Source organism: Tenrec ecaudatus, chromosome 10 (assembly GCF_050624435.1).
Source record: "Tenrec ecaudatus isolate mTenEca1 chromosome 10, mTenEca1.hap1, whole genome shotgun sequence".
Taxonomy (NCBI): Eukaryota; Metazoa; Chordata; class Mammalia; order Afrosoricida; family Tenrecidae; genus Tenrec; species Tenrec ecaudatus.
The window spans coordinates 68810103-68954281 of NC_134539.1; the positions used below are offsets into that span (position 1 = coordinate 68810103).

The 144179-nt window shown below is 40.2% G+C and overlaps 1 protein-coding gene and 1 pseudogene across 1 annotated transcript; one reads left to right on the plus strand and one right to left on the minus strand.

The window, feature by feature from the left end:
• The first annotated feature begins 16509 nt into the window (after nucleotides 1-16509).
• Nucleotides 16510-21073, plus strand: LOC142459200 (polyadenylate-binding protein-interacting protein 1-like; annotated as a pseudogene).
• A 27987-nt stretch (nucleotides 21074-49060) lies between these two features.
• On the minus strand, nucleotides 49061-71505 carry ANXA1 (annexin A1). Its single transcript, XM_075560538.1, has 13 exons — nucleotides 71334-71505; nucleotides 62217-62296; nucleotides 62012-62120; nucleotides 59552-59646; nucleotides 58557-58670; nucleotides 57997-58087; nucleotides 56876-56955; nucleotides 56621-56677; nucleotides 54768-54861; nucleotides 53862-53957; nucleotides 52516-52574; nucleotides 50528-50650; nucleotides 49061-49403 (listed from the first exon to the last, which is right to left on the minus strand). The coding sequence occupies exons 2-13, from the start codon at nucleotides 62280-62282 to the stop codon at nucleotides 49347-49349; spliced, it is 1041 nt and encodes a 346-aa protein (XP_075416653.1). The 5' UTR covers nucleotides 62283-62296; nucleotides 71334-71505; the 3' UTR covers nucleotides 49061-49346.
• Between the last annotated feature and the right edge of the window lie 72674 nt (nucleotides 71506-144179).

The window sequence follows — 144179 nt, forward strand, 5'->3', positions numbered from 1 at the left end:
ATACATTTCATTCATGTACATCATTGCCACGAGCAAAACAACAGGAGTTACTTTAGAAAATACTCTTGAATTATTTTCTTTATTATTTGCAAAGGTCATTTAGAAAATTGTAAAGCTTTAAAAACTTTTTATCATTTATTTTTAGACTAACTGAATGACTTTTTAAAACTATGACTGGTAGCACAGGAGGCTACAGATTGGGCTGCTGTCCATGAGGTCAGTGGCTTGAGTCTAGTAAGCCCTCCTCAGGAGAAATTTGTAGTCCCCAGAAGATTTAAAGTCTTGGAAACTCAAAGGGTCACTTCTTTGCTGTCTATAGAGTCACTATGAGTCAGAGTTCACTCAATGGCAGCAGATTGTTCTTCATTGCTTTGCTTGATATCAAATGTAACAGACATCGCACATTTTCAAGTTTGAACCATGGATGCTGATGACATTTCTAGAAGGAGAGAAATTTAGAGCTTTATAAACGTGTGTAAATTTTGGGATTTTGAAGTGTGCATGTCAAGGCAGGAGAAAATGATGAAGAAGTTCAGCAGAATCCCTGCTTTTTGAGCTAACAGAAAGGGAAACAGCCTGAATTAATGACCGCATTGAAGCCAAGGCTGTCTGTTTCCTTCCTGAGTAGGTTCCGTGCTTCACACCAGGCTAATAAAATGTTGCCTAGAAGCAGTCATTAGAGAAACCACTTTACTAAATAACAATGTAAATAAGAATGAGTCACAATTTGTAGCATATTGATTGTTGTAAGGGAATATTCTCAAAGAACAATTTACATAAACCAATTAAAGACACCCCAACAAACTTGTTTACATGATAATATCAGGCCACGGGCTTCAATAACTTGAGAACTAATAGTCCAAACGTTTGTAGTAAGAAGAATTCAAACATTGCATGTCAATGAACACTGTGCAGGCACAATGCTGATACTATATCCAGTTTACCTATGTGGGCCACATAAAAGAAGCAACTCAATTAGCCACACATAGATCTGCATATTCACTTACCTTTGCCATTTTTTAGCACAGAAAGAGTAGAGACCCTATACATACCTTGGTTCCTATTTTCTCTGATAAAAAGTGAAAATCAAACCCCTTGATAAAAACCAATATGCTGATTACAAATAAATAGACCTACTTGCAAAAAACGAAACAGAATAACAGAGACAAAAATAGTCTTCTTATCTCCTATGGACTCATTTAAAAAGGCATCTGAATATCTGAGATGTAACAGTCATGACATCAAGAAACAACATATAAAATAAGAATGGTTACAATTACAGCTACTATCACATGCCAATGAATTGATTCAACATAGGGTAGAGATGAGAAAGAATTAAGACAGCACCTTTAAAAACATGATCCTACTAATTAGACTAAGTGACCAAACAGCAGGCAAGTAAACAGTGAAGACCAAAGGTCTGCTGTCTGCCCTTTCCAGGACATTTGTGTTAAAGAGCAAGATAATTTTTAAAATTGGGACAACAGGGTCTAAAGAAAGCAGTGCATGTAAAGCACGTAATGAAGAATTCCCCTTGATAAAGGGGGATGCTAAACACTGCTCTTGGACAGTTTACCGACTTAGCTTATTTGCCACCGATTACTATGAAAAACAATGTGCATAGTGATATTAAAGAAAGTTTGCTGTCTTAGCTTCCATCAACCTGTATTTATCAGCTGTCAATAAAAAATATGGGAATTGTTTTTGTTATTAAACAATGTTCCAATGTCCTATACTTTAGTCTCTTTACTGCTTAAATTTGTATTACAGAGGATCTTACATAGAATTTCAAAGGCACACGAGGCAAAATAATTTGCTTCATTTCAAAAGTATTTAGAAACAAGGCTTCACTGAGAATGGGCTTTAACGATTATATTTCTTAGAGGATCCAGTAGAGTGTGTTTCTTTGGCTCAGAGATAGAACAATAGCTTCCTGCCACAAGAGCAGCACACATTTCTATTTTTTCTGATCATTGTTGCAGCATCATCAACAATTAAGTGTCCTAGTACAAACTGTATTATAATAAGCAGCAAGCTAACAAAAAAGGTCTCTTTGAGCAGGAATCCATTTGAAGTGGGTAGGTTTGGCTTTTGACAAAAGAGGGCTTTTTTTCTAAAATAGAGAAGGTTCAAAAAGATTGTACTTGAGCCTCTAAGTATAGCTAGTCCTTGAATTATTTGCTAGGATAGGAAAGGAGAGAGTCAGGCTCCATTAATGTCAACTAGGTTAAAATTATCTGTGACAAAGACACTTCAATTGTTGAGAGGTGTACTGAGTTCCTTTTAAACTAACATTTAGCAAAAGCTTTCTGAAAATATTAAATATGTCATGTATCAACATATGACACATGGCCAATAACAGCTAATGCAAATTTAAGTTGGAAAATTAGATATGAAAAGCATATATAACCCATTAATAAATTGTTTGACTCATCTCCTGAGGCAATAGACAAGTAATTAGACATGACACTAGTAGTGGACAGTTGTGACCACCAGTACTGTCACAGTCAGGGGTAAGACTTGGTGCGGGCAGGGCACGTCTGAAGAGGCAATTCAGTTTTGAAACCATAGAAACCAACCTGCATTTTCCGGGTTATTGGCGATGTGTTGAGGCGAGATCTTCTAAGAGACCTGATATGGAAAGAGTGTTCTCCTGCACACGTGCAAAGGTGGCGGGAAGATAGGGAGATGGAGGTTCCAATAAATAAACAGAGCAAGAGGATGTCGGCAAGATAGATTTCCATTGGAAAACAAGTAACTGCTGAAGAAATACGTACTGATGTTATTATCTACTCGAATGGGGCAATCGATCAGTCATGGATAACATGGGGGAATGCACAGCTGGAGGAATTTCAGCCGTTTCGCAAGAAAGCATAGAGCCAATTGACAAATGTCCACAAAAAGAATGAAGAGGCATGAACAGCAGCTTACATAGATTATATTGTTTTATTGGTAATGCCATTGAGGTGGTTTTGATCCACTGTAGCCCTATGTTCAACAGAAGGAAACACTGGCCTTCAGCATCCTCATCATCATTGTTGTGATTTAACCCATTGCAGCAACTACTGTGCTAATCCATCTGGAGCGTCTTCCTCTTTTGTTTGACCCTCAGAGAAGTAAGATGCCCTCCAGGGACTGGTCGCTCCTAAAAGCACATCAAAATACGTGACACAAAGTCTTACAATCTCCACTTTTAAGAAACATTTTATGACTGTTGTCTTTCTAACAGATTTCTTCATTTTGGCAATCGATGATATATTCAATATTCCTCACCTACACAATCATTAAAATGTGGTAATCCTTCTCCATTCATCCAGCTTTTGCATGAAAAATATCAGGACTTGGGTCAGTTGCACCTTATTCTTCAAAGTGACTTTTTTGCTTTTTAGCAATTTAAATAGAGGTCTTTCACAGCAGATTTTGCCAATACAAGATATCATTTTTTTTAAATCTTGACTAGCTATGAGTATTGATTGAGGAACCAAGTAAGATAAAATCCTCAGTGACTTCAATCTTTTTCTCCATTTGTCATAATATTGTTTAATGAACCTTAATCCAATTAGATATTTGTGAGGATTTTTATTTTCTTTGCCTTAAAGTGTAGTCCATACTGACAGTTGTAGTCTTTGATCTTCATCAATAAGCACTTCAATACTCTTGGCCTTCAGCAAACTAAATTGTATTTTCTACATATCAATGAGCCTTCTTCCAGTCCCCATACTTCAGTCTTCACAAATATGGCTTCTCAGAGTATTTGCTCAGCATACAGATAAAATAAGCATGGCGAAAGTATATAACCCTGAGGCACACCTTTCCTGGTTTCAAAACCATTGTGTATTCCTTGTCCTGTTAAATGGACTGCTTCTGTGACTTAGTTTCCAAAATGTACAGAAAATAAATATAATTATTGTTTAGAAAAGGAGTTTATCATTAATAGCATTAGAATTAAAGACAGCTTCTGTCAGAGTTACAGTAAGAACTGGCTATTTGGATTTCAAAGTAAAAAATGACAAGAGTGCTTTCACATTATGAGATAAAAGTAATGCAAGCAGGAATGACCATCTGTTGAACACATTTTGAGTAAATAGATTATACTAAAGCACTGGGTTCTAGACTTTTTTAAGGCAAATTATCTTGGTAGCAGGGTTTAGGAGAGATTGGAGGAAATGAGAAATTCTCTGTTTGCAAATTCATTTGAGGAGAATGAGCATCAATAAATCCTAAACATGATCTATTGGCCTATTTATTGAGTTTTTGTTTGTTTGTGTTCAACTTCCTAAATATGTCTTTACTCACTTGTGGCACTACCATTGAATCAATTCTGACTTTTAGGACCCTGTAGAACAGGGGAGAACTGCTCCTGTGGATTTCTGAGGCTATAATTCTTATAAAGGAGCAAACAGCCTCCTCTTTCTCTCACAGATAGCTGGTGGTTTCACTATGCTGACCTTGTGATCTTGATTGGCCGACCTATGGTTATCAGCTCAACGCCTAACCACTACACCATCTGGTCTCCTTAAATATATCTTCCTTGATTTTAATAAACGTAGCAATATGGTTCAATCATTTATAAAATAAAATAGAGGAACAACCCAAGTTAATAAAAAATGTAACGTATAAGTAAAATAAAAATAATATTCATTTGCAAAGAAAATGGAAGAGTTTTATGTAACTGTATGGATAATATTAGGCTTAAAAAAGACAATATGGTACACATAACATTACTCCATTTTTTAAAATGTTCACTAATAATCAATAAAATTGCTTTCTTTAATGTTCACTAAAACAATGTTGAAACGCAAGGAAATGATTCCTATAAAATTCAATATAACGGTTTCTTCTACAAGAAGAAAGAATTTAATAGGATTATTGGAGACTTGGTTGTTTATTGACTTGAGTGCTCCTTGACCTAGTTGTAGACATTAAATTTATTATTATTCAGTAAATTATAATACATTTTAGTGAATAGCCAAAGAAATATTGCAACATTTAGGTTTTCGTATCAAATTGCCTGTACCAGGGTTCTCAGCAGTTTAGCAGTAATACTCTGTGATGAGGTCTAACACAATGTAATCAACTCCATGATCAGATCTAACATAACATAATCATCCCTGAGATTAGCCAGCTATTGTGGTAGAGTGCAGCTCCCTTGATTAGGTCACCAATATGATGCAAAGAAAGGAGTTTTTTGGAAGAAAAATTCCTCAGGGGTATGGCCTGCTCCTTTTTAAGCATACATCCTTCAGAAAGCTGGTCACTCTCCTTAATCTGCATCCTATGTTTGGTTTGTCAACCTCCTGCCATATTGCCTGCTGACGCCAGGAGCCATCAACAGACTGAAAGCCTCGGATTCATTTAACTGTGCATCCACCAGTCTGTGGTCTTCCTGCTTTATCTTACATCAACCCCTGGTTCATCAGCCCCTGCAGCTACATGACTCAGGAGAAGCCTCTAGTTTACCATTTGACCCACTCACTTGAAACTGATGGGAACTACCCACTTCTACATCTATATGCACCATTTATTCATATAAATCTTTCTTTATACATACCACATGTAAGCATCACTGGTTTGACATCTCTTGTGGACCCAGCCTAACACAGACTGGATAAAAAAGAGGATAAAATAAAATTTGATAGAAAATAAAAACAGAATTGAAACTATCAAAATACACCAGATATTTCAAAAACATGGCCACATATTCTTAGTCACTCTTCCCATGAAGGAGGCAGGATCTCCTTCCCCAACCACTAATTCTAGGCTGTACTTGCACTTCCTTATCCCTTACAACATTAAAAAATGTGATTGACGCAAAGACTTGAAACATGCATGGACACTAGGGTTTGCCTTCCCTACTGTTTTGGGGATATAACTGCTCTTTGAAGAAGCTCAGGATGGCCTACTAGATTTTGGAACCACATGATTTGTATTTTCCATCACTTTGGTCAGCCACCAGACAGTCAAGGGAAGCCATTTGAGAGCACCTAGCCCCAACCTACTCATGAGTTGATCCCAACAATGTGAAGTCACCCAGAGAGAAGTAGAAGCGCTACCCAATGGGGCATAGCCCCAGTTGACAACCACTAAATTATAAATTAAAAACAACTCTTCTTTAAGGTCACTATGACTTGTGGTGGTTTATTTTCAGCAATGGCTAATCATCAAATTAGACTATTTCAGTATTTCCAGATGCCAATTCAGAGAGCCTTACTACAATTGAGCAGTGATTCTAAATCCAAGTGTTTTCACATTAAAGGAAAAGAAAAAAAACGCACTGACTTATACAATCTCCATTTCCTAACTAATGCAAACTAACAAAAGGCAAAGAATAACATATTCCTATTGACTAACCTCAGGCCTAAATTCATCACGCGAGTTATTTTCAAAGGACATTGAGTAAAGAATGAAAACATAATTAAGAACAATTTTGCAAATCAGAGGAAATGTATTGAAATCAGCCACTTTCAAATTGCTCCTCTGGAAAGACTAGGAGCATTAAAGTAAAAATGAACTCATATAGGGCATTTTGGGAAAATACAATGCTGATAATCTACTCTCTAATAATGTCCATCATTATGAAAACAAAATCAGGGCAACAAGCAATGAGTGTTTCTCTTGTATATTTGAATAACAGTGTCAAATATCAATGACTTAAGGCCGTCTTTTAGAGCTACAGTGTTGTAGGCAATTGAGGAAATGGCCATATGAGGGTGGGGTGGCATGGTCACATCTGATCTCCTCCAGCTCCCAAGACAATTCTCTGCAAAGTAAAAGTTAGACATATCTTAACTCTCCATCCTTTTTACCCTATTCTGACATCAGCCATGACCTGCCACCCATGGCATAGCACTCTACTTCTGTGGCTGGGTGCAATAGCTCATTGAAAGTGTCATCCAGAACTCACAGACAATGCTCATGACTAGGGGGCTTATTAGGGAAGTTAGGTTATAATTCAGGTGAAACACGCTCAGGATACAGTTGATCAATAAAGATAGTTTGTTTGTTTGTTTGTTTTACTCTGCTATGCCCAAAGTCAGGCCTCTCACTGGTCCTCAGCCACTTAGTCTGGCCTCTGCCCTGCTTGGAAAATGCTACAAAGACCCTTTAAAACTGCTAATAAATGCTCAAGGGGCATGCCACTCTCCTATTAGCCCCAACTCAGAGGCACCAACTCCAGATTCATGAGTCAGCAAACTCAAAACCAAAAATCCAAACTCATTTTCCTCTAATCGACTGCAACTCATAACGACCCTATAGGACAGGGTATAACTGCCCCTGTGGATTTCAGAAACTAATTCTTTATGGGAGTAAGAACTCAGCTCTCAATGGCCTCCCACTCCACAAGACAGCTTCCTGCACAAAAGCATACAGTGTTACTTGCTCTGTAGGCTAGGAAATCTACCACTCTGTCTAATGCTCTGGCTTCTTGTTCTGCCATTACTATCCCTCCACCACTCCTCTGGTGTCAATGCTATTCCTGCATCCAGGATGTTCAATGCACTGGGGCCTTAGGGTCCAAAGACACATTCCACCCCGATTATTCTCCTTTGCTGGTAGTGTCCCGAATGATTATATCATAAATCTATTGTGACATAAGTATGAAGGGGTTTTGTGTGATAAAAGTTTATGTAAACATATGGAATTAAGAAATGATGGAATGTTTCTGCAAATTATTTAAAGCCCCCCTGGTAGAATAGCATTTTTTGTTTTGTTGTTTTCATAGCCAACTAAATAACGACATTTTAAATAATAAATCATAATATTGAATATGTGAGAATGATAGCAAACAAATTATGTGTTGCAGCATTGCATATACTATTAAATGTTTCTTAAATTGTAGGTCATGACCCCATATGGAGACACAAACTGAATGAGGGGATTACAAAAAGTTGGCAAAAGTAAATGTTTTCTGAACACATAATAAATGAAAATTAATTCAGAATTAATTGTGTAATGAATCAGAAGTATTTCTTGCAGCTCCTGGCCATGTTGTGAGTGGGACAAATTTAAGGAGTTCCTGGCTATACTATATATTACAAATATGAAAATATATTTAAGAAAAATAAAACAGATGGTTCTAAGTGCTATTGGTCATAACTCAAATAATACTGAAAACATCCATGGATAAGTAATTTTCTAGTGACAAGACGGAAAGGAAGAAAAGAAGAAATATGAAGTAAATGAGTCACAAGTAATAAGAATTTGATTTTTATTTATATCAATATTAATAACATCAACTAATAAGTCTGTGTTGGAGTTTTAAAACTCGATTCCACTAAATCATATGAAGAGAATACTGTAGCACGGAAGTTACAATATCCATATTAATTTATCTTTATATTAAATACAGAAGTTTATCAGTTTGTAGCTCAAAAGAAATGCCTAGTTGTATACTTCCAAAAACTAGCCAGTGAAAACTCTCTAACCAAAATGCTCTTGACTTCTAACTGATCAAGAAGGTGCCATAAGATCAGGCAGCAATTTACATGAGGTTACTGTGAATTAGAGTTTTCAACAAAGCTACTAACAATAACAAAAGCTTAGATGTCATACAGTTGTTATTATTTAAAACCAAAAATTTTTTAAAAAGGATTCTGAAGAGTCTTGCTGCTACCAGGGACCCACAAAATTATCCTATACAACCTCATAAGTTTCCTTTCATTTTATTCCGTACAAAGATGCCAAAGTCTCTAAATATCTAGTTAATATATTAAATATCACAGAGGCAAAAATTATTGCACATTATTTATAATTTATCCTGCCTGACAGCCTTTCATTATCCTATTTCACACGTGTATAATTGCATATTGATGGTGACTACCCTTATTGCCTGGTATCAAAACTCCCAGTATTGACAAGATTCTGAAATTAGGTGAGCGTGCTGGAGCAAAAGTAATGATGGTCTCAGATTACATGACACTTGAATATTAAAGGGGCGTCTTCACTGGAATGGGGTTCGTGGCAGAGGACGTGGGGTTTAAAAGTGGAGAGCACACTGCAAAATAGTTAGGTATGCATCTAAACAATATAGACTTCCAATTTGATTCAGTGTAAGAGTTTCTTGCATTCCATGCATGTTTGAAGAATACCATGCCATGTGTAATTAATTCTGGCCCCTAGATGGTTTGGTAAAGAGTATAGAACTTGAAAGGGAGCCCAGGAGGATCAGTGGTGAAGTACTTGACCTAACAGCGAAGTTGGAGGTTTGAACGGAGCACAATCCCCTTGGAGAGAATATAAGCTTCCATTAGGGTGATTCCCTGGAGAACCGTCAAGAACAGCTCTACTCTGTCTTGCACGGAGCTGGGATCCGCGCTAGGGCGCAGGAGAACACCAAGAATAGAGCTCTTGGAATGGAGACGAAGGTCTCTAAGTATTATAAAATTGTAACGCAGTCTCCTCGGGGCTTGATCCAGGATCTGCAGGAAATCTTGCATTCACACTTTGAACGTTTCCGGTATTTGATATTTAGTCACTCCGATACCTGAGAATGTCTTTTAGTGTAAAACAGAAAACAAGAGACTACATGGTTTCTTTAGGTCAGTGGTTCTCAACCTGTGGGTCACAACCCCTTTGGGGGTCGCCTATGACCATCACCGTCGGCAAATATTTTTTTCTGATGGTCTTAGGAACCGAGATACCGCTCCTCTATCCGTCTCCAGGCAGATCCGCCCACAGGCAGATACGCCCACATACCAGGCGTGAAGACTGTTAGTCATGCTCCACCATGCTTCAAGACAAAATTTCATTTGTTTGTCATTAAAAATAAATACTTCACAATATAGAATTACATATTGTTTTGTGATGAATCACTATGCTTTAATTATGTTCAATTTGTAGCAATGAAAATACATCCTGCATATCAGATATTTACATCGCGCTGCTTAACAGTAGCAAAATGACAGTTGTGCAGTAGCAAGGGACATAATTGTGTGGTTGGGGGCGTCACCACCACATGAGGAACTTTATGAAAGGGTCGCAGCATTAGGAAGGTTGAGAGCCACAGCTTTCCTGAGAGTGGTGGGGAGGGAAGGAGATAGTGATCTTTTCTTGGATGAGAGAAAGAACGCACACTGAGGAGTTTCAGAGAGAGCAGGCAGTTCCAACGTTGGGGGAAAAAAAACAAACGTTCTGAATATGGGGCAAGCGATGTGTTGAAGCAAAGAAAACCTGGGCCGGTTTTTCTGGATGCTAAAGGTAATGTAAGAGTTGTGTGCCATTTCCTGGCACACTGGATAGCTTCACAAGGAATGTCCTCGAAATAATTTGCCCTAAACGCTGAGAAGCAGATGCAGTAGAAGACCTTACCTTTGCTTTCTTTTAGATTCCAAGTCTGAGTCCATAGTCAACAAAAGCACCTTGCTCTTCAGCCAGTCCCATTTAGTACACATCCCAAATATCTAGCTCCTTACTACTGATGGCGTGGCTAAGAATGTGTTCTTCTCATAGCATTGTTGTGGGTTTGTATTTTGTTTGTGTTTCCGTGTGGTTTTCTGTATAAGAAATTCAGGATAGGGCAATCTATGGAGATAGTAAGTGGATTAATAGTTTCTCGGTGGAATGGCAGGGGAGGTTAGGGCAAATGGAGAGATAGTTACCATGAGTGTAAGAAATAATTGATTGTGTTAAAATTGATGGTGGCGATCACCGTCCAACTCTTTCTAATATGGCTGAACGATGAAATTGTTTGAAATGTGACTTATCTGTCAATAAAACTTAAAGATGAATTATAAAGTGTATCTTCAAGGACATAGTCTTGTAAAAATTCAGATTTCAGCTCATCCAGCCTAACCGAACCTCACTGATGGACTTAAAATGATTAAAATGCAAAAAAGCAGGACACAAAAGTGATGTTTTGACAAAATGATCGCGGTTGTTTAAAGCAGCCCCGAGGCAACAATTCTGAATTGAGAACCATAATGCAGATCAAACTTCATGATATATTAAAATCCGTTTCCACAAACATTCCCTGATTTGTTGCCAAGCAGTCACTGAATTTTGTAATCCAGACAGATTACCATAGGGGTTCTATTTTTAGGGCCCTTCTGTCACAGTGGCAGTTGCGCCTGATCGGATTACCACTCTATCCTCTCCCTGCAAAATGCACCCTTGCTTCAAGAGAACCCTGCGCTGCACTCCCCTAGTTACAACGTCAGGCTCAGAGCTAGATAGTTCTCTCCGAATTGATTTTGCAGCTCCATTGTGACCAATTCATTATTAACCCGTGAGAAGGCGTGCTGGGTTTTAGTTTTACTGTATGCCTTTTCCACACTAGCTCATTTTTGTGAGTCTGTGTGCGCGTCGGGGTGGGAAAGGTGAGTGGTAGCAAATGCATGTTTGGGGTCACAAAGCACAGACATAATCGCTCTGATTTTTGAGGGCTGAAAAACATGTCACCCTTTCCTCTAAAGGACGACATCGCCATCTAGTGGAGAACGTAGCTTTACTCATGACCTTCTATTTTACTGTCAAGGTCCCTGAACCAGGAACTGATTAGTATTTGGGTACACAATGAAAAATGACTGTTCAAATCCACCCGATGGACCCAGGGAAGGAAAGATTTCTGATCTATTTCTACGAGATCACAAGCCTTGGAAAGCCTGCTGGCTTTCATTTCAGCTGCAGTGAAATGAGTGTGGTGTTCATGACTGAAACATACGATAGAGGGGAGAAAAGAGGCAGTTATAAATGTATCTAGGTAGCTGATGTGTTTCACCATTATCAATCCACAAATTTCCCTAACCGAGTTCACTAATCAACCTGCAGTCAGTCTTTATATTTATATAAATATATTGTATATATATATTTATAGTTATATATATTTATATTTGCTTCAGAGGGAGTTTGGCCGCCAGCAATGTCTGAGACTCTAGGAAAACAAAACAGTTGGTCCACACACTTTCCCATGATGTCACAAAGCAGTGCTACAACATAACAGGTAGGACGTGTTTCACAAGCATTCTGGCATTTTTTCAAAGAAATAATTATGCAATAAATATCTAATCTCCTTTCAAAATATATTGTCTCCATTCTATAGTAATGGTACCCTAGTATGTTTGTGTATATGGAACAAAAATAAGCATGTAAACCATAAAGAAAGAATAACAGCTAGAGTAGAATCCTAAACAGGTGGCCCAAGATAATAGTATAGTCAGATGCTTCATACTTTCCATCTCACAACAAAGATCCGAGACTACAAACGGATCAGATCCAAATAAAATGTTGGAACAGCAAAGGCTTTCCACTTGGTAGTGGAAAGACAAACCCACACAGAGACCCACACTCAACCTATGAGGACACTCCCCGTTCCCATACTCCAGAAACACTAGTAAATCTGACCCAAAACAGCACACAGAGCTCCGGTGCACTAGCTGATGCTCATGGAATGATGCTGAGAATGGGAGCATAGCTGGGCTAGTGACCTAAGTGGCATGCCCAATCTTCCTGTTCAGAATTTTTGTTTTTAAGGAAAAGTTGCAGCAAGCAAACATATAATAAATAAATATAGTAAGATTTTCATGTGATGGAGACCACAAACAATATCAAAAACCTAAAGATGCCTTTAACTAGTGACCAGAATAAAGAATCAGAAACCCACAAGAGGGGAAACTGAACTACAAAACTAGGAATTCAAAAGATTGCTATTGAGTCTTCTCCAAGAGATCCAGAAAGAGATTAAGGAAATCACAAGAAAACAAAAGTAAAGGGTAAACAGATAAAATCAAGGAAAACTGAGAGAAGAATTCGGGAAATTCAAAGCAATAAAATAAATGGACAATTAAAAAAACAACCCAAAACAGCAATTTAAAATTCCAGCATCTAATAGTCATATTTCTTTTTTAAGTATTTTTATACATATTTCAAAGATTCAAGGGAATTTCAAAATGTTCTTGTAAAAAAATGAAATAAAAAATAATGGCAATTTCCCAAAAATGTTTTAGAAACACAATATAAGGCAATCCAAACTAAACCAACCAACCAAACAAGAAAAACCTCACTGGCATGAAGTCAATGCCAACTCATAGTGCCCTATTAGGACAGAGTAGAACTACCCTTGTGTGTTTCTGAGACTCTAGCTCTTCACGGGAGTAGAAAGCCCCATCTTTCTCCCACAGTGGCTGGTGGTTTCCAACCACTGGTTTTGCAGATTTCAACCCAACCTGTAACTCCTATGCCACCAGGCTCCACAAGGAAGGAGAGAGGAGCAGACCTGGATCAAGGTAAGACAGAAGCACCGAAATAGAAGCAGATTCCTTAATACCAGTTTGTTTGGGGGTTTCAGGGAATGAAGAAAATTATGAATGTCTGAGATTTATATGTGACACCATCAGTGTGAAAATTTTACACAGGATATAATTTTTAGAATGGAGGGGAGGCAATGTGTGCACACACACGTGCGTGTGACACAGAATTGTCAAAGATTTATTAGTAGAAACCTGTCCTAACTTGAAAGACAAGCTTTCGATCCAAGAAGCTCTATAAGACTCATACAAAGTTGATACCAACAGAAAGTCATCAACACCCAGCATAATAAAACTCTCCAAAATCAATGGCAAAGAAAACCCTGAGAGCAGCTTGGGAAAAGCAAAAAGTCTCCTACAAAGTGGAACAAAAGCTCAAATTACTTTGCAGAAACCACAGTGGCAATAAGGTACATGGCTGATGTACACACGATCTGGAAAGAGAGCCAACAAGGACAGACAACTGGAGGTTGCCATTCATGAGAACCCCCAGCAGTCAACCCAGAGACTGAAGTCCACAGTGCAAACTAGGGGACTGTGGGAAACAGAAAGATTTCTCCCAAGTTGTCTTCCCCAAATGTATCCCAAACTTAGCTGCTTGCTGCACTTGGTGAATGACTGTACACTTGGGGGTCAACAGAAGTAGGGCAGGGATTATTCTTCCGAAGGGTTATCAGCCATCCAGGGCAATCAGTCACCACTGTTTATCCACAACAAGTAGGGCCCACTCCTTTCTGATAAGGATAGTAGTTGTCTGTTTCCTTGTAGGAGACACCTGAGAGGTCAAGCCCAGCCAGGGGTGACCAGGGTTAGGCCGCCATCATGAATCTAGGGTCCGCCCACCTTGTCACATGTGTACCTCTAGTCCCTTCCCTTCCCATGTGCACACCCTAGCTTATTCCTTTCCTGTCATTTTTATGCCTATTGTGCATCCCCCTCCTATTGCTGTAATGCTTATTGTACAGCCCCTTCCTGTGATGTGTGGTTACCTGTAATCATGCCCCCCTAGTAGATCTAACCCTTGGTTAACAATAAATCCTGCCATGTCCCTGATTGACTGATTCTCTCCAGCAGTCGCTGCCCTACCTTGCCTTGGCCCACGCTGTGTGCGGACCTGGCTGGTAAGATCGTGGCCATCCGGGAGATGAGCATGCTACCATAAAATGTGTCTGACTTCTTTATTTCAATCTCTTCTATTTCTCATGCTTGCTATGACTTTATTATAATTATTTTGTATCATAACCATACAAGTGCACCTATCAAACCTGTGATTAGTTGTGGGGAGGGGGGCTGGCCTTCCCCCCACAGGGGACCAGAGACAGCAATCTGTAAATGAAGACAATTACAAAGCAAAGAGAGGAAAAGAGTAGGACTCTTATATAACTTCCAAATGGATAGCACAAGCTTTTTTAAACTCGGGAAAAATGAATAAACCACAGAGCAATTTCAAAGAAAAATCATGAACTTTTTCATCAAAATGAAAAAGAGAAATTTATAAAGATTTAGTAAACACTAAACAGCAGTAACCACAGCAAAAAGAGGTTTACCCACGTTATGTGGAAGCTTACGTTCACACAAAACTTGCTCATGAATATGTGTGTAGCAACTTTCATTGCAATTTCCAATATCTGAAAGCAGCCAAGATGCCAAGATGTTCCACTAGAGATGTCATAAAGCACTAGATGATATTATAATGATGGATTCATAGAATTATGCATTTGTCACAAACCTATAGAACTGTATCACAGAGTGAATCCCAATGTAAATTATGGATTCTCGTTAATACTAGTGAATTAGTATTGATCCATCAATTGTAACTAATATTCCATATCAATGCAAGCTATAAATAATGTAAAGTTCTGTGTGAACAACAAAGGATGTGTATTGAAAGTCTGTGTGCAAAAAAAAAAGAAAGTGCATGTGTCATCTGATCAATTTTTTGTAAACCTAACCAGTTCTATAAAATAGTCCTTTTGTCATTTAAAAGTTTTTAAAGAACTGTAGCTTGTGATAAAGGTAGCAGTTCAAATCACTTAGGGAAAAAAATGGATTTTAAATCACTAATAGTAAGAGAACTAGGTAGACAATTGAAAATGTAAAATTAAATCCATATCTCATAAGAATAAAGGTAATCTATACACAAAAGGTGGAAAAAGCCCCAACAAATCCAGCAAGTCACTTCTAACTGATATCAACCCTATCCTGGGTTTCTGAGACTGAAAATCTTTATGGAAGCAGACAGCCTCATCTTCCTCCCTCAGAGCTGCTGGTAGATTTGAACAACTGAGCTGGTGTGATTAGCAGTACAATCTTTAGCCAATTTCTCCACCAAATCCAAGGCAGCAATGGCTGTTCAGTTGCTTCTGATTCATAGAGACCCTATATGGGTTTTCCAAGAATATACGTCTTGGGAATAGACATATAGATACATGATAAAGATGTCTGTTTTCCTATTTTTGAACCCATGTTATATAAAATGTATCCATGATTTCTTCAAGTATTTTTATAGTTTGTATATATCTTTCTATGCAAACTATGTAGAAACTGTAAATATACTTGATGAAATCATTTGTAAATTCTATACAACCTGGGTGTAATAAAGAAAAAAGGGCTGTCATTCATAATCCAGCAGCAATAAAAGATTGAAAATTTGAGCACATAAAAAGACAAATGTAATAAGGTCTTGTGTAGCAAAAACCAATCTACATCTCAAAAGAAAGATACAGAAGACATGAACAAAATAGTTGCAAAATAAGTCCCTTAAACACATGAAAAGAAGTCCCTCAATAGTAATGGAACAAATACAAGCTAAAAATCGTTCCAGAGAATTTGAGCCAAGGGCGGCTGAGGGGGGCGGGTGCTCCGCTTGCCGTAGCGCGGACGAGCCGAGCCGAGCCGAGCCGAGCCGAGCCGAGCCGAGCCGAGCCGAGCCGAGCCGAGCCGAGCCGAGCCGAGCCGAGCCGAGCCGAGCCGAGCCGAGCCGAGCCGAGCCGAGCCGAGCCGAGCCGAGCCGAGCCGAGCCGAGCCGAGCCGAGCCGAGCCGAGCCGAGCCGAGCCGAGCCGAGCCGAGCCGAGCCGAGCCGAGCCGAGCCGAGCCGAGCCGAGCCGAGCCGAGCCGAGCCGAGCCGAGCCGAGCCGAGCCAGGGCCCGCCGCCCCTCTCCTCCATGAGGCCCAAGTGAGGCGCAGCGGCTACAGCCGGCCCGCGGCGCCCCCCGCCCCCTTCCCGCGCCCTCTTCCGAGCGCAGCTGCCGCGACTCCGGAAGGAGGAGGAGGAGGAGGAGCATGTCGGACAGTCTCGACCGGGCCCCAGGTGCTGGTCGGGGCGGGAGTCGGAGCCTGGGCCGCGGAGGGGGCGGGCCTGAGGGCGGCAGTTTCCCGAAATGCACGGGGCCTGCCGAGCGGCCGCGGCACCCGCCGCAGCCCAAAGCCCCGGGCGCCCTGCAGCCGCTGCCACTGCGCCAGCCCAGGACGGCTCCGCAGCCTGGGGCCCAGGGCGAGGACCCCGCCGGCCCCAGCGGCCTCCCGGGCCGGGGGCGCTCCCAGAACCAGCGAGGCCCCCAAGAGCTCCACCTAGTTCACAGGATCAAACCCTGCAGCAGCAGAACAACGAGGCGGCAATGGCCAAACCCCAGGTGGCTGTAGCGCCTGTGTTAATGTCCAAGCTGTCCGACAACGCTCCCGAATTTTACCCATCAGGTTATTCTTCTAACTGTACCGAATTCTATGAGGATGGTTGTGAAGATTATCCTACTCTGTCAGAATATGTTCAGGACTTTTTGAATCACCTTACAGAGCAGCCTGACTGTTTTGAAACTGAAATTGAACAGTTGGCAGAGACCCTGAATGGCTGGGTTACCACAGATGACACTTTGCAAGACCTTGTGGAACTCATCTATCAACAAGCCACATCTATCCCAAACTTCTCCTATTTGGGAGCTCTTCTGTGCAACTACCTGTCACATCATCTGACAATTAACCCACAGAGTGGCAACTTCCGCCAGTTGTTACTGCAAAGATGTCGGACTGAATATGAAGTTAAAGATCAAGCTGCAAAAGGGGATGAAGCAACTCGAAAATGATTTCATGCATTTCCCTTCTTTCTGGGAGAATTGTATCTTAATCTGGAGATCAAAGGGACAAATGGACAGGTCACAAGAGCAGATATTCTACAGATTGGTCTTCGGGAGTTACTGAATGCCCTCTTTTCCAAACCTGTGGATGACAACTTAATTTGCGCAGTAAAATTACTCAAATTGACAGGGTCAGTTTTGGAAGATGCCTGGAAGGAGAAAGGAAAAACTGATATGGAAGAAATTATTCAGAGAATTGAAAATGTTGTCCAAGATGCAAATTGCAGCAGAGCCATCAAACAGATGCGCTTGAAGCTTGTAGAACTACGGTCCAGTAACTGGGGTAGAGTCCATGCAACTTCCACATATAGAGAGGCAACACCTGAAAATGATCCTAACTATTTTATGAATGAACCAACATTTTATACATCTGATGGTGTTCCTTTCACTGCAGCTGATCCAGGTTTGGAGTTAAACATGCAGCCATCTAGCAGGGAAGCAACAAAGCCCACATGGAAGAAGCACACCAGACTGTGTGATCATGAGGTGTCATCGGGAAGAGGTATCAGAAGTTCGAGAAACACGCATCCAAATTGATATGAAGCGCTGGATGTAGTGGAGACCCAAAGTCCACCAGCAAGACAATTAGACAGTCCCTCTTAGAAGGGCCTCATGGGTGCAGTGTGGCACTGATGCACCACAGAACTATCTTCTAGTTCTTTAAGGTTTCCTCCCCCAGACGAATGCAGTGTGCCGGCAAGGAGTGGGGAGCCAGTGGAGGGGCCTGAGGGCTCAGCCCCCATACCAGCTATGTGGACCACTTCCCCGCACCCCAGAAGAATTTACTTGAGAGGACAGCACTGAAGTGAAGCTAGGGGAGAGGGACATGTTCAATCAGAGAAAATGGGAGCAAAGAAGGGAGAGGAAGAGCGAGTGGAGCACATCCTGGCCCATCAGGCCTGGAGGATGATATCCCTGCTCTGAACAGCCAATGGACAGAGTGAACAATATGGCCGATCCCACTATGAGACACACTGTCCCTTGATGGCCCAGGGCCCTAAGGGGGACAACACTAGAGACTCGGAGTCGGGACTGGCCCAGAATGACCCTGTGACACCGTAGCAAACCACTAAAAGTGTGCAGCAGAGCAACCGTGGGAGCAGAGCAGGGAGCCCCCAAGGGAATACAAAGTACAGACTCTGGGGCCAAAGCATGGACCTGACTAGAGGACATGCCTAGAGATAAAAAATCAGACCTTGACCTATTTACAGGTTTTTCTTTAAAAATTTTTTTCTTTTAATTAATTTATTCTTCTATGGGTAATTGGTTTCCCTTTTTGTTATCATAGCTGTGTTCTCACTCATCGCCTATCTTGCTATGACTTTATTTTTGATGCATATCACTATCTCTACAGATCTGTCTAGATAAGATAGACTGGATGAATAGTCTGGAGGAGAAAACAACGGGACCAGTGGTTCCAGGGGGACACGGGAGAGGTTGAAGAGAGGGCAAGGAGGTGGGGCTGACCAACCCAGGGACGGGGGAGCAATAAGTGATCCAAAATCAGTAGCAAAGAGGGTGTGAGAGGCCTGGTAGGGATTCAGCAAAGGCAAGGTAACCGAAAGAAATTACTGAAACCCAAATGAAGCCTGAGCATAATAGTGAGAAAAGAGGAACCTAAAAGGAAATAGAGGAAATAACTAGGTGACAAAGGGTATTTATAGAGGTCCAAAGACTGGAATGCACATAATGTAACTATATGAGTGTGGGGAAACAGATCTGTGTGCATATATTTATAGGTTTAGTATTAAGGCAGCAGGTGGACATTGGGCCTCCACTCAAGCATTTACTCAAAGCAAGAACACTTGGTTCTTTAAATTGGCATTCCAGGATGCACATTTTCCCGAAACAATTGCTGAAGAAAAATGTGTGCGTAAGCAAATGTGGTGAAGAAAGCTGACAGTGCCTGGCTATCAAAAGATAGAGAGTCTGAGGTCTTAAAAGCTTGAAGATAAACAAGCGGCCATCTAGCTGAGAAGCATCAAAGCCCACATGGAAGAAACACACCAGCCTGTGTAACCACGAGCTGTTGAAGGGATCAGGTATCAAGCATCAAGGAACAAAAAATCATATCATTGAAAAATGTGGGTGAGTGCAGAGTGGAGACTCAAAGCCCATTGGTAGCCAACCGGACATCCCTTACTGAAGAGTTGTGGGGAGGAGATGAACCAGTCAGGGTGCAGGGTAGCAACGGTGAAACATAACTTTCCTCTAGTTTTTGAATGTTTCCTCCCCCCACTATCATGATCCCAATTCTACCTTACAAATCTGGCTAGACCAGAGGATGTACATAGGTACAGATAGCAACTGGAAGCACGGGGAATCCAGGACAGATGACTCCTTCAGGACCAGTAATGAGAGTGGCAATGCCTGGAGGGTAGAGAGAATGTGAGGTAGAAAGGGGAACCTGATTACAAGAATCTACATATAGCCTCCTCCCTGGGGGAGGGACAGCAGAGAAGAAGGCAGGGGGAGACATTGTACAGTGTAATATATGACAAAATAATAATTTATGAATGTACATGCTGGGACACAAGTCGAACTTGAGTAAATTCAAGCACATAGAGGTTATACAGATATCTCTCTCTAATCATTGCACCACAAAGCTGGAAATTAACAGAAGGACAGGGAGGAAAACAAGGGTAACAATTGGAGGATGAACAATTTCCTATTGCAAAAGGAGTGGCTATTGACCCAGATCAGAGATGAAATCAGGAAGTTTCTATAAACCAATGAGAATGAAAATACGACGTACCAAAACCTGTGGGATACAGCAAAGGCATTTATCAGAGGAAGGCTCATAGCAATAAATGCATACAATCAAAAAGAAGAGAGACGTGGAAGATATGCTGCCACAAAACTTCCACCAATTAGAGCAGAGTCAATAGAACAACCCTACTAATAGCAAGAGGATAGATATAATAAAAATCAGTTGAGATACAGGACAGGGAAAACAAAACCATGGAAAAATTCAATGCCGCTAAAAGCTGGTTCTTTGAAAGAATTAACAGAATTGATAGACCTCTGGCAAATCTAACCAAAGAAAGGAAGGAACAAAGGACATTTGCAAGGATGGGGGATGAAACAGGAGACATTGCAACAGATCCCAATGAAATAAAAAGGATAATTACACAGTACTGTGAAGGTCTATTCTAATGAATTCAACAATTTGGAACACATGGACAAATATTTGGAAGCACAATCCTTCCCTAGACTATCCCAGATGGATGTTAACAACCTCAACTGACCCATAGCAATGGAAGAAATAGACAAGTAATCAAGGGATTACCAACAAAAAATCCCCCGGGCCAGATGGCTTCACAGGAGAATTCTACCAAGCACTCAGGGAAGAACTGACACCAATCCTACACAAACTCTTCTAGAACATAAAGAAGACAGAAAACTCCCAAACTCTTTCTATGAAGCTAGTATATCTTTGCTACCTAAAGCAGGAAAAGATGCCACAAGAATCAAGAACTATAGACCAATAACCCTAATGAACATCGGTGCAAAAATCCTTAACAAAATACTGGCCAATAAAATACAAAAGCATATTAAAAAAATAATTCACCATGACCAAGTGGGATACATACCAGGGATGCAGGGATGGTTCAACATACAAAAGTCCATCAGCATTGTTCACCACATTGGCAGGAATAATGATAAACCACATGATAATATGGGACATTCTGTTCTACTCCATATTCCTTGACTCATTGATGTAATAGCAACATTTTTTTGCCTTATTCATGGTTGCTATGCTTTTTTTTTTTAGAAAATGTTTTTGTTTGTTTATTAGGGGCTCATACACCTCTGATCACAAGCCATATATACATCAATTGTGCAAAGCATATTTGTACATTCATTATCTTCAAGCAACCTTCTTCTTCCAAAAACATACAAGTACCACCTTTTCCACTGTTGGGAGATCTAGTGCCCTATGGTTTGGGAGGGTTGCTTGTGACGCTGAGAGTGGCAGATATCTCACTTACAAACATCGCAGGAACTGAGTCAGCATGTTTAAACACATCCACAGGCCCCCAGGAAAGGCACTGGGCCAGGTATATATTTGTCTTCTGTAGATAAAGGGCTAATGAGGCAATTGTGTGTACGGTATTGCCTAGATCTCCCCTAAGCACTACTTTCTTCATAACAATTTTTTTCTATTTTCATTTTATTTCAGAGGATCACGGGCCACAAAAATTACACAGGCTGCATGCGGCCCCCAGTTTGGCAACCCTGCTATAGGGGATCCTTTGGTAAAGAGGAATCCCCTTTTTTTTCGAGATTCCAGCTTGGCAATGGGTTATTAGAAAAGAATTCTTGGAATCTGTGTAAATATTGGCTGATTTCCCTTTGGCCGGATGAAGCGCCCTGGTGAGGACAATCAGTTCAGCCTTTGGGGAAGTGGTGCCCTGAGGAAGATACATTGCTTCCCATGCTTTGTTAAGTGAACCAACTGCATGTGCTGTCTGCCTGTGTCCCTGGGGGTCTACCTGTGAGATTCCATCCACAAAAAGGGTGAAGTCAGGGTGAGAGAAGGGCTGGTCGTGAAGGTCAGGGCTGGGTAAGCTCCCCAATGACCTGTGGGCACGAATGGTCACAGTGGGCAGCAGAAGTATTTGGGAGGAGAGTAGCTGGATTAAACAAGGGGGATTGATGCAAACTTAAGTCTGGATTTTTGAGAAAAAGCAGATGGATTTCCTGCATCCTACCTGAGGGAAGCAAGGAGAGGAAATGGTGTGACAATAGGTCCGTGGGGAGAAAAGGCCTGAAGGGGTTGTCCCAGGGTTATTTTGAGGTTCTTCTTGGTGAGGACAGTGGCATCTGCCAGGCCTGGAGACACGGCTGCCATCCCTGGACCTTTGTGTCTAGCTGTTTGGATAAGCATACAATTGGAGAGTGGGTGGGTCCCAGAGGCTGGGTGAGGACTCCAACTGCCATGCCCTGCTTTTTGTCAGTGAAAAGAAGAAAGGGTTTATTAGGATTTGGCAAACACAATGTGGGGGGGTGAGGGGGGAGGATTGTAAAAGAGTTTCCTGTAGCTTTTTAAAGCCTCCTTGACCACCCAAGGGGAATCCAGGGATCCACTGGGAGTGCCTTTTGCTGTATCATACAATGGCTTAGCTATGGGGGAAAAGTTGGGGATCCAATGTCTGAAAAATCCCACAAAGCTAAGAAAGGAAAGTATCTGCTCAGCTGAGGTGGGTGTTTGGAGGTTTCCCAGCTCTTCTCATGGAACTGCCTGGGCGCCAACAGGCGTAGTGGCATCGGTAAGGTGGACCTGGTCTGTGTGCTGGTGGGCTGCAGTGTCTGGCGTGAGGGTAGATGCTGAGCCTATATAGCTGTTGTGCCAAGTGAGATCATAAGCCTGAGTGAGGTAACAAAACTCTGGCATAAGTAGTTGCGGCCTGTGTAAAGGAGCCCAGCAGCTTTTCTATATGAGATAAATCGGTGAGAGAAAATGACGCGTGACTGGGCCCTCCCCACTGCGACTTCACATAGGGCCCAAACTAGTGTTTGATGTGATTTGGTGTGGCAAGAGACCGGGGAGGACTGGGAGGGTGGGTTAGGGGACTGGGAGCTAGGTCCTGAAGGAGCTGAGTATGGTAGAGGACAAGCTGAGGGCAGGGACAGTGACTCCAGGGAGTCAGAAGAGACGGGTGTGGGGGAAGTTTGTTTTTTATCCTTGGGGTATGGTAGAATTGGAGAAGGGGACTGTGCTAAGAGCACCTGGGCGGGTTGACAGGTAGTACATAGAGAGGGACAGGAGCAAAGAAAGAAGCAGCCCTGGACATAAGGAATTTCAGACCACTTGTGAGACGCTGGCAAAATTTATCAAGGTCTCAGAGAATGTTAAAATCGAAAGTACTGTTTTTTTGGCCAGCAAGAGTCATTGTCCAATTGGTATTGAAGCCACAGCTGGTTACAAAAGAAAACCAGGTGCTTAGACAGCAGGTCTGGGCCAATCCTAGTTTAGAGAGATTGGCCAGCAAACACCCCAAAGGTCTATCCCTGGGAAGCTTGAATTGTTGGCTTCCCATTGTGCCCCCAAATGTGGAAAAGTGGAAGTGGAAGTAGGGCATCCCCAAGTTCCCTTGCCGCATTTGGAGTGAGAGGAAGGTCTCTGATTCCATGGGCGCTCCAATCGGAGTCAGAGACTGGGGAGAGTCCTGGACTCTCACAGTTGGGAGGGTTCCCTGGTGCAGATCTGCAGCTTGTTCAGCAGACGGGGACCGTGGGCAGACAGAGGCACAAAGGAAGCTGAGGAAGGAGGCCTGCTCTGTGACTGATAAAATAGAGAGTTGGTCAGAGGCCTCTGTCCAGGATAAGAAAAGGGGAATTAGAAGATTTTAGAGAAGTCACTGTAGAGCCGAAAACACAAAGCACATGAACAAGTAGAAAAAGGCCCCCAAATGTCTTCTGCAATAGAGTGAAGTCTGAGGGCACAGTGAGTGCCAGACCCAGGGCCAGCGGTCCTGTCATTGGCAGAAACCCAGGAAGGAAACACAGAGACAAAGGTGGGGGGCTACATGGAAAGTGGGGATTTGCTGAAGCCAAGGTGAGACAAGACACAGTGCAGAGAACTAACTGGAGTCTTGGTGAGTCAGGAAGAGAACGCCACACTCGCCTAAGACAGGGAAGGGGTGCATCAGGAGCCCTTCTCTCCTATTAGGTTTTCAGCACCAAATGGGAGGTAAGTTAAGGTACAAGGGCAAAGAGAGAAAAAGTTAAGAGGCTGAAAGAGCTCTTTATTAAAGAAGAAGCTCTCGGACAAGGTTCCGCAGTCTAGCAAGTAGTCCAGGGAAGTTGCGCCCAGTGAGGAGAATGGTGGGCTTTTAAAGGAGGGGCCAAGGAGGGTCCCTTTGGGGAGGGGGAGGGTATGCAGCTGCTTGGGATTTTCCACTGCTGTCATATTTTCCCCTTAGTCTAATTGTCCAGCTGTTGCAGGTGGGGAGGAAAGGCAGTTATTCTTGGAGCCTATTCCAAGAATTGTCCATCAGCTTCGTTTCCCGGTACTAGCAGGGAGAAGGGTTGAGGCCCTGAGAGCCTGTCCCTGACTCAACAAAGAGATGGTGCACCTAGGAGGGCCATGCACTTGGATTGGCCCATCTGGGCCAGGTGAATTTAATTCAGCCAATGGGGTCAGTCAGTACCATCGACCACGCCTCCTAATGGGGGTCCTGGAAAGCCAGAGGTGTGCTCTTGCACACTCTCCCAGCTGCTCTGACACATTGCAGTGTGGCTGGGACACGGTCACGCACATTTGTGCCACTCCTATCCTTTATAAACTCACTTGGATCACAAGGCAGGCTTTGGAGTGAATTCTTTCTCGTGCAAAGCCAAGGACCAATGAATGTCTGCCACAAGAGGGACCTTACATTATGGAATGGTGACTCAGATACATCCGGCTGAGGAAACAGCGTTCGGCTGGACTTTAAAAGCGCAATGCGTGTGATTTGGAAAGGACACCAGTGGGGATTTATCCTGACATGGAAGTCGCAGAATCGACTCTTTGGTATTGTGGAAGCCTTATCACTTCGTGTCTGTCGTTCTGTTTCTGCTCCCTATTTTTAGGAGAGGCTATGGGTCTGTCTTTTTGTGTTTCTGGGGGCTTGGATGCACAAACTACGCCTTTTTGCTTTTCAGTGGGCTGCTTTGTGTCCCAGCCAGCTAGACAGCCGTGTGCACACACATAAACCCTGTTGGTCTCTGCAGGACTCTAGATTCAGTGGCTTTCACCCTCCCCCACCACCACCAGTTGACTAGGTCATGTGTGGAGGGTGCCATTTTCCAGACCATGTGACTTTCGTTCCCTGGCGGAATGGTGCCACCCAGTGTCCACCATTTTTGCTGTAGGGCAACAGCATGTGACCATAGCCAGGATTACACCCACAGCTCCAAACACATGGGTGGTGTTGCCTAATAGGCTGCCTGTTTGGGCCCTGGGGGTTAGCCCTGCCTAGTCCCAGGGTCGGAGGCTTCCCTTCCCTCTAGCTTTCTCCTGTGTTTACAACAAGCTGTTCAGTCCTGCAGGGGGTTTATTTCAGCATTTGCCGGGTGCTCAGGGGGTTTGTTTTCCTACCAGCTGATTTTCCATTGCTAAAGCCAAGGCCAAAGGCATCCGGGAACCAAGCCCCTGAGTACCTGTTTTTTTTCGCCTTTCAGCAACACTGCCTTTAGTACATCTTGGATCCAGCTATCCCAATTTCCCTAAAATGTTCCCTGAGCAACTGAGCAATCCTTCCTACCCTTCACAGGTTCAAGAGCTTGCTCCTGCCAGCGTTCCCCTTTGAAGGCTACTGGGAGGCCATTCCAAGCAGTGGTCTCACCTTTGGAGGTCGGTGAATCACTCGGGCCAGTAATTCCCTCCGCAGGCCCTGTAAGGTCACCCAAGCCGGAGGCCAGTGTTTGCTGTCTAGAAAACAGTCGGGACCAGTTTTCCAGCAAAGACTGGGGCCCTGACCTCTCCCTTAAACAGGGACACCTGCTTGAGGGCCTAGTTTCACGGCATTCTAGAAGTGTGCGCTGAAACGACATTACTGACCTTGAGGCATCGAGCTCCCAGTAATTTTGTTGTGCTTTCTAGATGGGTATCAGCAGTTTGACATTTACAATAGGGAAGAGGAGGTACAGGTTCAGGAGGAGAGAAGGAAGGACATCAAGCATGCCCAAGTGTTGGCTACACTTGCTAACTGCCTGTCAACCGCCTCCCAGGTTTCCCAGATCCAGGACCAAAGTGCCAAGTGCTATGTTTGTCGGGAACCAGGCCACTGGGAACAGAACTGCCTTAACTGGATAGGCCGCCCAAGGACCATGCCACCCCAGCGAGCAAGCTGGCCACCAGGGAGCCACTTGTCCTATGGCAGATGGCCAAGAGGAAGGGCACCCACAGGCCAGTGAGCAGTTGTCATTGAAGATTGTCCTGGCCAGGCCAGCAAAGCAGCAGGAGAGCTGCAGCAGGTCTGGAGCCTCGGGTGAGCAGTCAATGTGGCAGCACGGTCAGTGGCTGTCCTCCTAGCTACTGGGCTGCCTATCCCGTCCTCGCCTCCTTCCCTGGGCCCCGGGCCCCATTCACAGGTGGAACCATGGAAGCTGTTGCACCCAGACCGCTCAGAAGCAGCATACAGACAAGCCGCCTGAGAGCTGCTGGGGGTGTATCACCACCATTCCAGGACAGACAGGGGCTCCACAGGAACGCTGCCTCACATCCATCACAGCCTCTAATCCGGTGGATGCTTTTACCCCGTTCCTGGGTTTACAGTGAACAAACTCCCCTGCCTGTCAGTCCTAAGACTTTTTTACTTCCTGTGACACGAACCGGCCACCAAGGGCACCGCCACCTCACAACCTTACCGCTATCTCCCTAAACTGTTCACCTGTTTGTTTTTTCTAGAAGTTCTCAGGTTACCAAGGTCTCTGAACCAAGTGTGCAAGCTCCAGGACCACCAGCTCCTGGACCACCTCAACCTCATCCATCTTGGGCCCTGAGCAGACAACCCCTTTCCACAGATTAAGAAGGGTGTGGACCCAAAGCCCCACTTTGCCCTTTTTGCCAGCAAGAAGTAGCAGGAGATGTCATCGCCCAGTAGCCCAAAGATTTGGGTCCATACCTCTTCAGGGGGACAATGTTAGGTAGCTAGCACGGGGACTGGAATGTCTCCACTGTGCATGTTCAGAGGTTCGAGCTTCAGGCCAAGAAGGGGTGGTACACCTAGGTGGGCAATGCACCTGGAATGGCCCATCTGGGCCAGGTGAATTTAATTCACGCCTCCCAGTGGGACGCCCTGACAAGTCAGAAGTTTGCTCTGGCCCTCTCTCCCCAAGCAGCTCCGACACACAGTGCAGTGTGCCCAGGATGTGGTCCCGCACATTTGTGCCACTTCTATCCTTTATACACTCACTTGGATCACAAGCCAGGCTGTGAATTCTTTCTTGCACTAAGCCAAGGACGTTTTCTCCCACGAGAGAGACCTAACAGAACAGTCTGGGAAAACAAAGCCTGGGAAATGCTCTTTCCATCTATTGATAAAGCCATCGAAGATGGCAGCAGAGCATTGGGGAATAAATCAGAGTGACGGCATGGAATTAGTGTCTAGGGACAATTTCTTAAGGAGGAGAAGGGAGATAAACAGGATTAGGATGGTTTCCAAATATCTACACTTCATTAATGATGCTATTTCCTGAAATGTAAAATCTATGACTAACCTAGTTTTCTAATGCCCCAATTAAAAATATTTTAATAAGCATAATACTTTATAAAATAATTAATGTACTCTATACTTTGAAAACACATTTAGAGACTCTCATCTTCTGTAAGGACTTATTTTTTCTTTATGTTTATCCATACTATTAATGCGTATAGCTTATGTCTATATTTTAAAATGTATGAAAAATATCACATGATTTCTAGTTTAAAAGTTTTTTTCTTATAGAGTCTCTGTATCTTATGAATACACTCAATTCAAACCTAACCTAACTTAGTGCCATTGAGTTGGTTCCAACTTTTTTTATCATTAATTGGGGTTAATACATATATCAAATAATTCCATAGTTCAATCACATCCAGCAGAATTGTACATTTGCTACCACAATCAGTTTCCAAACTTTCTTTTTCTATATGGGTCCCTTGATGTCATCACCCCTGCACCCACCACCACCTCTGGGTCCCCCTCCCTGAAAAACCATTGTTTCATTTGTTGACTTTATAGGTTCATCATTCCTGGTTTTCAACCCTCCCCCAAATGAAAACACATGTACTGCAATTTCAAGAGGGTAAGCCCCAATGACATAACACTCCTGAGATACCCCTTAATATGTGCAATCAAAAAAGCAAACAAAACAATATAACTCCCCAAAACATAAGATTGCAGTAACAGGATCATATCCAGCATGCATCCTAGGGGGATCTGCTGACAAATTTTAACTGTTCAAGTTAGGTTTCTGCCTCTGATCTTCTATACCCTACTCACCAATGCACTCCGGTTAGTGACCACTTTCCTTCTATCCCTCTGTGGATAGAGGTTGTTCACTGGAGGTTTATTTCCTATCTAGCTCCACCAATGAGTCTTGGGCTCCCACTCATCCATAACCTTCTGCAAACCAGACCCTCATAATTTAGACTCTGATACTAATCCCTCCCTTCAACTTCAGATTGTATGTTTCATGGTGTGCTTCTTCCATGGGGACTTAGTTGACATCTCACTTAGATTGCTGCTTGTTCTGAAACTTTAAGACCCCAGATGCTATTTTATCTGGTAGCCAGCCACCATCTAGTTTCTTCACCACATTTTTCTGTAGCGCCTGTCTCCTCTGTGTTCCCATCCTGGAGGACTGAGCAGGGCCATGATGTAAGTCCTAATTGTTACAAGTTGGAGCTGGGATTTAGTGTGAGCCCAAAAGCCATTCCTGGGTCTATGTTGGTTTGTTTGTTTGGTCTTGCAATTTATTCTCACTTGGGAATTAACCCAAATGTCATGTCATTGCATTGTTCAAACTCAACAAGCAGAATAGTGCCATTGCTTCCATAATCACGTCCCAAGCATCCTGTTCTTTCTGGGCACATTGGCATCATCTCCCTTTTATCTGTGAGAACCCCACACCACCCATACCATCCATATATGCCATTGTGTTCCCCCAGATGTGTTTGCTCTGTTTCCTCACCCTTTTATCACCGTCCCCATACACACTTTCTGCTGCCCCTCCCCAGCCTCCTTATTCTGTTTGGTTCATCCATCTTGGGTTTCTTTCACCAAAAAAAAAAAAAAACCCAAAAAATTTATTTCACAAATTCAAGAGGGTAATCCCTCACTCCATAGCATGTCTGAAACACCCTGATATGAACAAACAAAACCCAAATGCATTAGAATGATCGTCACAGGTTTGCCAGTATAACACATATCTTAATACAAAATTAAGGCATTGATGTAATAAGACCTTATTTGTGCACCTACCAACAGCTCTCCAGAATTGATAAAGCTATCTCCTGCTTCCTCTGGCTTAAGCCCTCGAATTTCTAGGTGAGTATGAGGTAGAATTCAATCCACCCAGTGGAGTTCCCTCATGGGATCTCATTGGTGCAGCCTCTAGAGCAGCGGTTCTCAACCTGTGGGTTGCGACCCCACTGGGGATTGAACAACCCGTTCACAGGGATCACCCAAAACCATTGGAAAACACATATTTCTGGTGGTCTTAGGAACTGAGATGTTGGGTTCTTACCCATACTGACACAAAATGTAGTAATGTAGTTTACTGTTGTTATATAAAGGCTGTTACCCATGCTACACCATGCTTCAAGACAAAATCTCATTTATTTGTAAGGGAAATAAATTTTTCACAATATATATTTACATTTTGTTTTGTGATTAATCACTGTGCTTTAATTATGTTCAATTTGTAGCAATGAAAATACATCCTGCATATCAGATATTACATTATGATTCATAACAGTAGTAAAATGACAGTTATGAAGTAGCAACAAAATTTTATGGTTTGGGGTCACCACCACATGATGAACTGTATTAAAGTGCTGTGGCATTAGGAAGGTTGAGAACCACTGCTCTAGAGCATGCTGTGTGCCTTGAAGATCCAGGATTCAGTGTCTCAATGCACCACCACACCAGGTCTGCGTCCCCAGGATGCACTCAGAAGCCCGGGTCAATGTGGCCCTTCGCATTGTGGTCCTTCATGCCCCTGAAAGCCCTCCCTGCCCAAAGCATTTTCAGTCCTTCTTCCTCAGACCTGGAAGTCAGTGTCCCCTCTTTTCCTACCAACAGATATGACACTGTGTTCCCCGAGAAGTGTTTGCTCTGTTTCCTTGCTCCTGTATGGTTCTTCCCATCTGTATCCTTCCTCCCTCTGATAGGCCTGTCTACCTGTGGGGGTGGTGGGGGGCTTCTCACAGATATGCATGTCAACCTCATGTTATGCATCCCCCTATCTCCTCCCTTGACCATTTGATCCCCACTGACTTGAGTCGCCTCAGCCCCCCACCCCCAACCCCGGCCTAGTGCATTTCTAAATACTTACCCGCTTAAAATGCTTACCTGGAGTGGTGGTATATTCTTCATTAGCACCAGAGGTTCTCTGTGAGGCTGTCTGGTGCCCCAGTCAATAGCCTGGATGTCCGACAAGCCTGGGCTTGTGCCCACTTTGCTGCTTAATTCCACACCAGTGGACTCCTACAGAATTTGTCTTTTTGTTCTTGATTAGTTTTACTCAGCATAAAGACTTCCTGCTCCCTCCACGCCATGTGTTGAAGTGCTTCTTACATTCATCGCTATTTTTTTTAGGAATGCGTGCTATTCCATTGTGCATGTAAGAGTTTCTTGATCCAATCATCTACTGATGGAAATTTGGATTGTTTCCAGCTTCTTGCTATGGTGAACAGTGCTGTGATGAACATGGGGGCTTGCAAACATCTCCTCGTGATCTGTTTCTTATTTCCTTTGAATATATGCCCAGTAATGGGATTGCTGGATCACATGGTATTCCAATTGTTGTCTGGTTTAGGTATCACTATATTGCCGTCCGCAGTGATTGTACATATCTACAAGACCACCCGCAGTGGATAAGAGTTCCATTCTCACCACATCCTCTCCAGCATGTGATGTTCTCAACTTTTAAAAATCGGTTACAGTTATAGATATTAGGTGGTATCTCATGGTTATTTTGACTTGCATTTCCCAGTGAATGGAAGCATTTCCTCATGTGTTTTAAAGCCATTTGAATGTCATCCTTTGTGCATGGTCTATTCAGGTCCTTTGTCCACCTTCTCGGGGGATTATGTTTTTCTTGTTGTAGACTTGTAAATACTATAGATTTTAATTAGTCCTTTGTCCCTTATGTCATTACTGAGGATCTTTTCCCAGTCTGTGGACTCTTTTTACTCTCTAAATGAAAGTTTTCTACGTACACAAGTGCTTCATATCTAACAGGTCCCACTCATCTATTTTGTCTCCCATGGAATGTGTTTCCTGTGTTATTTCTATTAGCCTGGGCAATTCCTGCACTAGGGCACTCAGATTTGTCCTGATTTTCTCATCAATGATCCTGATAGTTTTGGGTTTTACATTCAAGTCTTTGATCCACCTTGAGTTTGTTTGTGTGCATGAGGTGAGATATGGCTCTCATTCCATCCTTCTGCAGGTGGATATCCAATTTTTCAAGCACCATTTACTGAAGAGGGCATCTGCTTCCCATGTCATGCTTTTGGGCTCTTTATCTAAAGCAGTTGTCTATATGCAAATGTTTTTATTTCTGAGTTTTATGTTCCAGTTCATTGACCCATGTGTTTACCATTACACCAGTACCAGCGTTTAGACAACTGTGGCTGTATAGTAGGATTTGAAGTCAGGAAGGGTACGGCCCTCTACTTTGTGCTGCTTTGTGAGGAGTTATTTGAATATCCTGGAATTCTTCCCTCTCCATATGAAAGTGGTAATCAGTTCTTCCAACTCTTTGAAGACTGACGCTGGGATTTGGATCAGGATTACATTGAATCTGTATATTGCTTTAGGTAAGATTGACATGTTCACAGCATTAAGTCTTCCAATCCACGAAAATGGGTTGTTCTTCAATTTGTATAGATCCCTTCTGGTCTCTTGTAATAATGTCCTCTAGTTTTCTTCATACAGGTCTTTTGGTTTTTGATTAGGTTTATTCCTAAGTATTTCAGCTTCTGCACAGCCATTGTGAATGTTCTAGCTTCCTGGATATATTTTTTAGCATTCCTATCACTGGTATATAGGAATCCAATTGATTACTGCTTGCTAATCTTGTATCCTGCTACACTACCAAACTCCTCAATTGTTTCTAATAATCCTATTGTGGACACTTTGGGATTATCAATATACAAAATCATATCGTTTGCAAATAGCAAAAGTTTCACTTCTTCTTTACCAAATTGCACTACCTTGATGCCTTGCCATTGTTTTATGGTATTGGCTAGGGCTTCCCGGACAATGTTGCGTACGAGTAGGGGTAAGGGACATCTTTATCAGGTCCCCTTATTCATTGGAAATGTTTTCAGCTTTTCTCCATCGAGTGTAATATTAGCTGTTGTTTTTCATATATGGCCTTTATTTTATTGAGAGTTTTCCCTTCCAATCCTATCCTCTTGAGAGTTTTTATTAGGAATGGATGTTGGCAGGGAATGTAGGACAGATAAACCCCTCAGGACCAATAATGAGAGCATCAGTATCAGGAGGGGAAGGGTAAAGGGGGGAGATGAATGGGGAATCAATCACAATGATCTTCATATGACCCCTCCCAGGGGGATAAACATTGGTCAGTGTAAGACATGAAAACATATATATATATAAATTATCAAGGGTTCATAAAGGAGGGAGGGTGGGGGAGATCGAGGAAAATGAGGAGCTGATACCAAGGGCTCAAGAAGAAAGAAATGTTTTTGAAAATTATGATGACAACAAATGTACAGATGCTTGACACAATGTACAGATGTGCTTGACACAATGGATGGATGTATGAATTGTGACAACAACTGTAAGAGCCCCCAGTACAATGATTTTTTTAAAAAAGGAATGGGTTTTGGATATTGTCAAATGCTTTTTCTGCATCCTGTTTTTTGGTATGATCATGTTTGTTTGTTTTTTGGTCTTTTGAATTGGTTTCAAGTTATATCAGCTCTATGGGATAGAGTAGAACTACTCCTGGTTTCTGAATCTGTAAATCTGAAAGTGAGCATACAGGCTGGTCTGTCTACGGAAGAGGAGCTGCTGCGTTCAAACCCTTGATCTCAGTGCCTCAATGGCTATGCCATTCTGCAGCTCGGTCTCCTTTATGAATTCATTAAAACATTACAGAGCTAGGAAGTACACATAAGAGAACTTTAAAAATATTTTCCACTCCCCAATGTCAAACTCTGTGCCATCAGGTTGATGTCGACTCAGACTCAGGGTACCCTGAAAGGAGAGGATAGAGTAACTGCCACCTCCCAGTTTCCTAGTTTACCGTTAACTCTTTGTGGGAGTTAGTCTCCCATTTACCACTAGATGGCGACAAATACCAAAATTTGAATGAACTATGAGCAAACCCTTTCACCATGAGTAATGATTTTTAATTAAACCACCCATTTTTTACGCTTGAAAACAATTTTAAAATTACACGAGTAAAGGATGCAACTAAGCAGAATCTAAACAAATATGTCGTCACATTCTGGGCGATTAACAAGCAGATCCTCCTGGGGAAACCCAATGGAGTACTACTGGAGCCTGGAGGTTAAAAACATAAGCTAACAAGCACAGCTATTTGTTTTTATGACACCTTTGCCCTCCACAACTCTACAGAGACGCTTCCTAACCTTTGACACAATATGAGTCTCATGCCTAACAGAGTAAAGTCCAAGTCTGTGCTTTTCTGTCAGAAAATATAACGATCTGGGACTAGCAGAGTTGAGGAAATTCTTCCTTTGGAAGGTTAGGTTTCTTCATTTCTAGAATTTCTCCCTTTATTTTCAGGAACAAGTGCCTCACAACAAAAGGATAAAACAGAATTTGGCGACACAAGACCATTCTCACAGTTTATAGTACCTTTCTTTCTATTTTTATCTGAAAACAATTTCACTGCTTTCATTTTTAAGAGATAATTTCATTGTGTGTCATTATGTTATCTTAGAGAGGTTAGAGCATTTGTGTGTTAAACATGTGTCGTTTTGACAATGCGTCTTGGGTATGAAGTGTTCCCTGTCAGTGGCACCATTGCTGCCTTTGATGGGAGGGCTGCGGAGGCTCTGGACTCCCCTTAAGGAAGTGTTTGGTGGGTCGCCCAGTAGCTGGACAGCAACACCTCTCCTCTCAGCTGTTTGGGCGTCCTTTACACAAAACAGCCCCTGTGATGATTCACTCGTCATGTCATGGAGATGAGCATTGTTAGTCCCTGTTTGTGACAACATCGTCACCAAAAGTTCTGGACACTCACTAGTTATTTTCTGTATTTTTTTTAAGTGGGAAAGACTTGAATCTTTGAAGTGAAAACGGTCTAAGACTGATAAAAAGAAATGCTTAAAGTACTGATGCACATCAACAAGCCTTAGCAGGCACGCATCTGCCACATGTCTTTCCCGCTGACTCCACTGCGGCCCCGAGAAGCAAGGAGAACAGTGGCCACAATGTACCGACTTTACCGAACACATCGCTTCATAAACTGTGTTCCTTCCTGCAGGTTTCTTTAACTAGGAGGCAAGAGGAGTGACTTTTATGTGGATTTGTTTTTTAGTTCTCAGAACATTTTCTAAAAGTCGTCTAAATTGTAACTTGATATTTACTTGTAAGTTAAATTTTTAAAAATCAATTATATGCTACTAGGTGATAAATTTCACATAAAATTTAGTTTCAATGTGAACCCAATGTACAAACTCCTATCTTTGGCCTTTAATTAAGCTTGCCTTTCTCAACACTGGAAGAGAATATTAATATTGCACCCTATCTTGTTTAAAATATGTAATGTCGAACCTTCTGGGAACAGAAATGGTCAATATCATACATGCAAGTTTCCTAAATGTAGACCTTGGACCTCAATCTCAAGTAGAGTCCAGGTGAACAACAGCTGTTCACCAGCAAACACAAATACCAGAGGACACTGGGTTGGGGTCCTTAATTCTTACCTTGACAATGACACCCCTCCCTCTGATACACCCCAAATATCATAGGGAGTGGCCAGAGGAGGAGATGGAAGGGTAATGGAGAAATGAAGCTCATGTTGTTAGAAAGGAAAAGTGCCTAGAAGAAAAGTGTCTCATCAGACTAAAATTTGCTCAAGCTAGTACGGATAGTTTTTGTTTGTTTACATCACCTTTCTGACGGAAGCTGAGGAAAGGCCAGCCTTTCTACTTCTGTAAAGAGTTCCAGTCGGGGAAACCCACACTGACCAGTCTACCCTGTCCTACAGGGACACTATGAGAAAGAATTGACTCTGGCAGTGAGTATGGTTTTTGGTTTTCTGATCTAAGTCTGAGGCGTCGTGGAAAAGAATGATAATTCACAAACAAAATGAAGACGCTACATCCAGTGCCGGCTTCATGGGCACTCGACCTCATCCCGTGTTCGGGAGAGCTCCCAGCATGGCTCAATGTCCTGCCTATGCCATCCTGAAATTCCTCGTAATGTTTGCACCCTGGCCTCCACATTGCCATTTTGCATAACATGCTGCGTGGTATGCAGTAGGAATGCTTGCTTACATACCCTGACCCCTTTTATGTTACGGTGACTTCACTTTGTTATCCCATGAGAGATAAATCATCAACTATTTTTCATTTGAAATTTCACATAATATATTTTTCCTAAAACTCAACATACAAGTTTTACGGGTCAGTAATCAGTTTTTCTTCTTTAAAACTAGATTAAAAATCATTTTATTGGGGGCTCATACAATTCTTATCACAATCAATACATCCATCCATTGTGTCAAGCACATTGGTTGTCTGGGTTTTTTTTTAAATCATTTTATTAGGGGCTTATACAAGTTTTATCACAATCCATACACACATCAGTTGTGTAAAGCATATTTGCACATTCATTGCCCTCATCATTCTCAAAACATTTGCTCTCCACTTAAGCCCCTGGCATCAGGTCTTCATTTTTTCCCCTCCCTCCCCACTCCCGCCTCTCTCAAGACTCCTTGTTAATTATAAATTATTATTTTGCCATATCTTACCCTGTCTGATGTCTCCCTTTACCCACTTTTCTGTTGTCCGTCCCCCAGGGAGGAAGTCACATGTAGATCCTTGTAATCAGTTCCCCCTTTCCAACTCACCCTCCCTCTACCTTTCAGTATTGCCACTCATACCACTGGTCCTGAAGGGATCATCCGCCCTGGATTCCCTGTGTTTCCAGTTCCTATCTGTACCAGTGTACATCCTCTGGTCTAGCAAGACGTGAAAGGTAGAATTGGGATCATGATAGTGGGGAGTGGGGGGAAAGATGCATTTAGGAACTAGAGGAAATATGCATTTTTCATCGTTGTTACATCGTACCCTGACTGGCTCATCTCCTCCCATGTAATGGGATATCCAGTGCCCTCTAAATGGGCTTTGCATCTCCATGCCACATTTCCCCCCCTCGTTCAATATGGTAAGATATTTTGTTCTGATGATGCCTAATACCTGATCTCTTCGACGCCTCGTGATTGTACCCACAGGTGTGCTTCTTCCATGTGGGCTTTGTTGCTTCTGAGCTAGATGGCCACTTGCTTACCTTCAAGCCTTTAAGACCCCAGATGTTATATCTTTTGATAGCTGGGCCACATGTACTTATTCACCTGCTTTGTCATCAGTGGTTGTGTCAGGAAGGTGAGCATCATAGAATGCCAATTTAGTAGAAGAAAGTATTCTTGCATTGAGGGAGTACTTGAGTGGAGGTCCAATGTCCTCCTGCGACCTTAATACTAAACCTATAAATATAGGCACATAGATCTATTTCCCCATCCTCATATATAAATATATTTGCATATGTACATGTCTTTATCTAGACCTCTATAAATGCCTTTTGCCTCCCAGCTCTTTCCTCTATTTCCCTTGACTTTCCTCCTGTCCCACTATCATGCTCAGTCCCCACCAGGGTTTCAGAAATTCCTCTTGGTTACATTATCCTTGATCCTGCCCTACCAAGTCTCCCACACCCTCCTCACCACCTATTTGGATCACTTGTTGTTCCCTTGTCCCTGGGTTTGTCAACACCACTACCTTTCTTCCTATCTCCCCCTCTCCCATGTCTCTCCAGAACTGGCAGTCCCGTTGTTTTCTCCTCCAGATGGTTCATCCAGCCTATTTTATTTAGACAGACCTGCAGAGATAATAACATGCACAAAAACAAGACAGAGCAAAACCAAGCAACAATATACAACAAAACAATAACAACAACAAGCCAATGACAAAAAAACAAAACACAAGAAAGAAAAGCTTGTAGTTAGTTCAAAGATTGTTTGTTGGCCTTTAGGAGTGTTTTCCAATTCAGTCTGTTGGGGCACCATGACCTGACCCCCAAGTCCACCTTCAGCATTCCCTGGGGACCTCACCGCTCTATTCCCTTGTTGTTCTGTTGCACCTCCTTAGTGTTTTGCTGCAATTTCCACACTGTGTCTCCAGTGTTGTCCCCTGTAGGGCTATTGGTCAGTGAGGGGCGTCATGTCTCATAGTGGGGCCGGCCATGTGGTCCTCTCTGTTGACTGGCTGCTCTAATTGGGAACATAGTCCTCAAGGCTTGGTGGGCCAGGATGTGCTCCACTCTCTCCTCCTCCCCCTTAATCTGCTCCTGTGTGCTCCAATCAGATATGTCCCTCTCCCTGAACTGCAGATTAAATGCCGTCTTTTGAAATTGATTCTTCTGGAGGGAAGGGCAGGTGTCCAGTTAGTAGTTGGGATTGGAGCTGGCCCCCCAGACCTCTCCTCTGGGTCCCTACTCCACGCCAGCATGTGTGTCAAGCACATTTGTACATTTGTTGTCATCATGATTCTCAAAACGTTTTCTTTCTATTTGAGCCCTTGGTATTAGCTCCTCATTTCCCCCTCCCTCTCTGCTTCCCCCTCCTTCATGAACCATTGACAATATTTTTTTCTAGATCTCTACATACAAGTTTTCTATGTTAGTAATCTATTTTTCTTTGTTTAAAATAGATGCTAAAAGACTAAAGTGGAGAACTGACCACAAAGCATTGAAAAGGAAGATACACCGATACTAGATAACCCAGGACAAAGCTATTTGAAGAATAAAATTTGATAACATTACAATCTATTCCTGGTTCATTTCTGACAACACAAACTTTCCAGTGACCACAGCCCTTCTGGAAAGGGAATAACCGTGATTGATTCAGGGAGAAGCAAATGACGGCAGGTGTATTTCCATTTGCCTGGACCAAACAAACAGGGTTTCTTCAGCAGGGGACAGAGTCTGAATTTCTTTTCTTTTTCCGCCCTCTGCCTACCTCTGCCTTGTTTCCCATTCCCATGTCTTCTTCTTTCCTATCTCCCTCATCTTCTGAGCCGCTTCCCTTGGCAAATATTGCCCTTTTCTTCTAGTGTCATTGATTTGTCTAAGGAATGTGTACCCCCCACACACCACCCCTGCTGTTGCTGATTACCTTATAGGCCTGTCTAATGTTTGGCTGAAAGTTGAGCCATGAGCAGCAGTTGTAGACTTAAAAGGTCAATTCCTTCCCCGGTGTGTGAAAATGCTAGTGGGATTCTCGATGTGCACACACACTAATCAAGACACTGCACTTACTTTCTTTCTGTCCTGATCATGTTTTCACATTCTCCCTGTTCCTTTTCACTGCTACTTTTCTTGTTACTGCTACGTCTGATTGCCATCAACAGGGCAATGATGAGCATATGGCAACCCCATGAACAACCGAACGAATTGTTGCCTGCTCCTATACCATCTTCATGATCACTGACATGTCTGAGTCCCTTAGCAAACGGATCCGCAAGTGCTGTTTCCGCAGTATTCCCTAGGATTTTCACTGGATAATTTTCAGGAGTCCTGGACTATCTAACGTCTTTAATCGCCACTGAAACATGCCCACCATAGGTGACCCTGCTGAAACAACAATGGAATAACTTCCAGCATCTAAGCAATACACAGATCACCACAGTACAACAAACATATAAGAGGTGGTTATTGCTTTGATTCAAACCAATCAAGCCGTCCCGATTGACGTTTTCTTTATCTTCACAACCCACTATTTGCAGTCTCCTCTTTCACTCTCACTTGTTCTCTTCTTGCTGCCATTGGTTGCCATCAACTCCGCTGTGACTTACGAGACACCGTGTTCCATAATCATAGAGAACGAAAGCGTGTCATGAAGCTTCCCATTACCTGAAGGGTTGACCCCCAGACTGTAATGATGTACAGTGGAACGGAGTGTCCAGGGTTTGATTTATAATCCAAGGGGGAAGTCTTATTCCATCTATCTGCAGCATCGAGAAAGTGATCTTTGTTATTGTAGAGCATTTTACAATGCATTACACGGTAAAAGGACTTTTTCTGTGAGTATGCACACGATGAGCTCTGCACGATAGCAGCAGCATTAATGTTTATTGAGCTATGTCGCTGTGCTAGGAGTCTTGGTGGCATAGTGAGTTATAGACTCAGCTGCTAACCCCAAGTTACCAGGTAGGAACCCCCAGCCACTCTGTAGGAGAATGAGGCTTTCTACTCCGGCAGAGGCTGACAATCTAGTTGAGTTGCTCCGCATGGGAATTGACTGGATGAGAGCGAGGTTAGAGTGTTGTTGTTTGGAGATGAAGGATATGTTATCCCCGTCCTCATTACAGCAGCAGCTGACGTACAAAAGGACGTAAGGAATTTAGCCAAGCCCTACAGTCAGAAAATGGTCAAATGCCATTTGAATCAAGCATCCTGTCTGAGTGTGAACTGGGGTTTTAAAAATAGTGTCCTTCACCGAGTCATCAGTAAAATGGTAAACAGTGTAATAATGATAAAAAGACACAACTCTTATGCATAAAACCTGAAGAAAAAAAACCCAACAATTTCAAAGGTGGTCACTTGGAAAATTACTGAAAATACCAAATCTCCACCCCTGGAAAAGATTTCAGTCCTCTTCTGAAAAAGTGCTATTTCCACATGACTGCATTTTGGGTTTCCAAAAGATACCCAAAGCCCTTTCTCTTCCTATGTGTCATCTCTATCTCTGATAAAAGATTTTCTTCTTAGGATACTCATTTGTTTCAATCCACTTGAGTATGTAGCTAAGTATTGCACAATTCCTGCTTAATCCAGGAATTGTGCATGCACAATCACAGGATACCGATACAATCTGAAATGAGCAAATACCAATATACCTGTTCAGGTATTCTAGGGTTTTCCCAGAATGTAACCAGGTAATCATTCAGTGGCATGTATTGTCAGAAATTAAATGTGTTCCAGAGTTATCAGGAAAAGTGTTTTTCTCATAGAGACAATTTATTTCTTAGTGCTCTGTTTAATTTTAATGTTTTGTCATGGAATTTGAGGTTGTAGTCTTAGCTGCCTGCCTCAGTGTACCAGCCCCGGATGTCCTCTGAATAATTACCAAGGTACTTTTCAAACATAGATATCACATAGTGGGCACATACCTAAAACGTACGGGGAGATTGCTGCAGGCAGCTTATATTCCAAACCCAGATATGAAGCTATATGGTGGGTCAAGTTCTCATGACTGTGCAATGTGATACATGCATGCTGTAGGGATTCATGGAAGAAAAGGAGAGGCGGTGGCCAAGAGAATTGAAGCTACAATCAGTTGAAGCAGAGTTAGCCTTAAATGCTGCTAAACATGACCAGAAATCCACGGACTCAATCCAAGTCACTTAAGGATGATCAAATGAAGCTATCTCCTCTTATCCAGTTCTGCACCCAAAGAAGATGACTCTCGCTGGAAGATAGCTTTCCCTTTGGCTTTGTTTAAAAGACTGTGTTGCACGTGCTTAAGTGCATGCCTGCAAATCGAAAGATGGCTCACACCCCTTGGGAATGAAGTTGTGAGTTAGTGTCCTTAAAACAAACAACATCATCTTATAAGTTGATTCAACTCTGCCCGACTCTGCCCGACTCTGTCTGATTCTCTGTGAATCATAACTAGTGTGACAGTAAATAGCAATGAGTTGCCTTTGTTTTTTTTAAAGCAAAGTTGTCACTGTATTTGTAATAAAAGCCATAGCTAAATTGATGTTGTAATCTATCCGAAAGGAAATAGAAAGGCTTTAGATTTAAATTTAATATCAGAGGTAAAAACTCAAGGAAGACCCACGGGACTATGCCCAATCATTTTTTGACACAAAGACAAAAGTAATGCACTAGAGGAATGATTTATCGCCCTTACAACAAACGATAGAGGAACAGTTGCACATCCATAGCCAAAATAATTAATAAACAAGTCTGATAGCTTACATAAAATTTGCTCCAAGTGGATCCCCAACTTACATGTGAAACAAGCTATATTACAAATACTCATTATAAAACTAAGGATTGAACATTTTCAGCGCCTAAGGTTGGGTTTATCCTGAAATTGGCAATCAGCCCATATAGAAGCAACAGTCAGGAAATCAAATGACATATCTCATGAGAAATCTGCTGCACAAGACCTCTTTAATGTGTTGAAGAGTGAAAATATCACGTTGGGGCTAAAGTGTGCCTGACCCAAGTCATGGTATTTTCAGTTGCCTCATATCTGTATGAAAGCTGGGCAATGAGTAAGGAGAGAAGAATTGATGCATTCACATTACGGTTGAAGTGACGAACACAGAAAGGACCATGGACTATCTATGCAAACAGCAACCAAATCTGCCTTGAACAAAATTCAACCAAGATCTTCCTTAGAAGCAAGGAAATAAGACTTCATCGCAGACACTTTGGACATACTATCAAGAGAAATCAGTTCTTGGAAAAAGAATGACATGCTTTCTAAAGTAGAGGGTGAGACAAGAAGAAGGGCCCTCAAAGAGATGGATTGGTTCAATGACCACAACAATGAGCTCACACATAATTGTGAGGATGGAGGCGGACTTGGCAATGCAGTTGTTCTTTTGAACTGGTGTTGCTTTGAATCATCATTGGCACAAAGCCACCTAACTACAGGAAGCAACTTAGGCAACGAGTTAATAGCTATGACAACAAAAACACGATCCAGGGAAGAAATATAAATAAATTGTGTGGGGAAAAGTTGGTTGCTCTTGGGGAGAATGGGACAGGACCACCACCTTCCACGGTTCAGGCAAGGCCTGGGAACTGATGATGCACTGGCTGGTCTGACTCTTACTCTGAGATAAAGTGAACATTTCCAACCTGTTCCCTGGCAAAGCTGCTGAAATGCAGCAGTCTGCACAATATCAGTTACTCCTTGTTCCTGACTTTATCCTCCCCCTATGGTCTGTGAACAGCTTGGATAACATATTAATGTTTCTTTTTATGCCCTCAGATACTTGTCAACTATCCCTTGGTGAAGAAACCTGTCACGAGGTGCAGGTAATGGGACAAGCAGTGTATACATACCTGCCTCGAACAAGGTTCTGGACCTGGAGTGTTTCCTGTTTCAGCCCCACCCCCATCCTAACTGTATCTGATTGTTTCCCGCTTATCTATAAGTGTTCTCATTGCAGACCATGCCCCTCTCGAACCCGTTCAATTTGTAAGATACAAGTTGGTCCCGATTAATCATACAAGTGGCACCTGAACACGGGGCTTGAGGAAGACGTGTAGAAAAGGGAAAACATTGCCCAAGGGAAACGGAGACTAGAAATTCAAGAAACAAGCATGGTCTGCGGGCCCCCAAGAGGAGCTCCATGAGTAATAGGGGGGATTTTGGGGGCATATTGTGGGGCTATAGGGCAAGGCAGTAGCCAGACAGTGGTCTATAGTCACTTTTTTCCCCCTCTCAATCAGGCAAAGTGGCACAGCAGTGCCAAGATAGAATTTACTTTCATTTTTAAACATAGTTAAGGATTATAATATTTGGTTCTCAGAAGAAAGAACATGCAGTAAAAATCTTAGAAGAATTCTTGGTTCCTGGGTAAGTGGGTGCTAGAGTTAGAAACTTGGAATAAAGTAAAAAGCTGACAAGATGCTCTGGCTGTGAGCCCTAACACAGGTATGTGTAGGCAGATAAGCCAACTTAGCAGGTTATGCAGTGTCTACTTAACAATGAAAGTACAGTTAATTTTCCCCCTAACCGTTTTATTGGCACATAATTTACATATCATACAATTCAATAGTTTTTTCAATCATATCAAGGAGAATTGCACAATCAATAATACCATATCCATTTTAGAGCATCCCCCACCCCGTCCATGGTTAGATCACCATTAACATGCGTGTGTCATCACAATCCGTTCTAATGCTCCCTCCCCCTCCCACCTTCATTATTACTCCCCCAAAACCCCTTCCCTCCCTATCACCCAACCCTATGCTTGCATTCCCTATAACCCCTTGGATCAATTATCAGCATTATCCATCCAGTCCTTCTGCGCTGCACAGCTGGGAAACCCGACAGAAAACAGTCAAAAACAGAGCGCACTAAGGTGGTAAGGATAACGTTGAAATAAAGAAACACAAAAATACAAATAATGCATACGAAGGAAAAGACTCCTATCAACATTCAAAAATCCAGAGAAGAGCTTTCTGTCATAGAGCAAGTAGGAGAGATTTACACCCAGAACAGATTCAGGTCGTGTCAATAGGGAGGTTAGCTGGCCAAGTATCAAGTTTAATCGGAGCATAATCAAGAATACAACGGGCTCTACTGGATAGTAAGGCAGTAAAAAATGGTTCAGTTTAAAAAATATTTTTCTGACTAGAGCAGTTTTCGCTCACAAGAAAGCTGCATATTTTAGGGGAGAACAGATCCATTTTGACACTTGGTCTTTCTGGACTTTAAAGGAGTCTTAGCGTCATTGCACATAAGTGAAGGAAAGTGGGAAGGTAAATTTTTACATGGCTCTGGGAGGGAGTCACTGTAATACTCTCCAGAAAGCTAAGCCAGAAGGACAGACATTTTTTCCCTAAGGAGGACACTCCTTCTGAATTTATTTTCCTCCTCCATTAAAAGTGCCTACAGCTACACTTTTTGGAGGACGTTCAGATTAAATAGCTAACCTTGAATCTTGAAAGCCAGACATTCTTAAACTGTGAGAAAGAGAAGACGAAGGCACATTCTATGCAGACAAGATTTATACCCAGGCCAACAGCAGCTGTGTTATCGAGAGTAGAACAAAGAATTCCTGAAGAAAGAGGCTTAGTGACTCATCTGACCTGACCTGCAACTGCTGTTAACCCTTACCTGATACAAATAGTCTTCAAGGATGAGGGAAGTTAGACATCATATTTTTTCTTTATAATTGTTAAGAGAGATGAAACTGGCAGTAATTAATCTTGGAATGACATTTCTCTTTGTACTAATAATGACTAAATCCTAGCGTGAAAAGGAATGGCTGTTTCCCCCTGCTGATTAGATAGCATTAGCAGAGCCCACCTCTCTCCCTTCAACTTTCTTCAGCAGCGTACTTGGAGGACAGAGGGGCCTGAGGCACAGGCAGGCAGAAATTTGGAAGCTGGCGTGAGGGTAAAGTTGTTTGCTCCTTAGGCAAACAGGACAGGACAACCACCTTCCCCAGTTCAGGGCCTGTGGGAGAATGCTGAAGCAATGGCTGGCCTCTCTGTCCACCCGAGGTAGATGGACACTTGCCTGCTGTTCGCCGATGAAAGTTGGAGAAGGCAGCTGTCTGCAAGCTTAACTGTTATTTCCTGTTCCCAACCTTATCCTCTCCTCCTGTAGGTCAGCAGCGTGGCTGAAGTGTTAATGCTCCTTTGTCTACTCTCAAAGAACTGTCAACTGTCCCTTTTTGTAACCCTGGCAAGAGATGCAGGCTATGGGACAGGAAGAGTACTTTAACCTGCCTCTAATCACGTTTGGGACCCTGGAGTGTTATATGGCAGGGACCCTCTGCCTCCGCATTGGCTATCCCTTTGAATCTCTTATCCGTAAGTTTCCCCCCTTGCAGATCACACCTCTCAAACTTGTTCCTATTGTGAGACAGGGCTGGATCTGATAGTATCTCACAACGTATCTTGTCCGTGGATTTGTAGATAATGCAGGGCAGCTCACTGGCTGTGGCCATGGCAGAGATGTAGGTGCCAATTTGATTTCTTGCCACTCACATTTGTTTCTTCATTTGATGCTATTCAAGCAGAGGGATTCAACATAGCCTCAGAGAGCAATTCAAACTACAGAGCCTTAGCAATATTTAGGAAACTTGATAAATAGGCAAACAATCGTACCTCAAAAATTGGGACTGAGGAAGGAGCATTGGCAAACTTTAAATGGGTTTCAAAAGCTTTTTAAAGATATTAATTGCATAAGCTCATATCTAGACTTTCCTACCAATGAGTTGCTAATATTTTTTTGGCCATTTGGCAGGGAAATTCTGCTTTAAGCAGCCCTCGAGTTTTAGCCCATCACTCCTCAAAAGCTAGAATTTATCCAACAAAGTATTTGTCAGATTTATTTTCTGCATAGATCCTCAGAAGCCTATTAAATTATTCGTTTCCCTTCTCTTGTTTCTCACACAAGAGCATCGACACAAGGGGAGCACCTTTAGAATAGCGTTCTCTGAAGAATTCTCCTCCTAAATCTGCAGAAACGGATCCTGACCAGACGGCAGAGCTAATTACACAAGGCGGAACTCCATGTGTACATTAAATTGCACACGATCCTGTTAAAATTGTTTTTTTCTCTTACGCCATCTCAAATGCGCACTTTGTTGGCACAAACTTTTAATTGGCTGGTTGATTTTTCAGTACGTACTGGACAATTTTATTGTCAGTATTCTTCAGGTAAATTTTTGGAAATTTTTGAAGACTACTTCTTGCATTGTAGCACACAAAGCTTTTGTCACCAGCTGAATTATATTTTACAGGTATCGCCATGTACCAGTTTGGGGAGATAAGCCATGTGCATGTCTCTATTGACAATTTTTCTGGATTTCTTTGGTCTCCACCTCATATAGATGAGACTACAAAAGATGTTTTTGCTTGTTTGACTTTTTTTTTCTGTTTTGGTCATTCCGCAATCCATAAAATAGATCATGGACCAGCTGACTCTAATAATTTTTTTTCCTTTTTGCACGTACTGGAATTCTTTATAAACCATAAGGACAAACTTTCTTTGAATGTGCTCCTGGGACAAGGAAGTTGCAACTACAAAAAAATAAAAAGGGGAGAAAAAAGTTCCTGCTCCAAGAAATGTATTATCATTAATTTTATTTTCTTTAAACATTTTTCCTTGTCAAAAGCTTTAAATAGCATTCGTACTGAAAGGCAATTTCCATCTCCTACTCATACGTCTGCGCGACGTACTGAGGTGTGGTGGAAAACTGAAGATGGAAATTAGATACTGGGCTCATTACTTGCCCAAGGGGAGGATTATCCTTTTGTTTCCACAGAGAATAGCGGGTGTGTATGGATCCGTTTTTGACATGTGAGACCATGAGGGCAATATTCCTGCCCTGAGCAGTTTGTTCCAGGAGGTTCCTGCAGGGACAGTCTCAGTCTGAGACCTAAGAACTCCTCCCACGGTCTGGCGCAGCAGATGACAGCTTTGAAGATACAAGAATCACCACACAGAAAGGAGAAGAGTGCGCAACTGACCCGCCTACTGGGGGTCAAATTAAGATGTCAACACAACAAACAACTGATGTCCTGAAAACCACCACATCTCCTGAGACTGCTGTTTCATCTGCAGTAAGTGTGGACCACTCCTACTGAGCTCACACTGAGAGATGATTGGCGTGGCGTGAAGAGGGCATTGAACCTACTCATCCATAGATTTTGAAACCTAGAATGGGACTTGAACATTAAGATTTATGGAAAGCACCTTAGCCACAAAACCTATGGCAGAATGAATACAGGGTGTTTTATGGGTACCAGCTGGTTTATTTTCTTTTTAAAAATGAAACATGATTTTTTGGTGTCAAATTGTCATGTATTTGCTGTTGAAGACATCAAGGTAAACGAAATTGTGTTTATTGCCACCTGTCTTGATTGTAGATTGTATACATGTCTGACCTGTATTTTGTATGTAAACTTTTATATAGTATTCTCAGTTTAGACATGCACATTCCATAGATAAGTAGACAGAATTTGGGTTCCTACTTAGCTCTAACCTCAATACAAGAACGGTTTGTTCTAATAATATGGTCCTGCTTGATACCTTGATACCATGCTCACTGACAATAAGAGTGCATAAGCAAATATGGTGAAGACAGCAGATGGTGCCTGGTTATCAATTGGTATAGTGTCTGGGGTTGTAAAGACTTGTTCTCAAACAAGTAGTCATCCAGGAAGGATTCAACAAAGTCTACATGGGAGAAGTATATTAGCATGTATGATCCGAATATGAAGAAGGTAAAAGGTATCAAAGCTTAACTTGTAAACACCCAGTTGTGAAAGGTTATGGAGGACAGTGGAAGCCCCAAACTCATCTGCGAAGTATTCAGTCAGATTAGCCTAACCTGAAATTGAAAATATTTCTTGTTCAACGTTTTAAATTTTGTTATTTTATTTCTTACTTATGAGTGGTATCCTTTTTTAATATAATCATTTTATTGGGGGCTCATACAACTCTTATCACAATCCATCCATCCACTGTGTCAAGCACATTTGCACATTTGTTGCCATCATCATTCTCAAAACATTTGCTTTCTACTTGAGCCCTTGGTATCAGCTCCTCATTTCCCCCCCTCCCTCCCCACTCCCTTCTCCCTCATGAACCCATGGTAATTTATAAAATATTATTATTTTGTCATGTCTTACACTGTGATTGAAGCATTCTGGACTTCTGTATTATACAATAAAAGTGAATAATGACTTATATTAATTTGACTCTGATTAGAAAATTAAAAAGGTGGAGATGTGCAGGCAAAGCTGTTTGCTTTTTTGGCAAATGGGACAGGGTCATCACCTTCCACGGTTCAGGCAAGGCCTGTGGGAAATTCTGATGCTCACCCATGGGAGCTGATGATGCACTGGCTGGTCTGACCCTCACTCTGAGATAAAGTGGACATTTCCCTCCTGTTCCCTGGCTAAGATGCTGAAATGCAGCAGTCTGCAAAATATCAGTTACTCCTTGTTCCTGACTTTATCCTCCCCTTCTGGTCTGTGAACAGCTTGGATAACATATTAATGTTTCTTTTTATGCCCTCAGATAATTATCAACTATGCCTTTGTTTGGAACCTGTCATTAGATGCAGGTTATGTGACAGGGAGTGTATATAAACCTGCTTCGAATACAGTTCTGGACCTGGAGTGTCGATAGCTTCAGGGTCTTCAAATTCTAACTGAATCTTTTATCTCTAAGTTTTCTCATAGTAGATTGTGCCCCTCTCAAACCCATTTGATTTGTAAGATATGAGTTGGTCTAGGTGAATCTTACCAAATTGGATTTGAATAAATTTTGTTCTGTAAAAGGCCCTACTAAGAGAAAGAAAACAAAAGCTATCCATTAAGAAAAAATATTTGTGAACTAGGTATACAACAATGAGCTAAGATTTAGAATGTATAACAGTTGATTGAAAAGTCAACTAAAACAATAAACAATGTTAAGGAAAATAGGGATACAATCAAATGCTGGTGAGGAGGTGGATCATGCATACCTTATTGGTGTAAAATGATACAGGCCTTTTGGAAGAGAGTATTTTGGAAAATCTGAACATGCAACTATCATTTTTAATAAGTGAAAAAATGAATTGGCATTGTTATGCCATCTTTAATGTAATCCATGCGATATAGTAGAATGCATTGTCATAATCCTGGTACAGGCAATTCATTTGTTTGTACAAAGGAATGAGGAACCATTCTTAACCTGTAGCCAAGTGATAATAATCTGGCTATATTTTACAATTTGTGTCCATTTTCTAATTCGGTAAATATTTATTTCCTTTTTAAGTCATTTTATTGGGGACTCATACACTCTTTATCACAATCCATACATCCATCCATTGTCTCAAGCACATTTATACATTCGTTGCCTTCATCATTCTCACATTTTTTTGGTAAATATTTTAATTGTATATGTGAAATATATTAATTTAATAATATAATTCAGGATTCAGACGCTTGTCTATTGATATCACGTTAAGCCACTACATTGTACATAAAATAAATAAAGAAAAGAAATTCCAATGCCTTTCAATTCATTTTATTTCCAGGTATAAACATCTCTCAGGTAAAATCACTAAAACACTTCGTTTATGGGGTTTTATGGTTTGGGGAAGGTATTTTAAAAAAGCTCTATTATAGAGAAGTGTGGAATAAAAATGCTTTATAAGTATATATATATATATTTGAGAAGCCAGGTAACTAGATTATAATCCTGCTGAAGGAACTTATCTAAAATTAGAATATAAAATTAAAAAACTTGCATTACAATGTCTTCTGGTTATAATTCTTGAGAACATTAAAAAGATGTCTAGTTTCCTCCACACAGAGCCACCAGGATTTTTTCATAGTCTCCCTTGGTTTCATCCTGTTGATTCAAAAATATAGTATATTTAATGCTATGTAAAATGATAACCAATATATTTTAATTCTAGAATTATACATATTAGTAAGTTTAAGAACTCAAAAATCACAACATATAAATTTAGAAAAATGATAAAAAGCTATTCATTTAATTAGATAACATGCACAGCAGATAACTAGTACTTGTTGCACGGCTATTATATGAAAGAATAGCTTTCAAGATTCAGATTATAAAATAGATTTGGAATATAAATTACTCAGAATTCAGTAAGTCTATTTTATATTAGAGTCATTTTTTCCTGATAATAAAATGTAATACTATACAGAGTTGAATTAAGAATAACACAGTGCATTCTCTTATTGTATTTAAAGAAGGATGAGACTCTCAGTTTGTGATTCTCTTCTTTTTTTTGGAGGAGAACTTAGTCATTGATTCCTAAAGGGGATGCCGTCAGCCCTGTGGGACACGGGGGCGATCTAGGGAGCTGCAAAGACACTGAATTACGCTTGGTCCCGATGATAGACTATACTTCCAAAGTGTTTAATGGACAGGGGAATCTCTGAGTTATTGTTTTTTCTGACAGGGGGCTGTCGATCAAATACTTATGAAAATATGTGATTTTCGTTGTTCAATAAACTAATAAATTAGTTAAAATAGCTTTCTATCTTTTAATACCTTCAAAACCTATAGCTTTTATTTTAAGTTTTAGCATTGTAATGAGATAACATGAATATATTATATATAAAAGGATTTTACATATAACAAAACTGAGGAACATTTTTAGAATAATAAATTAGAAAATAATAAGTCATCAAATTTATTTGCAAAATAAGTCATGATTATTTATTTACACCAGCAAAAAGTCTAAAATATGTGGTTGCTTAACATATGCATGGACACCGAAATATTTCTGTGACTTTGGTTGAAAATGTGTCCAAATTTTAATCCAAATTCACTAGAGTATTTTACTGGTGGGAATTTAATGTACTCAGGAAGTATGCATCCTAATTCAATGAATCAATCTTATGTATGAAATTTACAAATTCAAGAAGTCAGTCCTTCTCATTAAATAAGTTGCAAAAAGATCGTTCATGTGTTGGGGCAGCAGTTTGAAAATGACAACCTACCAGGATGGCTTGGCAAAGAGAGACACCGTACATCTTCTGATAGAACGCTTTGATATCGTTCATATCAACTTCAGACCGGGAAACCATGATCCTGATCAGGGCCTTATCACGGGTTCCAGCACCCTGTTCAAAAAGATCGTGTTGGGTATTTCATATTCAAAACATATTGGTATCAAAGCAGGTGTGGGTGTAAAATGCAGCCCTTTTGCTCACCATGTATTCTTAGAAACTATCTCCTCCAAATACACAGCACATGTAGTTTACACAAGGGGTGATGAAACGACAAAAAACCAACTGCTGGATTGATTCCCCAGATAAACAGAGAGCTTTTAAAAGATCCTATGCATTCTGTCTCCAACCATTCCATACTTTAGTATATACATTATTAAGTAATTACAAATAAGGTGGACTTTCTAAATTTCACATCTAATCATGTTATTCATTGATTTGAAACTCTTCATTCTTCCAAGGAGCTGTGGTAAGCACAACAGGTTATAACTAACTACAAGGTCGGGAGTTCAAATCTGCCAGCCATTCTTCGGGGGAAAGATAAAGCTTTCTGTTCCCCTAGAGACTTACACTCTGGGAAACCCCACCGAGCAGGTCTACTCTGTCCTGAAGGGCCACTATGAGTCAAAAATGAAGCAATAGTGGGTCTGAGTACCAGTCCTCTTTTGCTCTTAAAGATAAGAACCAACCACTGGTTCAGCTAAAAAGGCCCTCCTTACTTCCACAACTTCTTCCTTTACATTGTGTACACTTTCTTCATTTTCTTCCAAGCATCACATGAGCTGTTTACTGTAAACTTTTGCAACATTGTGTTTCTTCTTCGGAGTTACTTTCAAAGTCTGAAGTAGAGGATCCTCTTCTCCTCTCTGATATTACCCAGTGTTCATCACGGCCCATCTTCATACCCACTGGATAAAAGCAGATGTGGTGGCAGCCTGCGCTGCCTTCGGTGTAACCTATAATGTACGTCATTTCATGTAACTGTCTTACTAGGACTCGAATCATTCGCTATCCCTGACCACTTCCTTATTTGGGAGTGTCAAAGGAAATACAAAGATAACCTCATTTGAGAGCTCAAAATATAAATGTGCAGGTGGGATCTTCTATCATAACATGAATGTTAGAGAATAAAGTACAAGTGGCATGATAAATGTGACATCTAAAATACACAACATATTCCATTACTTATAGAATCACATTTTAAAAGATTCAACTATTAATCTGTCCCACAAAAGACAGAGTAATAAAAAAGCCAAGAATGAAAAAAGAAAAATGAAACGTTGAAAAGGAAAGACTATAAAAGTCACGGCCACACCAGAAAGAGGTTCCTATAATCACACTCTCAAAAAAGAGATTATCCCCTTTCCTGTGCTGACTCAGGTTGTAAGGAAATTATCAGTAGCCCACAAATCACTTAAAAGCTCACCTTATTAATTTTATTAGGAGATCAATAACAAAGCTAAGGGAATTTTATTTAGCCATATCTGCAGTATATGGAACAATATTTTTCATGGGAAGATATTAAAATCCACATCATTTTCAAACAATATAAAATTTCGTGATCTTGAATTTTTAATAATTTCCCCCCTTAAGGAAATCATAGATGGTGTTGACAACGAATACTGAATATGCCCCAGGCTTCCAGAAGAACAAGCGTCTGTCTTTGAAGAAATACAGGGAGAATGATCCTTAGCACCGAGGATGCCAAGACTTCCTCTCATGTACTTTGAACATGCTAGCTGAGGGAGGAAGCATCCTTGAAAAAGGACCTCATGGTTGAGAAAGTAAAGGGTGAGTGAACAAGAAGGAAACACTCCTAGTGGCGGGCTGCCACAGTGGGCTAGCACATCATGCTGGCGAGGAGAGCCAGGCCTGGGTAGCTCTTTCTGTTCGACCCAGGAGCACCATGATATGATGCAAAAGGGTTTCAACAGCATCTTACAGCAGAAACAAGCAAACCATATAAACCCAATAAATACCTTCATGGCCTGATGAAGCTTCTCAGCAAAGAAAGCTGGTTTGCTTGTGGCACACTTCACTGTAAGAGAGACAAATTAGAGTCGATCTATTTATTGCAAACAAAAATGAAGCGTGCATATGAATGAAACAGGGAACATAATCTCTCCATGAAGATTTTATTTCTCATTCCTACTTCTAAAAAGGGGGAAGGTCTTAGAAGAAGATATTTTGCCATGCCCTGGATAGTGGTTTTGGAAATTCTTGTCTTTGATAATCATCAGCTCACTCCCAAAGCAACTTTGTTAGAGCTGTCCTGAGTGTATTGTCCTTGGAAATTAGAGATCTGATGGCATATAAATGAGTAGTTTCTTCATGTTATAGCAGCAATTATGACCTAGGGTGGGACAAACATTAAACATAATACAGCTGCCAAAATACTTTTCTTTGACCAGTCTTAAGGTTGTGTACCTACACCCAACCCATTATAAAGTTGATTTGCAACCTATATCTAGGTACACAAACTGTGATTAAAAAATGCTGGGTCCCAGGCCCCACCTGCATCTTAGGATTTTGAATCAGCATTTTAACTATATTTCCAAATGATTCCTATTCATATTTAGGAAGCACTGCTTTATAAGTTGGGCTGCTAACCCAAACGTGGCAGTTGGAAACCACCAGCCTCTCCATGGGCAAATGGCGAGGCTTTCTGATCCGGTAAGCATTCCCGCAGGGGAAACACACCGGTAAGTTCTCTTGGTCCTATAGTGTCACTATGAGTTGGAGTCAACTCAAGGGCATTGAGCGTTTGGGAGGCAGCTTTACAACCATCTTGCCAAGTTGTAGGAGGTGGCACAAGTTTCCAAAGCTGGGCAACTGGGACAAAGTTAAAACACAGAGAATTTTTCAGAAACAACTGAGACCTACTGGCTCACAGTCCCTTGAACTTGCCCAAGATTAGTCAGTGGCCAAAGCAGGCTCTATGACATCCAAAAACTTGTGCTTTTAAGGACTCTGAATTGTCCCTGTGCTGTGCTCTGCCTAGTTCTTTGCTTAGAATAATAATATGTGTTCAATAAATACTTCCAACATCTAAGAGAATACCTGTTATTATTAAGAAGATCCTCATACATTTTAGCTAAGTGTTCTCTACCATAATCTTCCATGCTGTCTCCATTGACAATATTCTGACTCCACTCCCTAGCAGGGAACTTATTTCCTTTGCCCTGGCCCCCTCATATATAACTGAGTATTGGGAGGGGCCATGGGGGAGATACTATTCTGTTTAAATTAATTTTTTAAAATATGAGGCATCTTATTAAAATACAACTTCAAGCTATGCTAATCTTACAACTTCAAGGTTACATACCAATAGCTGTGAAACACTTCTCAATGTCGCCTTTCATCTCCAGGTCCAGCACTTTGTTCATGTCATGCTGACTGTACTTGGTGTATTTCTGAAACACTGAAAATTAAGTTGAAGCTCAAACATGTGCAAAACATCTTGCCCTTTAGGAAACTTTAGCACAATCAGAACTGACTCAAAAATTCCTCCAGATGACTAGACTTCAAGATGCACTTAAAAGCAAACAAACAAAAGAACCCCACTTATTCAAATGTGTTTTCCTTTAGACTGTTATAAATGAACTCCCTCATTTCCTTGGCTATTCCTCTTTATTTTAGGGGCAATCCGCAAGGGTGGGAGGTGATTGAAAAAGGCATGTGATTGACAACCAGAACGTTTCCTACAGCAGAGCTAAGCGCATGGCAGATAGACCTTCCCTTAGAGAAGGGTTGATGTGGCCAGTTTTTCTTAAGATTACCATTATAAACCAGCATGCTTCACTTAATCATCATGCCTTTCTTTTTGTCTTGATTTCTAGGAGACTCGGGGCCACATCATGTGCCCACTGGTAAGAACTTGGTTTTGGTTATTGTTTTCTGAGCGTCTACACGGACTTTCATCATTTGGACTCCGTTTGAAAAATCTTTATAGCATTTGTATGTGTCTCTTTTGATACATTTTAGAAACATTGTAGAGGGAATAGAAAGAGTGAAAAATAATAAAATAATGATCCACAAGCCAAAGTTATAAAATGTGTGTCTCAAACACTATTGAAATACTACTAATAAAATTTGACAAACAGATAAATAGTAACGATGGATCGTGGGCACACCACACACATTTTACTTTCCCTGTCCTTAGCGATTCTCAAAAATGAAATGTTCATCTTCCCTAAGCATGTTCCCGATGCCAACGTCTTCCCCCACTTACCTCGGCGGAGATGGTTATAGCTTCTTGTGGTCAGAATGGTATTGAAAACATTCACATCAGTCCCCTTTCTTTTTTCTCCTGCCTCATATAAGGCCTGAGAAAGATAACAAAAAATAAACAAGTGACTATTGGCTGAAATAATCAGATCTTTTCCAAATAATTTTAGACAGTGGCTTTGAGTCCCACATCATTAAGAGTAGGCCACTAAGATGGAAAGCTTTTCAAACACAGGGACCCAAATTTGTTTGTCAAGTGTCTTCCACCGGGCCTCTCCAGGCACCTTGCAAATACTAGAGACTGAATATCATTTTCCAGAGTAAATGTTTACTGGATTAAATTTCTTTAAGCTCACAGTCTATATGAAGACAACTCTAAGCAACTCTCTAATATCCTTTTTACTCTTTATTGTTCCTATGTATTACCAGTAAATAGTACTAATAAGTCCACAATTTGATTTTGAATTTCAATCAGACCTGAAATTCTGATTCTGCAACTTAATAGTGAAGCCATATTAAAATGAGTCATTTAACTTTATTAAACTTCAGAGTTTCCTCTTTTGTAAGTGAAAAGTTAATCCATGTTCTATCACTCCAGGGACGCTCCCTGAACCGTGAAATGTTAATAGGCAGTATCAACAGACAGTTATCCAAACATCCTGGTAGTCTTAAAATAGAAAGTAAATGCAGAAAGACTACAAGTAGATTGGAATCATTTTAACTCACATGTTAGCATTTTTTTTGGGTCTGCTGCTAAGTCTCCATCAAAATGATAAAGCATTCCAAGAAGATAAGATGCAATTTGGAATTTTGAAGGGAACTTATCTGGCAGGGGTATGCATTTATTTAATGAACAGTGAATGCCTACTATGTGCAAGATAATAGTCTCATCATGTGAAGGAGTGAGGATTGAGCAGAATTAAATTTCCATGTGTTTTAAAGTATTTTGGTTAAATTATACAAAGACCTCTCTCCCATGAGAAATGGATAGGCTTATAATAACTTGCTTGTTTTTTTAAAAAGAGAAAGTTTGGACCCTCCAGTGGGAAAATTGTCCAAAGATTGCCAATAGATTGGTGTATAGATAATCATGGGCCTCATTATGACAATTGGTTTTACATTATTCAAATATCATTGCAATATTTTTCCCATATACACTTGCAACCATTAACTATTATAATAGTTGTGGGTAAAAGATCATTAGATATGCTTATCATTTCTACTATTTAAAATTACATTTCATGTAGTTCTTTTCTTTTGACCTAGTAAATGAAAATTTAGAGTTTCTTCAGAAAATCAGTCCTTGAGAATGATAAACCAACTCTTACTGCTCCCTTTCAATTTTCTCTGGCTTTATAAATAACAGGAGCTGTTGCTTTGCAAATAAAGCAGAACCCTGGTAGTACAGTGGTTATATATGGTCCTGCTAACTTTAAGGTCAGCAGTTTAAAACCACCAGACAGCTCTAGCAGGGAAAGATGAGGCTTTGTACTCTTGCAGAGAGTTCCGGTCTCAGAAATGCTCAGGGACAGTTCTACCTTGTACTATCTGGTCACTGTGAGTTGGCATAGACTTGATATCTGTGAGTTTAGTCTTTTTGGTTTATTAAAATAAAGCTTTCTTTCTCCTCCCTCTCCCTCATCCCTCCCTTCTTTCTCCCTCCTCTCCTCTCCTCTCCCCTCCCCACCTCCCTCCCAGCTCTCTGTTGTCCAAAGGTATGCATTATTCAGAGAGTGAACATTAAGGAGCCATTGGCCTCTGGAAGTTGTTAGATTTACTTTGATATGGAGAGCATGGCGTGGTAACCCTCCCATGGTAGGAAAATACTCTAGCCGTAATATATAGACATTAGCATACCCTGGCATCTGTGTCAGCCAAGTCGTCATTCACACCAAGATCCTCAGATCGGTCACCCTGGACAAAGGCAAAATAAATAAATAAATTACAACACTATTGTAAGGCATTTTCAAGGATGGAACCAAACGATATACTCAATTTTCCTAAAATCAGACCAATGACATTATATAGATAAAGCTTCATCTGATAGTTTCCACCAAGAATTCAAATCTAAGATTTTACTCTCTTATATTGTGAAAAGCATTGGAACTATACCTTGGCGAGAGAAAGCAAAGCCTTTTGAAAATCACCAGATGTGTCTGAGGTGATGTCTTTAGCCAGATCTCTCTTCAGTTCTGAAAAATGCAAAAAAAATATATTTTGTAATAAACAAATGGAGAGTAAATGAACCACTTATGTCTACAATGGTGATTTAAGATTTCTATCAAATAATTAAAAGCACATGGATTGTAAGTTTTTCCTGGACATAGATAACATTTGGTTGGAGAGATTTTATTTGTTTGCTATATACACTTTTCAAAACAAAACAAAAGATTTAAAAAATAAAATACATCTCAGATTAAGGGATTTCTTTAATGTATGTAAATCGAAAGCTTTGATCGAGCTTTTCTCATTATAATAATGAGGTAATTTGTTCTAGAAGAGCATTTTCTACTAAAGCTAAACTTAGTGAAAGTGGATCCTTGTCTCCCTTGTTAGCGCCTTCACAGCTTGGATGTAGTCTCTTAAGGCTGCTGGCATTTAATGTATGAGAGGTCACCCATGTGAGAGGGATCGTGCATTTGGACTTCGTTCCACCAAGTAAGACTGTTAATCGAGTTATCTATTAGAGCTTTTCAAAAGATTGTGTAACAGCATGCAGGAAAAATAAGGCCTGATTTGTGGCAGACGGGGGACTGGTTTTGCCACTATGACAGTTCACCTGCTTACACAGCCATCTCAGTGGACCAGTTTTTGACAAAAACCAGCATGCCTCTCTTGACCCAAGCACCTGACTCACCTGACCTCACTCCAGGCAACTTCTTTTTAAAAGGAAAGCAATTTGATGAGGTAGAAGAGGTGAAGAAAAAACTGAGGGAGGTGTTGTCAGCCACCCAAAGAGATGATGAAATTGTAGATTTAACTAATGTATTAAATGTCATGGAGAGTATTTTGAAGGTAATAAGATTGTTTTGTAAAAAATATTTGAATAGTTTTGAAAAATAATCCGATATTTTTTGGGTACCCCAATACATGTGACAAGCAATGCATGCTCAGTTTAATCTGCAGCATTTCCAAAGCCCCCATGGATCAACATTTGCATTCAATTTTAAGAAAAACAGATCAGACTTCCTTTCCAACGATGTCACTTGGAAAGCTAACACACTGCAATTTACCATCTCTGTAGACTCTGTTAATGTCCCTGATCTCTCTGTTAGTTCTTGATGTCAAAATTTCAATGAGCGTGTCCTCATCGGTGCCAAGGCCCTGAGTTGACAAAGAAAGGAAAAAAATGTGTGAGCAGACCTGCATTTAAGGGAATCATGTAGCTTCTATATTCTAAAATTTATGTGAGTCTTACATTTAGCAAACCTTTCCTATCACATTTCATAACTACAACAGTATATTGCATTGTACATTTGTATTTATGTTGGGCTGTGAGCTGCCTGGTCCGCAGCTCTGTGGGAGAAAGACAGGGCTTTCTACCCCGTAAACAGTTACGGTCCCGTTATCCGACAGGCTGTCATGATGAGTCAGCACTGACTCAACGGCAGTGAACTTGGCTTGGGTTGCTTGCTGTGCTACTGCTTGAAAAGAAAACGACTCAGCACTTCAAGGAAGGACATAAAAAATGCAGACCTATGACTCTTTACTGAAGACATAATAGACACAAACTGACGTGAACCATACATACAACCCTGATAAGAGATATTTTGTTCAAATCCAATGGTTTTACCTTCATGGCAGCGCGAAGTTCATCGGCGTCAAACTGGGCGGGAGTTTTCAATAGAGCCAAGGCAACTTCCTCAAGGTGGCCAGTCAAGGCTTTCTTTAGAGCTTCATCCAGGGGCTATGAAAAATCAAGTAGAGTCAGGGCTTCTAAAAGGAATGTAGAGGGAGCCCTGGTGGTGTAGTGGTTGCACATTGGGTTGCTCAAAGCAAGGGCAGCAGTTCAACACCTCCAGCCACCCCTTAGCAGGAGAGGAGGCTTCCTACTCCTGCGAAGAATTACAGCCTCAGAACATGTTTCACTCTGCCTCACATAGTCACCAGTCAGAATGGACTCCATGGAAGTTGGCTGGTGGTTTTATTTCATATACAAAATGCATCAGATATTTAAGAATTCTATATAACATTTTAGATCTAGACTTATTAAATACATCGATGACTTCTCTTAGGAGAAGATTCACAACCTTTTTACAGGGAATAAATGACACCACTGAAAATGGAGGGGGTCAAAAGCTAATAAGATGAAAATATTCATAAAGATTCTTTGAAAATTATGTATTAGTAATGCTTTCAATACCTAAGGCTCTTCTGACATAAATATAAATATAATATAAGCAATATAATTAGGTATTGACATTATTTTAACTTGTAATTATATTATTTTTTAAAATTACTCTTGTGTAGTGTAAAAGATATAACACTTTTTGTTTTTAAGCAAACAGTTCAGTTTGGTAAGAGAACATATTCCTCATTACTAACTAGCCTTGATGTTTATTATGTTCAAATTAAAGACTCATCTCTGAAACAGAACACCAAATTGTTGAAGAATTTATACCAAGACAAAAAATTTGTTAAAAGAAAGATCACTTGGATTAATTCAATTCATACCAAAATCGTGGTTTAGGTATAATGGGGAAATCGCGTGCCTCAAGCTCAGACTAGGTATGTTTACGCATCAATGTAAATTGAAATAAAGCGTCTATCCTCACAATTACCACGTACCTTTCCTTTCTCTTGGAGGTATGCAGCTTTGATTTGCTGGCGTTGCGCATTGGTTCTCTTAGTCAAAATGTCAATGATGGTTGCTTCATCCACACCTGGAAATAGAAGACCAAGCGCCATGAACTTGCTGTGTAGGGATGGCTTACCTGTTGCGCACATGCTGGAAACTATGCTAGTTTTACAAATACCAACAAGTGTCATCGATGGGAGACAGGTTTAAGCAGAGCTTCCAAACTAAGACTGAAGGGAAGAAGAGGCTGGTGATCTACTTCCAAAGATTACCTAATGTAAAACCATATGGATCATAAGAGAATATTTTTAGATTTGGTGCCTTCTCAGTTAGAATATACACTCAAAATACACACGGTACAAAGTAATGGATACAAACACTCTCATGATGATGAAGACAGCTCGAGAATAGGCAACCTTTTGTTTTGTTGCACATAACATTGTTATGAGTTGGACCCACTCAAATGCAATTAATAATTTCCCTGCAAAACAATTTCCCTCATCATCAATGATGGAAAAGTAAACATAAACCATAATATGGTTCATTATCAAGTCATTCTTCTGCTGCTCTGGTTTCTTCCCTCTGAATATTTACCTACAAGCACCTCAAGTGTGCCTTAAAAGAGCAAATGAAAATCCAATTTCAACAAAACACAAAACCACCACAAACGACCTAATTAACTATAAACTTTCATTTCTAGCAATACCAAAATTGTTTATTCCTTTTACTATTTTTCCAAGACAAATTTTTCTTTCTAATATGAATTCCATTTTATTTTAATCATTTTATTGGGGGTTTGTACAACTCATCAAAATCCATACATCCATCCATTGTGTCAAGCACATTTGCACATTTCTTGCTATCATCACTCTCAAAACATTTGCTCTCTACTTGAGCCCTTGTTACCAGTTCCTGATTTTTTCCCTCCCTCCTTCTCCCTTCTTCCTAATGAACCCTTGATAATTTATAAATTATTATTGTTTTCATTTCTTACACTGTCTGATGTCTGCCTTCACCCACTTTTCTGTTGTCAATCCCCCAAGGAGGGGGTTATATGTAGATCATTGTGATCGGTTCTCCTTTTCTGTCCCACCTTCGCCTTCCCCTCCTGGTATCTCTACTCTCATTGTTGGTCCTGAAGGGTTTATCTGTCCTGGATTCCCTGTGTTTCCAGTTCCTATCTGTACCAGTGTACATCCTCTGATCTAGCTGAATTTGTAAGGCAGCATTGGGATCATGATAGTGGGGGGCAGGAATCATTAAAGAACTAGAGGAAAGTTGTATTTTTCATATGAGGCCTGGTAGGGCTTGATCAAGAGCAATGTAACCAAGAGGAATTACTGAAACTCAAATGAAGGTTTAACATGATAGTGGGACATTAGAAAGTAAAACAAAATAGAGGAAGGAACTAGGAGGAAAAGGACAACTAGAGAGGTCTAAATAGAGGCATGTACATATGTAAATATAGTTATATATGACGATGGGGAAATAGATCTATGTGCATATATTTATAGGTTTAGTATTGAGGTAGCAGATAGACATTGAGCCTCCATACAAGTACTCCCTTAATGCAAGAACACTTTGTTCTATTTAACTGACATTCCATGATGCTCACCTTCCCGACATGATCTCTGAAGACAAAGTAGGTGCATAAGCAAATGTGGGAAAGAAAGCTGATGGTGCCCAGCTATCAAAAGATATAAGCATCTAGGTCTTAAAGGCTTGAAGATAAACAACATCTAGCTGAGAAGCAACAAAGCCCACATGGAAGAAGCACACCAGCCTGTGTGATCACGAGGTGTCAAAGGATTCAGGTACCAGGCATCATCAGAACGAAAAATCCTATCATTGTGAAAGAGGGGAAGTGTGGAGTGGAGACTCAAATCCCATCTGTAGGCATTTGGACATCTCCTTACAAAAGGGTCATGTGGAGGAGATGAGCCAGTCAGGGTGCAGTATAGCACTGACAGATTTTTTTTTCTTGCTCTTTCATATTTCCCAGGCCATCATGTAAAAAAATTAACAATTAAATAGAGTTTTCTCAATAAGTAACACTGTCCTCCTCCTTGAAGTTATGTGATGCTGATGGCATTTTCTAGGGAAAATCTAAAGTGCTATTGATAGATATTCCAAATTAAGTGTCAAATAAAACCAAAAAATGATATCAGCCTATAAAGTGTATTACTGCACAGAATGTCAGAGAGTGGATTAGAAAGTCGTTCCGTTCACATGACTGAGGCAGGGATTGCTCTTGGCCTGTGGCAGAGCCTGATCCTACTTCAAATCCTAACCGTGAGCAGACATACTGAGCTGGGAAGGATATCCCTTGCTACTGAGAAAGGAAACGCATCGTCACGTAACCTCAAACGAGTGACTCTTTCCATTGCACATGTGTGGTTTTCAGTTTCTATCTCCACTGGGAAAGGTCCAGGAAGGTCTGCATTCATTACCTTTAACTGTGATTGCTTTGTGCAAGGCAGCAACATCGGAGGCTGGATTGAAGGAAGGATAAGGGCTCACTGCGGACCCAGGGCCACCTTTGGAGCCCTTCACGGTTTTCTGTGGATGAGAGAGAGGTGTGTTAATGTCCATTCATGCAATAATAGTTTCTATTTTAATACTGCAACAACGTTATTTTATTTTCCCTTTACTTACAACGTATTCCTGCTCCTCATTGTCAATAAACCAGGCCTGCTTGAGGAATTCAGATACCATTGTCATCTTTAAAGAAGTTTCTACAGGGAGAGAAATAAGTAGATCCGTGAACAAAATATAAATCTCTCTCTCTCTCTCTCTCTCTCTCTCTCTCTCTCTCTCTCTCTCTCTCTCTCTCTCTCTTTCTCTCTCACACACACACACAAACACTCATTTTACTGCCACCCATTGGGGTTCTAACTCACATCAACCCACAGGGTGCAGGGGAATTACCCCCATAGACTCTTCAAAGCTGTCAATCTTTCTGGAAACAGATAAATGTGTTTCTTTCCTGGATTGGCTGGAAAGCTGGTGGGTTCAAATCACCAGCCTTTTGGTTAGCAGCCAAGCACTTGATTACTTTTAGGGTAACCTTATCTTTATGTCCCCAAAAAGCTACAAAAAAGGTTCTTGTTTTTCTGATTGCATTTTGCTGTGTTGTTTTTCAAAGGGGATCTCATCCCGATAGAAACCCATGGTATCCGTTCAGACGCCCGACTCTTGCTTGGCAATTTCAGCCCCACTAACGCTTTGGGGTCAGATGATTGGACAGGAAGTGGAATGAGGAGCAGTTGATTCATTCAACTCTGAACGTATCGTGCACCCACTCTCTGTCAGGCACCGGGAGTATAGAAACAATAACATCATCCTTGCTCTCAAGAACCTAAGAGCCATTGTGTGCTTTCTGTGGGAACACATACAAGGACTGAGAACATGTTACAGAGGAGGTTGGGGTTGATCTCAGCCTATCTTGAATCCTAAGGCACAACTGACCTGGCAGATGTTGTGCAATGAACAAAACAGAGGAAGCCTTGGCAGGGCTCAGAAACGGTCAGACATTTGTTAGAACATATATTGTCACGCGCTCTGAACAAACCCCAACCCATTGTCATGGAGACAATAGGACAGCGCAGAATTACCTATGTGTTTCTAAGGCTGCCAAACTTTAAGTTACTGATAGCCTCATCTTTCTCCCTCAGAAAGCCCAGGAGATTTGAACTGCTCACCTTGTGATTAGCAGCCCAGTACATAACACACTACACCAGTAGGTCTCCTGGAGGCCTAGCAAAAACGTGTAAATGTTTCCCTAAAGCTTTGTGAAAATATTGATACTTTTAAACAAGAAATGTTCATAATTTCGTGTATATTTCAGAAAGATATTTCTGCTTGTGGCACAGCAGATGGCTAAGAGGAAGACCACATAGAAGACTGGCGGTTATTTATTAGGTCGTTGGGGAGGCAACTTTAGATTAATGAGGGTTTAATAGAAAACAGTGGATACAGACAAAGCATAATGTTTATGTTTGCACAGTCAAATCTGAAAAATAAAAGTGCTGAAGTGAATTCAGACTCAAAACACTAGCCATATAAAAAAATCCCATATATTTCACACCAAACTCTTGTCAGTTTTGTTTCCTTTCCATTCCTTGATAGGAAGTTAGATTTGGTATTTGGGATAATTGCTAAGCTTCCATATCTTCCTATCTGAAATGTCTGAATGCTACTTCTATTTGTTTTTCCACCCAATGCACCATCACAAGTACACACACAAGAACTGTGAATAAAGTGATTTTGTACCGGATTCTTGCTCTAATAGGAAGTACTATATTGAAGGCAACCTCTGTTCTGAAGGAAATGTCTTGCATTGTTATTGTAGTTGGGCAATGGATTTATTTAATGAGTCAGGAATGTTTTAAACCTGACCCTAGCCAACAATGGAGGCGTTCCTTATTCTGTCCACTGGAAGAGTAAGCAGTGATCGTTAGCATCTGGGAGTGCGTTTCTCAGCGCTCATTCTCAAGATGGACACTGGTCTTTCTCTCCCGACCTACTGCATGTGCCCGTCTAGAGAAGACTCATGAAGGGGATTGTGGACAACATGGGTCCACTTTACATTCCTGATAGGAAGCTAAGGGACTCATGAGCAGTAAACTGGATTCCTTCACTGTATATTCAAAGCATCAATCCACACCAGCTGAAAAGTAAGTGAAGCTCCAAGTAACAAGATTAAATACATGAGGGAAATAATATGCAAAACACATACTATCTCCCCTTGATTAATCTTGAGGGCTGTTTAATTTTTATTCTGTCATCTGTAGGAAGAACCAATAAGCTGCTCATTCACTTGAAACACACTCTTTCTATTAGTTTCTAAAGAGTAGTATGGTGTACACGTTTTAACACAGTTTAGATCCAGTTGCAGGCATAAGCTGGTACAATTGCTGTTGCCCGTGAAATTTCCTATCCCAAACGCCTAACTGCTTAATTGGTATGCCCCAAACATAACACCAGTTCTGGTAAGTTTCAAGGATGTGAAATTTCCATTTCCATCATCTTACCCACACCCTGAATAAAGCTGAATCCTTAAAATGAGCAATATGATTTGTCACTTAGCAAAACGTTCCCATCCGTTAGGGAAATATATTTCCTAGTAATGGCAGTCTTCTTGATTAGAAAAGAGAAATGCAAAAGAGACAAAGCCCAGACTGAGGCTGTTGTGAAATGCAATGGGGTGCCCCGCCAAAAAACCTTGTATCTTTTTCAAAGCTATATAGTTACTTTTTTTTTTTTTACAAAACAACCTTATCACTTTCAAAGTGCTCTCCATTATATTTAATACATTTGTCAAATCTGCAATTCCATCCTGGGAAACATTTTCCCAACTCATCTGTTTGGATAGCTGACAGAACTTCCCATGTTTTTTCCTTCATCTCTTCTACACCATCAAATCACTGCCCTTTCGTGTCCCCCTTCATTTGCAAAAACAAAAAGAAATTGCACTGAGCAAGGTCAGGTGAGTTAGGTGCATGGGGCAAGAGAGGCATGCTGTTTTTTGCCAAAAAATGGCGGAGACGGCTGTGTGCACAGGTGCATTGTCATGGTGGCAAACCCAGTCCCTCATCGGCCACACACCAGGCCTTTTTTTCTTGCGCAGTTATGCAATCTTTTCAGAACCTCTAAATAGAAAACTTGATTAACAGTCTGACCTGGTAAAATGAACTCCAAATGCACTATGAATAGACACTTTCATCCATTTGGGAAGATGACTGCCCTCCAAAATGAGGTTTGTCATGAACCAACACTTCACCTTCTCGGAAATTAGACAACCATTTGCACACTTGAGTTTTCCTATAGAGCTGTCCTTGTGACCTGTGTTCAAGATCACAGGGTTTCTGCAATATTTCTCCAGAACAGCATACAGACTTGCACAGCCACACACCATTCTCTTAAATCACCCATCACAAAAAACAAAAAAACAAAAACAGGTTTGGGTGAAACTGCTTTTGTGAAAAAATTCACTGTGACTATAGAGAACCTTCCCAGGCGACATCACCAGGTTCACTAACTCAGAACAAGTTACTCGATGCTCTCTTAGCAGGAAAAATGCATACTACAAAAGCTCTGCCCATCGGAGTTCCCCTCCAGTTTTTTGAGGGGTACCCCCCTGTACACTATTAAAGATGAAAGTTTTCCAAAATAGGAATAAATCTTTTCAAAGGGTTTTACTGCATCACTTTTTCCACCTCTAAAAAAGTCTTGCATACTGTATTGATTTTTTAAAAATATCAACAACACTGGAGCATGACTTGGAAAACAATATTGCTACATTTGTTATATCCCACACACATACACAAAATAAGGAGAGTGAGTAATTTATTTGATTCAACTGAGATGGCTGCATAATATATATCCTGGCTTCCTAGATTTTAGTATGAACTAATTTGGATCGTTTAAGGGCATGGTGTAGAAATAAAAGTGCTAGAATGGGACTGTTCTTAAGCAAGAAATTAGAGGCAAAAGGGATCCCAAAGAAATAACATCCCTAGCTCTTAGCGAGGTTTAAAAACTCAAAGATCATTGTGGCAAGATGCCAGAAATTTCTTAAATGGAAACAGAAATTTTTCATGTACTGCCTGCCAGTTAACTGCCCAAAGCCAATTTCATGTGTTGACATGTGCAACTCTGAGCAGTTGTGACATGCCTTACAAATATCACAGCAGCAAGAAATTAGCCACATTTTATTGGTAAGCCGCTCTGTCTAGCTCAGCCTCTAAATGCTATATAAAAGTCAGCCTTTGGAATTTGATAAAACCTATTTATCAACTTGAAACTAGCTCTCTTTTATTTTACCATAAATGAAATAATAGATGCAAACATTTTTTTTCATGTTAGATAATCCTACTCTTAAGGAAATGATCTGGTATAGGAAATAGAAATATTAGGTCAGTAAACCAGTTCACAATCATATTTTTCTTTCTGATTTTTTCATGGCAGTATTTAAAGTTTATAATATGTATTTAAGAGCCCATTTTATTAACTTATTCTGGCTTAAGATGGTTTTGCTACCCAAAAGTGGCAAAACGAAATTTATTTAAGATATTTTATCAAACTGGATGGGCTAAGTGTTGGGCTGTTAATCAAAAGGTCAGCTTTTCTAAGATGAGGCGGTCACCTCCCATAAAGTATTACAGTCTTGAAAATCCTATGGGACAATTCTCGTCAGTCCTATCGCATCTCCATGAGTGGGGATTGACTCGCCAAAGTGTTATTTTTATATACCTCTATATACACACACAGGAGCACTGGTGGGGTAGTGTTTATGAGCTGGGCTGTGATCTACATCATCAACAGTTCAAAACCACCAGCAACTCCATGGGGAGAAGACTGGACTTTCTCCTCCCATCGGCAGTCAGGCTCAGAAACTCACAGGGGGTTACTGAGTCTATGACAATAAGTTTTTTGCTGTTGTTGTTTTGTTTTGGGGAGTAAGAGAGCCCTGGTGGTATATCAGTTATGCATTGTGCTGTTAACAAGGTTAGTAGTTTGAAACTAGCAACCACTCTTTGGGAAAAGATGAGGCTTTCTACTCTATAGAGAGTTACAATCTCAGAAACCCACAGGGGCGGTTCTACCCTATACTATAGGGTAGTTATGTGACATCGTGTTTGGACTTTTGATAAGAGAACCCTATTTGTCTTATGTATTAAGAATTTAACAAAGGTTAATACACATAAAAAGTATGTCCAGGATGGGAGTCAGAGAGGTGTGCCTCCTATATAAGCCCTACCTTAGAGAGATCACAGCAACGCTGCAGGAGCAACACACCCAGGCTTACTGCATGGTTTCCTGATTTTAATCACTGTGCTGTGCTAGTGGGGGGGAGCCCTGGGGGCAGAGTCATTAAACTGCTCAGCAATTGTAAAAGCGCCCTAGAAGGGCACTGTGGCAGTCTGCTTCCTAAGAAGTTCCAGTCTGGGAACCCAAGAGGCAGTTTACTCGGCCTTACAGTGTTAATATGCGGCAGAACTGACTCAGAAGCGAAGACTTCAGTTGTTTTCTTTTTGGCGGTTGTATAAGCGGTTCCTTGGATTTTAGGATACACAGAACAGAATATTTTGAGGCGTAGATACATCAAATGTGCAACGCTCCACTAAATGTTGCAGAGAAATACAGAAAAGAAGGAGAGGGGACTAATACAGAAAAGCAGGAGCGGGAATCAGTGATAGAACAGATGTAATGAAATGTAACCGGAGGACAGAAATAACGCATTTACGGTCATTGTGTAATATGCTTGCATTTTTTCCCTGAGGGTTTGGAATTACTAAAAAAAATCTGACCTCAAATTTCATTTAGTCTCATGGAAGGTTAATTACAGAATTTGTGACAAAGGAAGCTGAACTAGGTCCATCAGAGTTCTGCAATGACAGCAACATCTACTAACCTTTCCAAAGGGCAACAGCATCATCCCCGTTTTCCAGCTAGGAGGCAATGTGAGTCCAGGTGGCACAGTGGTTATGTGTTGGCCAGCTAACTGCAAGCTCTGCAGTTCAAAACCACCAGGTGCTATTTGGTAGAGAAAAATGGGACTTTCTACACCAGTAAGAGTTAGTCTCACAAACTCACAGGGGCAGTTCTAACCTGTCCTTTAAGGTCTCTATGAGTAAGAGCTACTCCTCGGAAGCAAGGTTGGTTTGTTTTTTAATCAGATAGTGACTGGTAAGAATCAAGGCAATAATTCATGCCTTTTGAGTCCCAGGACTTGGAAACTATATTCTTTTACAAACGTTCCCCAAAGACAGTAAGATTGATGCTATTTTTTTTAACAATCCATACTAGAGTATGACATTATTAGCAGCCATACTTAGAGACGGGTAGTTTCAGCCCAGGCCTAAGGAGTTGATTTTAAACTCGTTCCAATGTATACTAGGAACCTTGGTACTATAGTGGGTGGTTAAGTGGGCTACTAACTGCCATGTCTGCAGTTCGAACCCACCAGCTGTTCAGTGGGAAAACAATGAGTCTCAGTAAACCCAGTTCCTGTGTGTCCTAGAGGGTTGGAATGGATTCAATGAGCTTTGCAAACTTTTGGTCAGATGTGTACAGTTCCCCCCACTCATGTATGTGTTTCATAAGCCCTTCTTACACCTTTCCATATAGGAGAAGGGAAGTGAACTCATCAATAGCCTGGCTCATGAGGAATCCATGTATGAGATACGCTCAGGGATGTTTTTCCTCTGACTCAGAACAAGGTCCTCAAATTTTTTAAAAGGGGCCAGTTCACTGTCCCTCAGACCATTGGAGGGATGGACTATAGTTTAAAAATATATGGACAAATTGCTATGCACGCTGCACATATCTTATTTGAAGTTAAAAAATAAAACAGGGCAAAAACACCCAGCGGGCCAGATAAATGTCCTCAGCGGGCCACATGTGGCCCATGGGGCCGTAGTTTGAGGACCCCTGGCATAAGGTGTTCTCTTTACTTCATTCTTCCCTCACACCTATGTTCCTTCCCTCAGGTACCTGCGACATCTAAGACTTGCAAAAAAGCAACCAGAACCACTAATATCCTCACATCATTCAGAAAGAATTTATTGATATCTCAACACTAATCTGGGTCCCTTGTGTTCCCTCATAAAATGCCCTGGTGGCAGAGTGGATTGAGTATTGTGCTGGACGGGAGCAAGTCTGCAGTTTGAATCAACTAACCACTCAGAAAGAGAAAGCTGAGGCTTTCTGTTCCTATAAAAATTTACAACATTAGAAACTCTAGTGGGGAGTTCTATTTTGTCTTTGTGCATCCCGATGAGTCAGAATGGACTTGACACTGGTGAGTTTGGGTTTGGTGTTCTCCAAAATTCTGCCTGCTCTCCTACACTAGCTTTTATTGGTGTACTTTTCATTTACTAACATATAGAAAGCGCTCTAGCAGATCTCTATGATGTGCATATACTATGTATTATGCATCACCAATCTTTGGGGAAAATGCCTGATACTATGAATATAAAGAAATATAGTTAAATGAATAAATGGTGCATCATTTTGAGTAGTTCAGGAATTTGTGAACTGTGAGTTTTCAACCCTCCCAAACAAATCTACACTTAATTAGCACATATTTTCCACCCAAAGTTGTAAGATACTGTATAAGAATTGAGGAAATCTAAATCTTATTGTTTCTCCTGAATTGGCTAAATGACCTCAACAAAACATATGTAAATTTTCCAGAGGCTCTTCATTTGTATAATGGTAGAGTTGAAACGAATGAATACTGTCCAAGATTCATTAGAGCTATGAAATAATATTGGGAACACCACTTAGGGTGAATAGAGGTGGAGACAATGAGCCTAAGGAAGTAAGGCATAATATGCATCAGATCTGTTCTCATCTTGATAAAAACTATCATCGAAAAATAATAGTTCCCTTTGTTTGGTGTGGATTTTAAATTGACGTCATAAATTAATGTGTTTAGGGAGGATTCAAACAACCAGTTGAGTCAGCGAACATCATACACAAATTATGTTATGAGGGCCTTCTGATTAAAACAAATATATTTAACAAGCATGAAGCTCCAGATGATTCCTTAATAATGCTATTAGTGAGCATTTTCTCAACATTAGTCAAGTGTTGATATGCGTCAGATGTGGTAGAGCCTGGGGCTAGGGTGGGAACTACTTCTCTGGGGAATAGGCCATTCCAGAACTTGAAACTAACATTTTACTGCTTTAGAAGAATTTGCCATGTGCCTTGTCTCATAGCTACCAAATACAAAGAGGGAAACATGGCTTTCCCAAAGTTTATGCATATATTTAGGCAGAAGCATGGCAAGAAAAAGTACAGCTTTTTAAATTACTTAAAATGAAAAAAAAAAGAAGCCCTGGGAATCTGGATATTTACTTTAACATTCAATTTGGTTTAAGAGGGGGACAGTACTGAAGGAAAATTTGTAACAAACAATAGATATGTATGATTTATAATCTCTCCCTTTTGCAAATATATCCAACACCATTAACAACTCTAGATTTTCTTTGTACTTTTCTAAGCTGTTGGGGGGTCATTAGCTATTTCAGCTAATGACTGCCCAGGTGCTAATTAAACAGGATCATTGGTGGAAGGCTCCCCTGGAATTCCATAGCGTCCAACTAGCAGACACCACCCCAGAAATACTTTCTTTCCCCTTATGCTTGCCAGCCCGCTCTTACAAAGCCTCCTGGTGACACACAGACCACAGACACAGGTGGCCACACCCTGTGGAAAGAAACCAGTAGAGTCCCTGTTATTAAAGCTGCCTAAGGTAAACATAACGTGCATTTGAAAAGGTTCATTACTAAGGGCATGAGGACCACTATGAGGGATGAATCTACTTAGTGCCTGCCCTGACAAAGCAAGACAACAGGGTACTGCTATTTTGAAGCAATTCCCGCAAACCACTCCTGCCACTTCAGTTCTCCTGGGTTCAGCCAGCATCCCATCAAGATTCCCATCAAGATTTCCATTTGACGCACACAGAGCTCTCTGGGAACATTTGAGAGGAAAACACATCTTTTCCTGCCTCTCCATCATAACTCACATGCAGTACAATAAGCAGTGCGTACTGAGGAGCGTTAACTTATTTTTTTAAATTGTCTATCTTCTTTCCCTAAGCCAAACAGTATAATTTGTGGATCCCCAAATGTAAGCGTCTAACACCATTTTATCAGAATATTTGCAATGGAATGACAGAAGCAGTTACATTTAACCTAGTGCTGGGAAGAGTTTTCAAAACAACCAAAACTTCTTAAAAAGAAAAGCAAGACTTACTTTTTTTCTGCCTTCGTGCAAAAACTAGAGAGATTCTTCTCTGGAGTTCTGGTCTCTGGCAGTGGAAGGAGGCTTGGGCTTCTGATTTTATAGGACTTGAAAGGAGGCCACACCTAGCAACCAGAAGTTAGTAACAGGCTGCTTTTGTTTGAAGTTCCTGCCTCAGCCTCTTCCAGAAACTAAGTGAAACCAGCCTTACAAACAGCTCTCTGAATCAATCATAGCTAGTGCTTAAAGGAAGAGAAATGGAGAATGCAGTCCCTCTTACTATGCAACTTTATTCCGCAAGCTTTTTCCAGAGGAGTAAAATGTAACAGATTCTCAAATACTCAGTGGTATTTCCTCCCCACCCGCCCCCAATCTGACCCAGCGGTTGGCACTCTTTCATTAAAGAGTTTGAGGAAGTAAAATAATTTTAAATTTTGCTTAAATATTTAAAACAAAATAAAACTCAGTTTTGAGTCAGCTCCATCACTATTTACCTTTGCAATCATGAGACATATTTAACCTCTCTGAACTGGTTCCTATGGTTTTTAGTAAAATAATGTTTTTAGGCTGCCGACCCACTAGAATTCTTCTGACAATTGAGAAATTATTTGTTATGGAAAAGTTTAACATTATTAGGTGTTCCATCCTTTTATATTTATATCTTATCAGCATTTTCCTGCTTTAAAATGTTTCAATTTTTAAAATTTTGTATGACCTGTTTTTAGAAATAAGAACTATAAAGAAGTCAAAAATAAGAACTATAAAGAAGTCTTAAAGATGTGAACAAAGCTAAGGCTGAAATAAGATAATGTGGGCATTCAATTGAAGTAATGCCATGAGAGAAAGGGTTGTCTCCATTAGTTCTGTTGTATATAGTTCAGTTATGTATAAACATTGATACAAATAAATCTTTGACATTTTAGAATTGTTGAACGATTAAACAAGGAACTAGACTAATAAATGGAAGGGATTAGTGGAAAAGGATCTCCTAGAACAGGTATTGTATGAAAATTCCCAAGTGACGTAAGGGTGAAAAATTGGTTCTGGGAACCTCATTAATGATTCACTTTTATGATTTATGAATCCTTACAAAATATTATGTGATATTTATATTAAAGCATTTGGATGAACGTGCATTCTTAAAGCATTGTAATTTGATTTATATTATACTTTAGAAGTTTCTTCTTTTTTTTGGTCTTTTCCTGATAGACTACACATATAGAAAAATACACATATGGAAAAATAGCCTAAAATTATTTCTTGAGAGTTTCCATATCTGTTAAGTCACTTACAGTTCAGTCTATGTTGACTGAAGGAAAATTTATGAATCTCAAAGTAGAACTGTTCTCCATTGGGTTTTCAATGGTTGATTTTCTTCAAAGGCAATTCTGGGTTGATTAAGCCAGATTGTGGCATGTATCATAAGTATACAGCCCTAGCAGCTGGTGTACTGGTCTACATGTTGGACTGCTGACCACAGGGACAGCAGTTCAACACCACCTGCTGTTCCACAGGAGAGAACTAAGGATTTCTACTCCCTTAATGAGTTACAGTCTCAGAAACCCAAAGGGACAGTTTTGCCCTGAACTGTCAATTGAATGACAGTGACTTTTGAGTTGCCAATTAGTCTGTACTGAAAATAAGACTGAATTGGTTACCTAATTGATTGATTGATTGCTATCATTGTGAATAATCTTTAAATATGTAGACCAGTTGTTTATGTCGCAGTTTAGTTAGCTGTTAGCAGGAAAAAGAAAAGACGATTTCACAAAGTCTGTTTGCTATCTGTACTCCTAATGTTGTTGATGGAAATGTTGACATATTCCACAAAATGAAACGCCTGTGAAATGAAGAAAGAACTCAATTTATTTTGTAAAACAAACAACTACTTTTAAGAACTGCACACTCTTTGTTGTTGCTACTGGTAGCATAAACCCAGAGGAGTTATTGTATGTATTTGGACTTGTAATGCACTGGTAAGATAGGTAATATTACATTACCTATAATAGTAACAGTAACACGAGTCCTTGTGGCAGTTTTTCCCTTTCTTTCTCTTTTTAAAGTGGAAGATCAGTTCTCTAGAATTAACTTGTAGCTGTAACTTTAAGCCATGTTGAGATAAAAACAAACACAAGGAGAAAGGGGAATCACTAGTTACGTAGAGCTAGTACTGAGAATAAGCTGTTAGAATTTTTTTTCAGACAGAAAATGGCGACTGGATCTATAGAAATAAAAGAAAATGACAAACATCACCATTAACAGCTCAAGGACAATCACGGGTTACATGCTTTCTGTGAGTGAAATGCCACATACCACAACTCCCTACGAATGACTCACCACTCTTCCTGTTTCTTCTCCAAGATAGCTCAGCAGCTTCATTTCTTTACGAGAGAGACTGAGAGGAAAACTAAAAGAAGAGAAGGGAGGAAAAAGCATTTTAAAATAGCATAGTGATCTGATATTTTCACCGCATTTGCAATTTCTACTCCTTTAGTACAGACTATGACTATTAAGGGAAAATTAAGTTTAAAAAAAATGAGGCAAAACATGGAGTTTCACAGATATGTTATACATTAACTGACCCAAAGTATTTATTTAAGATGCTAGCAGAATTTCTGATTTCACGGAGCCATTTTCTCCCCCTTTCCATTACGCTCCGTATGAGTTTTTTCACTTTTCACATGAGGGAAGGGAGACACTCAGAACGATCAAAACCAGCATGCAGCCCACATGCCAAGGCCTCCTACGTCGGTGAACTAGCCACAGCCAGAGGAACACATCTTAGTTTGTAGTTCTCATGTGTTAGCAAAGCAAAACGTATTTTAAAAAGCTCGTCTATCAAATGGTATCTCTCACCTTTAGAAAAGCCAAGTAATTATCACACACACACACACACTTCCAGATATTACTAAGACACAGCGTTTCTTAGCTATTCCTAACATCACATGAAATAAAGACAGTGTCCGTGTATTTCTTTTGCAGATTTTAGCTCAAACGGATAGGCAAATGGCTCACTCAAGGGCCCAGGAACACACTGCATTTCGGTATCTCTGAGTACAGAACTTGAGCGAACGTCACCGGCTTATCATATCAGTGCAGCAGGATAATTAGTGGGGAATCTGGCAGCATAACATTTTGATTGGGGACATTGCTCTTCTTATTATTGATTCAACAAAAATAGAATGAAAGGTATGCGTGTCTTTTTAGGTAGCAGAATAGGGACAGGGTTGCCCCCCCCCCCCCACCGCCACACACACACACACACATCCACGCCATGCCTGAAGGCCCCCTACAGGAGGTTGGGAAGGAATCAGGTGATCATTAAACACCTATAAGGACCCTTTAATTGGGCATGCTCCAATTCAGCCCCTCTTGAGCCAGGTGGGCTTGATTCAGCCAATGGGGTCAACCATTATCTTCGACCCCAGCCAGAGGTTTAAGTACCTTAGCCATGGATCCTCCTCCCTTTTGCAGCCTTCTGCCCGCTCCCCTTGGACCCAGCTGCTGTGCTCGCCTCCAGCCTCAGGTCCCCACATGTGGGTGGGCAGGCCCATGAGGTGGCCTGTGTTCAGTGATGAGCCCCTTGCACAGTTTAAGCGCGGGTTGGCATACTTTCCTGAAATAGCGTGTACTCTTTTGAGACCATAAAACCTGAAACTTCTTCTCTCCCTCATAAAAACCCACTTGGATTTGAGGTCCCTCATACAGGGAGCTTTTATTTCCATAACTTTGTGAGGAAGACGACAAGTTTGACCTGGGGGGCGGTGTTTGGCTTTAAAGATGTGCAGCGTGTTGCAGTCATCAGCTCATGACCATGGCTGTTGTTCTTAGAGTCGGTGCCAACCCACGGTAACATAAGGCACCCTGCCAGGTCCCGCACCATCTTCACAGTTATCCCAAGGCTTGATCCCAGCCTCACTATCAACCCATCTACTTGGAGGCCTTTGTCTTTTTTAGCAGTGCTTTTACCTTACATGATGTTCTCCTTTAGCGACTGGTCTCTCCTGAAAATTCTCTATGACATTAAGTCTATTTATCCATAGTATGTGGATTGTTAAATCAATTTACTATCTGCGTCACCCCATCTTTGGGGCACATCACTTAGAGTAAAGAGCTGCAAAACACCTCACAACCAAGCCACTACCTCAGCGTCAATGCCACGTCAGAGTGACAGGGGTTCTGAGGGTGTGCTCTTCATGGGAGCCAAGCCCACATGCCCAGTGCTAGGGAGTCAATCCGGACGCAGAGCTGCGCACTACAGAGTTTCCAAGACTGTACCTTTACGAGGAGGCCTAGATAACTTCAGGTCTCACTGAGTTTAAACTTTTACAATGAGTTGAACGTTTTAAACTTTCACCTGGTGAGTTTAATTGACTGATCTTGAAGTCAGCAGTCCAATAATGAACCAACAGGGCCACCAGAGCAAACAGCCTCAATTTTCTCCCACATCCTGTTGGTGGGTTTGAATGCCAACCTTCCTGTATGCAGCCCGGTGCCTAACATACAGAACTACCAGCATTCCTTACCATAGAAAGTTAAAATAGAAAAGCACAGAACCAAATGGAAACCATCCGCACTGCTGGGATTATTTTGTACATGGCAACTATGTGTGCCTCTGTGTGCCTGAAAGGAAGGAGGATGGGATATGAAAGGTTTTTTGCATTATATCTATGCTGTTTTATTTTTTTTAAATATGTGTTCTAAAGTACGTAACATTTGTTAAAGTTCAGTGTGGGATGCAAGGATGTTTGCTATGGCTTCTCTGTCACTTTTTATATGCTTTCACATACCAAAAGTATGTTGACATTGAAATTAGATATTGCATTTGACTTTTTTCATGGAATATTATTGGGGAATTTTTTAATAATCATTTTATGGGGGCTTATATAATTCATCCATACATCCATTGTGTCAAGAACACATGTACATTTTTACCATCATCATTCTCAAAACATTTGCCTTCTACTTGAGCCCTTAACATCTGCTGCTCATTTCCCCCCTCCATCCCCACTCCCCCCTAACTCATGAACCCTTCGTCATTCATATATTATTATTGTTTTATCATATGCTACACTGTCTGATATCTCCCCCTGCCCTCTTCTCTGCTGTCCCTCCCCCAGGGAGGAGGTTATACATAGATTCCTGTAATCAGGTTCCCCTTTCATCCTGCGGTAATTAGTACCCTACATTCTCTCCACCCTCCAGGCATCGCCACTCTCATCACTGGTTCTGGAGGAGTCATCTGTCCTGGATTCCCTGTGTTTCCAGGTGCTATCTGTACCAATGTACATTCTCTGGTCTAGCCAGATTTGCAAGGTAGAATTGGGATCATGATAGTGGGGGGAAGAAGTATTTAAGAACTAGAGGAAAGTTATATGTTTCATTGTTGCTACCCTGCACCCTGCCTGGTTCATCTCCTCCCCACAACCCCTCAGCAAGGGGTGTCTGGCTGGCTACCATTGGGCTTTGAGTCTCCACTCTGCACTCACCCACATTTTCAATGATATGATTTTTTGTTCCGTGATCCTTGATACCTGATCCCTTCGACAGCTCGTGGTCACACAGGCTGGTGTGTTTCTTCCATGTGGGCTTTGATGCTTCTCAGCTAGATGGCCACTTGTTTATCTTTGAGCCTTTAAGACCCCAGATGCTATATCTTTTGATAGCCGGGCACTATCAGCTTTCTTCACCACATTTGCTTATGCACACGTTTGTCTTCAGTGGTGTGTCAGGAAGGTGGACAACCATTGATATGGTTTTTAGATCTTTGATGTCTGATAACTGGTCTCTTCTACACCTCGTGGTCAGTCAAGCTGGTGTACTTTTTCCATGTGGGCTTTGATGCTTCTCAGCTAGATGGCCTCTTGTTTATCTTCAAGCCTTTAAGACACCAGATGCTATATCTTTTGGTAGCGGGTACTGTAAGCTTTCTTCACCACATTTGCTTATGCATACATTTTTCTTCAGCAATCTTGTTGGGAAGGTGTGAATCCTGGAATACCAATTTTTTAGAATAAAGTGTTCTTGCATTGAGTAAGTGGTTGAGTGGAGGTTGGGGAAATTTTTGTAACTGTGTTTTTATCATTCTTGTTGCTCTATGGCATTAAATGTATCCATTTTTCTATGGTTGAATGCTGAAATGTTTCTAATTTCTGGCTAGGATAATCTGTCCTGAAGCAAGCATCCTAATATATATATCTTCTGGCTAGGTCTCTTGGTGTGCATGTGAGTGTGTTCAATTGTAGTCAGTGTGGCCTAACGGTTTTCACCTGGATGGTACCAAGTTACAAAACCAAAAGAAGCAATGACTGAAATCCACTTGTTCCGTATATGTGTCCATATTGCTATGATCTTTTTAATTTTAAAAAATCCTCTGATGCCTAATAGCAGTGGGTTAAAATATTAATTTGACTTGCTCCCATGACATTGGAGATCTTTTGGAATGTCTATAGGTCTGTCAGATATTTTTCTTGAAAGGAAAGTTCAAATATTGTTTTTGCCTCTTTCCTTAAAATAATTTCCACATTTTTCCTTATTAATTTGATTGAATTGCTTATGTCCAGATAACTTACATAAAGTTAACCAATAGACAAATATCTATGGTGTTAGAAGTAAAGATGGGAATCAATCTTGGCAGTAGTAGCAACATTCTGTGCTTCTGGTAATGACCTATTTTTAATCTCCGCAATGGTTACTTAAGCATATCCATTTTGTGAAAATCCATTGAAATATGTGATAGGAATTAGACTGGACCAGAAAATGAGTATCAATCAATTGATTCGCAAGCTTAATTAGGAAGCAAGATCTATGATTTCTTCCAAACCAGAAAGGAGAGCAAAGAAGCAACATGGAGATCAGAGAAGTGGCGAGGTGAGATAAGAGAGCCAGAGTGAGATAAGATCCAAGAGAGTAAACATAGCAAGACAAGTCAGCAAGAGAGCAGAAAAATAGAAAACCACTCAACAGAAGCGACATTCTTGACAATTCTCAGATGACTCAGGGTTAGCATGGTCCCGGAGGTCCAAAAGAAACCAGCACAAGATGCCCACAGCTTTGGAGCGTTACAGAAGGTTCTTATTGCTGAGCTGGTCACCAGGCATGGTGACCACCCTTAACCAAGAACAACATGGACCTCGTGCAATTTTATAAGATCATTTAAAACCCTGCTTTATAGTGTGATACAAGCAGTGGTGAGTTTCAGCTGGTTCAAACCAGTTCATCAGAATGGATACCTGATTCTTTGTTGTGTTTGGTGAAGCAGTTATTAAAATGGCACCTTCCAGAGTTCTCTCGAAGTTGGGTGGGTGACCGGATGCTCAATGTGGAAATCACAAATTTACATTCCTTATACTTTTTTAACGCTCATCTGTGCAAGAGCATATTCTAAGCACCCGTAGTAATGATCATTCTGTCCATAGGCATCCTAACTTAGTCATTTCATAAAACTTGTTATACTTTTGATGAAATACTACATTTTTATTCATTTGCATTGGTTTCTCCATTAAGCAAACATACAAAGGGAAAGGTGCCAAAGAACCAGAGGATGACATGCTGTCATTCGTTTCAGCTTTGTGTTATTCCCCAAATTCCCATGAGCTATGAGTAAATTACGCAATCCCTGAAAGTGTTCAAAGAGCTAAAAATTTTGTCAAAACAATTGTTATAACTTCAGCAGAAGTGGAAAGGGGGTTGTGAAAGATGAACATAATATGTTCAGAGAAGAGAAGTCGCATGTTTCTACTGTATCAAACACAATGACTATTGTCAAACTGCCCACTTCTAAAGGAATGGGATCCTACTCCTACAGAGAAAAGATGGTTAAGGAGAAATCACAGTCGATGATGCTCGGATAAAAGCGAAGATTATGGCAAGTGAGGATGCCAATCAGAGAGCAATATGGAAATATCTTAAATAATAGTTTTAATGTTTTTATTAGTTTATTATTAGGTAATATCTTTAATCAATATTTTAAATGCTTTTTTATAATCTAGTTTTGTGTACCTCTTTTATGATTCTTATTTAAATATTAACTATATGAAATAATAAACTACCTTTCAATATATATATAAATTAAAACAGTCATTAGGGCAATGAACTTATTGTTACATTATTTGAATCTCAACACTGGATTCAATGATTAGGGAAGAGATCATGAAAACAATATGTTAAAACTTTTATTAACCTCATAGTGTATGAAGATTGAGATGAATTTCAGTTTGATGTCTAATTAAAATAGGCTTTGTTCTACATCCAAGTGGTAGGCTCAAATTGCTACTAACCCCATCAACCCGCCTTCCCCAAAGAAAGCTGACAGGCTTGCACTACAATCTTTACCTCTGCCACACCACATGTCCTTTGGTGGATAAAAAGTCTAAGAGGAAACAGAAACTCAAATAGAGTGGCTGCTGAGTATCTGTTACGGTGTGACTTAGGAAAAGTCATTGAATGCTTCGGTGATTCATATATTACAGTCGTACTAGCAGGATCTTGTAAAGATTAGTAATTTTTTGTTTCACAAGCCTCATCTTATCCTTGACTATGGCCTCCTTGTTCCTCTTTCTGTTTTCATTTTAAAAGAGAATCAGATATGCTGCATTAGTTACTGTGATTAGTTAGAGTTCAACAAATTCTTCAAGAATGGTTAAGATAGGAGTTGAAGTTCATGGTTAAATTGGACAGTCTAATTTTAGGAGACCAAAATAATTATTTAAATCCAAAGTTGTGAAATTTCAGCTTTCATAGTGCAAACTTATAAAACATATTTTCTTTTCTATTCAAATTCCTCTATAGTTCTTACTTATTGAGTAAATTTGCTTCTCACATTTCTATGTTATAGAAGTGGCTAATGTTTTGATCAGGAAAATGAGAAATAAATAAATGCTTGATCAAGAAAATATTCATGAGAGCTACAGGGTTGGCCCCAACCAGAGCCAAACTGACCCCCTCCCTGGAAGTGGGTGTGGTGGAGAGCAGAACTGAACCTACAGGTTGGGAAGAGCCAGCATGCCACACCCACATGGAGGGAGGCTGGGAGGAAGAAAGAGAAGGAGTGCCGGACTGGACCCCACATCAGGGTCAGAGGATGACATCCCTGCAGGGAGCTAATGGGACACAGAGAGGACTGGGCAAATGACAACAGCACTTGGCAGGTTGTCCCCTTACTGGAGAAGACTGCAACAGAGGACATTTCTGGGGTCACATGGTAGGGAAGCAGTGTGGTCTGAACCCCCCAAAATGGAGCAAGTCAAGATGGCAGCATACCTGGATAAACAATCTGGAGGAGAAAGCAACAGGACCTATGGTTCTGGAGGGACATGGGAGAGGGGAAGGTGGGGGAAGGGAAGTGGTGTTAACAAATTCAGGGAAAAGGGAACAACATGTGATCCAAAATTGGTGGCGAGGAAGGTGTGGGAGGCCTGGTAGGGATTGATCAAGGGTCATGTAACTGAGAGGAATTACTGAAACCCAAATAAAGGGTGAGCATGATAGTGGAATAAGAGGAAAGTAAAATGAAATAGAGGAAAGAACTAGGAGGTAAAGGGCATTTATAGAAGTCTAAATACAGGTATGTACATATGTAAATATACTTATTTTTGATGATAGGGAAACAGATCTATGTGCATATATTTATATGTTTAATATTAAGGTAGCAGATGGACATTGGGCCTCCACTCAAGTACTCCCTCAATGAAAGAATACTTTGTTCTATTAAACTGGCATTCCAGGGTGCTCACCTTCCCAACACTATCACTGAAGACAAAGTGAGTGCATAAGCAAGTGGGTGAAGAAAGTTGATGGTGTCCGGCTATCAAAAGATATAGCGTCTGGGGTCTTAAAGTCTTGAAGGTAAACAAGCTGCCATCTAGCTGAGAAGCAGCAAAGCCCACATGGAAGAAGCACACCAGCCTATGTGATCATGAGGTGTCAAAGGGATCAGGTTTCAGGCATCAAGGAACAAAAAATCATATCATTGTGCGTATTGGGGAGTGCAGATTGAGGACCCAAATCCCATCTGTGGGCAACTGGACATCCCCTTACAGAAGGGTTGTGAGAGGAGATGAGAAAGTCAGGGTGCAATGTAGCAATGATGAAACCTACAACTTTCCTCTAGTTCTTAAATGCCCCCCCCCCCACTATCATAATCCCAATTCTACCTTACAAATCTGGCTAGATCAGAGGATGTACACTGGTACAGATAGGAACTGGAAACACAGGGACCCCAGGACAGATGAATCCCTCAGGACCAAAACCTCAGTGGCAAAACCAGGAATGTAGAGCAAAGGTGGGGTAGAAAGGCAGAACCAATTACAAGTATCTACATATAACCTCCTCTCTGGGGGATGGACAACAGAAAAGTGGGTGGAGGAAGATGTTGGGCAGTGTAAGATATGACAAAATAATAATTTATAAATTATCGAGGGTTCATGAGGGAGGGAGTAGTGGGAAGGGAGGGGAAAAATGACGAGCTGATACCAAGAGCTCAAGTAGCAAGCAAATGTTTTGAGAATGATGATATGGCAACAGATGTACAAATGTGCCTGACACAATGGATGGATGGATGGATTGTGATAAGCATTGTATGAGCCCCCAATAAAATGATTAAAAAAATAAAAGAACATATTCATATGAATAACAAGTAATTAGTCAAACCCTGCACTGACTATACCGCTCTAAGATGTATGAAAAATTAAAAATAATGACATAATTAAGACCCTCCACAAAGAAAGACAAAGGCCATATATGTATTTTATTACAATTATGTTTTCACATAGGATTGTCCTATGCATTTATGATATGAATAAAAAGATTCACATTTTTAAATTGGTAGTGTCTATTTCAACTTCTATTTTAACTCGATTGTTTTAAAAAGTATTTTCGCAGTAACTAAAGCTGGGAGTGTGCAAGAGTACCCAAGTGTGACTTATATTAACAGCGTGACAGATATTGGAGTTTGAACAAGCAATGTTTTGAGGCCATCTCTCAATGAGTTCACTCTCAACTGACCTGACTGGCCACTGTTGCAGCTTCTGGTTGTGTGTCTGTCCCTTAATTTATCTCTGCAGTAAGTGAAATACATTCATGGATTCAATGATCATTCCTCTTGTATCAATACCCTTTGACCTTTAACTCTTTAATCTTCTCCTTCTCTGAGTCTGTGCTTTGATGGGACAATGTCATATTTGCTACAAGCCAAAAAAGTTGCTTTTTGTGCATGGATTTTTTTCTTCTTTGAAGTGATAAAGGAACAAGCTCACACTAGTCTGCAGGAAGGATGTGAGAAAGAGGGGAGACACAGGTAAGGTAGGTGAATCACTCTAGTTAGGCCATTTGAAACCAGTCACTCCCCAGTCAACCCAGCACCTATTGGACCACAAAGTGAACGTACATGATTTCAGCCGAGCCCATCCTATCTCAGCAGACAAATCAAATAATATGTAGATCCTGAGAAATAAACAAATATGTGTTGATGTAATCCACTACTTTTCCCTGTAGTTTGTTATGTAATAATATCAGCAACTGCAACACCAACAAAACCTAAACCCACTGCCATAGAGTCTATTCTGCCTGACGGCAACCCTGGGTAGAACTTCTGATGCAGTAAAAGTCTTTAGACAAGACGACAGACATCTTTCTCTCACAGAGTGGCGAGTTTGAAATGCTGCCCTTAGAGTTGGCAACCCGACACTTATTCCACGGCATTACAAGGACTCTCAGGTTTTTTACACAGCAATTATATATTTGTATACAACAATTATATGTATTTGATATAGTATCTATATCAAGAAACAGGCTGTTGTAACAAACATCCAAACTGAACGCCATTGGTTTGGGGTCTGATTGTAGAGAGGAAGTAATTGTTAGAGGTTAAAAAGAACAATGAGATTTCCCTTGCAAGCTAGAAAAATGGAAAAACATCAAGTCAGCAAAATACATGGTACAACTATTCCCTTTACTTACTTTGAAGATGAAAATACGGCAAATACGTGTATAGATTCAAATACAGAGAGCTCCAGGCAAAATATTGGCTAGTTCTTGCTAGCTGTGCAAGGCAAGTTTCTCAGAAGAGTTATAAAAGAATTGGAAGATTTTTAAGTTTCACCCAGAGAGAGTATAAAGGGAATGGGGCATGCTGGATTGGGGGGAAAAACATTTTTTCTATCTCTAGCCTTTCAATTCAGTAAAACATAAAATCCATATCATATTAGAAACACATGGCTTTCAAATGAAGATAAAATCAAGAATGTAGCTGTAAGACACATTTTAAAAACCTTTGCAAACATTCACCTAGTATTTAGTAGAACTCTCACACAAAGTGCTTTTAAGGATTTCTGAAAGTTGCCTAACAGCACCTGAATTCATATCAAATAGACCAATTAAGTGTAGGAAGAAAGGCCTGTCTTGGAAAGAACTGTGGTCATGGTTGTATTAAATGGAGCCCACTAGAATAAGATTAATATGATGTCCCCACATTTTTAAAAGAAAGTAATATCTGCAAAAGTATTATACATAGTCACACAACTGTTTGATCTATGTACAAGTCCCGAAGGAGCGCAATGAAGTGTTGCAGAATGCGCATTCTTCTCAGAGTGATCCACCATTTCTTATCATCCACTCGGTTGAATGCAAAGTCAATGAAACACAGGAAACATCTTTCTGGTACTCTCTGCGTTAGCCAGGATCCATTTGTCATCACACTGATACCCCTTGTTTCATTTCCTCTTCTGAGTGCAGCCTGAACTTCCGGAGGCAGTTGTGAAAACACAACAAGGGACTACTCCATGGTTTAAAATCAGGAAAGGTATGCATCAGGATGGCATCCTGTCACCATATTTTTGAATGTATATGGCGAGCAAAACATCAGAGAAGCTGCATTATATGAAGAAGAATATGGCATCAGGAATAGAGGAAGTAATCTTATCAACCCGAGGTATGCAGATAGCACCATCTTGCTTGCTGAAAGTGAGGAGGAATTGACGCACTTGCTGATGAAGATCCAGGATTGTAGCCTTCAGCCTTCCACTCGGTGGAAGGAAGACCATAATCCTCACAACTGAACTAATAGTTAACATCATGATAAATGGAAAGAGGCTGAAGTACCCAAGGCTTTGCTGTAATTCATCTATGAGTACTTGTGAACAAGCTTCCCTGGAGTGTCATCCTTCTGTGAATAAAATGAGCTTTCTGAGAAGCAGGAGGAGGGATCCCTCTATCAGTAAGAGCCAGTAGTGGACCTAAGATCCTTGCACAATGAACCTCCTGGATCCATAAGACAGCTATAACATTCTTGGAGCTGCTGCAGAACGGGGAGTCGGAGCATGCAACAGAATCATGGGCTTCAAGTTCCACAAAGCAAGTAAAGCTGAGTGCTCTGTGCGGGAGCTGGCTGACAGAGTGGGGTGCCTCTGGACCCTTAATTGGGGAAGTTGGGCATGCTAACTCAAGGAAGTAGAGCCGAGGACCTTCAGATTGAAAATTAGAGTGGAGTGGTATGCTCATCTGAGTTTTCATAAGCACACCTGAAAGAACTTTGTAATATGTCCTGATAAACAACTCAACCCTCAGCATTTGTCACTGCCATTACAACTTAACTTCCTTCATAAACCCTTTAATCATGAATTTTGTCGAAGAGTTCTGTGCAGCCATTGCAATGAATATTAGAACCTAGTCAGGTAAAAGCAAGAACAGTAATTAAGGCTTCACCAAGTTCTTATTGTAAACCACATCCTTCCACAAAGCAAGTACTTCAGAATTTAAGCTATAATCACAAAGAAGACATGAGAAATATTGATGTGCACACTATAAAGAATAAAAATAAATAAACATTCATGGTAACCTGATTCTCCCTAAATCTCCAAATTAAACTCATTAGAAAAAAATTAATAAAGAGGCATCAAGATGCTTAGTATTTAAAAATTCCTCAATGAAAAGCATAAATATCATACTAGTGATAACTATTTTAGGTGTTTTTTTACTTTATGAGAATTAAGATAATTCAAACTCAATTTGTTATTTATAAAGATATTTTGGAAGCTTGCAGATGGAAATTCTCATTTTAAAAAAGTTTCCATTTTGCAACGATGCATGAAAATTATGTAAATAAACAAATAAAACATATTTGCATAAATTATAATTATTTTTAAGTAGGTAAATCAGAGAAGAATTTTTCCTCTTCATTTTGGATATCACAAACTCTTACTTTGTTTTTAATCCATGCAAGCTTCTACCACTTAATTTTAATGTTTAACACTGCCATGGAGTCTATTTTGACTTGTAGCTACTCTATAGAACTTGGTAGAACTGCCCTGGTGAGTTTCTGAGGCTATGAAACTTTGTGGAGTAGAAAGCCCAATTTGAACTTACCAAAAGACAGGTAGGTGCTTTAGCATATTTGGATAAAATTATAATGTGGAAAATATAAAAACCAGATTATCTTCAAAATATCAAAAATTAATTGTCCTATAGTAGACAAAATAGACCAAAACTCCATTATTCCAGGTTTTACAACCCTGAAAACAAAAACTAGATGGCTCCTTGCTACCTCTATCAACTACTCTGAAAAGGATCTCATTAGAAGGTCTTGGAAAGATTAGAAGACAAATATGTAACAGAACTCAAAATTATAGAAGAGATCATGCTGACTGATTTGATAGTGACTGCTAAAGCCTAAGACTATAAACCTTGGGCATTCTTCAGCTCTAGAACTGAACTCACAATCTGTTATAATAATCAACCACTTAAGATCAAAAGGGCAACACGAAATTCAGGGAGTTAGGAAAAGAGGAGGAATTGAGACAGGAAACACAGGAAGTGTCAAAAGGGGATTGAAGGAATTGCAGTGGATGAATTGAAGCAAAATATATGTGAATTGTTGAATGTAAAACTGTAAACCTGTACCTAAATCACAGTAAATATTAAAAAAAGATTTGCACTTTCAAAACCCCTAAGAAATAATTCTACTCTGCCTATAGGATCACTAGGACCTGGAATAAGCACCATGGAGTGGGCTCACTTTCACTGATGTCCATAGTACCTCTCCAGATCTCTAGTGGCACGGTTATTAAGAGGTTGGCTGAAAACTGAAAGAGCAACTGTTTGGACATAGCAGCTGTTCCCATAGGGGAAAAACATTATAGACCCTGCAACTCAAAGGGCAATTCTATTCGATTTTCTATTCTATTCTGGTCTACTGTATTGAGCTGCTGTAAGTCACAAGTGAATCAATGGAAATGAGTTTAGTTAAACGTTTAAGGATCCCCAGTTGCACAGGGTTAAACAATCAGCAGCTACCTGAAAAACGGTCCTTCAAGTCCATCTAGAAGGTTCTCAAGAGCAAGACCTGGCAATCTTCTCCTGTAAAGGTCATATCCTATAAAACTCTGCGAGGCAGGAGGATTTTGTCACATAGGCTTTCTATGACTTGTAATAGCTTCAGTGAAACCTAAAAACATCAAGAAGAGAGAAAACGATTCTCATACAGTGATGATGCTTGTTTGATTATCTATGGAAATAGTTTTGGCCATCTATTTTATAATAAACTTAAAAAAATAGAGAGGATCATTCAGAATGGTATGCAGAAAATTAAAAATTCATCCTATTGAAGAAAAAGCAGAAGTGTCAAGAAAGAAGATGTAAACAGCATTGCCTGCCCCTACAGAAAGGTCAACTGCGATGACTAAATATGGGCATTTGGAGGAAGAGTGTCACCTTCAGGATAGTGGAGTCCGAACTTCTCACCATGAGTCACCAAGTTACCATGTGGCCTAAGATGTCCATCATCAGTGGAATGTTGTTTGACCTACAGAGTCATAAATTTGGATATGAACAGTGGTACTCCATCATTAAAGGGAAATGCTATAAGTGAGACTGGACTAGAGGCGGATCTGAAGGTACAAGTAAGGAGCATGGAGAAATGGTCCCTGTTCCTATGATCTCTATTCTTGACACAGTCTGCACCTATGGGGGGATTTCCTTATGATCAATTGACCAATGATGGGGAAAAGTATGCTTGTTTTACTGATGGTTCTGCATTTTATGAAAGTACCATTCAAAAGTGGGCAGTATACAGCATCATTTTTAATGAAGAGAACTTCGAGTGATACATCTGGTCATTCAGTTTGCTTGGAAGGAGAAATGGCCAAATTTGTGACTGTAAACTGGTTAATGGGCTGTGGCCAGTGGCTTGGCTGGGTGGTCTGGGCCTTGGAAGGAGCTTCTTTGGAAAACTGGTGACAAGATAGTATGGAGATTAGTTATATAGATATATCTCCCTGAATGAGAAAAGACTAAGGAGGAAGAAGAAGAAATATGTGTCTTATATGAATTCTCTCCAAGGGGTAATCTCTGAAGGGGAGGATTTTAACAGTCAAGTGGATAGGATAGGATAGGATAGGATAGGATAGGATAGGATAGGATGAGATGATGTCTTCTGTGGAAACCATTTTCTTTCCCCAGACACACCTTTCCCTGCCTAATGTGAGATGAACAAAGTAGGCATGGTGGCAAGGATGGAGGTTGTGTGTTCTCAGCAGCATAGACTTTCATCACCAAGACTGACTTAGCTCCTGCCACTGCTTGAATACCCCATCTACAAGCAGCAGAGACCAACTCTGAGATCTATATATGAGACCATTCCTCGGAGAGATCAACCAGGAACCTGGTGGTAGGTTGATTACATGAGAACATTTTCATCCCGGAAAGGGTAGTTTTTTTTGTACTTATTATATCAGTCACTTACTCTAGATATGGGTTATCCAGCAGTCATGGATTTACAGAATGCCTTCTTAATTGGCACAGTATCTCAGAGCATTGCCTCAGTCCAAAGGACTCACTTCACAGTAAATTAGATTTATCAATGGATCATGCTCATGGAATCCATGCTTTACCTTTCGGAAGCAGCTGCCTTGATAGAATGACTGAATGAACTTCTAAAGACACAATTATGGCACCAGCTAGGTGGAATCACCTTGCAGGTTTAATCAGTGTTCTCCAGGGAACTGTATATTTTCTAAACCAGAGTTAAATATATGGTGCCTTTGTCTTCAAAAGCCAGGGTTCGTGGGTCCAATAACAAATAGTGTAGATTGGAACAGCACCACTCACTGTTACTCTTGTGTCCCAATTGCAGCAACCTTGTCCTTTTTAAATCTGGAGGGCTGAGTTCCAAAGGGAGACATGTTCCTGCCTGGAGAAACAGCACTGATTCATTTGAACTGGAAGTTAAGAAAGCCTCCTGGCCAGTTTTGACTCCTCCTAATTCTGGATCAATAATTGGCAAAGAAAAATATTAGTGTATTGAGTGGTGTGGTCATTCCTGAGGAAATCAGGATTACTATTACAAAATGAAGGTGAAGAAGAGTATGTCTGAAGTCTAGGAGATTCCTTAGGCTATCTCTTAATATTATCATGTCTTGTGATTAAAGTCAATAGTAAATATAGCAACCTAATTCTGACATGATCACTAGTGACCCAGATTCTCCAGGAATGAAGATTTGGGTCATCCCACCAAGCAAAGAACCATGGCTGATCAAGTTGCTTGCTGAAGGCATAGCACATATAGAATGGGTAGTGGAAGAAGGTAGCTCTAAATAGCAGCTAGGGCCACATGGCCAGCTGCAGAAAGAAGGACTTCAGTGGTTATGAATATTTCCTCTTTGTATGTATGCATCCAATATTTTATTTTGTTCACTTATGAAATATAAAATGTAAATGAGATCAGTGCATTTTTGGTTGTATCATTTTAGGCACAAGTATGACTTTATTATTGTCTTTGTTTGGAGCTATGTGTGATTTGTTTGTTTGTTCGTTTGGCTATGTGTGGTTTAAGGAGATGTGCTCAAGTGCCAAGTTGACGAGCAGTGGAATATGAGAGTTAGGTTTCATGTCATCTTGAGTGGGATACGATTCTCCCATGATTTTGGAGACTATACTGTGGTCAAATCCATGATGGGTTCTTCTGTGAAGCAGCCAAACAGCTGTGGAATGGATAAGGTAGAGTATTACCTCCTTAAACGATTCCTATTCTCAATAGACTTGAGGACATTTACATGCAGGAGGTGGCCTACTCTTCCTATAGATTGTCAGTGTGCAACGTTTGCTTCTGCTGCTGGATCTTGAGGCTACATCTGCTTCATAGACCTCATGTTATGTGACCTGCCAATCCCAGGAGTCATCAATGCACTGCCAAGTTCAGATTCATTCAGGTCTGTATCCATGAGCCTCTGATCTTCCTGCCTCACCTTCCTGCTTCCTGTACATCAGCCCTTGCAGTTACAGAGTCAGGAGAAGCTTCCAGCGTCTATCTGACTAACAGACATGAACTGGACTGGATTTACCCTCTTCTATAACTAGGTGAGCCATTTCTCAATGTAAATATCTATATACAAGCACACATCACCGGCACTGGTTTTGCACCTCTAAAATCATAGCCTAACACAGAAGCATAGCTCTTTATTGGAAAAGAACACAGAGTTGAAAATATGGGGTTGAAAAATTTGGCAACTCTTAGACACATATATGCACGTTCTCAAAATGGTGAACAAAATGAAGAAGTGGAACACGATAGAAGGTAGGATTAGAGAATGATTTTTTTTTAAGTAAAAAATAGCTGAATATCTTATCATGTAGAAAGTATGCACTTCCATCAACTCTTAATGACCTTACATAGGGTTTTCAGGACTATAAAACTTAAAAACAAAACACAGCTTTATTGGGACATAATCTACATATCATAAAATTCAATAGTTCAATAATTTCAAGAAGAGTTGTACAATCATTACCACAATCAATTTTAGGATTTTTTATTCTTTCACATATGCCTTGCTATTAGCTTTCCATTTTCCCCATCTATGAAAAATGAGTCTGTCTGTTCCCATTACATAATTCAAAGTGTCTTATATTATCATAATTGTAGAGAAATATTAGGCATGACTTCTTTATAGCTAGCTAATTTATAGAAATACATTTTAGCTTTCCAGATATTTCATATTTTATACATCTATACACATAGGGAAAGTCATTAAACTGCCGAAAGGTAAGTACCAAAACATAACATTAAAAAAAGAGGAGAAAAAATACAGCAGACACTTTTCATAGCTAAGATCATCTTTAAGCTCACATCCAAACATGTAAATTCTAACATTTTCCCTAAATCTAATACATAACCAGGAGTCCTTTAAAGAGACTACAAATAAGCAAAATGTGAAAAAGAAACACTTCTAAATTCCACATGTGGTAGCCAGATACAGAGGAACTCCAAAACTTAATCTAACTATTGGGTTTATGTGAGCAAACCCGAGCATTAAAGGTCTCATCAGAAGGTCTCGTTCCTATTTGAAACTATATCCCTGCTGTTGCCTGGTTAAGGCTTTGCATTTTAAGAGGATGTGGCAGGTGTTTGCAAGATGCACACTTCGGTTTAATTTTTATCCCGTGAGCAAGTCAGCTGCTTAGAGCAAATCCTTATTTGCTGTGAACACAGGTAAATTTGCTTAAAGTTCTCTAAGTGTAAAGAGAATAAAGGCTTAGTTGGATGAAGAGAGAACACAAACAAACTCACTGGGATTAGAAACGATGAGTTAGACAAATATTATTTATAACATTTGATATTTGCAATATGGAAATGAAATACAGAGCAAAACTGCCTCACGGTGTCTTCAAATGCAGTGTCGCCTAAACCCCCTTTGAACTAATGCATCTAAATTACACTTCTCTGTAGGCAGAGTACATGAAATTGAATGCAAGATGCACCTTTTAAAGAAAAATATACCTTTATGGGTATTTAAAAAAATCTATTTCATTGAAGAAAACTATTGTACCATGCATATCGATACCATAAAAGAAACTTTCTGTGAACATTAATAAGGAGTCCATTTTGTGAACGAACAAACTTGCTTTGCAAAAAATTACAGAAGTTCAAGATGTCTAACTGTGGTTTGATGATTCATGATTTTAAAATTTGCCCTGGAGGAAGAAAAAAGGGAGGGAGATTTGTGGGAGATTGCATACTTCTTGCTAAACCTAAGTAGTGGGACAGTAATACCTCCCCATTTCTTAAAATACCTGTAAATATCTTTTATAGGTGGGTTAGCTTTTGCCAGTGCTTAAAAACTGAAATATGACCTCTTCATTTTAGGAAAAAAAAAAAATGAAAGTGAAGGAAGATTTTTTTTTCCCTCTAAGACAATTATTCAACTTTAAGGGCAAGTTATAGAAAAACTTGCCGCATTTTTCACCATCAGAATTGCTTAAGGTACTGCGTCTTCAAAAGTTGCAATGCTTAAGAAATTGCAGTAGAGTTATTTCAGCTATTGAGACACATTTCTCTTTCTTTAATGTTTGTTTTGGATGGCTGAGGAAAGACGTGAAGACGGCTTTTCAGAGCCAGGCGTATGACTTAGAGCTCCTCCTTGTTGAAATGCTTTACATATTTCCAGGCACAGCTCAAATCAAATGTCCACTTCCCTATGGCACCAACTCAGATCTCTACAGCTCTTAATACACTCTGGAAAGAAAGCTTACTCTTGGTCTCTCTATTGGATTTCCATGTAGTCTACCCATACAAAGTGTAGATTTTGAAATTCTACTTTTGCCTTATGAGGTGATTGCAGCTAATAGATCCAGAAGGAAGATTGTCTGATGGCTTAGATAGTGTTCTTGTAAACATAGACAAAATCCTAAAATGAAATACAACAAACAAACAAACAAAAACCCAAGTAGGTGGAAAATTTAATATAAAAACAACCTTTGAGAGTATTTAAGTTACCTGGCAATTGTAGACATGCCATGAGTATATAAAATGATCCCTGGTAATGACATGGGTTACAGTTTTGGAAACTATAGAGCAGTGGTTCTCAACCTTCCTACTGCTACGACACTTTAATACAGTCCCTCATGTTGTGGTGACCCCCCCAATCATAAATTATTTTTGCTGCTACTTCATAACTGTAATTTTGCTACTGTTATGAATTGGGTGACCCCTGTGAAAGGGTCGTTCAACCCCCAAAGGGGTCGTGATCCACAGGTTGAGAACTGCTGCTGTAAAGGGTAACAGTGAGTTGGAATTCACTGATGGCAGTGGTTTGCTCATCCATAATGTGAGTCAGAAAGAACTGGGTAAAGAGTAAAAAGAACCCACTGCCATTGAGGCAATTTTAATTCACAGCTTCCAAGGTTATATAGAGTGGTTGAACGACCCTTTCACAGGGGTCACCTAAGACCATTAGAAAACACATATTTCTGATGGTCTTAGGAACCGAGACACTGCACCTCCATCCGTTTCCAGTTGGGTCCGCCCACATGCAGATATGTCCACATATGAGTACCCGGAGTAATGACAACTTCACACCAACCCCATCACATGCACCCAGTACAAATACAGGTGTATGTGACAGGGTTGGCGCCATAATGTACTTATGTGGACCAGTCGCACATGTATAGAGAGCAGCTACTGTGTAGAAAGTAGCTGCTGTGTTTAAATCAGCTACTCTGTTAAAAGCAGCTACTGTGTTGAAAGCAGCAGTATTGGAGGTAAAATGGCACTTCATGAATTATAATTACTGGGTAAATGTAAAATCATGTACTGTAAAATCACCAACTACTGAAACAACAACAACAATCTGTACCAGGGGAACTTAATCTGGATGCTGATCAGTCTTTTTATATTCAGCTGTGGTTGATGTGAATTCTGCCCCCCTTGTGAGAGTAACAGGTATGTACAAAAAAAACACAGAATGGTAAATAATAGGAAACTTTAATGAACTGTATCGACTGAACTATGGCATGTATCAGCTTTTGTATTATTATTATTATAAAGCTATTGCTATATATTATTTTCACTAGCAAACTGTCCTATGACAATGGATTGCATAGAGAAGAAGGTTAAGAAAATAAAATACATACATCAATTGTGTAAAGCACATCTGTACATTCATTTCCCTCATCACTCTCAAAATATTTCTCTCCACCCAAGCCCCTGGCATCAGCTCCTCCCATGTCCTCTCATAACCGTTGGTCCCATTGTTTTCTTCTCCAGATTGTTTATCCGGCCATCTTATATATGGATTGTGATAAGAGTTGTATGAACCCCCAATAAAATGATTTTTTTAAAGACAAGAAAATATAGTGAGGAGTTTTTTACAGTACGGTTTTACCTCAATAATTATGTAGGAATTGAGAAACTGCAAAGTGTTATTTGTTGTGAAGTTCTAACAGCCAAATCTATGAAGCCAAACAAACAAAAACGTCATTTTGATAGCAAGCATCCAAGCTTTGCCGGCAAGGATACCAACTGTTTTAGAAGCAAAGCTGATGGACTCAGGAAAGCCAGACCTGACCCTGGTGGCAAGTACCACAAATAAAACATAGCAGCCATTGAAGCTTCAGAATCGCCAGAGCTATAAGACCTCACACCATTGCTGAGGACTTACTGTTGCCTGTGGCCAAAGACGTTGTTCGAATTATGATCATAGATGAAATTGAGTGGAATTTCCTTATCTAATGCCGCTGTCCACAGAAGAATAGATGACATGTCTGCTGATATTCTTGATTAGGTAATCCAGGAAATTCAATCTGCTCCACTTCCAATATTTAGCATCCAGCTTGATGAATCTAGAGACGTTCCAAACTGTTCACAGTTACTAGTTTATGTGAGGTATATTAATGATGGCAACGTTAAAGATGAGTTTCTTTTTTACAAACCTCTTGAAACGACAACTAGTGCATGTGGTGTATTTGATACCGTTGGTTCATTTCTGAAAGAGCATAAGCTCTCTTGGGAAAAGGTTTATGGTATTTGCACGAATGGTGCTCCAGCTATGCTACGACATCATCTGGATTTCAATGTTTGGTATTGAATGAGTCGCCAAAAGTCATTGGAACTCACTGTATGATTCATTGGCAAATATTAGTTTTTACTTTTTTTGCTGCTGCTGATAAAATGTCTGTGTTTAGAGAAATATTACAACTGAAAGAAATTGCAGCATAAAGTTTAGTCTGAGCAGTCATTCTATAGGAATATAGAGACACCATTCCGATTCAATAAAAAGGAATGGGCTTGAAATAAGCTCGTTCCAATGAGGCTTATAAAGAGCGGAGAGAGAAAAAAAGGATATTAAACATTTGACTAATCCTCAGATCGTATCTCTCTTTGTCTCTATATTGTGATCAAGAGATATCATGTCACTACTGCCTGACTGCTGATAAATTCGCCATCCACCCACAGACAGCAGTTAAACAAAGTTACAGATTAGGAGAGCCTAGAGTATTTTCCCTTAAATCAGAGGTAATAGTTTTTGAACTCTCCTTTTCTAGCAAATAAAGACACATTTACAGCCTGAAGTGCAGTTTCCAGCAGAGTTCACAGTTTAGGTCAGGTTTTTTTATGACTAATATTTGGTTTCATGGATTAAAAAAAAAGTCTTAACGTCAAAGTTAAAAAATCTGTTATTAAGGTGGCTCTTCAATAAGACATAGTTACTTGTATATCTAGACATGTAGCACGTATACGTTTCTTCATGTTTAGTTAGTATGTGCTATTAATGCTGAGAATACATGTGAAAATATTTATCCCCATTGCCAAATAAAAACCAAACAAATTTTACTGGCATCCAAACAAATCCGACTCATGGCAAACATTGAGGGCCAAGCAGAACTACTCCTTGGGGTAATTCTGGCCGTGAGCAGTGCAGCCCAGAATCCACTGCGCCACCCTGTCTCCTATTTGTCCAAATGAGATAATGATACAATGACTTCTAGATCAGAAGCCACTGTCATGAAAAGTCAGCTGCGCTGGTTCTGTACGTCTCCCTAAATGAAATTCGGTATTGCAGGTTCAGAGAGAGCTTCTCTCAGCAAACGTCTGAAGAAGAACACAGTACACAAGCTTATCATTTACAAAAGAGAGACAGTTTCATGTATTGTCATAAATGTCTAAACATTTCTGAAAACAGGAAGACAGCGCGTTTATTAAACATTTTTTGTTGCCATGATTTTGTGACGTCTTTTTGTCCCTTCTCAGGCTGAAGTCTTAAAGCCAAGACAGGCGTCACTTGCCTCTTCCTCTCCTAGTGCACGCTGTCTGCTTAGGGAGTCCACTTTCACAGCCCTTTCCCCAAATGCTGCGCTTCGATTCCCATTGTGCTATCTGCGCATCTTGATCCCTGTGAAGTTGGCGTCCCTCGTTACGCCATACATCTTTGTGGTTTTCAAATCCACTTGCAACCCACACTGACATAAAGCTTAACCTTCTGATCCATTCCTTTGAGTAGCCAGTCATATTCTTGTTTTTATCATTGAATCATCCCACCATCTTATAAACCTCTTTAAAGATATCACTGTACCTTTAAGACTGTAGACCCCAAAGGAATCCTGTTAGAAATTACTATCATTTCCCTCTCTCTGATGCTAAAACGATATGAGGCTCAGAATTGCTGGCTTTTTTTTTCTATAGAAGAAGTGAACTAAGTGATTACATTTGAACTTAGTACCGTCTGTGGGTTTACTACAGATTCTTCTATCAGAATTGGACCAACACATAGTAGGCATTTGAATTAATGTGTGTGTGTATGTTTTGACAACATTAGAAGGAAATTACTAAAACTGGATAATAGTAGCATTAGAAGATTGATTACTCTGAACTCCTTTTTTAGTGAATTTTGTGTTAAGATGTAAATTATTTAATTGTCTGCGTCAGCATTTATTTGCTATTTTATCTCCCAAGAGACTGTAAACTCTTTGACTTCTTTCTTATGGAAGTGTAATTTCCTAGCCTAGTGCCTGATAACATATTAAAAACTAAACTCACTGCCTTCTAGTCAATTCTGACGTATAGTAACCCTGAAGTACTCAGTAGGACTGCTCCTCTGGGTTGCCAAGACTGGAACTCTTTACGGGAATAGAAAGCTTCATCTTTTTCCTGCGTAGCAGCTGGTGGTTTTGAAATGCTGAGCTTGCAGTTATCAGCCCCATGGGTAACCCACTATGCCAACAGGGCTCTTCTGGAACACAATAGGAACTTAAAAAATACGTATTAAATGATTAATGAATTGCAAGATGTGTCTATACTAGAAAGAGTTTATCTGTTGACTGAGTTCTTGGGAATGTTATCAGACCGGACGATCTGGGACTCTCTTCCTTGATTGGGAAGCCAATAATATTTCCTCTAAGTACTCCTAAAGAAATATCATCTAGGAGTGGTTGCATAGGCTGAAGGTGACCGGTACTGACCTTTTTTCATGACTATGAATATGACATAGCTCCTATGATTAAACAACAAATGTGAAAAATCCAGAGCCAGTTTGTTTCTGAAATGGTTTTATTACCTTTGTTCATCTTAAAAGGGAAAAATACGGTTAATTTATGATATGGTGACAATAATGAAAAGTAATGTGTAATAATTCATTGTCCATAAGTTATTAATAAGCAAAATTTAGAATGATCAGAAGGGAATTCAGAATGGACTAATGGTAAGGAGAAAGAACTATTACTTGGATACGATTTTAGTAACTGAAACTAGAAAAAAGAGGTCACATAATTAGGATACAACCAAGTAAGAGGAAGACAGTCTAAAAGAAGTACTGGTATCTGCCTGACTTAGCAACCTCTTCGTGAATAGTTTACTAAGTAAATATAAACTGAATGTGTAAGGAGGTAATTCAAACCTTGTTTACTTTACTTGTTACTAAGTAAATATAAACTGAGTGTGTAAAGAAGTCATTCAAATCTTGTAAACCTGAATTAACCCTCTTAGTTACTTTAATGTACTGATTACCTCTGGTATAACATACATCACTAATAAATCAACAGTATTCGGTTCCCATGAAACTCTGAAACAGAAACCTTTTCAGGGGCTTGTAGGGGCTGCGGGTGAGGGTGGCGGTGTGAGGTGGGGGTAGGGGGTAGGTGGCAAGGAAATTATGTGATTGTGTGTATTTATGGCTCATTCTGTCATTCCTTATGGACTAAGATGATTGACACTAACAGACCCTATCTTTTAGTATCAACTATATAAACTATTCAGTTACCTATTGAGGTTTCTCAGGCAGCTTGGACTTTGAGAAAAAGACAAATGGAAACTCAACAGGTAGGAGTGATATCAGCCAACTTAAGCCTGCTCCTAGTAACTTGCAGAGTATAATTCATCTTCTATTTCATAATGTGGTTATTCTGAATGCTCCATCCTTCTGTATGTAGTAGGAATATTTTCCCCCTTGTTTGGTCATTTCAGTTATAAAATGGATTTACATTTGTTTTTCTGTTATTCTAACGTGTGTATGTGTGTATCCCAGTATACCTCAGCGTCAAGGCTCCTAGGTAATAGGTTCCCTTGTTATAGGTAGCTTCATTGTGCCAACCTGGCCAATAGGAACAGGTGGGCTTGATAAGCTCACAGTTTGATTGGAGGACAAAGAGATAAATGGCTAGGCAAGCCCCGCCTGTCTTCCTTTTGTTCTCTGGTGATCCAAACAGTGTGCAGCTGCCTTAGTGAAGTCTCTATGTCAACTTGGGAGCTACACTACCTGTGGGATATCCAACCTGTGGATTGTGTTGCGAGAGCTTGAGGTTCCTTTGAGACTTGCTTCACCACAGTGCTGGTGTGTACATGGCCTTCGTTAGGACTGTTGAATTCTGTCATCTGGCTGACTGCTGGTGACCCGCATAGATAAACTGAGAATTACAAACATCACTTTTCATATTGGTCATGTGGTCGTAACTGATAGGTAAAACAACCTTCTACTACCCAGTGTGTCTTACCTTTGCCTCCGGCCAGCACTGCAGCTGGCCATGGTTGTTTGCCTGGTGGGGTGACCTAGATATTCATTCCTGAGGGGTCTGGGTTATTAGATGTCCTGTCAGGATTAGGTTGGTGTAGATTACCATTTACTTTAATCACAGGACATGGTAATACTAATAGACGGCCTAAATATATGGGTAGGTATGTACAGTATGAAGGAATATAATAGCTAATTAGTCCACACGTGTTACAGAGGGCTCAGTTCAACTCACTTCCTTGAAGCAGTTGATATACTGGAAGTCTTTCACCTCAGGAGGGCAGCTGGGTCCAAGGTCAAGGAAGTAGTAGACAGCTGAGTCCCCTGTAGAGCAATGCAGGCTGTCCAGCCATAGGCAGCAAACAGCAGGGCAGGTCACCAGCAGTCAGCCAGATGACAGAATCCAACAATCCTAAACTCAAGCCAGCAGCTTGGCGAAGCAGATCTCAAAGGAACTTCAGGTTCTAGCAATACCACACACAGGTTGGGTATCCCACCACAGGTAGTGTCGCTCACAAGTTGAGGCAGAAAACTTGCTAAGGCAACCATGCACTGATCAGATCTCCAGAGAGCAAAAGGAAAACGGGGGGGTGGGGGGGGCTACCCATTTATGGCCGTCCTCCTATCAATCTGTGAGCTTATCAAACCCACATGTTCCTATTGGCCAGGTTGGCACAATAAACCTTCCTATAACAGCCCTCAAGTCAGATCTGACCCATAGAGGCCCTATGCACAAAAGAAAGAAATACTGCCATGTCCTGCGTCATCCTCACAATTGTGCCTATGCTTGAGCTCATTGACGCAGCCACTGTGTTAATCGAGCTCTTCAAGGGCCTTCCTCTTTCACCACCACTCCACCTTAGCAAACACGATATCCTTCTCCAGGGACTGGTCTCTCTTGTCAATATGTACTAAGGATATAAGACAAAGTCTGGCCACCCTTCTCTCTAAGGAGCACTCTCGCCTGACTTCTTTCAATACGCATCAGTTTGTGCCTTCAGCAGTCCGTGGTACTTTGAATGTTCTCCTCCAGCCCCACAATTCAAATGCATCTATTCTTCTATAGGCTTCCTTTTTCAATGTGCAACGTTCACATATATATGATGAATGGGAAATACCATGGCAGGGGTCAGGCGCACTGCAATTCTCAAAGCAACATTATCATTCTTCAATACTCTAAAGAGCTATTGTGCAGCAGATTTACCTAAGGCAACACATCTCTTGATCTCTTGACAGCTGCTTCCATGAGCATTGACTGTGGATCCAAGAAAGACAAAATCCTTGACTACTTTAACCTTACAAAATACCTGTAACTTACAAATAGATGTATCGTTGAACAAACATTCTTGAACAAACATTCAATTTGGGAACACACGGGAGTGGTGGATTCTCCTGCTTGCTCTGGATCGAAGGCAACTACAATTTTCACCTTACATTTATTTTACTCTTATGCCTGGATAAAAGTGTCAAGAATTTGATACCTTGTTAAACGACATGTCCTGGTAGCATAGTGGCTGGGCTGTGATCTACAATGTCAGCAGTTCAAAACCACCAACTGTTCCAAAGAAGGAAGAGAGACCTTTCTACAGCCAAAGAACTGCAGTCTGAGAAACTCACAGGGACAATTCTACCTGTGCTCAAAGGTCGCCAGGAGTCTGGGTCACTTTGATGGCAGTGAGTATGGTTTGGGTTATAGATATAGAAAAATAAGGTGCATGATAATTCACAAATGTAGGACTGATCATTCAATATAAGCTCTCCATTCCATCTAAGACCATTTATTTAGAAGGTATGTCAGACATATGATATCCTAGACCTGGAAACAATGTTTATTAATAATTCACTATATTTATTAGTGGAGGGTCAGCAATAAAAGAGGAAGACTGCCAATCAAATGGGTTGCCATGAGGACTGCAATGAAGGGGGGTATGGTTTTTATTCGATTGTACATGAGGTCCCCAGAGTTGGAACTAACTCAATGGCACCTAAAAACAATGTATTTATAAGATACTTCATCGGCCCTGGTGGTGCTGTCAGTGTTGCACTGCTAATTGCAAGGTTGGCTGTTCAAACTCACTGAAAGCTCTGAGGGTGATAGATGACACCATCTGCCTTGTACGGAAAGCCCGTACACTGTCACTATAGTTGGAATAGCTTGCCTGGCTGTGAGTCTAAGATTTTTGGTTTTGTAGACCATCTCAAGAAATAATTACTTCACACAACTTCCTTTGTTAAATGAACTACCAGTCTGTATAAATGTGTACTTATTTTTGAGGATAAACACATCAATGTATCTTCATACACCCTCAAGTGGTACATCACTGCCACGGAAGTATTTCAGCTATCTCTGGAAAAAAACTCGCTTCTAATTTTCTGATTTGTGACCTGGTAAGACTATACTGAGAGCAGAGACACTGAAAGGTGCCTAGCATTTTCTTTCCAACCATATAACTACAAAGTCTCAAATCGTATTTATAGAGGCGTGAAAAGTTGTATGCTGTATTTGTCAAGGGTGAAGCTTTCTACTTAACACTTTCATGCTTATGAAACCTCTTCACGTGTATTGAGCTACCAAGCTCACAATTACACCTTTGGAAAGGTAAGGTAGGTTATATTATCATTTTTATACATTTTAAAACTGAAGCGCAATGAAATAGGGTTTTAGTTTGATCAATGATCACTAATGGACCGTTACAATGGTGCCAGCTTAGCATAGACATTGGTGGACATAAAATGATTACAAATTCTAAATAGAAAGAAAACTAAGAGGTTTACAATGAAATATGAAAAATGAAGTCAGTTAGGAGGGCAATCGGGGCTATGCATAAGTATATATTTTATTAATGATAATGTGTACACCTTTGTACCTATAATCCCATTCTCAAGATACATTGTCATTAGTCATCCATATGATTTTTCCTCATTGAAAGGTGAGTGAACCTCAAAAGTACACTCTTGCTTCTATTCATATAGCATTATTCAATTACTGTATTATTCTTGAAAACCCGGTTCTTCTAGAGTAAGTGGTCATGTGTGGACATGCCTTTTAAATGTTTCTTTCCTCTTGAAAAGTTTGCTCTTCGCTGTAATTTTTCATGCGTGACAGTTAAAGCAAAGCTAAGTAATGAAGTCATGAGACAGTTTGATTTCTTCATTGTCTTTAAAATAAAGTGAACACAATGCAATGGCTTCCTGCTTGTTTTTCTGAATTCAAGATCTTTTCTCTGGTTGATTGTTCTTTAACTCTATCGTAATTCACATCGTTCTTTGACTTTTGTATCTGAAATTCTTTCAACTTTTACATTGCTAAATTCTTCATTTTTCATTTTATTCCTTTGCTTATATTCACTGACACCATTAACTATAAATAAACGCGTAGATTCCAATTTTCTTAGAGCTCTTCGGAAGAAAATGCTGACTCCACGGGGCACAATTTTCTTCTGTGTATTTGAGCTTTTTCTTGGTTGATGTAAATTATAACTTACAAAACTGCCAACCATTAGTTCTATTGATTTTATAAAATGTAATACAAAATGTCATTGTTTATCTTCAAACACATGAACCAGAAAACACTAAATAATGAATTGCCAGCTGCATAGACAGCACAACTCACTCTCATCCCACTTGCTTTGGAGAGTAATCAAATTCAGTAAACTTACTCTGCGCCACTGTGCCTGAGAGTATTTAAATAATTTATAATGCTATTAACAGAAGTCATATTTTATTTGACTCTGAGAATATAGAGAGTTTAATGATTCAAAATACTTTGTTTATGTATACATTTAAATTTAAATTCTATTGATAGATAATACACATTATACAATTCAATGGTAAACGTACTCAAAAGAATTATACAATCATCATCACAATCAATTTTAGAACATTTAATTTGTTCTTGTACTCATTATTATCCACTCTTCATTTCACCTCCAAAGCCCTCTGTCATAACCAACCATAACACACTGCACCGCCCCCCCCCCAAAAAAAAGCCACAGAACAAACCCACTGCCATTGCATCCACGTGGACTCATAGTGGCCTTATATGAATGGGCAGAATGACCCCTGTGAGTTTACAATATTGTAAGTCTTTAGGGAGGTAGAAAACCCCTCTTTTTCCCAAGGATCAGCTGGTGGTTTCAAACTGCCCCGTTTTCAGTTAGCAGCCTAACTTGTAACCACTATCCCACAAGGTCCCCTTGGCCATGACCCTATGAAATCCTATTAATCCAGCTACTGTTGCGATAGATTTGACTATGCTGGATTTCATACCAAGAAAAAAAGTACCCCAAACCAAGCAAACAACAACAAAAATCCAACAACACTAACAAAGTAGTAAAACTTCCATAAAGAAAAGAAAACAGAAATACTGACATGAATGATACAGTTTGAAAGAATTATGAAAAATCCAACCTTAAAGACCTTGCTAATTGTTAACTGACAAGAATAATTTGATCTTTTTTTTTTTTTCAAATGAATGTTCTTAGATCACATGTAGGAAAACCCTAATATCAGGTCATTAATAGTTTTCTTCCCCCTAAGTGTGCGGTCATCTGCTTGCCTTGCAGTACAATTGCATGTAAAGGAACAATGTGCCAGATGTTCCAGGAAATAACGTGTGTCATTTGACAGGATGCATGAGTGACGCTCGCATATCATGACTTCGCTGTGAGCACAAGGTAAGTCAAATGCAGGAACCTAGGGAGTATCTTGGAAAGTATCTGGATTGTGACAGTTGCCCCAGGAGTCATGAACCCTGAAGGCTGCTTTGGTGAGCAACCAGTGGAACCTATTGTGGTCCAAGAAGCTAGTGCTTGCTACAACTGGCTCCTGAAGGTGGGGCCACAGTAGTCAGTCAAGGAAAACACTACCTCATGCACACCGAGCAAGCAGTAAGCCTCTTTTTGACCAGAATCTGTGCCTAAATTTATTAATAAGCAAATACTTTGGCTTACTTTAGAAAGTACAGTGTGAATCAAAAATCATGCACAGGGTAGCTTATTTAAACTGGAACTGTCTGTTTAACATGTTGCTACTAGAAATTTGTTTATAGGGGCTCTTTTATCTGCTTGGTTTACAAAAACATACTCATTCATACAGTAACTAGCTATCTTGAAACCCCAGTGCAATAAAATTTTGAGTTATTAAGGTTCCTTTTAAACTTATAGTTCAATAGGTTATAAACTAGAAACAGGGACACAGGGAAAAAGTAGAAGGTTTATTCCACACATACAGGAAAACAAAAGAACCCAATTTTGCATAAGCCACCAGGAAAACACTTTAATTTAATTTTAAATTCCAGACAGCTTATTGTTAAGTTTCAAATTATTAATATGAGAAAGTTACTTCAACCAAGAGTTTAAATTTTGAGTGTGCATTCATGCACACACCTATATATGGGTATACGTACACAGACACATATGTATTTATGTCTGCATGTAACTACACACATACCTGCAGTCAGTGTGCTGGTTCTAAAATACAAGTTACATACAGTCATTGACTATGTGAAGCCAAGCACAGTGAAATGGGAAGATAAATCCAAAGAGGCAGTTCTAGTCTTCCTGTTGGGTTACTGTGGGTCAGAAGCCTCTCAATAGCCGTGAGGCTTATGGGTTAATACAATCTTTGTTTTGTTTTTGGAGGCTATAGTTCTTAATAACAAATGAAACTTACTACAAAATAAAAATGTTATTAATGTATTCTTATGTCAAGATGCGTTAGTATATCTGGAAAAAATGTAATACTTTTATGTGTAGAAAGGTTCACTATATACTACATACTAAAACATTTGACTAACTGATGATAAGTGTCAGGAGTGGGATTCAAATAATTTAACAACCAGTTTGCTGCCCCAATGATCATTTTGTGTATAAAAGAGATATACTTAACGGTACTTTATGATTTCATATAGGGAACACTTAAATAAGAACAGGAAAAGAGAAACACAGTTTAAATTACATTAAGAAAGATTTTAGAATAGTAATAAAAATTTAAAATAATACCTGACAAAAACAATGAAATTGTTACTTAAGATATATCCATATTGCTTCTTGATTGGCATCCTCATCTGCAATAGTCTTTGCATCATCCGGTATGTAAGTTATCCTTTACCACTTTTTTTTTCCACTACAGGAGAAGGATCCCATTTTTTAGAGGGGGCCAATTAGACAATAGTCATTGTGTTTGATATACTAGAAACGGGCAACTTCTCTTCTCTGAACATATTCTGTTCATCTTTGAAAATACTCTTTTCTGCTTCTGCTGAACTTACAAAAATTGTTCCAACAATATTTTTAGCTCTTTGAAAACTTTCAGGAATTGCAAAATTCCTGGGAATTTGAAGCATAAGACAAAGCTTAAAGGAATGACAGTGCTTCACCCTCTGGTTGCTTGGCACTTCTCTTTATGTTAAGGTTGTTTTACCAGAGTAACAAATGCAAGGGAATAAAAATGTAGTATTTCATCAAAAGTATAGCAAGTTCATGAAGTGAATAAATAAAATTTTCAAGCATAGTTCAATCTAATTTCCTCTTCTATGGATGGAATGAACAATGCCACAGGTGCTTAGAATGTGCGGTTGTGCAGATGAACGTTAAAAAAGAGCAAGGAATGGAATTTGTGATTTCCCCATTTTTACATGGGTGGGGGACAGCCACCACTTTGGAGACAACCCTGAATATGAGTGCCATAGAAACAACCTGTTCACCCAACTCAACAAAAAATTGAGTATCGGTTCTGCAAAAGAAGCCTGGACCTCACTACTGGTAAGTTTGAGCCATTCATGACTGTTTGAGATACGTACACTTTTGATGTAAAGACAAACTTCAGAGTAGGATAAATTCATAGTCTGGAGACTTTGTATAAAGCCACCTTCAGGACCAGGGGTGTGAGGGGCGATGCTGGGAGAGTGGAGGGTGAGTGGGTTGAAAAGGGGTAACTGATTACAAGAATCCACATGCGACCTCTTCCCGGGGAGATGGATGGCAGAAAACGGGAGGAAGGGAGACTCCGGATAGGGCAAGATATGACAAAATAGCAATCTGTGGATTATCAAGGGCTCATGAGGGAGGGGGGAGTAGGGTGGGAGGGGGAAAAAAAAAGAGGACCTGATGCAGAGGGCTTAAGTGGAGAGCAAATGCTTTGAGAATGATTAGGGCAAAGAATGTACGGATGTGCTTTATACAATTGATGTATGTATATGTATGGATTATGATAAGAGTTGTTTGAGCCCCTAATAAAATGTTTTAAAAAAAGAGAGAGAAAAAAATAAAGACACTCCCACATGGGAGGGGGGTTCAAAATGTTTGTGGAAAAATTCCATTTTTAAATTTTATTCCATTATTCTTCTATTTTTCCAAGAGTTTTTGAAGCTTCTGTAATATGTGTGTGTTCATGTTTATGCTATTTATTTAAACATATAATGCAGATGTCTTTAGACAAGTGATTTTGTGCTCTGCTCTAGCTCTGGTAAGGCACTGGGTTACGAACTGGGCTGGTAGCTGCAAGGTCAGTCATTTGCATCTACAACTGTGCAACCCACAGGGGCAGCTCTATGCTGTCCTACAGGAGCCCGATGAGTTAGCATCCACGTGAGTAATTGGGCTTGGTTTGGGATTAAAAGTCTGAGAGATGATGTTTCTTACTTGTTTGCATCCATAGAACTTATGAGAAAATACTATGTGGTCGAGGATAAGATGACAGGAAGCAATATGACATAAAAGTTAATAGCAGAATTTCTGGAGAATAAGTTGGATTTTGATACCTTCCATCAGCATAGGTTTTAACAAGCCCTTTTAATAATGTAGGCCTTCATTTCCTACTTAACGTAGGCAAAACATTTGCTGTTTCATATAGTTATTACTGGGTTATATAAAACTCTATGTAGAAAGCTTAGCATGGTTTCTATTTAAAGTAAAATTCTCAATATAGATTAGTTTAGAAAATTTGCTCAGAATTGATGAGCTAAAGATTCAGGAAAAAACACCCTTAAACTCAGTGTCATTGAGCTATTTCTGACTCTACCCCAAAGGGCAAGGTAGAACAAGCTCTGTGGGTTTCCAAAATTGTAACTCTTTATGGAAGTAAACAGCTTTGCCTTTCTATCACAGAGAAGCAAGTGGCTTCAAACTGCTGACCTTGTGGTTAGCAGCCCAATGTGCAATCATACACCACTGGAGCTTTTAATATTTTTTGTAATGTTGGTCTTGTTTTAATGAATTCATTTAATTTTTCCTTTTTTGGAAATACCTTCATTTCTTCTTCATAGTTGAGGGATCATTTTTGCTAAATATAGGATTTCCTTTTGGAGGATTATTTTTTCTTCTAGAATTGTGGGTGTCAGTCCACTGATTTTTTGCCTGCATACTTTCTCCCGAGAAATCCCAGCTAATCCTTATTGGTTTTCCTTTGTAAGTGGATACTCTTTTCCCCCTACTTTCATGAAGGGTCTTCTCCTTTTTCTTTATTTTGGAGAGTTTGACTACAGTAAGTTACAAAGTTTTTCTGGGATTGGATTTATTCATTTTGGGATTTCTCTCAGTTTCTTGAATAGTTTTTTCCCCTCTTTGTGATATTGGGATCATTTTCTTCCATTATTTATTTTGTTTTTTCTTTCTCCAGAGTTCCAATGAAATGTAAGTTGTTTCTCTTGATACTGTCCCACATCATTCTTAGGTTTTAGTAGAATTTCTTTGACCTTTTTTTACTGATAGTTTCTCTCATCACTTGTAGTCAGAGTAATTGTCCTTGCGTTTGCTGATTGGATTTTCCTTTTCTTCTGTGTACTACTCAGATTTTAAAAATCATGCTATTTAATTCTGTTATTTACTGTTTATCTTCTAAGATGCCTTCTAGTTTGTGGTTTATAATGTGTCAATTATTTTTGTTGTTCCCACGTGTATTCCCAAACATCTCTTGAAGACATCTAGAAACCATTCTTTTGAATTCTATTTCTGATAATACCAGGGTCTCTTTTTCCATTGGGTTTGGTTTAATTTTTATTGTTAGTCTTTGTTTTTCTTGATGGTTTGGGCGAATGCTGCTGACTGCTGTTTTGAAGCATCATGATGCAGCTCTTTGTGGTAAGGCGGCCGTTGGTGCTGTAGCGGTAGTCCTGTAGGGACTGTTGCGTGATGTGAGAGAGGTCTAGTAGGACCTGGAAAACATACAGAAGGGAAATGGAGAAAAGGGGAGAGAGACGAGTGAGTGAGAAAGGGTGTGTGCGCGGTAAAGGAGAGAGAGCATAAAACAATAGTAATAATAATAATTAGGGGCCATATAAATGGAGCAGGAGATTTGTAAAAATAAAAATAATTGAAAATGCATTTTAAGAGTAGTAGAACTTAATAAACATGGACATTTTTTTCATGAGTACAAGGAGAGAGAACAGAAAGAGATAGTGGGTGGGGCAGGAGAAAAATTTAAACAATCAGACCAAAAGATGAGAATTATATATATATATATAAATTTAATATATATATAAAATATCTTATATATATAAATTTAATAAGACATAGGATTAAAACAGAAAAGAGAATAGGAAAAGAGAGAAGGGGTAGAAGACAAAAGAAGAAAGAAAAAGAAGGGAAATGTGTGAAGAAGTAAAGAGAAGGCAAAAAGATAAAGGTGTGGCTTGCGTATAAATAGACAATTTTGTTGCTGTGGCGGTGTGCAGATGGGCGTGTCTGTGTCCTGTGGGGAAAAGAAAGAAAAAAAAAAAGACCTCGTTCAAAACAAACAAAGCAAAAACTCCATGAGGGTGGGTGCGCCTGAATCTGTGGTGGTGGAGGAATGTGTGTCCGTGTAAACCTGGACAACACAAGTATCTGCCGGGCTGGGTTGGGCACAGAGGAAAAGGAAAAACAAAACAAAACACTCATTGCCATTGAATCAATACTAACTCATAGTGACCCTATAGGGAAGGGTAGAATTACCAGTGAATTTCTGAGATTGAAACAATTTAAGGGACTGGAAAGTCTTACCATCTCCTGGGGAGCTGTTGGTGGCTTTGAAATGCTGACTTTGCAGATCACAGTCCAAAGTGTAACCACTTGAAAAGGAAGTAGACAGAAAAGGGGAACACACACACACACACTGAGATAGTTAAGGTTTATTGTGCCAACCTGGCCGATAAACACATATGAGGTTAATGAGAGCTAAATGGCTCAGTGAGCCTTGTCTTTCCAGTTCTCGGGTCTCTTGCTTTCTGATGGTCGGACCAGGGTGCAGCTGCCTTAACCAGTTCCCTGCTTCAGCTGGCAAGGCTCACTTCCTGTAGAAATCCCTGAGGAGAAGCCAGAGGACCTACCCTGATGCAGCCCTGGGTGCTGAGGCAGCCGTGTGGAGACCCCTGCCAGCGCTGAGATGCTTACACACTCACTGATTCTGCTTTCCTCCTGCAGTTGGCATAAATTGCGTGTGTTTTGTGAGAGGGAGGAGGACTTTGTGGATTGATGTTGGACATATCGGCTAATGTTAGACTTGTGGGCTTGGGCAGCACTGGGTTGGGATGCTTTCTTGATGTGTATTCACCCTTTATATAAAACTATCTCTTATACATGAGTTTCTGTGGATTTGTTCCTCTAATGTACCCAGACTGACACACACACACAGCACAAAGATATAAAACCCAAAAATGTGATTTGGCTGGTGATTCCTATTCCTTTGGCCTTGTTGACGTATGTGTCAGCTGGGTAGGGTGGCAGGGAAATGACGGGTGAGTGGACACTGTAGTGGTTATGCAGTACCACAAGAGAAAGAGAGAAATGAAAAATCAAGGGGACAGGCTTGGTTTTTGGAGCGGTCACCTTACCAGGTAGTGAGGATGTCTGTACCCATCTGCCTATGTGATTTGTTGTGCACACAGGGCACCCAGAAGCTGCAGAGGTAAAAGGTTTGGCTGGGTAGGTTGGAGTACATTAGTTCGGGGAGTCACAGACGCTGCTCAGGCTGCTGGTCAATGGCATAGGAGAGTCAGTAACAGACGCCAGGTGCTGTTGATCTCCACCTTTAAGAACTTTGATGTTCTTAGCTTTTAAGTTGTTTTCCGTTTTCCAGGGAGCTGAGGAATCCCCTCTTGGTTGGATCTCTGTGTTAGCGTTGTGGGCATCTTCCTGTACTTGTCACCTGCTGGCTATATTCCCCTTCACCTTAAGGATGACGTCGCTTAAGGATGTTAGCTGACATGGAGTCAGTTCTTACCCGTACTTACCCTATGCCCAATATTAAATACTGCTCAGTCATGTTCCATCTTCGCAACTTTTCTATGCTTGATCCCATTGTTGCAGCCACTGGGTCAATTCATCTCGAGGGCCTTCCTCTCCTTTGCTGCCTGATGTACTTTACCAAACATCATGTCCTCCAGGGACTTGTCTTTCCTGACATGTCAAAAGTTCGTGAGATGAAGTCTCTCCAGCCATCTTTGCCTGTAAGGGGCACTCTGGGCAATACTTCTTCCAAGACAGAGTTGTTTGTCCTTTTGACAGCCCAAAGTATTTTCAGTATTTTATGTCAGCACTACAATTCAAAGGAATCAATTCTTCTTTGTTCTTCCTTCTTCAATGATGGTAGTCCTTAATTAGACTCCGTTAAGCCAAATAATATTCTAATATAAAGTTGAGTTTTAAAACAAGGTAAGTCTAAATTTTCCATAGCAAATGAGTTTTATACAATTTTGCAAATGATATACAAGGAAAGCAAACGATGTTTTTGGAAGGGGACTTTTTTTTTTTAATTTCTCTGATGTTGCCTATACGCCTTCCTGTGTTTTCAGAGACACATAATCTAACTTCAATTTTAAGTTTTTGGCCAGTAAGGAAAAATAGATTAGAAGCATTCTTAAGAGGACAAACCAAGAATAAGTATATCTTTAAAGGAATGATGTCATCATGAAATTGTATAGGACATCACCACTTAGAAAAAAAAAGAAAGATAATTCAGAAATCCAAACTATCTTCTGAAAACAATGTATTCACTTTGATTCTCCTTTGCAATTATTTTTCTTGTGGTATTTAATTCAGAAAACTTTGTTTTAATCATTTTATTGGCTCCGACAGCTCTTAAACATTCCATACATTAAATGTATCAAGAATATTCGTGCATATGTTTCCATCACCATTTTCTAAACATTTACTTTCTATTTGGGTCCTTCTTGTGAGCTCCTCTTTTTTCCATCTCCCCTCCTCCCACTGTGGTGACCTCTTGATAAATTATATATTATTATTGCTTTCATATCCTACACTGACCACTTTCTCCCTTCACCCATGTTTCTATTGTTCATCCCCTTGGGGGGAAGGATGTTATGTATCAATCATTTTGATTGGCAACCCCTTCCTCCACTCCTCCCCTACATTCCCTCTACCTTCCTGGTATTGCTGCTCCATTTTTATTCCTGAGGGGTTTATCTGATCTGGATTCTGTGTGTCATAACCTCTTATCTGTACCAGTGTATATGCTCCGGTCTAGCCAGACCTGAACGGTAGAACTGGGGTCATGATAGTGGGGGGTGAGGAAGCCTCAAAGAACCAGAGGAATGTTGTGTGTTACATCAGATATACTGTACCCTGGTTGACACATCCCTTCCTGTGTCCCTTGTCACAAGGGGATGTAAGGAGATGTCTTGTTGTCTACAGATGGGTTTGGGGTCTCTGCTCTGACCCCCCCTTCATTCTCAATAATGTATTTTATTTTTGTTGTTTTGGGTCTTCTGATGCTTGTTACCTGATTCCACCAGCAATTCCTGATCGCACGGTCTGGTGTGCTTCCTCAATGTAGGCTTCTTGCCTCTCTGCTAGAGGGCTGTTTGTTTAACTTCAAGTCTTTCAGACTCCAGAAACTATGTCTTTTGATAGTTGGGCACCATCAGCTTTCTTCAGCACATTTGCTTATGCACTCATTCTATCTTCAGCGATCATGTCAGGAAGGTGAACATCACAGAATGCCAGGCAGCTAGAACAAAGTGTTCTTGCCTTGAGGGAGGACTTGAGCAGAGGTACAAAGTCTGTCTACTTCCTCAATGTATTGTCATAAATATGTGTACATAGGCCAGTACCTCTATTTTTATGAATTAACATATTTCCATGAGTGTACACCTTTGTGGCATTGTTTGCTCTCTGCTCCTTTCCCCACTTCCTCCTCCCCACAAGTCCTTGCAGAACCGTTGGGCCCTTTGCTTTCTCCTTGGGCTTTCTTCCCATGCCTGTCTTATATATAGACACAACAACCATAACAGAGACAAAACAAAAAGAAAACAAAAGATTGAATAAAAGGAGAGAAAAAAGAAGAAAAGAAAAAAAACTAGCAAAAAAAACCCCCAAACAAAAAAAACCCAAAATGAAAAAGCATGCATAATTCTGGGTCTGTCCACTGACCTTTAAGGCTATCTCCCCACTGGTCCTGGGGCTTCTGGGAGCTACTCCTCCTAGTCTGAAGTCCATTTGGGGGGCTCCTCAGGGGTTTTGTGGCATGGCTTTGCTCCTGTTGCTGATCTGTTACATTCTCTTCTTGGTTCACCCCACTACAGGGGTCCTCAGACAGACTCACTCCCCACTGTGAGTTCCCAGTATTGTCCTCTGTCATTGCTCCAGCTAGGGGACATCATGTCCTGAGCTGCTGTCAGCCCTATAGTCCTCTGTCTGTCTCAGCAGCTCCGTGCAGGGGTATCATCCTCAGGGCTTGGTGTGCTTAGTATGGGGTCCAGTCCCTCACTCTCTCTTTATTCTTCCTGATTTGCTTCTGTATGGGTGTGGCAGGCTGGCCACTCTTCCCAACCTGTAGGTTTATAAATTTATGTTAGGTCTATATGTGTCATGTATGTGCATAGACACACATGGTACATATGTAAATATGCATAAACACAAGAAAGTGAATTATCAATGATTTTATTCCTCCTAGTTGAGTTTCTAAGTTGTCATTCTGAAGAAACAGAAGGTTTATCATTTTATGCCAGAGCCTGTATTTCAGAAAGCAGGAATGAAGAGAATATTGTAACAAATGCTCTCAAAAGCCTTCTGAAGATAAAGAAGCAGCACCAGTCTACGTTAGAAACATTGCCAAAGGTCACATAAGTTCATAAATACTATCAGCACCAGGAGCTATGAAGGTGTAAAAGAAGATAGTGAGTGCATTTTAAGCTGTCGTACTTGATCCTGTAACCCAAAGACAATCCAAATGCTTTGGCTGAACTGAACCCACCAAAACCCAAACCCTCTGCCATGAGCGGATTACAACTCAAATCAACAATTCAGAAGGTTTCCTTGGGCTCTAAATCTCTACAGGAGCAGACCTCAACGTGTCACTGTGACAGGTAGGTTTATTGTGCCAACCTGGTCAATGAACACATGGGGGATTAATTGACGGGTGGAGAGATAAATGGCTCAGTGAGCCTCGCCTTTCTTATCTCTTGCTCTTTCATCATCGAATGAGCTTGTGGCTGTCTTGCTTGTTCTATGCCTCAATTTGCAAGCTACACTACCTGTGGGGCACCTAACCCAAGGACTGTTTCGCTGTAATTTGAGGTTCTTTTAAGACCTGCTTTGCCACTCTACTGAAGCATACCTCTCTTAAGTTGGTGACTGTCAGACCCTGTCAACTGGCTGACTGTTGGTGACCTGCCTTGCTGTTTGCTGCCTGTGCCCAGATAGCCTGAATTGCCAGTGTGTCAGCTGTCTCATGGAAGTGAGTTGCACTGAGCCATTTGTACTGCTTTATAGATTAATTAACTGTTTATATCTGATGTTATCTATCTATATAAATATATAGATAATTATTAGTGTTCTGGTTTTGTTTCTCTAGAGAACCCTGTCTCACATAGTCATCAAGGCTCCTTGGCTAAACGAAAAGGCTGTCACAAAAGATTTTTCCTAGAGTGAACTTTCCGAACACTTCCTCAGCTGGCTGCTTTAGAAATAACTATGCTACACAATGACGCTGGAAATCCAAGCAGATGGATAGTACAGTAGAAATGCTGTGATTTTTGTATGCTGACACTAGGACCCTTAGGATTAAAAGGGAGATACGTTTAGAAATAATGATCATCATAATTTGAATTGAAAATTCCAAATAGTGGTTTCATTTAAACAACCTGTCCACTTTACACAACAAAGGGGCCAAGTAAGAGTTCTTGTCTCAAGTTCTTAGAGCTGACAGCAAATGTCAAAGTAAACAGGAAGCCAGGGGACCTCTTAAAGGGTAGCATGTCTGATTTTAATCATGAAACTGAGAAAAAGTATATATTTAAAGGAAAGATATCATCATATAAATTATATCTTTAGGTTTATAATTATGTTAGGATATCACTACTGGAAATAAAAGCAAGCAAATTCAGAAAACCAAAGCTGAGTTTCTGATAATGTTATTTTCATTTTGATTCTTTTGAGGTTATCTTTCTTGTGATATTTAATAAAGACAACTTTATAAGATGTATAATTATACCTTATATATGTCATGTGTGTGCATATACTTACAGGATATATATGCATACGAGCACACAAATAAATTCATACAAGTTGTGTGTATACAAATTTCTATATATGCCTTAAATATATGGCATGCATATAATATATACAGCTCTATTAAAAAAACACATCCAACATTAAATTGATTTTGACTTGTAGTCACTCTCTATAGAGTTTCTGGGACCATAAATCATTATAGGAGTGATCAGTCTCCTTTTTCTCCCTTGGAGCTACTGGTGGGATTAAGTTGCTGACCTTGTAATTAATATCCCAATACCTTACCCATAGCACCACCAAAGCTTCTTTATATATGTAAGATGCTTCCTATATCTTTAAAAATCATTTTATTAGTGGTTCATGCAACCCTTATCACCAACTGTGTAAAGCACATTTGTACATTCATTGCTCTCATCATTCTCCAAACATTTGCTCTCCACTTAAGCCCCTTCATCAGCTTCTCAATTTTCTCCCTTCCTCCTGTTTCCCCCATGAGACCTTGATAATTTATCAATTATTATTTTGTCATATCTTACATTGTCTGATGTCTCCCTTCACCCACTTTTCTGTTGTCCATCCCCCATTCCTATGTCTTATATCCTTCTTGTATCCTATATCGAAATAAAGAAATCCATGCAGTTACTCAATCTTAGAAAGGACAGTCAACTTCATTAGTGATCAGGCGAGATGGTTAAGGTTTATTGTGCCAAGCTGGCTGATAAACACATGTGGGATGAATTAAAGGACAGAGAGATAAATGGCTTGGTGAGCCTCGCCTTTTTGGTTCTCTGGCCCCTGTTCTCTGATGGTCCGGCCAGTGTGCGGCTGCCTTAGCTGGCAAGGCTCACTTCCTGTGAGACCTCCCTAAGGAGATGCCACATGGTCCTACCCTGATGCAGCCCTGGGTGCTGGAGCAGCCGTGTGGAATCCCCTGCCAGCGCTGAGATGCTTACACCGCCACTGGATTCAAAGACTTTCTAGCCATTGGCCTGCGATCCTCCAGCATACGGTGTCATTGTGTGTGTTTTGTGAGTTTGAGGTGGACCTTGAAAATCGGTGTCAGATATATGGACTAAGTCGGACTTTTGAGCTTGGACTGGACTGGGTTGAGGTGCTTTCTGAATGTACACTTACCTTATATAGAAAAATCTCTTACACATATATGACTTTCTGTGGATTTTGTTCTCTAGTTTACCCAGACTAATACATCAGGGTAATGTAAATAAGAATCACAATAAGATAGGATTACTTATCCATTAGGCTGACAAAAATTAAACATATCTTACAATTGATGAAATGAGAATTTTCCTATGCTCCTGGTTAAAGTGCTATTAATGGCACTAGAAAACAGAACAGTAGGACCTAGTAAGATGAAAACTTGCAAAATTGTTATCCATCAAATCTGCTTATGGGAACACTTGTAGATCAGGTGATAGGCACAACATTGTACATGTAGTCCAAAGTAGGAACACCAAATTTATTCATAATTAGCTGAATATTTAATTACATAAATTAATGCAGCAGATATACTTCATACAGTAGAACGTGTGTGTATATGTATTTAGACATGAAGTACTCAGCTATATAGAATATGATATATATAGTATATGAATAAATCTTACAAGCACAATGTTGAGGAAGAATGTTAGCCTTAAATACACTATAAATTTTTTTTAAAGATAAAACTAAACTATATTGTTCAGAACTATATATGTAGGTAGAAGCATTATTAAAAAATAATGACCACGGGTGCAAGAATATTGGGTAACTACAGGAGAAGAAGAAATAATCTACGGTGGGGCTTATGGGTTGTGGCCATGCTCTATTTCATGCACAAAAAGTACTTACCCAGGGTTACACTGAAGAGGGATTATGTCACATTAATTGTCAAAAAAGAACATTTAAGATTTTTCCTGAAGTACAACATTGTCAATGACCCATACACCTACAAGGTAGATCAGCTAGTTGCACTATTTTCAGATTGATATACCAATCACTAATGCCAAAATGAAGAATTTGAAGTTTTTACCAATGTATGCATTCTGAGATTAAGTTAAAGTGCAATCTAAATGCACTGAGCATTATTTACTATTGGAATGCAAAAGTTGGAGTAAATAAGGATTGCTAGTCAGAGCACATGGACTCAGTGATAGAAATGATACTGGAGATTGCATGGTGGAATTTGTTGAGGACAATGCCTTATTAATTGCAATTATCTTTTTTCAACAACATCAACACGGACTATCTGGACCTCACTGGAATCAAACTGAATTAACTGAAGGAAAGATAGGATGGAGAACCTTGATATCATAAGAACAAGGCCAGAGACCAACAGTGAAACAGGCCATTAATTACCCATATACAAGTCAAACCAAACCACTGCCGGTAAATAAATTCTAAGTCATCGTGACCTGACAGAATACACCAAAACTCCTCTGGAGGGTTTCTGAGACGGTCAACATTTTCAGGAGCAGACAGCCTCATCTTACTCCCACAAAGTGCTGTTGACCTTGCAGTTAACCGCCGAACCCTTAACAGCTGTGCTACCAGGGTTCCTTACGTTCAAATTCAACTTGAAGAAAAATAAAAGAAACCCATGAGACCTAAAATATAACCATGAGGATATCTCATCTGAGTGTAAAGACCATCTGCAAAGTAGGTTCCATGCACTAATGACCCAAGTGGTGGAATGACTACAGGACATGATATATTATGACGCCAAAGGTCTCTTAAGACAGAAAAGAAGATACCAAAATGAGTATCGAGAGAGGCTGAAACATTTCCTTGAACCGAGAGTAGTAAAGTGAGTGAAATAATTTATGACTGTGAAAGAATTGAAGAAAATAATTCAAAGGGTGAGTCCAAAAGATAAAATAAAGTATTACAATGAAACATGAAAAGATCTAGAGTGAAAACACAATTGAAACAACACAATGAGAATTTCTCCAGCAGAGACGCTAAAGAAAATAAAGAAATTAAGACTAGAGGGGCAATTTTGAAGGTGTCTATGAGCAAAATATTCAATTACACAGAAGGTGGAAGCAATACACAGGGTAAGCATACCAAAAAGAACTGGTTGATGTTCATCATTTCAAGAGAGAGAATATGACAAAGAACCTAGAATTCCAAGCTGCCCTGAAATATTAGTTTGAAAAAAAACGGCTCTAGGAATTGTCAGAATAGCATTGGAGATGCAACGCTGGAGGTGTTCATTCAATTATGCTAGGAATCTGAAAAATAGTTACCTGGCCAATAGCCTTGAAAAAAATTCCAATTTTGTTCTTATTCCAATCCAAAGAAAATTGAGTAAACAGAATGTAGCTTATCAAATAAAGTCATTACCAAACAATATCACACTACAAAAAGTAAAGTTGTGCTGGAGATAACTCCGCAGTGATTACAGCAGTAATTGACAAGTAATTCAAGCTATACCCAAAATGAAGAAATTTAAGTGATTTGCCAATGGATGTCCTTGGATGGTGTAAAAGGCTTTACTGAGCTTGATAGGACCCTGACATTTTCAGGTTCGAGTCCATTCAGAAGCACTTAGGAAAAAAATCCTGTCGACCTATTTCCGGAATATCAGTCCTTGAATACTTTATGGAGCACAATTGTATTCTTCACAGTAGCATCATGAATTGGAGTTAATTCAACAAATGTTGAACCCATGCAAGAGGAGCAGGGAGGGCGGGGTCTGCCCCAATAGAGAAGAGTATTTTATAATGATATTATTTATAATTATTAACATGTAGATAATAAAGAGTATATGACTTTAGGTAACCTTTATAATTGTATTTAAATGTTATAAATTTAAAATTATAAATATTTTAAGTTATCTACATATTTTCCTTTTCCAAAGAAAGGTGATTCAACAAAATGCAAACATATAGAATCTATCATTAATATCATACAACGTAAATTTTAGATGAGAATAGTTTAAAAATGATTGTAGCACTACATCAACTAGTAATGGCCAGAAATTCAAGCTGGGATCCTAAGAGAACTTGGAACAAGGAATATCATTGATATAAAGAGCATCTTGGCTTAAGGCAGAGAACACCAGAAAGATATTTACCTGAGTTTCACTGACTCTACAATGGCATTTGATTGTATAGATAATTTAAAAACATGAAGAACATTCTGAATAATGGGGATTTCACAAGATTTAGTTATGTGCAGAAAACCTACACATAAATAAAGAAGTAGTAATTAGAACAGAATATTTAAAAATTTAAAATCAGAAAAGATGTGCATCAGTGTTCCATCCTCTCAACACACTTATTTACTCTGTATGTTGACCAAATAACAGCAGAAGGCCAACTTCATGAATAAGAACTTGGCATCAGAATTGGAGGAAGACTCATTAACAACCGGTGATATGCAGATTACCCAATATTTCTTACTGGAAGCCAAGAAGGCTTGAGATACATATTAATGAAGATCAAAGATAATAGGCTTCAGAAAAGGTAACCTCAGCATAAGAAAACAAAAATCCCCACCACTGTTAAACAGAAAAAGATTGAAGTTATCAAGGATTTCATTTTACATGGATCCAGAATCAATGTCCATGGAAGCAGAAATCAAATAATCAATGGGCCACTGAACTGAACTGCTGCACTACAACATACCTCTTTAAAATGTTGCCAAGCAAAGATGTCACTCTGAAGCAGCAGTTCTCAACCTGTGGGTCCCGACCTCTTTGGGAGTTTAATGACTCTTTCACAGGGGTTGTCCGATTCACACAGTAGCAAAAGTAGAGTTATGAAATAGCAATGAAAATAATGTTATGGTTGGGGGTCACCACAGCATGAGGAACTGTATGAAAGGGTCGTGGCATTAGGAAGGTTAAGACATTCTTGTGCTAAACCATATTACTTTCAAACACTGCACATGAGAAAACAATGCAGGGAGATGGAAGAAGAACTTAAACCTTCCAATTATGGCATTCCAGAAGAATACTGTATATACCCTGGACTGTCAGAAGAACAAGTGAATCATTTGTCTTGGAAGAAGGATGGCCTGAGTGCTTCTTAGGAGTAAGAATGGCAAGACTGAGTCTCATGTTCATTGGATATGTTACCCATTAGTACCTGTCACTTGGGAAGAACATCTTACACGGTGAAGCACAGGTGGCCAAACAGAGAAGACCCTCAATGTGATGGAGAGATATAGTGGCTACAGCAATCAGCTCAAACAGAGCAATGAGTGTGAAGATGGTGCAGGGGCAGGCAAATTCTCCTTTCTTTAACTTAGGGACACAATGAATTAGAAAGGACTCAGTAACACCTATGAGCGGCAACAACAGTCTTTGGTCAGTTAAAGATATTACATGATCTTCATTAATCTTATCTTTTCAACCTTTAATGGTAACTTTTAATAAACATACATCCCTACTACAAATATGGTTAGATTGTCCATCATAATCTGTCCTTGTTTAAAGTATACTTCCTTTTCTGAAAATATAAGACAGTGTCAGATATTTCCTTCTAGAAACTATTATTGAATTTTTGCATTTAGATTGGAAATGCATATGGAAATGGTGTATAGAGAAATACAGACACCAATTTTATTTCCATTTGGAGATTATATTGGTTCTTTAATTATGTTTTGAAGTATTCTTCTTTCTACTAATCTATAATACTAGAGCTCTTGTATATCAGCTTAATATATATGTATATATATCATAAAGAATATATGTATATGTCTTTAAAAGTCTCTATTCTATTCCATTCTATTCTTTCAGTAGGTTTACTTTTAAGTTGATAATAAAGTTTGATAACTACTTGAATAAATTCCAGCAACTTGTTCTTCTCAAGGTTTTCCAGTGCAAGCCACTGTCTCATTTTAACAATTAAGAAGCATGTGTTATTGTTCACATTTTGGCATAAGATATAGACAAGTTCTGTGTTAATAACTACATATTTTCACTCACTGCATAGTATAAGATGCTCAAGTTACAATAGGAGCAAAATGAACAACAATTGTATGCTTTACAGTGATTATTAATGTTTCTTTGATACATCTGAATTTGAAAATTCAGCTTAAAGAAAAGAGAAATGCTTGTATTTAATATACTATGTGTGCTTAAGTAAATTTTTCCATATGAAATACTTCTAGATAATTAACATTATCTCAAATATTTTGAGAGATTAAACCAATTAAAAATACAAGATAAATGTTCAGGTGTAATAATATTTATATTTGGATAAGCAGTGATAAGCAGGTTAAGACTCCAAGTTCAAACTCAAGCAAGGAATTGAAAAGCTAAATGGAAAATGATAATTCAGAATATGTTAAGCATAGAACATTCTTAGTATACTTTGCAAAATAAATCGCAAAGAAACTTTTTACCTATAAATATGAATGATAGAAGTAAATATAAATTTTAAAAAAATTAATTAAAAATATGACATACCAAAATTAGCTCTAGTTGAAATTTAAAAGTTGAATGAAAAGATCATAAATATTTGGTAAAATTAATAGTTTAGATAGGTAAATCGAATATTTCATAATCCTCCCCAAAGGCACTTTTATTTTTATTTTATAAAAATTGAAGAGGACAAATTGATTTATCTAGAAATACTACTAGAATGATATAAAGGCAATGGTAACTATAAATAGAGATGGCTACATCTCGACAGAACCATTTGTCAAGATGACTGAGATTTTAAATAACTGTTTTAGATGCCTTGAATAAAGACAATGACATGTGCATGTCAATCATCTGTGAGAATCACAAATGCTTTCATGACAGCTTTCAAAATGGCTAGGCAATGGAATTTTCCGAGTTGAAATGAAGACTAAATACAAATCCTGACAGATCCCTTAAGATAAACATGAAAGAACCCACACATGAGAGAAGTGGGAACCTGAGTCAGAAATGGGGTCATTTGAGTAGATGCACCTGAGAGCACCCGGCTTCTGAGCTTCTGTGTCACCAGTGAACTCTTACCTCCACCCCAGGCTTTACAAGATCACATTTTTCCTCCTTGTGATCTGCCCGTGACTGCTCTCATTGCCTCTGTATACCATGCAAGTGACACAGATTTACTTTCTGAGAGTGAGGAGGACTTCGAGTGCTTGCTGATGAAGATTATGGATTATGGGACAATGCAAAGAAAACAAAAATGCTCCTAATTGGACCAATCAATAGCCAACATCATGATAAATGGAGGAAAGATTGGAGTTGTCAAGGATTTTACTTTGCTTGGATCCACGATCAATGCTCATGGAAGTGACCGTCAAGGGATTCAACAAAACATTTCAATGGGTCAATCTGCTGCCCAAGACCTCTTCAGAGTATTGAAAAGCAAGGGTGTTACATAGAGGACTAAGGTGTGCCTGACCCTAATCATGGTATTTTCAATCACTTCCTGTGCTTGTAAGCACTGGAAATATAATAAGGATTACTGAAGAAGAAACAATGCATTGGAATGTAGGTTCTGATGAAGAATATTCAAAGTTCCATGGATTGCCAAAAGAACAAAAATTTTTCTTAAAAAAGTAACACCATGTGGGATTTTAAAGAGACTTTCCCCCAGTGTTGTCTCCCCCAAAGATATGCCAGACATTAGGGGTGGGAGGTCAGATGCTTAGAGGCATCCTCCCTGAAGACAGTCAGTTGCCAGACTACAGTCTGGTCCCACCAAAAGAGGGCCCCACATTCTGCTACTAAGGACAATGGGCTACTTCTCCCTAAAGACTTGGGGCCATCAATCTGGTCCCAAAGGTGGGGCTTATACCCTACTGCTAATGGTTTCTACAGTGAGCCAGAGAGTGGGTCAAACAAGCTCAGTGACATCCAAAATTAAGCTACCTCCCTGAATCTAGGATCCGCCCATCTTGTCACGTGTGTACCCCCAATACCTCCTTTTCTTATTGTGTGGATACCTCTAGATCATCCCCTGCCCATTACTGTATTACCTGTAGCACAACCCCTTCCTGTGATGCATGTTTTTACCTGTAATTAGGGGGCTTGTTTGCCCCCAAAGATATATAAGCCTTGGTTAGCAATAAAGAGTCTTGGCTCTTCCTGTCCTCTCTCCCCCATCTTCATTCCCCTGTTCCCTTTCCCCTTGTCCTCCTTCCCTTCCCCCTCTTCTCTCTCTCTCTCTCTCTCTCTCTGACCACCAAGTGAGGCTGAGGTTAGCATGCTACCATGCTAGCTCCATTATTTCAATCTCTCTTCTATCTCTCATGCTCTCTATGACTTTACTATAATCTTTGCTTATTGTCGCTGTACAATTGCACCTACCAGACCTGTGATGATGTGTTAGGGGCTGGTTTCCCTGACAGCACCAGAATGTTCCTTAGAGGCGAGGATGATGAGACTTCACTCACATACATTGGGCATGCTATCAGGAGAGGCTATTCCCTGGAAAAGGATTTCCTGATTGGAAAAGTGGAGGGGCAGCATAAAATGCCCTTGACAAAATGGATTGACCCAGTGTCTGCAACAATGAACTTAAGGATAAAAACAATTGTGAGGGTGGCACAGGACTGGGAGGGATTGTTCTGCTGTGTATTGGGTCATTATGAGTGGATCCCTCTTGACAGCATCTCACAACAGAAGCGCTTTGAAACATTGCTTGTGTAGGAGAGAGGGGAAGGAGACTCAAGGCTGAGACCAAGGATCCGAGCGAGCTCTGTTTATGGGCATTGCTGGAAAGAGGGTTTCCTGACCAAATAACTGTATCCTGAGCATTTTTTAACCTGAAGTGACCACCAGCAATATGAATTAACACAGGGACTGCTTCAACATACGAACAATCCTGAGGATGGCACAGGACCAGGCAGTATTCCCTTTCATTGTACAGAGAGTCAGTCTGAATCAGACTCAATGCTATCTAGCCACAATAATAAACCTTTGAATTATGATTATGATATATGAATAGTGTGTATACATTGAAAAAAATTATATATCAAACCCAGTAGAAGAGGAGTGTGCTGGATGGTATCAGTGGGATGGATGGTATCAGAATTGGTAAGAAGGCTGGAGGGTAGATATCTGTTTGACCTTTGCTTTGGATGAATTTTAAGTTTGAGTCTCCTTCTACCTTTGGAAATCATGGAAGGCCAGATGTGGTCCTTACTCTGTTTTTAGTACTGAGCCCCCCTTTTTTTTAACCAAGCATCCTGTCCATTACCAGAAACTTATTCCCCTTGAGAGCATGGGGATAATGATATAAGCTTCTGCTGATGTATTTTAAATAATGTATTACATAATACAACAGAAGTATATCAAAAGTACATGTCTGGGGAAAGAAGAAATGAAATTATAATTTTTTCAGATGATATGATTTTATATATTGAGAACCCCAAAGGCTCCACAATAAGAGTTCTGGAAGTGATAGAGGGATATGGTAGAGTGGTAGGATACAAGATCAACACCCAGAAGTCAGTTGGAATGCTATATAGAACTGATGGTATTACAAAAAAGAAATCAAGAAGGTAGTACCCTTCACAATTGCCAAGCATAAATTGAAATATTAGGGATATACCTAACTAAAAAACAAACAAACAAAAGATAAGTAAAACTATTGAACATTATTTCAAGAAGTCAAAAGCAACCTTCACAAATGGAAAAATATCCCATGTTTGTGGATTGATAGACTCAATGCAGTACCTGTCAACCCTGCCTAAGGCCCTATATAGGTTCAACACAATCCTGATATAAACACAAGTATTATTTTTCAAAGAAATGGAAAAACTGACTACCAACTTCATGTATGTCTTAGTCTGGGTTGACTAGAGAAACAAATCCAGACACACTTACATATAAATATAAATATAAAAACCAAGCTTTATATCAAAGAGTAACTATATATTAAGAAAACATCCCAGCCCAGTCCAGATTAAGTCCATAAATCTGACATTAGCCCATATGTCTGATACCAGTCTATCAATTCCTCTTCAGACTCATGCAGCACATCCAATGACTCTAAAAGTGGGAAGAATACAGGCTGGTGGGTGGAAAGTCTAGTGGATCCAGTGGTAGTGGAAGCATCTCCGCAGTGGCACGGATTTCCACATGGCTCCTCCAGCTCCAAGGTTCTGCTGCCATCAGCAGAGCGTCATGTGGCTTGTCATCAGGAAGAGAATACAGAAAGAGTGTGTGTCCTGCCTCCAGGGAGGAAGACAGGAGTTCCCAGAATCCTCAGAAGGCCATACCCACACAGAGGCATGATTGGCTATAACCTGATTGACATGTTAGACTCCACCCCTTCACTCAAGTTGACGGGAGATTATGTAACTGCCACAATATGGAAAGGGAAGAAACCCAGAATTAGCAAAGGACTCCTCAAGAAGAAAAGGTGGGTGAGCTTGCACTGTCTGACTTGAAAACTTATCATACAGCCAGAGTTCTCCAGGCAGCACAGTCCTTGTATAATGAGAGAAACTCGGACCAATGGATAGCAATAGAAAACCCAGGAATAAGAACAGCAGGATACAGACAACTGATCTTTGATAAGCCCCTCCACCACCCCCACCCACAAATTAAATGAGAAGCAGATGCCCTTTTTAACACGTGGTGCTGGAAAAACTGGATATTAACCTGGAGGAGCATGAACCAACATGTTTACTTCACCCCATACCCCAAGACAAATACAAGATGGATCACAGACCTCAAAGTAAAACCCAAACTATCAGGATCATCTATGAAACAATTGGTACAAAGCTAAGAACCTTAATGCAGGGAACACATGGGCTATTGGCAATAATGGAGGATATGCCCCAGGGAAGATAAAATAGACATGTAGGTAATACTAAAGAGAAAACACTTTTGTGCATTGAAAGAATTGTCAAAAGAGTACTGAGAACCCACCGACTGGGATAAAGAGTAATGACATATCAGAAAAAGGTCTCGTGACTAAAATTTACCATACCCTGCAATCTTACAGTAGGAATAAAACAAATAGCCCACCGAGGAAGTGGGCAAAATACTTCACCAGAAGATTCACAAAGGTGGAAACCTGAATGGCCAATAAACATATGAGACAATATTCCTGATCATTAGCCATCCGGGAAATGCAAATCAAAACAATCATGAGCTATTACCTAACACCCACAAGGATAACCCAATTGGATAAAAACAAGCAAACAGAAAGCAACAAATGTTGGAGAGCGTGTGGTAAAATAGGAATCCTCATTCACTGTGCCCTCATTACTGCCTGTGGAAAGTAAGTTGGTGATACCTAAAACTGATGGAAATCAAGTTATCTTAAGACCCAGCAATCCCACTACCCAGAAGAAATGAGAAACAGGCCACAGCTTGTACTCCAGTGTTCATTGCTGCGCAGTTCACAATGGTTAAAAAAATTGGAAACAGACTAAATTTCCATCAAAGGACAAATGGATTTTAAAAACTCTGATATATCTACTCAATGGAGTAGGGCACATCCCTAAAAAACGGTGATGAAACAATGCAGCACCTTGTCTCAAGCTGGGGGATATTATGGTGAGTGAATAGAGTTAGCCAAGCACAAAAGGACATGATTCCACTGAGTTAAGTTCAAGCAACAGAATGGATGTGAGGGGGAAATTATACATATTGCCTGGTTCTCAGGCTGAGGACCAGATACTGCGACAAGAATCAGACCAAACACAATGCATACACCAATAAAAATAAAAAAAATAAAAACGATGCAGTTAGCACCTGCGTGGATAGAATCCACCCCCACTCCCCACCCCCTACCCCCAAGCACCCTGCCCCATACATATGCCTTTATGGCCCACAGAGGGGGCCAGGTGAGGGAAAAAAAGATGGCAAAGGGGGAACAGGAAAATCCATCCAAGCGCAGAGTATTGCATACATCTCCACAGAAAAGGGAGAGATAAAGTAGACTCCATTCAAGTGTGCCAACTCTTGAGGCCAACATTCCTGCTCGGAGCAGCAAGTTCACAGAGAGGACTGCAGGGCTGGCCTCAGCTGGAAAACATGACTTCCCCTCCATAGATGACAGCATTACAGTGGACAGAAGATAGAGTTCAGGCGTGCGGCCAGTCTGACCTGCCCACATGGAGGAAAACCAATAGAGGATTGTAGCAGACCAGCAATCAGAGCAAAGCCACAAAGTCCCCAAAGAATCTCGATTGTAGTCTTCTAACTCTGGGGGCAAGGTTTGGCACCTCATCTGAACTGGGTGGGGGATATTCCACAGGGTTGCCGCAATAAAAGTCTAAAGGTATGACAGGGTGGGGGTGGGGAACTAGACCGCTCCATCCTTGATGGCAGGAAGAGCAATGGGGCCATGTAGAAGTCACGCCCTAAAACGGTATAAGGGCTGTTAGGTAAGCAGGCCCTGGAATAGGGATTCCTGAAAGAAAAGGGGGTTGGACAGGTAGATTATAGCGATGCCTGCTTGCTATTTAACAGAGGGATACTCATCTACTCTGGGCAGGTCAACATTTAGGCTTAGAATGTGTATGTCTTTTGTTTGTTTGGGTGTTCCTTCTGGTGTCTATCCATACAAGATAGGCAGGATAAACAATGCCAAGGAGACAGCAATATGACCGAAGGTTGGGGGTGGGGGTGGTGAAGAGTGATGAGCCAATGATGTCAGGGGAATAGCAAGAGATCCAAAATTGATGGTGAGGAGGCTGTAGCATTCCTGGTCATGTGGGATCCACTGAAATGTATTCGAGAAGAATTACTGAGAGGCGGATGATCAGTACACATGTTAGTGGGGCAGGAGGAAAGAAAAACGAAAAAGAGGAGAGCACAAGCAAGTAAAAATTATATATATGTATATATAAATTTCTAAAAATAGGTGTATTTCTCTATGTATTTATATATATGTAAATACAAGGAAGCAGACCGACTTTGGGTCTTCACTTAAATCTTACCTCAGTTCAAGAATGACTTTTTCTAATAATTTGACAATGTATGATACTCACCTTTCTGGTATGATAGCTGAAAACAAAAAGGGTGCATAAGTAAATGTGGTGAAAAAAGCTGATGGTGCCCAGCTAATGAAAAACAGCTATTAAACAAGCGGTTATCTAGCAGGGAAACAACAAGGAAGAAGCACACCAGCTTGTGTAATCATGAGGCATTTATGGGAATAGGTATCAGAAGTTCAAAAACAAGCAATCAGATTGATGTGAAGGAGCACAGAAAAAATGGAGATCCAAAATCCACCTGTAAGATAATTGGACAGTCCCTCACAGAAGGACCACATGGAAGGGATGGTATATCCAGGGTACAGAATAGCACTGATGAAACACTTAACTATCTCTAATTCTTTAATGTTTCTCCCCTTACTATTATGGACTTAGTTTTACCTCATTAAACTTGTTAGACCTACATATGTTCATTTGTATAATTAAGTTCATTTGATGCATGAGATCCAAGATAGATAAATCCTTTAGAAACAGTAATGGGGAAAAGGCGTTCCTGAGGGTATAGGAAGCAGGGGATGGAGTGGAAAATGGAAGGAGGGGAAGGGAAACCTTACAGCAATGATGACTGCATACTCCTCTCAGGGAATCGAATAACAGAATTGTAGGTGAACGGATACATTGGATGGGATAAGATATGGCAATAATAAAATAATATATGATAATTAGGGTTCCTGGGAGGGGGGCGTGAGGGGATAAAGGGGAACTGATATCAAAGAGTACAAGAAGAAAGATAATTTTTGAAAATGATGGTGGCAGCAATTGTATGATTATGCATGATCTAATACAATTATGGATTGTTATGCTATCTGTAAAATCTCTTAATAAAATAATTATGAAAAGAAAATGAGGAAATCAAGCATTGTGTTGCAATATTGAAAGGTTCTATTGGAAAAATATTGAATGATGTAGGGAATATCCAAAAAAAGATGGGGAGAATATACAGTCATTGTACCAAAAGAAACAGTACACATCCCCCTATTTCAGTAGGTAGCATATGAGCAAGAAACAATAGTGTTGAAGGAAAAAGATAAAGCTGCACTGAATATTTTAGCCAAAAACAAGGCTCCAGGAGTTGATGGAATACCAATAGAAATGTTTCAACAAGCTGATGAAGCACTAGAAGTGCTCACTTGTCTATGCCGGATTTTTAGAAGATAATTACTTAGCCAATTGGCTGGAAGAGATCCATATTTGTAGTCATCCCAAAGAAAGGTGACCAAATGGAATGCACGAATTATAGGACAACATCACAAATATCCCATGCAAGTAAAATTTTTGCTAAAAATCATCCAACAACAGTTGCATCAGTCCATTGACAAGAAGCTGCCAGAGGCCTAGGTCAGATTCGGAGAGGATGTGGAACAAGGGATATCATTGCTCATGTCAAATTGATCTTGGCTCAAAACCAAGAAGACCTGGCTATGCCAAGGAATTTGACTGTGTGGACCAAAACAAACTATTGATAGCCTTGAGGATAATGGGAATTCTAGAATAAGTCATTGTACTCATGTGGAATTTGTGCACAAATCAAAAAATAGCTGTGTGGGGGAAAATGGAAATAGTTTAAAATCAGGAAAATCAGGATTGTCTCTTCTCACCTTATAATTGAATCTGTAGGCTGAGAAAATGACCAGAGAAGCCGCGTTTTATGAAGACGGTGGCATCAGGATTTGATGAGTTTGCTCCATGCAACTTCTTTGTTTTCATGAATGAAGAGGGACATGAAAGGGCAGTGATTTGATGACGTAGAAGAGGTGAAGGAAATAGTGAGGGAGGTTCTGTCCACTATCCAAACAGATGAGTTTGAAAAATATTTACCAGAATGGAATCACAGATTTGACAAATGTAGTAAGTGCAAAGGAGAGTATTTTGAAGTGGATAATGTTGTTTTGTAAAATAAATAAATACATAACTTTGGGGAAAAACTCCTCATACAGCCAGAATATTCTTTAGAGGCAGATGGCAAGGCTTTGTCTTACATACTTTAGACATATTGTTAGAATAGAGCAGTCCTTGGAGAAGGATATCATGATTGGTAAAGTGGAGGGGCACTGAAGAAGAGGAAGGTCTTCAAAGTGATTGATTGATACCGTTTGAGTGGTTGATTAGCTGCAACACTGGGTTCCACATAGGAACAATTATTAGGATGGCTCTGGACTGGGCAAAATTTGATTCTGTTGTGAACAAGGTCACTAAGGATTGAAATAGACTCAATGGCTATGTTTAGTTACCTGCTGTCCTATAGATAAACACTGCTATGAGAAATTTTGTGAAAGCCAATAGTTAGAATATGTACATTTGAATGAGGAACTAAAACTGAAGGAAAAAGAAGTCTAATTAAAGGCAAGTCAGGGTCCAATTGAGGATAACTTTTGATCAGTCCTACCAATGACACAGAAACATTGTTGGTCAAATCTCCAAGTAAGGAATCAGAGGCAACGACATTAGAATGTTCTTATCTATGCACCCCGTTAGTCATTACTTCAAAAGTATGACAGTGGGCGAGGGTTGTAAATCCCCATGTACATTTAATTATGCTTTGTGCAAGAAAGGCATCTTGGTGGCACAATGGCTAAGTGCTTAGCTCTTTGCTTAGCTAATAACTGTATTTTCTTAAGGAACATATTCTAATAATTCAATTTCACACAATTTATCATCATAGAGTTTGATAATGGGACTCCAAATTAAAAGTAGTCCCAGGAAGTGAACTCTTAATATGAAATTCTAGAACTGGATCAATTGCCAGTTGGCTAGCAAGAGGGGTCTATATTATTGACAACAAAGTTAAAAAAAAACAACCTCTGGCTAGCTAATTTGTTTTGGGAGGTGTTAATTATTATGCTTCAAACGAAAAGTTGAAGACTAGAAATCTACTTCTGTAAAGACTACCAAAGCAATCAAATTTGATGACATCAAATATATTCCAACTAATAGTGACCCTATATAGAGTTTCTGAGGCTGTAAATCTTATTTTTATTATTAAATCATTTCACTGGGGGCTCGTATGGTTCCTATCACAATCCATACATCCATCCATTGTGTCAAGCACATTTGAACATTTGCTGCCATCATCATTCTCAAAATATTTGCTTTCTACTGGAGTCTTTGATATCAGATCATCATTTTCCCCCTCCCTCTCTGGTCCCCCCCTCCCCCAGGAACCCTTACTAATTTATAAATTATTATTATTTTGTCATACCTTACATTATTCGACGTCTCCCTTCACTCACATTTCTGTTGTCCCTTCCCCAAGAAAGAGGTTATATGTAGTTCCTTGTAATCAGTTACCCCTTTCTACCCCTCCTTCCCTCTATCCTCCCGGTATCACCACTCTTACCACTGGTCCGGAAGGGATCATCTGTCCTGGATTCCCTGTGTTTCTGGTTCCTATCTGTACCAGTGCCCGTCCTCTGGACTAGCCAGATTTGTAAGGTAGAATTGGAATTATGATAGTGGGGAGAAAGCATTTAAGAATTAGAGGAAAGTTGTATTTTTCATCGTTACCCTACACCCTGACTGGTCTCCTCCCCATGACCCTTCCATAAGGGGATGTCCAATTGCCTACCGATGGGCATTGGGTCTCCACTCCCCCTCCCCCTCATTCACAATGATATGGTTATTTGTTCTTTGATGCCTGATATCTCATCCCTTCGATACATCATGATCACACAGGCTGGTGTGTTGCTGCCATGTGGGCTTTGTTGCTTCTGAGCTAGATGGCTGCTTGTTTACCTTCAAGCCTTTAAGACCCCAGATGCTATATCTTTTGGTAGCCGGACACCATCAGCTTTCTTCAACACATTTGCTTATGCACCCATTTGTCTTCAGCGATCATATTAGGAGGGTGAGTATAATGGAATGCCAGTTTAATAGAAGAAAGTATTCTTGCATTGAGGGAGTACTTGAGGGGAGGACCAATATCCATCTGCTACCTTAATACTAAATCTATACATATATGCACATAGATCAATTTCTACATCCTCATATTTAAATATATTTACATATGTACATGCCTGTATTTACACCTCTATAAATGCTCTTTACCTCCTAGCTCTTTCCTCTATTTCCCTTTACTTTCCTCTTGTCCCACTATCATGCTCAGCCTTCATTTGGGTTACAGTAATTCTTCTGGGTTACGTTACCCTTGGTCACACCCTACCAGGCCTCCTACACCCTCCTCACCACTGATTTGGATCACTTGTTGTTCCCTTATTCCTGGTGTAACAAAGTATTCTTGCATTGATAGAGTAGTTGACTGGAGGCCCAATGCCCAGCTGCTACCTTAATTCTAAACCTATGAATATATGCACATAAATCTATTTCCCATCCTCATATATGTATATGTGCATGGCTTTATTTAGACCCTGATAAATGGCCTTTGCCTCCTAGTTCTTTCCTCTATTTCCTTTTACTTTCCTCTTGTCCCACCATACATTTTATTAAAGATGTGATCATTTTGTGTTAACTCTAAAACTTAGAATCATATATTTTAAAAGCACTTAAATTATAACTGTCTGTTATGGCAGATAATATTTGTTCATAATGTTTGCCTCCTATTAATCATTTAGTTCATGAATAAACTTACAATTCTTGTTGTTTTCCTTTCCATTAGTCTTCTACCAATTTTTAAAACCCTTTCAAAAGAGAAAGCATTTTTACCATCAGAAATTAATTTTATCCTGGCCTTAAAAGAATCCTTTTTCCCTAACTCTAAATACAACCCAAAATTTTATTTATTTTATGATACCACTTAAACTCATGAAGATAAGATGATATCATCCATGTACTTGTTACAAAGTAAATGATCTATAACGGCTAACTGCTATCATTTTCTGACTTCTCTTTCTGCCTCTCTATTTTCATTGGCTTTGCCACAGTTTATAAGCTTCCTTCTTCTTGATATTTTTCAATAGCCACCCATTGGGTTTCCAATATCCAATATAACCTCCAACCCCCAAATTTTAATACATATGTTAGATTGCCCCAAAATCAAACACCCTGATTAAGGTTCTGAACCATTAAGGCTCTGCATCAAATACCTTTAGTCAGCCCATGACTTAATCTGGGTTGAAGACTAACCTCCTCCTTACATTTATGTTCTCTCTCTAGATTTAGTTCTGCTTAGTCCCTGTAAGGAGTTCTGTATGAAGGTTTCTGAGACTGGAATATTTATGGTAGGATCAGCCTGAATTTTCTCCAGAGAAGCTGTTGATTTTGAACTGCCAACCTGTGGTTAGTGCTCCACCAGGGCTCCTTAAGGAGATTTCTGTTCCAATTACAGTTATCTGTTTGCTTCTCATCTGTGTGCTTATCTTAGTTTTTTTGTGCTGCTAAAACAGAAACTGACAGTTATGTAATCTGTCAACTTGCCAACATGTGGCGTCTAGCCTGTCAATGAGGCCTCTGTGAGGGCATGGTTTTCTCCTGAGGATTCTATCTGAGAACTCCTGTCTTCCTACCTGGAGGTGGGACACACATCCTCTCTGTTTTGTCTTCCTGCTGACGAGACACATGGAGCTATGCTGATGGATCCAGTGCCCTGGACCTGGAGGAGCCACATGGAGATCCATGCCAGCACTGAGATGCTTCCACTACCACTGGATCCACAAGGCTTTCCACCCACACCCCAGTGATCTCTCTGCATTCAGCATCATTGCATGGGTTGTGTGATTCTGAAAAGGAATTTATAGACCGGTATCAGACATATGGTCCAATATCAGACTTAATGGACTTGATCTGGAATGGGCTGGGATGCTTTCTTAATATACAATTCACTCATTAATAAAAAGCTCTTTCTTGTACACTTACAAGTGTCTATGAATTTGTTTCTCTCATCTACTCAGACTAACACACAGAAATATTGGAAGTAGGCTTCTTTAACAAACATACATTTCTTTTCTTTTTATGAATCATTTTATTAGGGGCTCATACAACTCTTATCAGAATCCATACATACATCAATTGTGTAAAACACTTTTGTACATTCATTGCCCTCATTATTGTCAAAACATTTGCTCTCCACTTAAGTCCCTGGCATCAGGTCTTCATTTTCCCCCCTCCCTTCCTGCTCCCCCATCCCTCATGAACACTTAATAATTTATAAATTATTATTTTGTTCTATCTTGACCTGTCCGAGGTCTCCCTTCGCCCAATTTTCTGTTGTCTGTCCCACAGGGAGGAGGTCACATGTAGATCCTTGTAATCAGTTCCCCTGTTCCAACCCACCCTCCCTCTACCCTCTCAGTATCGCCACTCACACTACTGGTCCTGAAGGGATCATCCGCCCTGGATTCCCTGTGTTTCCAGTTCCTATCTGTACCAGTGTATATCCTCTGGTCTAGCCAGACTTGCAAGATAGAATTGGGATCGTGATAGTGGGGGGGGGGGGGTTGGGGGGAGGAAGCATTTAGAAACTAGAGGAAAGTTGTATTTTTTGTTGTTGCTACATCACATCCTGACTGGCTCATCTCCTCCCTGAGACCCTTCTGTAAGGGGATATCCAGTGGCCTACAAATGGGCTTTGGGGCTCCACTCCGCACTCAGCCCCTCATTCACTATGATAAGATTTTTGGTTCTGATGATGCTTGATACCTGATCCCTTCGACACCTTGTGATCACACAGGCTGGTGTGCTTCTTCCATGTGGGCTTTGTTGCTTCTGACCTAGATGGCTGCTTGTTTACCTTCAAGCCTTTAAGACCCCAGACCCTATATCTTTTGATAGCCGGGCACCATCAGCTTTCTTCACCACAAGTGCTTATTCACCCACTTTGTCTTCAGTGGTTGTGTCAGGAAGGTGAGCATCATAGAATGACAATTTAATAGAAGAAAGTATTCTTGCATTGAGGGAGTACTTGAGTGGAGGCCCAACATCCTTCTGCTACCTTAATACTAAACCTATAAATATATGCACATAGATCTATTTCCCATCCTCATATATAAATGTATTTGCATGTGTTCATGTCTTTATCTAGATCTCTATATATGCCCTTTGCCTCCCAGCTCTTTCCTCTATTTCCCGTGACTTTCCCCCTCTCCCACTATCATGCTCAGTCCCTGCCAGGGTTTCAGTAATTCCTCTTGGTTGCATTACCCTTGATCATGCCCCACCAGGCCTCCCACACCCTCCTTACCACCTATTTGGATCACTTGTTGTTCCCTTGTCCCTGGGTTTGCTAACACCATTGCCTCCCCCACCCCCATCTCCCCCTCTCCCTTGTCCCCCCGGAACTGTCAGTCCCGTTGTTTTCTCCTCCAGATTGTTCATCCAGTCTATCTTATTTAGACAGACCTGTGGAGATAACATGCACACAAATAAGACAGAGCAAAATCAAGCAACCATAAACAACAAAACAGCAACAACACACCCATGACAATAAAACAAAATACAATAAGAAAGAAAAGCTTGTAGTTAGTTCAAGGATTGTCCAGTGGCCTTTAGGAGTCTTTTCCAGTCCAGTCTGTTGGGGCACCATGCCCTGGCCCCAAAGTCCACCTTCAGTATTCCCTGGGGGCCTTGCTGCTCCATTCCCTTGCTGTTCCGCTGCACCCCCTTAGTGTTTTGCCTCCTTGTGGCGGGATCTGATCGGGTGCAATTCCCACACTGTGTCTCCAGTGTTGTCCCCTGTAGGGCTATGGGTCAGTGAGGGGCATCATGTCTCATAGTGGGGCTGGCTGTGTCGTCCTCTCTGTGGACTGGCTGCTCTAATCGGGAACATAGTCCTCAAGGCCTGGTGGGCCAGGACGTGCTCCACTCTCTCCTCCTCCCCCTTCATCTGCTCCTGTGTGCTCTGATCAGATATGTTCCTCTCCTGGAGCTGCAGATTCAATGTCATCCTTTGAAATAAATTCTTCTGGGGGGAGGGGCAGGTATCCACTTAGTAGTTAGGATTGGAGCTAGCACCCCAGATCTCTCTACTGGTTCCCTACTCCATGCCGGCATGTTGCATTCACATCTTGGAGCACTGGGTTGAAATCTGGTCCCTCTTTCCCTGTGGAGATATAAATTATACCCTCCCCTTGGTGGGTTAGTGCCCTGTGCCCACACTACCCAGTTCTTTTTACAATATATATATTTTTACTTCCCCCACCTCCTTTTTAGTTGTCTCCCTCGTGTATCCCTGTATGTGGTCTGGTCACATTGATTTTCTTTGAGTTAGGAATCCAGACATCCAAATTCATGGTGCCAGTTCTGGGGAAGTCTTTCTGTTTCTGACTCTGAAGGAATGCCATTTTCCATTTTGAACTTCTGCCCTGGGTCAATCTCCATGTGGCTTGGTATCTCTCTTCCCCTACCAGTGCAGTCTTTCTGTACTAATCTTCTCTTTTTATATCTCAAAGGTGATTAGCTTAAACCATACCCAACAGCAATATGGTCTTTTGATATAACTAAGAAAACCTACTCTGAAATGGGCTAAGAGCTACAGGATACAGGTAAGAATTCACAATTGCTATTTTTTGAGGGACTTAGTTCAATCCACAATAGTGACAGAGCATTTCCTTTCCACCTGAAGTTTCCTTTCACCACTATACATATACTTGCTCCCTACCCTCTAAATGTTATCCCTTTGTCTGGGAGGCGATTTGCTTTAACTCTTGGAGATGTTGCCATGATTTCTCTTACAGCACACATCACGTTTAACTTCCAGCAGATTTAACTTCCACACATACACATTGTGTGCTTGTCTTCTCTCTCTCAGTAGTGTGTAGGCCTTTGAGGGAAGAAGCCATATTGGGTTGGCATTTATATTCTCAACGTATCCTCACAGCATATTTGCTGACTAAATGAATGAGTGAATTTCTAACTCGCTCAGAATTAAAAGTTGAGAAGGCGAAACATCAACTACTAAGAATATTTTACAAGGCTGGTTTCTTGACTAAGGAGGTGCTAAACTAATATATAGTGAGATTTTGGGATAATATGGGTGATAGCCCTGCCTAAATCATCTGTCAAGGTCAAAGAGTCTATCAGTAGAATCCTCTTAAGTTCAGTTCTCAGATAATCTCCATCATGTACAGACACACCCACCCATCAGCTTCAGCTGAGCTACAAGAAGAAGATGGAGTAGGAAGAAAGGCCTGGCAAATGACTTCTGAAAAGTTAGTCAATGGAATATCTTTGCATCACAATGGTCTCATCTACAACTGATCCTGTAGTGATGGCACAGGACTGGGTAGCAAATTGCTCCATTGTTCCTGAGTCCTTAAAAAAGGAGGGCTAATAACCACAAGAAGTCACCAGAAGTCACAGTATTCCATTTGCTTTTCAGTTTGAAAAAGTTTCAATAGAAATGTACTTTTTGGGCAAAGTTACTAGCTATATTGTAGAACATAAAATAGATGAGGGGAAAAAAAAGGAAACTAAAAGCAGAAGCAGAAGAGTTGCAAAGATGGCATTTGACCGACATTGAACTTTCCATATTAATCATTCTATTTTAGTATTTCGTGGCAATCTAGATTCTCGATGAAATGCATCATAAATTACCTAACACGGGGCAGATCATAGTTTAATAGCATGTTCCTAGAACCTGCCAGGGGAAGAATCAGTGGGTGTGGCTGAAGTTGGAGATAATTGGAGGGTATGAAGGAAGACATGAGGTAATTTGAAGGACTAGCAGAGCTAAAAGCAGTTCCAGTAATTCACATTGCTTCGGCATGCAAATTCAAAGTCATCATTGATTCAAACTAGCCAGGAGAAGTCCTGGTCCAATCCAGACACGTCAAAGAAACAATGATGTTTATTCAGGAATTCAGAGTCACTGACGTAAGCTCACAGGGTCACAACCCAAGTCAAACCAAGGAAATATCAGTAGTTGAGAAGCAGCAAAGGACACGCATGCGTCAGAGCAATATGGCATGGTGTTACTTTCTATGTTAGCCTATTTAATTTGTATGTTTTCACTTCTTAGATAAAGTTCTTCAATATGTCTTCAGGAATTTTTATAATTATAACTTTGATTCATGATTCCTAGAACTTGATATCTCCCATTTCGGTGGTTTGAGACTACAGGGCAAAAATGAACCAGTACTTTCTTATTATTCTTAAATTAGGATGGCAATAGACTCCCCACCTGATTGGTAGAAAGTCAAGCCTCGGAAAATATGAGGTCATCTAAACAGTATTTTGCATGTGTTCCACATCTATAATTTTTAGTTACAGTCACATTATAGGGGGTGTGATCAATACGGTGCTGGAGTGATCTCTACAAGGTCACTGGAACCCATTGTCCACATCTCTTCTCCAAGCTATGTACAATGAAATGGAGCTCGTGGCTTGAAATTGGCTATGGTAGCAGATGCCACATTTCAAGGCCTTCCCCCACCACTGGAGAACAGGTTAAATATTCAACATCACACCACTGAATCTTCTCTGGTCTTCCATTATCCAAGCTCGCATTGTTTTAATCCATGAAATAATTCGGAGAATCCTCATTACAGCCACTTCTTGTCATGAGATCAATAGTAGTGCCTATCATATGGTTTTTAGTTACTTCCAAAGGCTGCAATCTTGTGGCTTCCACAGCATTCCTAAATTCCACCCACAGATGGACAGAATAGCCTACGCCAACTCTTTCATTTTAGTATCTGAGCTTTAAAAACTCTTAATGCCCCCGAGGTTCTCAGTGTCTCCTCTTGTGTTATCCATGATATTATAAAATGAATCCAACAAGCCGTTTTAGAGATATATGTTATTCCAAACCTTCTCTACCTCAGTTTACTTCTTAGAGCCCTGCTGTCAACTCCTAAAGCACACAGCACCTGTCTTAGTGGCCAAAGGAAGCACTCATGCTTACTAGCAAGTGCCATCAATATGGGACTGTGAGAGGATGGGAAAGGGGAAGACACATTGACCAGTGACAGGAGTGTCAAATGGGAGCTTTGAAAGTTCATTCACACGAATCATTTACATTCAGTTTTTAAAGGAGTATGTGCTAATGGTGCCGGATAGGTCCTTTTCACTTCCTTTACCAGATTAATTCTTCATCTGCTTCCTCTGTGTTCTGGGAGGCTGATAGTTCCATGATCCTCTTGCCTTAGCCTGTTGTTCAATTTGACCAGAGGAGCGACACCAGCAGGAGATCTGGAGGACTAGGGGGGGGTGTCTTTTTATTTTCTTGGATCCCTCCCTGATGAGCATTTGTGTTTTGGCTGATCCCCCCTAAATATGGCCCTTGTTGGTCAGGTGCATATAGCTACACTCTCTGAGGTCTGATCACTGTTTTTCCTCGTGCCTCTTTCAGGTTAAAGGATAAGAGCAGCTCCCACAAGATTTGAAACCACCCTTCAAACTGCTCCGTGGGAGAAAGGACGCCTTCTGCTCCAATAAAGGGTGCCAGGCTCATAAACCCACAGGGACCATTCTCACCTGTCTTGAAGGATCACTAGGAGTTGGAATCAACTCCATGGCCATGAGCTTGGTTTTGGAGTCCTTTCTTAAATAATTCTGTGCCCTCCGATTTACTCCACATTGAAGTGGAAGTTTGGTTTCTTTGGATGACTCAAATTATGTTTCTTGTAAATATTCTTTGTGTTTGAGGAAGGACCAGGGCAGCAGATGAATGGAAGGTGTGCACTTGAGCTTTGACCTCAAATTTGTTTTATTCCATAGTACGTAAGGCATTTTTTGAGGCCTCTTAAGAAGACTAAGGCAAGGATATTATTGACATACCTTGTCGGGAGCCAACTACTGATCACAGACACATGTTCTTGCATGGTTTGTTGAGAGTAAATCTGGGCATGTATGAACTAGAGCCCTCAGAGCAATCCATTTTGACTTGCCTTCATAACACATCAGCTTGATGAATATTTACATGAAAAAGAGATACAACACGTTTCTCAGAAATTAAATAGACAGTGATGAATTTGAACAAAAGGGTTCGGTCTCATTGGTAACATCTCTGGGTTCAATTGCATGAAAGTAAAAACCTTGCGGTACAATCAGTTTAATGGAGGGAGGTGGTAGAACCCACTGTGGGTTAGCAACATATTGAGCCTTACATTATTTGGTTGAGAAGTGTCCACAAAACTATCTTCTTTCTCATTTATTCTCATAAAATCAACCATTGGAATAATTCATACCAAGTATAAAGCAGGATCCCTATGAAGGTGCTGTAAGTTTTAGAAGATCTACTGGCATAGTGGGCTACACATTGGCCTACTAGCCACAAGGTTAGCAGTTTAAACTGACAAGATGCTCAGAGAGAAACAGAGAGGGGAAGTTTTCTGCTCCTATAAAGGTTTACAGCCGTGAAATCCCAAAGGGGCCTTTGGGACATTCTTATTCTGCTCTCCAGGGCCTCTGTGTATTAGGAAAAAAATTGATGGCAGTGCATTTTGCTTTCGTTAAATCCTTTCATCTTTATCTGGCTCACTTCAGTCTCTTATCCGACTAACGTAAAGTTCCAGTATTAAAGCATTAGAGCGGGATAGGCAGGACACTCTGAACTGCAACCAGATAGTGGAGCAAGGCTCTGTCACATGACTGACTTGACTTATGAAACGGCAGGAAGGAAGCATTGCTTCATTCATTTCCGATTAGTGACTGCATGCTTTGCAAACCCTAATATTGTATACTGGAATGATAACAGTTTAAAATTCCATGTCTTTATAGTATTATTTGTAGAATTTCTTCTTTACTAAATCTGAAGAATAGGATCTTAGAACTATGTACTGACGTGGAGTTAAAAAAATAATGTAGGCACATGAAAACAATAAACAAAATCTAAGTTACTCCTTTATCCCTCAACAAGCTTAGCAATAAATATTGAACGCATTTGAGTTTTGACGCCTATTTATTGAAATAATGCAAACATTCAGAATAAAGCAAAAAATCATGTAAGATGTTTCTGAGAGAGGTTCCAAACTTAAGGACTGGCTTGTCTTGAAACACAAAGAAAATTTAATCCACTTGCAGAATCGTGGGCGTGCCAAGCACTCCTATTACTCTTCCAGGAAGGTGAAGCTTACCTAAAAAGGTTGGGCAGCAGAGCCATGACACAACCAGCCATTGTTCCTGGTGTGCTCAGGTCAGGGCTGGTTTATGATGAAAGGCAAGCTCAATCACCTTGTATGACTAGAGGTATTAAAAGTGATGAAGAATATGGACAGGGTAAGCCATGATTAATTACTTAATGCAAACAAACTGTCATATATATACATCAACCCTGTATGTATATATATCAACCTGTAGGACAGAGTTGAACTGCTCCTGTGGGTTTCAGAGACTGTAACTCTTCATGGGAGTAGAAAGCCCCATCCTTTCCTGGGAGTGCCTACTGAATGACTTCAAACCGCTAACCTTGTCCTTAGCTGCCCCATGTGAAACTGTTCTGCTACCAGAGCTTGGTTTGGGTTGGGCATTTTTAAAAATACGATTGCTAATGCTTTAACACGCCATTAAAATCATTAGTACACATATAGTCATTGCCTTTCTTAAGTATTTTCACTCATTCCCTGAGAGGCACAGATTTCTAGGTGAGTTGATCTAACAAAGCATAAAAATAAGGTTCTATATACTAGTTTGGTGACTAGCAACTGAGGTCTCAAAATCTTGCCATTGACCATGTAAGATAAAATTATCGGTATCTTCCCACCTGAGCAAAGAATAATAACAAAAAAAATTTTCTCAAAGGAGTACTTAGTCCAAAGAGTTAATAACATACATGAACCACGGCCTCTCCTAGCCGGGGGCCAAATCAACTAAGGAGCGCCTGGCTACAACTACTCACCACTCTGAGCAGGAAACTAAAAGGAGCTCCTAGTTTGAGTAGATGGATATGTGACCAAATTCAAATACATAAAAAGATCAGGTTTACTCATATGAGAGAATCCAGAGGAACTCCTGGGACTGCTGGCCGAAAGCAACTTTCTACATTGGAACTTAAGGCAAGAGGTTACTTTCCAGTCGAATAATAGTTTGCCTATAAAATAAACAATGACAGCCACAAAGAATGTGTTCCTAAGAACAATCAGCTAGAGGAGAATAAAAAGACCAACATTTGCACCAAAGCAAAGAGGATAAGGGACAGATACACTAAACTAACGGAAACGGAGCACAGCTTAGACATGGGGGAGTGCTGACATAAGCAAAGCCAGGGAATAATTTGTGCATGAGTTATTTAATGGAAATCTAATTTATTGTATAAAATTTCACCTAAATCACAATACAATGTTAAAAGTTATCTCCACTTATAAACGTTCAACTCAGTACTGGACGCAATTCTAGAGAAGCAAAATAACTAATTAGGTCAAGTGTAAGTTTCCTTGAGAAATTATTCTCCTCCAGCATGGGCAGTTCCAGTGAGGTCCGATGACATTGTTGCTTTCTCAGAATGGTGGATGGTTATGTGCTGAACTCCCAGCCTGAAAGTGAGCAGTTCAAACCCACCAGGGAGAAAGATGCAGTTTTCTTCTGGAGAGAGAGAGAGAGCGAGAGAGAGAGATACAGCCTCAACAACCTGAAGGGGCAATTCTACTTGGTTCTTTTGGGTCACTCTGCATAAGATTCAAGTTGATGGCAGCGCATTTGGATGTTTTAGATAAGTCAATTGGTTAACATTTTCTGCTTTTTTTATAAATGAGAAGATGGGCTGACAGATCTAAATCATAATAGGGAATATTGCACCAAGACGTGCCAGGACAAATAGAGATATACCTTGGAGCCAAAGTTGCCAGAGTGTTTTTTGGCATATCTGAGGGATGATTTGAGGCTAGAAATGCTCTGATGTGCAGGAAGATGACTGATATGGGTAGAGAAAGCAGGACAGAAGACTTTACAATTGAGTGATCTTGCTCAATTGAGAAAAGACAGCTGCCACCTATCCATGTAGGACAACTTGAGTTTGAGCAAAAGTCCACATCGCTGGTCATGTGTCAACATCACGGTCACTGGCATGTTTGAGTCCTTGGTCGAGACTGCTGTATCATTCAGTTCCCCTCTGGAGAGCCTCCCTCAGCCCAGTTGGCCCTCTACTTCACCATGCATGTCTTCTTCAAGTGACTGATCCCTCCGATGATGTGTGCAAAGCAAGTGAGAGAGGCTAGATCCTGTTGTAATTCTCAAGACTTAAGTGGGATAAGTTTTAGAAGTATTTCACTAGACCTTACGCTTCCTAGTCTCAGTCTGGAAGCTTCCATGAAAGCTCCCCACTTGAGGGACCCTACTAATAGTTGAAAATTCAATGGCATCATTTTCAGTGTTATAGCAACACACTAGTCCTCAGGTTGCTAAAAACTGACAGACGTGTCATGGTTACTCAAGATGGGACAAGCTCTTTATCATGAAAATATCTGACCCTGAAATCTCACCAGCTTTCTATATAAATGTTTATTTGGTGTCGACTCCAACCTTATTTTATATCCATTAGCTGTTATGAATGACTTGGAAATACCTGACTTCTGAGGATGCTATACCAGGGGACAAGAAATCAGGGTCAGGAGAGGGCCAGTAGCTGTGTGGAGGTGAGAGGCAGGACCAAAGGGCACCCTGGATTTTTCACTGCTGAAACGAAAAATGACATTTGGAGAGAAGAGTGGACACTAGAGCTCACCAAATATTCTATGCACTAGCCCATGTTTTCCAGACACCAAGTGATTCATTTGGGAAACTCTGACCAATGCTGGCCGACCAACCATAAGCAGCAATGTCTGTGGTGTTCCCAAATGAGTTCTTCAAGCCCGGCCTCCCTGTTGGACTGACTGAAACACAGAGCAGCTACAGGATTAAATAATATAATAATATGCCTGCATTCCCAAGTGAAACTTATCCTAACGAGTCCCTAGAAAGCTACAGGACTTATGGGCAAGAGAAGAGAGTAGTATGTTTGAAGCCCTTAAGACACGGGGTTTGTTTCCAAAGCATCCTTCAGACTGTCCTACCCATCTTCCAGTTGCTCCAGAACGAAGTCTCTCTGTCCTCATGTCCATGGAGCCCTGAAGGTTGGGCATGCATAACTGAAATTAACGGCACTCTATGACCAGGCAGAGACTCTATGGCTAGAAATATGTTTTCTCAGTTTGGCAGTATTAATATATTTTCAAGCAAAACTTTTCAACATATGGAACACCCAAGAACAGACTTTCCCAAATCCTTTTGTACTTTTTTCCTTCTAATAAAATCCAGTTGAGGCTTACACTTTCTTTTTGTTCTTGTTCTTCTTCCTCTTCTTCTTATCAAAATAAGCCTTTCAAACTGTGTCTTCTGCCATGAGAAAGATGAGTTTGAATACCTATGTTTTAAAATGTATGTGACGCAGTTTATGCACATTGTCAATTCCTAATATGTCACTTCCTATGAAAAGACACTATTGATTTTTTTCAAATGTGTTTTCAAATATTCAGAAGCAGAAAGGGCCAGAACCTCTCTAAACTTGGAGGCGATTCATGTTCAATATTCTAGTAGAAAAAAGTCTACACAAACGTTTTGTATCACCCTTAGACTGCGGTTCAACGTGGATGACAGAGTTTGCGGTTACTTAATAGGAGACAGACAGTACGGTCACTGAGAGTTCCCAATCCCATGACTGGAAAAGTGCAGCCAGAAAAACCCTAAGTGTAATTATAATATTGCATCTTTAGGTTCCAGTCAAGATGTACACAGTCATGCTTATGACTAAGTCAGCTACCTAGTTCTTTCTCATACCATGAATCAGGAGGGCAGTTAGCTAAAGATAAGCTCAGATTAGTATACTGAAAAGAATGAGCTGTCCAATAAACAGGTAAACCAGGTACCATGGAGTCAGTTGAGAGTAACTCATGGTGATGCCCTGTGTGTCAGAGTTGAACTGGGCTCTAGCATATTTTCAAGGACTGATAGATTATTTGGAAGAATATTTCCAGCTATTTCTTCCAAGGTATGTTTGGGTGGGCATAAATCACCAAATTTTAGTCAGTGGCAGCAAGTGTATTAATCATTTGTACTACAGAGGATGTGAACTGTGAAATACTTTTCTTTTTAAAATTTTGGAGCAATTTTTAAAATTTATTATTTATTTAAATCATTTTATTGGTGGCTCATACAGCTCATATCACAATCCATATATGCATCCATGTGTCAAGCACATTTGTACATTTTCCAAAGCATGGAATAAGAAGTCAAAATGCCACTTTACCCCTCTGTGGCTGTGGAACGTATATATAGTGCCCAGTTGTGTTTTCTGCCTCTAGGTGTAGTAGGAGGATCTCTGGTGGTGCAATGGATTAGTGGGCTGGTCACTATGAGTTGGAATTGACTTGAGAGCAGAGAATTTAATTCAGGTTTGGAGGTTTAGTGGGAAGCTGAATTCTCAATTTTTGTGTATGCTGTCATCTGGTGGATGTCTGTATATTTGCATAAATCTGGAGAATAGCATTATGAATTTGATCCCACCAATTCTGTACCAGAGACTCTTAGGGACAGATGTGACCATATTAAAAAAATATATTGATTACCATAATACCTTGAATTTTATTCAAAATCCTTCCATTTCCAAAAGCACGTGTGGTTTTAACAAAAAGTTCAAAGCTGTAAAATAATTCAGGATTGAAAGGCTTAAACTTTGAGAACTATAAAACCCAAAGGAGACTTAGTTGCGTAGCAGGTTGCTAACCGCAAGATCAGCAGTTCGAACCCACCAGCTGCCCTGTGGGAGAAAGATGGGGCTTTGTGCTCCCATCAATATTTACAGTCTTGGATACCCAAAGAGAGCAGTCTACTGTGTTCTATAGGATCACTGTGAGTCAGATTCAACTTGATGGGAGTAAATG

Coding starts and splice junctions, on each gene's coding strand:
- ANXA1 (XM_075560538.1), bottom strand. CDS start 62,282: ATGACAATGGTATCTGAATTCCTCAAGCAGGCCTGGTTTATTGACAAT. Junction 56,956..57,996: donor TAACAGAGTCTACAGAGATG/GTAAATTGCAGT, acceptor TGCATTTTTCAG/AACTGAAGAGAGATCTGGCT. Junction 52,575..53,861: donor GAAGTGTTTCACAGCTATTG/GTATGTAACCTT, acceptor TCTCTCTTACAG/TGAAGTGTGCCACAAGCAAA.